The sequence below is a fragment of the Triturus cristatus genome, chromosome 9, assembly GCF_964204655.1.
Source record: "Triturus cristatus chromosome 9, aTriCri1.1, whole genome shotgun sequence".
NCBI classification, from domain to species: domain Eukaryota; kingdom Metazoa; phylum Chordata; class Amphibia; order Caudata; family Salamandridae; genus Triturus; species Triturus cristatus.
The window spans coordinates 624,735,121-624,879,299 of record NC_140592.1 but is presented as its reverse complement, the minus strand read 5'-3'; positions in this window follow the sequence as shown (position 1 = coordinate 624,879,299).

Below are 144,179 nucleotides of genomic sequence, written 5' to 3'. Positions count from 1 at the left end.
AAGGCCTCAGAATGAGTAAATTGGCCATTTTCATTCACTCTTACCCATTCCTCAAATCTTGTGTTTAAGGCCCCTGGAAGCATGAAAATCACTTTAAACATCTCATTTTATCTCTAAAAGTGATTATCCACGTACAAATGTGAATTGTAGTTCAAAGAGGCAACATTTGAAAATGGACCATTTTTTAGTTTCTGAAGCATGTCGTAAGGGGGGGTGGTTATCTCTTTCGTCAAAAATCAGGCGTTTTCGCTTGAAAGATAAAGGCCTACAAATATTACTTAATTCACTTCCCGTGGAGGAGAAACACTTTTTAAGGCCTCAGAATGAGTAAATTGGCCATTTTCATTCACTTTTACCCATTCCTCAAATCTTGTGTTTAAGGCCCCTGGAAGCATGAAAATCACTTCAAACATCTCATTTTATCTTTAAAAGTGATTTTCCACGTACAAATGTGAATTGTAGTTCAAAGAGGCAACATTTGAAAACTGACCATTTTGTTAGTTTGTGAAGTATGTCGTAAGGGGTGGTGGTTATCTCTTTCACCAAAAAACAGGCATTTTTGATTGAACAATAACGGCCTCCAAATGTTATTTTATTCACTTCCTGTGGAGGAGAAACACTTTTTAAGGCCGCAGAGTGAGTAAATTGGCCATTTTCATTCATGTTTACCCATTTCTCAAATCTTGTGTTTAGGGCCCTTGTAAGCTTGAAAATCACTTTAAACATCTCATTTTATCTCTAAAAGTGATTATCCACGTACAATGTTAATTGTAGTTCAAGACGCAACATTTGAAAATGAACCATTTTTTTAATTTCAGAAGCATGTCGTAAGGGGGGTGGTTATCTCTTTCGTCAAAAATCGGGCGTTTTTGCTTGAACAATAAAGGCCTACAAATGTTATTTAATTCACTTCCCGTGGAGGAGAAACACTTTTTAAGGCCTCAGAATGAGTAAATTGGCCATTTTCATTCACATTTACCCATTTCTCAAATCTTGTGTTTAAGGCCCCTGGAAGCATGAAAATCACTTTAAACATCTAATTTTATCTCTAAAAGTGATTATCCACGTACAAATGTGAATTGCAGTTCAAAGACGCAACATTTGAAAATGCACCATTTTTTTCGTTTCTGAAGCATGTCGTAAGGGGGGGTGGTTCTCTCTTTCACCAAAAAACAGGCGTTTTTGATGGAACAATAAAGGCCTCCAAATGTTATTTTATTCACTTCCCGTGGAGGAGAAACACTTTTTAAGGCCGCAGAGTGAGTAAATTGGCCATTTTCATTCACTTTTACCCATTCCTCAAATCTTGTGTTTAAGGCCCCTGGAAGCATGAAAATCACTTTAAACATCTCATTTTATCTTTAAAAGTGATTTTCCACGTACAAATGTGAATTGTAGTTCAAAGAGGCAACATTTGAAAATGGACCATTTTTTTAGTTTCTGAAGCATGTCGTAAGGGGGGGTGGTTATCTCTTTCACCAAAAAACGGGCGTTTTTGATTGAACAATAAAGGCCTCCAAATGTTATTTTATTCACTTCCCGTGGAGTAGAAACACTTTTTAAGGCCTCAGAAGGAGTAAATTGGCCATTTTCATTCACTCCTACCCATTCCTCAAATCTTGTGTTTAAGGCCCCTGGAAGCATGAAAATCACTTTAAACATCTCATTTTATCTTTAAAAGTGATTTTCCACGTACAAATGTGAATTGTAGTTCAAAGAGGCAACATTTGAAAACGGACCATTTTTTTAGTTTCTGAAGCATGTCGTAAGGGGGGGTGGTTATCTCTTTCATCAAAAATCGGGCGTTTTTGATTGAACAATAAAGGCTTACAAATGTTATTTTATTCACTTCCCGTGGAGGAGAAACACTTTTTAAGGCCGCAGAGTGAGTAAATTCGCCATTTTCATTCGCTCTTACCCATTCCTCAAATCTTGTGTTTAAGGCCCCTGGAAGCATGAAAATCACTTTAAACATCTCATTTTATCTTTAAAAGTGATTTTCCACGTACAAATGTGAATTGTAGTTTAAAGAGGCAACATTTGAAAACGGACCATTTTTTTAGTTTCTGAAGCATGTCGTAAGGGGGGGTGGTTATCTCTTTCATCAAAAATCGGGCGTTTTTGATTGAACAATAAAGGCCTACAAATGTTATTTAATTCACTTGCTGGGGTGGAGAAAAACTTTTTAAGGCCTCAGAGTGAATAAATTGGCCATTTTCATTCACATTTACCCATTCCTCAAATTTTGTGTTTACGGCCCCTGGAAGCTTGAAAATCACTTTAAACATCTCATTTTATCTTTAAAAGTGATTATCCACATACAAATGTGAATTGTAGTTCAAAGAGGCAACATTTGAAAATGGACCATTTTTTTAGTTTCTGAAGCATGTCGTAAGGGGGGTGGTTATCTCTTTCACCAAAAAACGGGCGTTTTTGATTGAACAATAAAGGCCTCCAAATGTTATTTTATTCACTTCCCGTGGAGGAGAAACACTTTTTAAGGCCTCAGAATGAGTAAATTGGCCATTTTCATTCACATTTACCCATTTCTCAAATCTTGTGTTTAAGGCCCCTGGAAGCATGAAAATCACTTTAAACATCTCATTTTATCTTTAAAAGTGATTTTCCACGTACAAATGTGAATTGTAGTTCAAAGAGGCAACATTTGAAAACGGACCATGTTTTTTAGTTTCTGAAGCATGTCGTAAGGGGGGGTGGTTATCTCTTTTGTCAAAAATCGGGCGTTTTTGCTTGAACAATAAAGGCCTACAAGTGTTATTTAATTCACTTCCCGTGGAGGAGAATCATTTTTTTAAGGCCTCAGAATGAGTAAATTGGCCATTTTCATTCACTCTTACCCATTCCTCAAATCTTGTGTTTAAGGCCCCTGGAAGCATGAAAATCACTTTAAACATCTCATTTTATCTTTAAAAGTGATTTTCCACGTACAAATGTGAATTGTAGTTCCAAGAGGCAACATTTGAAAACGGACCATTTTTTTAGTTTCTGAAGCATGTCGTAAGGGGGGGTGGTTATCTCTTTCATCAAAAATCGGGCGTTTTTGATTGAACAATAAAGGCCTACAAATGTTATTTCATTCACTTTCTGGGGTGGAGAAAAACTTTTTAAGGCCTCAGAGTGAATAAATTGGCCATTTTCATTCACTTTTACCCATTCCTCAAATCTTGTGTTTAAGGCCCCTGGAAGCATGAAAATCACTTTAAACATCTCATTTTATCTCTAAAAGTGATTATCCACGTACAAATGTGAATTGCAGTTCAAAGACGCAACATTTGAAAATGGACCATTTTTTTAGTTTCTGAAGCATGTCGTAGGGGGGGTGGTTATCTCTTTCACCAAAAAACGGGCATTTTTGGTTCAACAATAAAGGCCTCCAAATGTTATTTAATTCACTTCCCGTGGAGGAGAAACACTTTTTAAGGCCTCAGAGTGAGTAAATTGGCCATTTTCATTCACTTTTACCCATTTCTCAAATCTTGTGTTTAGGGCCCCTGGAAGCTTGAAAATCACTTTAAACATCTCATTTTATCTCTAAAAGTGATTATCCATGTACAATGTTAATTGTAGTTCAAAGATGCAACATTTGAAAATGGACCATTTTGTTAGTTTGTGAAGTATGTCGTAAGGGGTGGTGGTTATCTCTTTCACCAAAAAACAGGCATTTTTGATTGAACAATAACGGCCTCCAAATGTTATTTTATTCACTTCCTGTGGAGGAGAAACACTTTTTAAGGCCGCAGAGTGAGTAAATTGGCCATTTTCATTCATGTTTACCCATTTCTCAAATCTTGTGTTTAGGGCCCTTGTAAGCTTGAAAATCACTTTAAACATCTCATTTTATCTCTAAAAGTGATTATCCACGTACAATGTTAATTGTAGTTCAAGACGCAACATTTGAAAATGAACCATTTTTTTAATTTCAGAAGCATGTCGTAAGGGGGGGTGGTTCTCTCTTTCACCAAAAAACAGGCGTTTTTGATGGAACAATAAAGGCCTCCAAATGTTATTTTATTCACTTCCCGTGGAGGAGAAACACTTTTTAAGGCCGCAGAGTGAGTAAATTCGCCATTTTCATTCACTTTTACCCATTCCTCAAATCTTGTGTTTAAGGCCCCTGGAAGCATGAAAATCACTTTAAACATCTCATTTTATCTTTAAAAGTGATTTTCCACGTACAAATGTGAATTGTAGTTCAAAGAGGCAACATTTGAAAATGGACCATTTTTTTAGTTTCTGAAGCATGTCGTAAGGGGGGGTGGTTATCTCTTTCACCAAAAAACGGGCGTTTTTGATTGAACAATAAAGGCCTCCAAATGTTATTTTATTCACTTCCCGTGGAGGAGAAACACTTTTTAAGGCCTCAGAAGGAGTAAATTCGCCATTTTCATTCACTCCTACCCATTCCTCAAATCTTGTGTTTAAGGCCCCTGGAAGCATGAAAATCACTTTAAACATCTCATTTTATCTTTAAAAGTGATTTTCCACGTACAAATGTGAATTGTAGTTTAAAGAGGCAACATTTGAAAACGGACCATTTTTTTAGTTTCTGAAGCATGTCGTAAGGGGGGGTGGTTATCTCTTTCATCAAAAATCGGGCATTTTTGATTGAACAATAAAGGCCTACAAATGTTATTTAATTCACTTGCTGGGGTGGAGAAAAACTTTTTAAGGCCTCAGAGTGAATAAATTGGCCATTTTCATTCACATTTACCCATTCCTCAAATTTTGTGTTTACGGCCCCTGGAAGCTTGAAAATCACTTTAAACATCTCATTTTATCTTTAAAAGTGATTATCCACATACAAATGTGAATTGTAGTTCAAAGAAGCAACATTTGAAAATGGACCATTTTTTTAGTTTCTGAAGCATGTCGTAAGAGGGGTGGTTATCTCTTTTGTCAAAAATCGGGCGTTTTTGCTTGAACAATAAAGGCCTACAAATGTTATTTAATTCACTTCCCGTGGAGGAGAAACACTTTTTAAGGCCGTAGAGTGAGTAAATTGGCCATTTTCATTCACTTTTACCCATTCCTCAAATCTCGTGTTTAAGGCCCCTGGAAGCTTGAAAATTACTTTAAACATCTAACTTTATCTCTAAAAGTGATTATCCACGTACAAATGTGAATTGTAGTTCAAAGAGGCAACATTTGAAAATGAAGCATTTTTTTAGTTTCAGAAGCATGTCGTAAGGGGGTGGTTATCTCTTTCATCAAATATCAGGCGTTTTCGCTTGAACAATAAAGGCCTTTAAATGTTACTTAATTCACTTCCCGTGGAGCAGAAACACTTTTTAAGGCCTCAGAGTGAGCAAATTGGCCATTTTCATTCACTTTTACCCATTTCTCAAATCTTCTGTTTAGGGCCCCTGGAAGCTTGAAAATCACTTTAAACATCGAATTTATTTTTCTCTAAAAGTGATTATCCACGTACAAATGTGAATTGTCGTTCAAAGACGCAACATTTGAAAATGGACCATTTTATTCGTTTCTGAAGCATGTCGTAAGGGGGGGTGGTTATCTCTTTCACCAAAAACAGGCATTTTTGATTGAACAACAAAGGCCTCCAAATGGTATTTTATTCACTTCCCAAGGAGGAGAAACACTGTTTAAGGCCGCAGAGTGAGTAAATTGGCCATTTTCATTCACTCTTACCCATTCCTCAAATCTTGTGTTTAAGGCCCCTGGAAGCATGAAAATCACTTTAAACATCTCATTTTATCTTTAAAAGTGATTTTCCACGTACAAATGTGAATTGTAGTTCAAAGAGGCAACATTTGAAAACAGACCATTTTTTTAGTTTCTGAAGCATGTCGTAAGGGGGGGTGGTTATCTCTCATCAAAAATCGGGCGTTTTTGATTGAACAATAAAGGCCTACAAATGTTATTTTATTCACTTCCCGTGGAGGAGAAACACTTTTTAAGGCCGCAGAGTGAGTAAATTGGCCATTTTCATTCACTCTTACCCATTCCTCAAATCTCGTGTTTAAGGCCCCTGGAAGCATGAAAATCACTTTAAACATCTCATTTTATCTCTAAAAGTGATTATCCACGTACAAATGTGAATTGTAGTTCAAAGAGGCAACATTTGAAAATGGACCATTTTTTTAGTTTCTGAAGCATGTCCTAAGGGGGGGTGGTTATCTCTTTCGTCAAAAATCGGGCGTTTTCGCTTGAACAATAAAGGCCTACAAATATTACTTAATTCACTTCCCGTGGAGGAGAAACACTTTTTAAGGCCTCAGAATGAATAAATTGGCCATTTTCATTCACTTTTACCCATTCCTCAAATCTTGTGTTTAAGGCCCCTGGAAGCATGAAAATCACTTCAAACATCTCATTTTATCTTTAAAAGTGATTTTCCACGTACAAATGTGAATTGTAGTTCAAAGAGGCAACATTTGAAAACTGACCATTTTGTTAGTTTCTGAAGCATGTCGTAAGGGGGGTGGTTATCTCTTTCACCAAAAAACGGGTGTTTTTGATTGAACAATAGAGGCCTACAAATGTTATTTAATTAACTTGCTGGGTGGAGAAAAACTTTTTAAGGCCTCAGAGTGAATAAATTGGCCATTTTCATTCACATTTACCCATTCCTCAAATTTTGTGTTTACGGCCCCTGGAAGTTTGAAAATCACTTTAAACATCTCATTTTATCTTTAAAAGTGATTATCCACATACAAATGTGAATTGTAGTTCAAAGAAGCAACATTTGAAAATGGACCATTTTTTTCGTTTCTGAAGCATGTCGTAAGGGGGGGTGGTTATCTCTTTCGTCAAAAATCAGGCGTTTTCGCTTGAACAATAAAGGCCTACAAATATTACTTAATTCACTTCCCGTGGAGGAGAAACACTTTTTAAGGCCTCAGAATGAGTAAATTGGCCATTTTCATTCACTTTTATCCATTCCTCAAATCTTGTGCTTAAGGCCCCTGGAAGCATGAACATCACTTTAAACATTTCATTTTATCTTTAAAAGTGATTTTCCACGTTCAAATGTGAATTGTAGTTCAAAGAGGCAACATTTGAAAATGGACCATTTTTTTAGTTTGTGAAGTATGTCGTAAGGGGGGGTGGTTATCTCTTTCACCAAAAAACAGGCGTTTTTGATTGAACAATAACGGCCTCCAAATGTTATTTTATTCACTTCCTGTGGAGGAGAAACACTTTTTAAGGCCGCAGAGTGAGTAAATTGGCCATTTTCATTCATGTTTACCCATTCCTCAAATCTCGTGTTTAAGGCCCCTGGAAGCATGAAAATCACTTTAAACATCTCATTTTATCTTTAAAAGTGATTTTCCACGTACAAATGTGAATTGTAGTTCAAAGAGGCAACATTTGAAAATGAAGCATTTTTTTAGTTTTAGAAGCATGTCGTAAGGGGGTGGTTATCTCTTTCATCAAAAATCAGGCGTTTTCGCTTGAACAATAAAGGCCTTTAAATGTTACTTAATTCACTTCCCGTGGAGCAGAAACACTTTTTAAGGCCTCAGAGTGAGTAAATTGGCCATTTTCATTCACTTTTACCCATTTCTCAAATCTTCTGTTCAGGGCCCCTGGAAGCTTGAAAATCACTTTAAACATCTAATTTATTTTTCTCTAAAAGTGATTATCCACGTACAAATGTGAATTGTCGTTCAAAGACGCAACATTTGAAAATGGACCATTTTATTCGTTTCTGAAGCATGTCGTAAGGGGGGGTGGTTATCTCTCATCAAAAATCGGGCGTTTTTGATTGAACAATAAAGGCCTACAAATGTTATTTTATTCACTTCCCGTGGAGGAGAAACACTTTTTAAGGCCGCAGAGTGAGTAAATTGGCCATTTTCATTCACTCTTACCCATTCCTCAAATCTTGTGTTTAAGGCCCCTGGAAGCATGAAAATCACCTTAAACATCTCATTTTATCTTTAAAAGTGATTTTCCACATACAAATGTGAATTGTAGTTCAAAGAGGCAACATTTGAAAACGGACCATTTTTTTAGTTTCTGAAGCATGTCGTAAGGGGGGGTGGTTATCTCTTTCATCAAAAATCGGGCGTTTTTGATTGAACAATAAAGGCCTACAAATGTTATTTAATTCACTTTCTGGGGTGGAGAAACACTTTTTAAGGCCTCAGAATGAGTAAATTGGCCATTTTCATTCACTTTTACCCATTCCTCAAATCTTGTGTTTAATGCCCCTGGAAGCATGAAAATCACTTCAAACATCTCATTTTATCTTTAAAAGTGATTTTCCACGTACAAATGTGAATTGTAGTTCAAAGAGGCAACATTTGAAAACTGACCATTTTGTTAGTTTCTGAAGCATGTCGTAAGGGGGGTGGTTATCTCTTTCATCAAAAAACGGGTGTTTTTGATTGAACAATAAAGGCCTACAAATGTTATTTAATTCACTTGCTGGGGTGGAGAAAAACTTTTTAAGGCCTCAGAGTGAATAAATTGGCCATTTTCATTCACATTTACCCATTCCTCAAATTTTGTGTTTACGGCCCCTGGAAGCTTGAAAATCACTTTAAACATCTCATTTTATCTTTAAAAGTGATTATCCACATACAAATGTGAATTGTAGTTCAAAGAAGCAACATTTGAAAATGGACCATTTTTTTCGTTTCTGAAGCATGTCGTAAGGGGGGGTGGTTATCTCTTTCGTCAAAAATCGGGCGTTTTTGCTTGAACAATAAAGGCCTACAAATATTACTTAGTTCACTTCCCGTGGAGGAGAAACACTTTTTAAGGCCTCAGAATGAGTAAATTGGCCATTTTCATTCACTTTTATCCATTCCTCAAATCTTGTGCTTAAGGCCCCTGGAAGCATGAACATCACTTTAAACATCTCATTTTATCTTTAAAAGTGATTTTCCACGTACAAATGTGAATATTAGTTCAAAGAGGCAACATTTGAAAATGTACCATTTTTTTAGTTTGTGAAGTATGTCGTAAGGGGGGGTGGTTATCTCTTTCACCAAAAAACAGGCGTTTTTGATTGAACAATAAAGGCCTCCAAATGTTATTTTATTCACTTCCCGTGGAGGAGAAACACTTTTTAAGGCCGCAGAGTGAGTAAATTGGCCATTTTCATTCACTTTTACCCATTCCTCAAATCTTGTGTTTAAGGCCCCTGGAAGCATGAAAATCACTTTAAACATCTCATTTTATCTTTAAAAGTGATTTTCCACGTACAAATGTGAATTGTAGTTCAAAGAGGCAACATTTGAAAACGGACCATTTTTTTTTGTTTCTGAAGCATGTCGTAAGGGGGGGGGTTATCTCTTTCGTCAAAAATCGGGCGTTTTTGCTTGAACAATAAAGGCCTACAAATGTTATTTAATTCACTTCCCGTGGAGGAGAAACACTTTTTAAGGCCTCAGAATGAGTAAATTGGCCATTTTCATTCACTCTTACCCATTCCTCAAATCTTGTGTTTAAGGCCCCTGGAAGCATGAAAATCACTTTAAACATCTCATTTTATCTCTAAAAGTGATTATCCACGTACAAATGTGAATTGTAGTTCAAAGAGGCAACATTTGAAAATGGACCATTTTGTTAGTTTGTGAAGTATGTCGTAAGGGGTGGTGGTTATCTCTTTCACCAAAAAACAGGCATTTTTGATTGAACAATAACGGCCTCCAAATGTTATTTTATTCACTTCCTGTGGAGGAGAAACACTTTTTAAGGCCGCAGAGTGAGTAAATTGGCCATTTTCATTCATGTTTACCCATTTCTCAAATCTTGTGTTTAGGGCCCTTGTAAGCTTGAAAATCACTTTAAACATCTCATTTTATCTCTAAAAGTGATTATCCACGTACAATGTTAATTGTAGTTCAAGACGCAACATTTGAAAATGAACCATTTTTTTAATTTCAGAAGCATGTCGTAAGGGGGGTGGTTATCTCTTTCGTCAAAAATCGGGCGTTTTTGCTTGAACAATAAAGGCCTACAAATGTTATTTAATTCACTTCCCGTGGAGGAGAAACACTTTTTAAGGCCTCAGAATGAGTAAATTGGCCATTTTCATTCACATTTACCCATTTCTCAAATCTTGTGTTTAAGGCCCCTGGAAGCATGAAAATCACTTTAAACATCTAATTTTATCTCTAAAAGTGATTATCCACGTACAAATGTGAATTGCAGTTCAAAGACGCAACATATGAAAATGCACCATTTTTTTCGTTTCTGAAGCATGTCGTAAGGGGGGGTGGTTCTCTCTTTCACCAAAAAACAGGTGTTTTTGATGGAACAATAAAGGCCTCTAAATGTTATTTTATTCACTTCCCGTGGAGGAGAAACACTTTTTAAGGCCGCAGAGTGAGTAAATTGGCCATTTTCATTCACTTTTACCCATTCCTCAAATCTTGTGTTTAAGGCCCCTGGAAGCATGAAAATCACTTTAAACATCTCATTTTATCTTTAAAAGTGATTTTCCACGTACAAATGTGAATTGTAGTTCAAAGAGGCAACATTTGAAAATGGACCATTTTTTTAGTTTCTGAAGCATGTCGTAAGGGGGGGTGGTTATCTCTTTCACCAAAAAACGGGCGTTTTTGATTGAACAATAAAGGCCTCCAAATGTTATTTTATTCACTTCCCGTGGAGGAGAAACACTTTTTAAGGCCTCAGAAGGAGTAAATTGGCCATTTTCATTCACTCCTACCCATTCCTCAAATCTTGTGTTTAAGGCCCCTGGAAGCATGAAAATCACTTTAAACATCTCATTTTATCTTTGAAAGTGATTTTCCACGTACAAATGTGAATTGTAGTTCAAAGAGGCAACATTTGAAAACGGACCATTTTTTTAGTTTCTGAAGCATGTCGTAAGGGGGGGTGGTTATCTCTTTCATCAAAAATCGGGCGTTTTTGATTGAACAATAAAGGCTTACAAATGTTATTTTATTCACTTCCCGTGGAGGAGAAACACTTTTTAAGGCCGCAGAGTGAGTAAATTCGCCATTTTCATTCGCTCTTACCCATTCCTCAAATCTTGTGTTTAAGGCCCCTGGAAGCATGAAAATCACTTTAAACATCTCATTTTATCTTTAAAAGTGATTTTCCACGTACAAATGTGAATTGTAGTTTAAAGAGGCAACATTTGAAAACGGACCATTTTTTTAGTTTCTGAAGCATGTCGTAAGGGGGGGTGGTTATCTCTTTCATCAAAAATCGGGCGTTTTTGATTGAACAATAAAGGCCTACAAATGTTATTTAATTCACTTGCTGGGGTGGAGAAAAACTTTTTAAGGCCTCAGAGTTAATAAATTGGCCATTTTCATTCACATTTACCCATTCCTCAAATTTTGTGTTTACGGCCCCTGGAAGCTTGAAAATCACTTTAAACATCTCATTTTATCTTTAAAAGTGATTATCCACATACAAATGTGAATTGTAGTTCAAAGAAGCAACATTTGAAAATGGACCATTTTTTTAGTTTCTGAAGCATGTCGTAAGAGGGGTGGTTATCTCTTTCGTCAAAAATCGGGCGTTTTTGCTTGAACAATAAAGGCCTACAAATGTTATTTAATTCACTTCCCGTGGAGGAGAAACACTTTTTAAGGCCGTAGAGTGAGTAAATTGGCCATTTTCATTCACTTTTACCCATTCCTCAAATCTCGTGTTTAAGGCCCCTGGAAGCTTGAAAATTACTTTAAACATCTAACTTTATCTCTAAAAGTGATTATCCACGTACAAATGTGAATTGTAGTTCAAAGAGGCAACATTTGAAAATGAAGCATTTTTTTAGTTTCAGAAGCATGTCGTAAGGGGGTGGTTATCTCTTTCATCAAAAATCAGGCGTTTTCGCTTGAACAATAAAGGCCTTTAAATGTTACTTAATTCACTTCCCGTGGAGCAGAAACACTTTTTAAGGCCTCAGAGTGAGCAAATTGGCCATTTTCATTCACTTTTACCCATTTCTCAAATCTTCTGTTTAGGGCCCCTGGAAGCTTGAAAATCACTTTAAACATCTAATTTATTTTTCTCTAAAAGTGATTATCCACGTACAAATGTGAATTGTCGTTCAAAGACGCAACATTTGAAAATGGACCATTTTATTCGTTTCTGAAGCATGTCGTAAGGGGGGGTGGTTATCTCTTTCACCAAAAACAGGCATTTTTGATTGAACAACAAAGGCCTCCAAATGGTATTTTATTCACTTCCCGTGGAGGAGAAACACTGTTTAAGGCCGCAGAGTGAGTAAATTGGCCATTTTCATTCACTCTTACCCATTCCTCAAATCTTGTGTTTAAGGCCCCTGGAAGCATGAACATCACTTTAAACATCTCATTTTATCTTTAAAAGTGATTTTCCACGTACAAATGTGAATTGTAGTTCAAAGAGGCAACATTTGAAAACAGACCATTTTTTTAGTTTCTGAAGCATGTCGTAAGGGGGGGTGGTTATCTCTCATCAAAAATCGGGCGTTTTTGATTGAACAATAAAGGCCTACAAATGTTATTTTATTCACTTCCCGTGGAGGAGAAACACTTTTTAAGGCCTCAGAATGAGTAAATTGGCCATTTTCATTCACTCTTACCCATTCCTCAAATCTTGTGTTTAAGGCCCCTGGAAGCATGAAAATCACTTTAAACATCTCATTTTATCTCTAAAAGTGATTATCCACGTACAAATGTGAATTGTAGTTCAAAGAGGCAACATTTGAAAATGGACCATTTTGTTAGTTTGTGAAGTATGTCGTAAGGGGTGGTGGTTATCTCTTTCACCAAAAAACAGGCATTTTTGATTGAACAATAACGGCCTCCAAATGTTATTTTATTCACTTCCTGTGGAGGAGAAACACTTTTTAAGGCCGCAGAGTGAGTAAATTGGCCATTTTCATTCATGTTTACCCATTTCTCAAATCTTGTGTTTAGGGCCCTTGTAAGCTTGAAAATCACTTTAAACATCTCATTTTATCTCTAAAAGTGATTATCCACGTACAATGTTAATTGTAGTTCAAGACGCAACATTTGAAAATGAACCATTTTTTTAATTTCAGAAGCATGTCGTAAGGGGGGTGGTTATCTCTTTCGTCAAAAATCGGGCGTTTTTGCTTGAACAATAAAGGCCTACAAATGTTATTTAATTCACTTCCCGTGGAGGAGAAACACTTTTTAAGGCCTCAGAATGAGTAAATTGGCCATTTTCATTCACATTTACCCATTTCTCAAATCTTGTGTTTAAGGCCCCTGGAAGCATGAAAATCACTTTAAACATCTAATTTTATCTCTAAAAGTGATTATCCACGTACAAATGTGAATTGCAGTTCAAAGACGCAACATATGAAAATGCACCATTTTTTTCGTTTCTGAAGCATGTCGTAAGGGGGGGTGGTTCTCTCTTTCACCAAAAAACAGGTGTTTTTGATGGAACAATAAAGGCCTCTAAATGTTATTTTATTCACTTCCCGTGGAGGAGAAACACTTTTTAAGGCCGCAGAGTGAGTAAATTGGCCATTTTCATTCACTTTTACCCATTCCTCAAATCTTGTGTTTAAGGCCCCTGGAAGCATGAAAATCACTTTAAACATCTCATTTTATCTTTAAAAGTGATTTTCCACGTACAAATGTGAATTGTAGTTCAAAGAGGCAACATTTGAAAATGGACCATTTTTTTAGTTTCTGAAGCATGTCGTAAGGGGGGGTGGTTATCTCTTTCACCAAAAAACGGGCGTTTTTGATTGAACAATAAAGGCCTCCAAATGTTATTTTATTCACTTCCCGTGGAGGAGAAACACTTTTTAAGGCCTCAGAAGGAGTAAATTGGCCATTTTCATTCACTCCTACCCATTCCTCAAATCTTGTGTTTAAGGCCCCTGGAAGCATGAAAATCACTTTAAACATCTCATTTTATCTTTGAAAGTGATTTTCCACGTACAAATGTGAATTGTAGTTCAAAGAGGCAACATTTGAAAACGGACCATTTTTTTAGTTTCTGAAGCATGTCGTAAGGGGGGGTGGTTATCTCTTTCATCAAAAATCGGGCGTTTTTGATTGAACAATAAAGGCTTACAAATGTTATTTTATTCACTTCCCGTGGAGGAGAAACACTTTTTAAGGCCGCAGAGTGAGTAAATTCGCCATTTTCATTCGCTCTTACCCATTCCTCAAATCTTGTGTTTAAGGCCCCTGGAAGCATGAAAATCACTTTAAACATCTCATTTTATCTTTAAAAGTGATTTTCCACGTACAAATGTGAATTGTAGTTTAAAGAGGCAACATTTGAAAACGGACCATTTTTTTAGTTTCTGAAGCATGTCGTAAGGGGGGGTGGTTATCTCTTTCATCAAAAATCGGGCGTTTTTGATTGAACAATAAAGGCCTACAAATGTTATTTAATTCACTTGCTGGGGTGGAGAAAAACTTTTTAAGGCCTCAGAGTTAATAAATTGGCCATTTTCATTCACATTTACCCATTCCTCAAATTTTGTGTTTACGGCCCCTGGAAGCTTGAAAATCACTTTAAACATCTCATTTTATCTTTAAAAGTGATTATCCACATACAAATGTGAATTGTAGTTCAAAGAAGCAACATTTGAAAATGGACCATTTTTTTAGTTTCTGAAGCATGTCGTAAGAGGGGTGGTTATCTCTTTCGTCAAAAATCGGGCGTTTTTGCTTGAACAATAAAGGCCTACAAATGTTATTTAATTCACTTCCCGTGGAGGAGAAACACTTTTTAAGGCCGTAGAGTGAGTAAATTGGCCATTTTCATTCACTTTTACCCATTCCTCAAATCTCGTGTTTAAGGCCCCTGGAAGCTTGAAAATTACTTTAAACATCTAACTTTATCTCTAAAAGTGATTATCCACGTACAAATGTGAATTGTAGTTCAAAGAGGCAACATTTGAAAATGAAGCATTTTTTTAGTTTCAGAAGCATGTCGTAAGGGGGTGGTTATCTCTTTCATCAAAAATCAGGCGTTTTCGCTTGAACAATAAAGGCCTTTAAATGTTACTTAATTCACTTCCCGTGGAGCAGAAACACTTTTTAAGGCCTCAGAGTGAGCAAATTGGCCATTTTCATTCACTTTTACCCATTTCTCAAATCTTCTGTTTAGGGCCCCTGGAAGCTTGAAAATCACTTTAAACATCTAATTTATTTTTCTCTAAAAGTGATTATCCACGTACAAATGTGAATTGTCGTTCAAAGACGCAACATTTGAAAATGGACCATTTTATTCGTTTCTGAAGCATGTCGTAAGGGGGGGTGGTTATCTCTTTCACCAAAAACAGGCATTTTTGATTGAACAACAAAGGCCTCCAAATGGTATTTTATTCACTTCCCGTGGAGGAGAAACACTGTTTAAGGCCGCAGAGTGAGTAAATTGGCCATTTTCATTCACTCTTACCCATTCCTCAAATCTTGTGTTTAAGGCCCCTGGAAGCATGAACATCACTTTAAACATCTCATTTTATCTTTAAAAGTGATTTTCCACGTACAAATGTGAATTGTAGTTCAAAGAGGCAACATTTGAAAACAGACCATTTTTTTAGTTTCTGAAGCATGTCGTAAGGGGGGGTGGTTATCTCTCATCAAAAATCGGGCGTTTTTGATTGAACAATAAAGGCCTACAAATGTTATTTTATTCACTTCCCGTGGAGGAGAAACACTTTTTAAGGCCGCAGAGTGAGTAAATTGGCCATTTTCATTCACTCTTACCCATTCCTCAAATCTCGTGTTTAAGGCCCCTGGAAGCATGAAAATCACTTTAAACATCTCATTTTATCTCTAAAAGTGATTATCCACGTACAAATGTGAATTGTAGTTCAAAGAGGCAACATTTGAAAATGGACCATTTTTTTAGTTTCTGAAGCATGTCCTAAGGGGGGGTGGTTATCTCTTTCGTCAAAAATCGGGCGTTTTCGCTTGAACAATAAAGGCCTACAAATATTACTTAATTCACTTCCCGTGGAGGAGAAACACTTTTTAAGGCCTCAGAATGAGTAAATTGGCCATTTTCATTCACTTTTACCCATTCCTCAAATCTTGTGTTTAAGGCCCCTGGAAGCATGAAAATCACTTCAAACATCTCATTTTATCTTTAAAAGTGATTTTCCACGTACAAATGTGAATTGTAGTTCAAAGAGGCAACATTTGAAAACTGACCATTTTGTTAGTTTCTGAAGCATGTCGTAAGGGGGGTGGTTATCTCTTTCACCAAAAAACGGGTGTTTTTGAATTGAACAATAGAGGCCTACAAATGTTATTTAATTAACTTGCTGGGTGGAGAAAAACTTTTTAAGGCCTCAGAGTGAATAAATTGGCCATTTTCATTCACATTTACCCATTCCTCAAATTTTGTGTTTACGGCCCCTGGAAGTTTGAAAATCACTTTGAACATCTCATTTTATCTTTAAAAGTGATTATCCACATACAAATGTGAATTGTAGTTCAAAGAAGCAACATTTGAAAATGGACCATTTTTTTCGTTTCTGAAGCATGTCGTAAGGGGGGGTGGTTATCTCTTTCGTCAAAAATCAGGCGTTTTCGCTTGAACAATAAAGGCCTACAAATATTACTTAATTCACTTCCCGTGGAGGAGAAACACTTTTTAAGGCCTCAGAATGAGTAAATTCGCCATTTTCATTCACTTTTATCCATTCCTCAAATCTTGTGCTTAAGGCCCCTGGAAGCATGAACATCACTTTAAACATTTCATTTTATCTTTAAAAGTGATTTTCCACGTTCAAATGTGAATTGTAGTTCAAAGAGGCAACATTTGAAAATGGACCATTTTTTTAGTTTGTGAAGTATGTCGTAAGGGGGGGTGGTTATCTCTTTCACCAAAAAACAGGCGTTTTTGATTGAACAATAACGGCCTCCAAATGTTATTTTATTCACTTCCTGTGGAGGAGAAACACTTTTTAAGGCCGCAGAGTGAGTAAATTGGCCATTTTCATTCATGTTTACCCATTTCTCAAATCTTGTGTTTAGGGCCCCTGTAAGCTTGAAAATCACTTTAAACATCTCATTTTATCTCTAAAAGTGATTATCCACGTACAATGTTAATTGTAGTTCAAGACGCAACATTTGAAAATGAACCATTTTTTTAATTTCAGAAGCATGTCGTAAGGGGGGTGGTTATCTCTTTCGTCAAAAATCGGGCGTTTTTGCTTGAACAATAAAGGCCTACAAATGTTATTTAATTCACTTCCCGTGGAGGAGAAACACTTTTTAAGGCCTCAGAATGAGTAAATTGGCCATTTTCATTCACATTTACCCATTTCTCAAATCTTGTGTTTAAGGCCCCTGGAAGCATGAAAATCACTTTAAACATCTAATTTTATCTCTAAAAGTGATTATCCACGTACAAATGTGAATTGCAGTTCAAAGACGCAACATTTGAAAATGCACCATTTTTTTCGTTTCTGAAGCATGTCGTAAGGGGGGGTGGTTATCTCTTTCACCAAAAAACAGGCGTTTTTGATGGAACAATAAAGGACTCCAAATGTTATTTTATTCACTTCCCGTGGAGGAGAAACACTTTTTAAGGCCGCAGAGTGAGTAAATTGGCCATTTTCATTCACTTTTACCCATTCCTCAAATCTTGTGTTTAAGGCCCCTGGAAGCATGAAAATCACTTTAAACATCTAATTTTGTCTCTAAAAGTGATTATCCACGTACAAATGTGAATTGCAGTTCAAAGACGCAACATTTGAAAATGGACCATTTTTTTCGTTTCTGAAGCATGTCATAAGGGGGGGTGGTTATCTCTTTCACCAAAAAACAGGCGTTTTTGATTGAACAATAAAGGCCTCCAAATGTTATTTTATTCACTTCCCATGGAGGAGAAACACTTTTTAAGGCCGCAGAGTGAGTAAATTGGCCATTTTCATTCACTTTTACCCATTCCTCAAATCTTGTGTTTAAGGCCCCTGGAAGCATGAAAATCACTTTAAACATCTCATTTTATCTTTAAAAGTGATTTTCCACGTACAAATGTGAATTGTAGTTCAAAGAGGCAACATTTGAAAACGGACCATGTTTTTTAGTTTCTGAAGCATGTCGTAAGGGGGGGTGGTTATCTCTTTCGTCAAAAATCGGGCGTTTTTGCTTGAACAATAAAGGCCTACAAATGTTATTTAATTCACTTCCCGTGGAGGAGAAACATTTTTTTAAGGCCTCAGAATGAGTAAATTGGCCATTTTCATTCACTCTTACCCATTCCTCAAATCTTGTGTTTAAGGCCCCTGGAAGCATGAAAATCACTTTAAACATCTCATTTTATCTTTAAAAGTGATTTTCCACGTACAAATGTGAATTGTAGTTCCAAGAGGCAACATTTGAAAACGGACCATTTTTTTAGTTTCTGAAGCATGTCGTAAGGGGGGGTGGTTATCTCTTTCATCAAAAATCGGGCGTTTTTGATTGAACAATAAAGGCCTACAAATGTTATTTCATTCACTTTCTGGGGTGGAGAAAAACTTTTTAAGGCCTCAGAGTGAATAAATTGGCCATTTTCATTCACTTTTACCCATTCCTCAAATCTTGTGTTTAAGGCCCCTGGAAGCATGAAAATCACTTTAAACATCTCATTTTATCTCTAAAAGTGATTATCCACGTACAAATGTGAATTGCAGTTCAAAGACGCAACATTTGAAAATGGACCATTTTTTTAGTTTCTGAAGCATGTCGTAGGGGGGGTGGTTATCTCTTTCACCAAAAAACGGGCATTTTTGGTTCAACAATAAAGGCCTCCAAATGTTATTTAATTCACTTCCCGTGGAGGAGAAACACTTTTTAAGGCCTCAGAGTGAGTAAATTGGCCATTTTCATTCACTTTTACCCATTTCTCAAATCTTGTGTTTAGGGCCCCTGGAAGCTTGAAAATCACTTTAAACATCTCATTTTATCTCTAAAAGTGATTATCCATGTACAATGTTAATTGTAGTTCAAAGATGCAACATTTGAAAATGGACCATTTTGTTAGTTTGTGAAGTATGTCGTAAGGGGTGGTGGTTATCTCTTTCACCAAAAAACAGGCATTTTTGATTGAACAATAACGGCCTCCAAATGTTATTTTATTCACTTCCTGTGGAGGAGAAACACTTTTTAAGGCCGCAGAGTGAGTAAATTGGCCATTTTCATTCATGTTTACCCATTTCTCAAATCTTGTGTTTAGGGCCCTTGTAAGCTTGAAAATCACTTTAAACATCTCATTTTATCTCTAAAAGTGATTATCCACGTACAATGTTAATTGTAGTTCAAGACGCAACATTTGAAAATGAACCATTTTTTTAATTTCAGAAGCATGTCGTAAGGGGGGTGGTTATCTCTTTCGTCAAAAATCGGGCGTTTTTGCTTGAACAATAAAGGCCTACAAATGTTATTTAATTCACTTCCCGTGGAGGAGAAACACTTTTTAAGGCCTCAGAATGAGTAAATTGGCCATTTTCATTCACATTTACCCATTTCTCAAATCTTGTGTTTAAGGCCCCTGGAAGCATGAAAATCACTTTAAACATCTAATTTTATCTCTAAAAGTGATTATCCACGTACAAATGTGAATTGCAGTTCAAAGACGCAACATTTGAAAATGCACCATTTTTTTCGTTTCTGAAGCATGTCGTAAGGGGGGGTGGTTCTCTCTTTCACCAAAAAACAGGCGTTTTTGATGGAACAATAAAGGCCTCCAAATGTTATTTTATTCACTTCCCGTGGAGGAGAAACACTTTTTAAGGCCGCAGAGTGAGTAAATTGGCCATTTTCATTCACTTTTACCCATTCCTCAAATCTTGTGTTTAAGGCCCCTGGAAGCATGAAAATCACTTTAAACATCTCATTTTATCTTTAAAAGTGATTTTCCACGTACAAATGTGAATTGTAGTTCAAAGAGGCAACATTTGAAAATGGACCATTTTTTTAGTTTCTGAAGCATGTCGTAAGGGGGGGTGGTTATCTCTTTCACCAAAAAACGGGCGTTTTTGATTGAACAATAAAGGCCTCCAAATGTTATTTTATTCACTTCCCGTGGAGGAGAAACACTTTTTAAGGCCTCAGAAGGAGTAAATTGGCCATTTTCATTCACTCCTACCCATTCCTCAAATCTTGTGTTTAAGGCCCCTGGAAGCATGAAAATCACTTTAAACATCTCATTTTATCTTTAAAAGTGATTTTCCACGTACAAATGTGAATTGTAGTTCAAAGAGGCAACATTTGAAAACGGACCATTTTTTTAGTTTCTGAAGCATGTCGTAAGGGGGGGTGGTTATCTCTTTCATCAAAAATCGGGCGTTTTTGATTGAACAATAAAGGCTTACAAATGTTATTTTATTCACTTCCCGTGGAGGAGAAACACTTTTTAAGGCCGCAGAGTGAGTAAATTCGCCATTTTCATTCGCTCTTACCCATTCCTCAAATCTTGTGTTTAAGGCCCCTGGAAGCATGAAAATCACTTTAAACATCTCATTTTATCTTTAAAAGTGATTTTCCACGTACAAATGTGAATTGTAGTTCAAAGAGGCAACATTTGAAAACGGACCATTTGTTTAGTTTCTGAAGCATGTCGTAAGGGGGGGTGGTTATCTCTTTCATCAAAAATCGGGCGTTTTTGATTGAACAATAAAGGCTAACAAATGTTATTTTATTCACTTCCCGTGGAGGAGAAACACTTTTTAAGGCCGCAGAGTGAGTAAATTCGCCATTTTCATTCGCTCTTACCCATTCCTCAAATCTTGTGTTTAAGGCCCCTGGAAGCATGAAAATCACTTTAAACATCTCATTTTCTCTTTAAAAGTGATTTTCCACGTACAAATGTGAATTGTAGTTTAAAGAGGCAACATTTGAAAACGGACCATTTTTTTAGTTTCTGAAGCATGTCGTAAGGGGGGGTGGTTATCTCTTTCATCAAAAATCGGGCGTTTTTGATTGAACAATAAAGGCCAACAAATGTTATTTAATTCACTTGCTGGGGTGGAGAAAAACTTTTTAAGGCCTCAGAGTGAATAAATTGGCCATTTTCATTCACATTTACCCATTCCTCAAATTTTGTGTTTACGGCCCCTGGAAGCTTGAAAATCACTTTAAACATCTCATTTTATCTTTAAAAGTGATTATCCACATACAAATGTGAATTGTAGTTCAAAGAAGCAACATTTGAAAATGGACCATTTTTTTAGTTTCTGAAGCATGTCGTAAGAGGGGTGGTTATCTCTTTCGTCAAAAATCGGGCGTTTTTGCTTGAACAATAAAGGCCTACAAATGTTATTTAATTCACTTCCCGTGGAGGAGAAACACTTTTTAAGGCCGTAGAGTGAGTAAATTGGCCATTTTCATTCACTTTTACCCATTCCTCAAATCTCGTGTTTAAGGCCCCTGGAAGCTTGAAAATTACTTTAAACATCTAACTTTATCTCTAAAAGTGATTATCCACGTACAAATGTGAATTGTAGTTCAAAGAGGCAACATTTGAAAATGAAGCATTTTTTTAGTTTCAGAAGCATGTCGTAAGGGGGTGGTTATCTCTTTCATCAAATATCAGGCGTTTTCGCTTGAACAATAAAGGCCTTTAAATGTTACTTAATTCACTTCCCGTGGAGCAGAAACACTTTTTAAGGCCTCAGAGTGAGCAAATTGGCCATTTTCATTCACTTTTACCCATTTCTCAAATCTTCTGTTTAGGGCCCCTGGAAGCTTGAAAATCACTTTAAACATCTAATTTATTTTTCTCTAAAAGTGATTATCCACGTACAAATGTGAATTGTCGTTCAAAGACGCAACATTTGAAAATGGACCATTTTATTCGTTTCTGAAGCATGTCGTAAGGGGGGGTGGTTATCTCTTTCACCAAAAACAGGCATTTTTGATTGAACAACAAAGGCCTCCAAATGGTATTTTATTCACTTCCCGTGGAGGAGAAACACTGTTTAAGGCCGCAGAGTGAGAAAATTGGCCATTTTCATTCACTCTTACCCATTCCTCAAATCTTGTGTTTAAGGCCCCTGGAAGCATGAAAATCACTTTAAACATCTCATTTTATCTTTAAAAGTGATTTTCCACGTACAAATGTGAATTGTAGTTCAAAGAGGCAACATTTGAAAACAGACCATTTTTTTAGTTTCTGAAGCATGTCGTAAGGGGGGGTGGTTATCTCTCATCAAAAATCGGGCGTTTTTGATTGAACAATAAAGGCCTACAAATGTTATTTTATTCACTTCCCGTGGAGGAGAAACACTTTTTAAGGCCGCAGAGTGAGTAAATTGGCCATTTTCATTCACTTTTACCCATTCCTCAAATCTTGTGTTTAAGGCCCCTGGAAGCATGAAAATCACTTTAAACATCTCATTTTATCTCTAAAAGTGATTATCCACGTACAAATGTGAATTGCAGTTCAAAGACGCAACATTTGAAAATGGACCATTTTTTTAGTTTCTGAAGCATGTCGTAGGGGGGGTGGTTATCTCTTTCACCAAAAAACGGGCATTTTTGGTTCAACAATAAAGGCCTCCAAATGTTATTTAATTCACTTCCCGTGGAGGAGAAACACTTTTTAAGGCCTCAGAGTGAGTAAATTGGCCATTTTCATTCACTTTTACCCATTTCTCAAATCTTGTGTTTAGGGCCCCTGGAAGCTTGAAAATCACTTTAAACATCTCATTTTATCTCTAAAAGTGATTATCCATGTACAATGTTAATTGTAGTTCAAAGATGCAACATTTGAAAATGGACCATTTTGTTAGTTTGTGAAGTATGTCGTAAGGGGTGGTGGTTATCTCTTTCACCAAAAAACAGGCATTTTTGATTGAACAATAACGGCCTCCAAATGTTATTTTATTCACTTCCTGTGGAGGAGAAACACTTTTTAAGGCCGCAGAGTGAGTAAATTGGCCATTTTCATTCATGTTTACCCATTTCTCAAATCTTGTGTTTAGGGCCCTTGTAAGCTTGAAAATCACTTTAAACATCTCATTTTATCTCTAAAAGTGATTATCCACGTACAATGTTAATTGTAGTTCAAGACGCAACATTTGAAAATGAACCATTTTTTTAATTTCAGAAGCATGTCGTAAGGGGGGTGGTTATCTCTTTCGTCAAAAATCGGGCGTTTTTGCTTGAACAATAAAGGCCTACAAATGTTATTTAATTCACTTCCCGTGGAGGAGAAACACTTTTTAAGGCCTCAGAATGAGTAAATTGGCCATTTTCATTCACATTTACCCATTTCTCAAATCTTGTGTTTAAGGCCCCTGGAAGCATGAAAATCACTTTAAACATCTAATTTTATCTCTAAAAGTGATTATCCACGTACAAATGTGAATTGCAGTTCAAAGACGCAACATTTGAAAATGCACCATTTTTTTCGTTTCTGAAGCATGTCGTAAGGGGGGGTGGTTCTCTCTTTCACCAAAAAACAGGCGTTTTTGATGGAACAATAAAGGCCTCCAAATGTTATTTTATTCACTTCCCGTGGAGGAGAAACACTTTTTAAGGCCGCAGAGTGAGTAAATTGGCCATTTTCATTCACTTTTACCCATTCCTCAAATCTTGTGTTTAAGGCCCCTGGAAGCATGAAAATCACTTTAAACATCTCATTTTATCTTTAAAAGTGATTTTCCACGTACAAATGTGAATTGTAGTTCAAAGAGGCAACATTTGAAAATGGACCATTTTTTTAGTTTCTGAAGCATGTCGTAAGGGGGGGTGGTTATCTCTTTCACCAAAAAACGGGCGTTTTTGATTGAACAATAAAGGCCTCCAAATGTTATTTTATTCACTTCCCGTGGAGGAGAAACACTTTTTAAGGCCTCAGAAGGAGTAAATTGGCCATTTTCATTCACTCCTACCCATTCCTCAAATCTTGTGTTTAAGGCCCCTGGAAGCATGAAAATCACTTTAAACATCTCATTTTATCTTTAAAAGTGATTTTCCACGTACAAATGTGAATTGTAGTTCAAAGAGGCAACATTTGAAAACGGACCATTTTTTTAGTTTCTGAAGCATGTCGTAAGGGGGGGTGGTTATCTCTTTCATCAAAAATCGGGCGTTTTTGATTGAACAATAAAGGCTTACAAATGTTATTTTATTCACTTCCCGTGGAGGAGAAACACTTTTTAAGGCCGCAGAGTGAGTAAATTCGCCATTTTCATTCGCTCTTACCCATTCCTCAAATCTTGTGTTTAAGGCCCCTGGAAGCATGAAAATCACTTTAAACATCTCATTTTATCTTTAAAAGTGATTTTCCACGTACAAATGTGAATTGTAGTTCAAAGAGGCAACATTTGAAAACGGACCATTTGTTTAGTTTCTGAAGCATGTCGTAAGGGGGGGTGGTTATCTCTTTCATCAAAAATCGGGCGTTTTTGATTGAACAATAAAGGCTAACAAATGTTATTTTATTCACTTCCCGTGGAGGAGAAACACTTTTTAAGGCCGCAGAGTGAGTAAATTCGCCATTTTCATTCGCTCTTACCCATTCCTCAAATCTTGTGTTTAAGGCCCCTGGAAGCATGAAAATCACTTTAAACATCTCATTTTCTCTTTAAAAGTGATTTTCCACGTACAAATGTGAATTGTAGTTTAAAGAGGCAACATTTGAAAACGGACCATTTTTTTAGTTTCTGAAGCATGTCGTAAGGGGGGGTGGTTATCTCTTTCATCAAAAATCGGGCGTTTTTGATTGAACAATAAAGGCCAACAAATGTTATTTAATTCACTTGCTGGGGTGGAGAAAAACTTTTTAAGGCCTCAGAGTGAATAAATTGGCCATTTTCATTCACATTTACCCATTCCTCAAATTTTGTGTTTACGGCCCCTGGAAGCTTGAAAATCACTTTAAACATCTCATTTTATCTTTAAAAGTGATTATCCACATACAAATGTGAATTGTAGTTCAAAGAAGCAACATTTGAAAATGGACCATTTTTTTAGTTTCTGAAGCATGTCGTAAGAGGGGTGGTTATCTCTTTCGTCAAAAATCGGGCGTTTTTGCTTGAACAATAAAGGCCTACAAATGTTATTTAATTCACTTCCCGTGGAGGAGAAACACTTTTTAAGGCCGTAGAGTGAGTAAATTGGCCATTTTCATTCACTTTTACCCATTCCTCAAATCTCGTGTTTAAGGCCCCTGGAAGCTTGAAAATTACTTTAAACATCTAACTTTATCTCTAAAAGTGATTATCCACGTACAAATGTGAATTGTAGTTCAAAGAGGCAACATTTGAAAATGAAGCATTTTTTTAGTTTCAGAAGCATGTCGTAAGGGGGTGGTTATCTCTTTCATCAAATATCAGGCGTTTTCGCTTGAACAATAAAGGCCTTTAAATGTTACTTAATTCACTTCCCGTGGAGCAGAAACACTTTTTAAGGCCTCAGAGTGAGCAAATTGGCCATTTTCATTCACTTTTACCCATTTCTCAAATCTTCTGTTTAGGGCCCCTGGAAGCTTGAAAATCACTTTAAACATCTAATTTATTTTTCTCTAAAAGTGATTATCCACGTACAAATGTGAATTGTCGTTCAAAGACGCAACATTTGAAAATGGACCATTTTATTGGTTTCTGAAGCATGTCGTAAGGGGGGGTGGTTATCTCTTTCACCAAAAACAGGCATTTTTGATTGAACAACAAAGGCCTCCAAATGGTATTTTATTCACTTCCCGTGGAGGAGAAACACTGTTTAAGGCCGCAGAGTGAGAAAATTGGCCATTTTCATTCACTCTTACCCATTCCTCAAATCTTGTGTTTAAGGCCCCTGGAAGCATGAAAATCACTTTAAACATCTCATTTTATCTTTAAAAGTGATTTTCCACGTACAAATGTGAATTGTAGTTCAAAGAGGCAACATTTGAAAACAGACCATTTTTTTAGTTTCTGAAGCATGTCGTAAGGGGGGGTGGTTATCTCTCATCAAAAATCGGGCGTTTTTGATTGAACAATAAAGGCCTACAAATGTTATTTTATTCACTTCCCGTGGAGGAGAAACACTTTTTAAGGCCGCAGAGTGAGTAAATTGGCCATTTTCATTCACTCTTACCCATTCCTCAAATCTCGTGTTTAAGGCCCCTGGAAGCATGAAAATCACTTTAAACATCTCATTTTATCTCTAAAAGTGATTATCCACGTACAAATGTGAATTGTAGTTCAAAGAGGCAACATTTGAAAATGGACCATTTTTTTAGTTTCTGAAGCATGTCCTAAGGGGGGGGTGGTTATCTCTTTCGTCAAAAATCGGGCGTTTTCGCTTGAACAATAAAGGCCTACAAATATTACTTAATTCACTTCCCGTGGAGGAGAAACACTTTTTAAGGCCTCAGAATGAGTAAATTGGCCATTTTCATTCACTTTTACCCATTCCTCAAATCTTGTGTTTAAGGCCCCTGGAAGCATGAAAATCACTTCAAACATCTCATTTTATCTTTAAAAGTGATTTTCCACGTACAAATGTGAATTGTAGTTCAAAGAGGCAACATTTGAAAACTGACCATTTTGTTAGTTTCTGAAGCATGTCGTAAGGGGGGTGGTTATCTCTTTCACCAAAAAACGGGTGTTTTTGATTGAACAATAGAGGCCTACAAATGTTATTTAATTAACTTGCTGGGTGGAGAAAAACTTTTTAAGGCCTCAGAGTGAATAAATTGGCCATTTTCATTCACATTTACCCATTCCTCAAATTTTGTGTTTACGGCCCCTGGAAGTTTGAAAATCACTTTAAACATCTCATTTTATCTTTAAAAGTGATTATCCACATACAAATGTGAATTGTAGTTCAAAGAAGCAACATTTGAAAATGGACCATTTTTTTCGTTTCTGAAGCATGTCGTAAGGGGGGGTGGTTATCTCTTTCGTCAAAAATCAGGCGTTTTCGCTTGAACAATAAAGGCCTACAAATATTACTTAATTCACTTCCCGTGGAGGAGAAACACTTTTTAAGGCCTCAGAATGAGTAAATTGGCCATTTTCATTCACTTTTATCCATTCCTCAAATCGTGTGCTTAAGGCCCCTGGAAGCATGAACATCACTTTAAACATTTCATTTTATCTTTAAAAGTGATTTTCCACGTTCAAATGTGAATTGTAGTTCAAAGAGGCAACATTTGAAAATGGACCATTTTTTTAGTTTGTGAAGTATGTCGTAAGGGGGGGTGGTTATCTCTTTCACCAAAAAACAGGCGTTTTTGATTGAACAATAACGGCCTCCAAATGTTATTTTATTCACTTCCTGTGGAGGAGAAACACTTTTTAAGGCCTCAGAGTGAGTAAATTGGCCATTTTCATTCATGTTTACCCATTCCTCAAATCTCGTGTTTAAGCCCCCTGGAAGCATGAAAATCACTTTAAACATCTCATTTTATCTTTAAAAGTGATTTTCCACGTACAAATGTGAATTGTAGTTCAAAGAGGCAACATTTGAAAATGAAGCATTTTTTTAGTTTCAGAAGCATGTCGTAAGGGGGTGGTTATCTCTTTCATCAAAAATCAGGCGTTTTCGCTTGAACAATAAAGGCCTTTAAATGTTACTTAATTCACTTCCCGTGGAGCAGAAACACTTTTTAAGGCCTCAGAGTGAGTAAATTGGCCATTTTCATTCACTTTTACCCATTTCTCAAATCTTCTGTTCAGGGCCCCTGGAAGCTTGAAAATCACTTTAAACATCTAATTTATTTTTCTCTAAAAGTGATTATCCACGTACAAATGTGAATTGTCGTTCATAGACGCAACATTTGAAAATGGACCATTTTATTCGTTTCTGAAGCATGTCGTAAGGGGGGGTGGTTATCTCTTTCACCAAAAACAGGCATTTTTGATTGAACAATAAAGGCCTCCAAATGGTATTTTATTCACTTCCCGTGGAGGAGAAACACTTTTTAAGGCCGCAGAGTGAGTAAATTGGCCATTTTCATTCACTCTTACCCATTCCTCAAATCTTGTGTTTAAGGCCCCTGGAAGCATGAAAATCACTTTAAACATCTCATTTTATCTTTAAAAGTGATTTTCCACGTACAAATGTGAATTGTAGTTCAAAGAGGCAACATTTGAAAACAGACCATTTTTTTAGTTTCTGAAGCATGTCGTAAGGGGGGGTGGTTATCTCTCATCAAAAATCGGGCGTTTTTGATTGAACAATAAAGGCCTACAAATGTTATTTTATTCACTTCCCGTGGAGGAGAAACACTTTTTAAGGCCGCAGAGTGAGTAAATTGGCCATTTTCATTCACTCTTACCCATTCCTCAAATCTTGTGTTTAAGGCCCCTGGAAGCATGAAAATCACCTTAAACATCTCATTTTATCTTTAAAAGTGATTTTCCACGTACAAATGTGAATTGTAGTTCAAAGAGGCAACATTTGAAAACGGACCATTTTTTTAGTTTCTGAAGCATGTCGTAAGGGGGGGTGGTTATCTCTTTCATCAAAAATCGGGCGTTTTTGATTGAACAATAAAGGCCTACAAATGTTATTTAATTCACTTTCTGGGGTGGAGAAACACTTTTTAAGGCCTCAGAATGAGTAAATTGGCCATTTTCATTCACTTTTACCCATTCCTCAAATCTTGTGTTTAATGCCCCTGGAAGCATGAAAATCACTTCAAACATCTCATTTTATCTTTAAAAGTGATTTTCCACGTACAAATGTGAATTGTAGTTCAAAGAGGCAACATTTGAAAACTGACCATTTTGTTAGTTTCTGAAGCATGTCGTAAGGGGGGTGGTTATCTCTTTCATCAAAAAACGGGTGTTTTTGATTGAACAATAAAGGCCTACAAATGTTATTTAATTCACTTGCTGGGGTGGAGAAAAACTTTTTTAAGGCCTCAGAGTGAATAAATTGGCCATTTTCATTCACATTTACCCATTCCTCAAATTTTGTGTTTACGGCCCCTGGAAGCTTGAAAATCACTTTAAACATCTCATTTTATCTTTAAAAGTGATTATCCACATACAAATGTGAATTGTAGTTCAAAGAAGCAACATTTGAAAATGGACCATTTTTTTCGTTTCTGAAGCATGTCGTAAGGGGGGGTGGTTATCTCTTTCGTCAAAAATCGGGCGTTTTCGCTTGAACAATAAAGGCCTACAAATATTACTTAGTTCACTTCCCGTGGAGGAGAAACACTTTTTAAGGCCTCAGAATGAGTAAATTGGCCATTTTCATTCACTTTTATCCATTCCTCAAATCTTGTGCTTAAGGCCCCTGGAAGCATGAACATCACTTTAAACATCTCATTTTATCTTTAAAAGTGATTTTCCACGTACAAATGTGAATATTAGTTCAAAGAGGCAACATTTGAAAATGTACCATTTTTTTAGTTTGTGAAGTATGTCGTAAGGGGGGGTGGTTATCTCTTTCACCAAAAAACAGGCGTTTTTGATTGAACAATAAAGGCCTCCAAATGTTATTTTATTCACTTCCCGTGGAGGAGAAACACTTTTTAAGGCCGCAGAGTGAGTAAATTGGCCATTTTCATTCACTTTTACCCATTCCTCAAATCTTGTGTTTAAGGCCCCTGGAAGCATGAAAATCACTTTAAACATCTCATTTTATCTTTAAAAGTGATTTTCCACGTACAAATGTGAATTGTAGTTCAAAGAGGCAACATTTGAAAATGGACCATTTTTTTAGTTTCTGAAGCATGTCGTAAGGCGGGGTGGTTATCTCTTTCACCAAAAAACGGGCGTTTTTGATTGAACAATAAAGGCCTCCAAATGTTATTTTATTCACTTACCGTGGAGGAGAAACACTTTTTAAGGCCGCAGAGTGAGTAAATTGGCCATTTTCATTCACTTTTACCCATTCCTCAAATCTCATGTTTAAGGCCCCTGGAAGCATGAAAATCCCTTTAAACATCTCATTTTATCTTTAAAAGTGATTTTCCACGTACAAATGTGAATTGTAGTTCAAAGAGGCAACATTTGAAAACGGACCATTTTTTTTGTTTCTGAAGCATGTCGTAAGGGGGGGGGTTATCTCTTTCGTCAAAAATCGGGCGTTTTTGCTTGAACAATAAAGGCCTACAAATGTTATTTAATTCACTTCCCGTGGAGGAGAAACACTTTTTAAGGCCTCAGAATGAGTAAATTGGCCATTTTCATTCACTCTTACCCATTCCTCAAATCTTGTGTTTAAGGCCCCTGGAAGCATGAAAATCACTTTAAACATCTCATTTTATCTCTAAAAGTGATTATCCACGTACAAATGTGAATTGTAGTTCAAAGAGGCAACATTTGAAAATGGACCATTTTTTAGTTTCTGAAGCATGTCGTAAGGGGGGGTGGTTATCTCTTTCGTCAAAAATCAGGCGTTTTCGCTTGAAAGATAAAGGCCTACAAATATTACTTAATTCACTTCCCGTGGAGGAGAAACACTTTTTAAGGCCTCAGAATGAGTAAATTGGCCATTTTCATTCACTTTTACCCATTCCTCAAATCTTGTGTTTAAGGCCCCTGGAAGCATGAAAATCACTTCAAACATCTCATTTTATCTTTAAAAGTGATTTTCCACGTACAAATGTGAATTGTAGTTCAAAGAGGCAACATTTGAAAACTGACCATTTTGTTAGTTTGTGAAGTATGTCGTAAGGGGTGGTGGTTATCTCTTTCACCAAAAAACAGGCATTTTTGATTGAACAATAACGGCCTCCAAATGTTATTTTATTCACTTCCTGTGGAGGAGAAACACTTTTTAAGGCCGCAGAGTGAGTAAATTGGCCATTTTCATTCATGTTTACCCATTTCTCAAATCTTGTGTTTAGGGCCCTTGTAAGCTTGAAAATCACTTTAAACATCTCATTTTATCTCTAAAAGTGATTATCCACGTACAATGTTAATTGTAGTTCAAGACGCAACATTTGAAAATGAACCATTTTTTTAATTTCAGAAGCATGTCGTAAGGGGGGTGGTTATCTCTTTCGTCAAAAATCGGGCGTTTTTGCTTGAACAATAAAGGCCTACAAATGTTATTTAATTCACTTCCCGTGGAGGAGAAACACTTTTTAAGGCCTCAGAATGAGTAAATTGGCCATTTTCATTCACATTTACCCATTTCTCAAATCTTGTGTTTAAGGCCCCTGGAAGCATGAAAATCACTTTAAACATCTAATTTTATCTCTAAAAGTGATTATCCACGTACAAATGTGAATTGCAGTTCAAAGACGCAACATTTGAAAATGCACCATTTTTTTCGTTTCTGAAGCATGTCGTAAGGGGGGGTGGTTCTCTCTTTCACCAAAAAACAGGCGTTTTTGATGGAACAATAAAGGCCTCCAAATGTTATTTTATTCACTTCCCGTGGAGGAGAAACACTTTTTAAGGCCGCAGAGTGAGTAAATTGGCCATTTTCATTCACTTTTACCCATTCCTCAAATCTTGTGTTTAAGGCCCCTGGAAGCATGAAAATCACTTTAAACATCTCATTTTATCTTTAAAAGTGATTTTCCACGTACAAATGTGAATTGTAGTTCAAAGAGGCAACATTTGAAAATGGACCATTTTTTTAGTTTCTGAAGCATGTCGTAAGGGGGGGTGGTTATCTCTTTCACCAAAAAACGGGCGTTTTTGATTGAACAATAAAGGCCTCCAAATGTTATTTTTTTCACTTCCCGTGGAGGAGAAACACTTTTTAAGGCCTCAGAAGGAGTAAATTGGCCATTTTCATTCACTCCTACCCATTCCTCAAATCTTGTGTTTAAGGCCCCTGGAAGCATGAAAATCACTTTAAACATCTCATTTTATCTTTAAAAGTGATTTTCCACGTACAAATGTGAATTGTAGTTCAAAGAGGCAACATTTGAAAACGGACCATTTTTTTAGTTTCTGAAGCATGTCGTAAGGGGGGGTGGTTATCTCTTTCATCAAAAATCGGGCGTTTTTGATTGAACAATAAAGGCTTACAAATGTTATTTTATTCACTTCCCGTGGAGGAGAAACACTTTTTAAGGCCGCAGAGTGAGTAAATTCGCCATTTTCATTCGCTCTTACCCATTCCTCAAATCTTGTGTTTAAGGCCCCTGGAAGCATGAAAATCACTTTAAACATCTCATTTTATCTTTAAAAGTGATTTTCCACGTACAAATGTGAATTGTAGTTCAAAGAGGCAACATTTGAAAACGGACCATTTGTTTAGTTTCTGAAGCATGTCGTAAGGGGGGGTGGTTATCTCTTTCATCAAAAATCGGGCGTTTTTGATTGAACAATAAAGGCTTACAAATGTTATTTTATTCACTTCCCGTGGAGGAGAAACACTTTTTAAGGCCGCAGAGTGAGTAAATTCGCCATTTTCATTCGCTCTTACCCATTCCTCAAATCTTGTGTTTAAGGCCCCTGGAAGCATGAAAATCACTTTAAACATCTCATTTTATCTTTAAAAGTGATTTTCCACGTACAAATGTGAATTGTAGTTTAAAGAGGCAACATTTGAAAACGGACCATTTTTTTAGTTTCTGAAGCATGTCGTAAGGGGGGGGTGGTTATCTCTTTCATCAAAAATCGGGCGTTTTTGATTAAACAATAAAGGCCTACAAATGTTATTTAATTCACTTGCTGGGGTGGAGAAAAACTTTTTAAGGCCTCAGAGTGAATAAATTGGCCATTTTCATTCACATTTACCCATTCCTCAAATTTTGTGTTTACGGCCCCTGGAAGCTTGAAAATCACTTTAAACATCTCATTTTATCTTTAAAAGTGATTATCCACATACAAATGTGAATTGTAGTTCAAAGAAGCAACATTTGAAAATGGACCATTTTTTTAGTTTCTGAAGCATGTCGTAAGAGGGGTGGTTATCTCTTTCGTCAAAAATCGGGCGTTTTTGCTTGAACAATAAAGGCCTACAAATGTTATTTAATTCACTTCCCGTGGAGGAGAAACACTTTTTAAGGCCGTAGAGTGAGTAAATTGGCCATTTTCATTCACTTTTACCCATTCCTCAAATCTCGTGTTTAAGGCCCCTGGAAGCTTGAAAATTACTTTAAACATCTAACTTTATCTCTAAAAGTGATTATCCACGTACAAATGTGAATTGTAGTTCAAAGAGGCAACATTTGAAAATGAAGCATTTTTTTAGTTTCAGAAGCATGTCGTAAGGGGGTGGTTATCTCTTTCATCAAAAATCAGGCGTTTTCGCTTGAACAATAAAGGCCTTTAAATGTTACTTAATTCACTTCCCGTGGAGCAGAAACACTTTTTAAGGCCTCAGAGTGAGCAAATTGGCCATTTTCATTCACTTTTACCCATTTCTCAAATCTTCTGTTTAGGGCCCCTGGAAGCTTTAAAATCACTTTAAACATCTAATTTATTTTTCTCTAAAAGTGATTATCCACGTACAAATGTGAATTGTCGTTCAAAGACGCAACATTTGAAAATGGACCATTTTATTCGTTTCTGAAGCATGTCGTAAGGGGGGGTGGTTATCTCTTTCACCAAAAACAGGCATTTTTGATTGAACAACAAAGGCCTCCAAATGGTATTTTATTCACTTCCCGTGGAGGAGAAACACTGTTTAAGGCCGCAGAGTGAGTAAATTGGCCATTTTCATTCACTCTTACCCATTCCTCAAATCTTGTGTTTAAGGCCCCTGGAAGCATGAAAATCACTTTAAACATCTCATTTTATCTTTAAAAGTGATTTTCCACGTACAAATGTGAATTGTAGTTCAAAGAGGCAACATTTGAAAACAGACCATTTTTTTAGTTTCTGAAGCATGTCGTAAGGGGGGGTGGTTATCTCTCATCAAAAATCGGGCGTTTTTGATTGAACAATAAAGGCCTACAAATGTTATTTTATTCACTTCCCGTGGAGGAGAAACACTTTTTAAGGCCGCAGAGTGAGTAAATTGGCCATTTTCATTCACTCTTACCCATTCCTCAAATCTCGTGTTTAAGGCCCCTGGAAGCATGAAAATCACTTTAAACATCTCATTTTATCTCTAAAAGTGATTATCCACGTACAAATGTGAATTGTAGTTCAAAGAGGCAACATTTGAAAATGGACCATTTTTTTAGTTTCTGAAGCATGTCCTAAGGGGGGGTGGTTATCTCTTTCGTCAAAAATCGGGCGTTTTCGCTTGAACAATAAAGGCCTACAAATATTACTTAATTCACTTCCCGTGGAGGAGAAACACTTTTTAAGGCCTCAGAATGAGTAAATTGGCCATTTTCATTCACTTTTACCCATTCCTCAAATCTTGTGTTTAAGGCCCCTGGAAGCATGAAAATCACTTCAAACATCTCATTTCATCTTTAAAAGTGATTTTCCACGTACAAATGTGAATTGTAGTTCAAAGAGGCAACATTTGAAAACTGACCATTTTGTTAGTTTCTGAAGCATGTCGTAAGGGGGGTGGTTATCTCTTTCACCAAAAAACGGGTGTTTTTGATTAAACAATAGAGGCCTACAAATGTTATTTAATTAACTTGCTGGGTGGAGAAAAACTTTTTAAGGCCTCAGAGTGAATAAATTGGCCATTTTCATTCACATTTACCCATTCCTCAAATTTTGTGTTTACGGCCCCTGGAAGTTTTAAAATCACTTTAAACATCTCATTTTATCTTTAAAAGTGATTATCCACATACAAATGTGAATTGTAGTTCAAAGAAGCAACATTTGAAAATGGACCATTTTTTTCGTTTCTGAAGCATGTCGTAAGGGGGGGTGGTTATCTCTTTCGTCAAAAATCAGGCGTTTTCGCTTGAACAATAAAGGCCTACAAATATTACTTAATTCACTTCCCGTGGAGGAGAAACACTTTTTAAGGCCTCAGAATGAGTAAATTGGCCATTTTCATTCACTTTTATCCATTCCTCAAATCTTGTGCTTAAGGCCCCTGGAAGCATGAACATCACTTTAAACATTTCATTTTATCTTTAAAAGTGATTTTCCACGTTCAAATGTGAATTGTAGTTCAAGGAGGCAACATTTGAAAATGGACCATTTTTTTAGTTTGTGAAGTATGTCGTAAGGGGGGGTGGTTATCTCTTTCACCAAAAAACAGGCGTTTTTGATTGAACAATAACGGCCTCCAAATGTTATTTTATTCACTTCCTGTGGAGGAGAAACACTTTTTAAGGCCGCAGAGTGAGTAAATTGGCCATTTTCATTCATGTTTACCCATTTCTCAAATCTTGTGTTTAGGGCCCCTGTAAGCTTGAAAATCACTTTAAACATCTCATTTTATCTCTAAAAGTAATTATCCACGTACAATGTTAATTGTAGTTCAAGACGCAACATTTGAAAATGAACCATTTTTTTAATTTCAGAAGCATGTCGTAAGGGGGGTGGTTATCTCTTTCGTCAAAAATCGGGCGTTTTTGCTTGAACAATAAAGGCCTACAAATGTTATTTAATTCACTTCCCGTGGAGGAGAAACACTTTTTAGGCCTCAGAATGAGTAAATTGGCCATTTTCATTCACATTTACCCATTTCTCAAATCTTGTGTTTAAGGCCCCTGGAAGCATGAAAATCACTTTAAACATCTAATTTTATCTCTAAAAGTGATTATCCACGTACAAATGTGAATTGCAGTTCAAAGACGCAACATTTGAAAATGCACCATTTTTTTCGTTTCTGAAGCATGTCGTAAGGGGGGGTGGTTATCTCTTTCACCAAAAAACAGGCGTTTTTGATGGAACAATAAAGGCCTCCAAATGTTATTTTATTCACTTCCCGTGGAGGAGAAACACTTTTTAAGGCCGCAGAGTGAGTAAATTGGCCATTTTCATTCACTTTTACCCATTCCTCAAATCTTGTGTTTAAGGCCCCTGGAAGCATGAAAATCACTTTAAACATCTCATTTTATCTTTAAAAGTGATTTTCCACGTACAAATGTGAATTGTAGTTCAAAGAGGCAACATTTGAAAATGGACCATTTTTTTAGTTTCTGAAGCATGTCGTAAGGGGGGTGGTTATCTCTTTCACCAAAAAACGGGCGTTTTTGATTGAACAATAAAGGCCTCCAAATGTTATTTTATTCACTTCCCGTGGAGGAGAAACACTTTTTAAGGCCGCAGAGTGAGTAAATTGGCCATTTTCATTCACTTTTACCCATTCCTCAAATCTTGTGTTTAAGGCCCCTGGAAGCATGAAAATCACTTTAAACATCTAATTTTGTCTCTAAAAGTGATTATCCACGTACAAATGTGAATTGCAGTTCAAAGACGCAACATTTGAAAATGGACCATTTTTTTCGTTTCTGAAGCATGTCATAAGGGGGGGTGGTTATCTCTTTCACCAAAAAACAGGCGTTTTTGATTGAACAATAAAGGCCTCCAAATGTTATTTTATTCACTTCCCATGGAGGAGAAACACTTTTTAAGGCCGCAGAGTGAGTAAATTGGCCATTTTCATTCACTTTTACCCATTCCTCAAATCTTGTGTTTAAGGCCCCTGGAAGCATGAAAATCACTTTAAACATCTCATTTTATCTTTAAAAGTGATTTTCCACGTACAAATGTGAATTGTAGTTCAAAGAGGCAACATTTGAAAACGGACCATGTTTTTTAGTTTCTGAAGCATGTCGTAAGGGGGGGTGGTTATCTCTTTCGTCAAAAATCGGGCGTTTTTGCTTGAACAATAAAGGCCTACAAATGTTATTTAATTCACTTCCCGTGGAGGAGAAACATTTTTTTAAGGCCTCAGAATGAGTAAATTGGCCATTTTCATTCACTCTTACCCATTCCTCAAATCTTGTGTTTAAGGCCCCTGGAAGCATGAAAATCACTTTAAACATCTCATTTTATCTTTAAAAGTGATTTTCCACGTACAAATGTGAATTGTAGTTCCAAGAGGCAACATTTGAAAACGGACCATTTTTTTAGTTTCTGAAGCATGTCGTAAGGGGGGGTGGTTATCTCTTTCATCAAAAATCGGGCGTTTTTGATTGAACAATAAAGGCCTACAAATGTTATTTCATTCACTTTCTGGGGTGGAGAAAAACTTTTTAAGGCCTCAGAGTGAATAAATTGGCCATTTTCATTCACTTTTACCCATTCCTCAAATCTTGTGTTTAGGGCCCCTGGAAGCATGAAAATCACTTTAAACATCTCATTTTATCTCTAAAAGTGATTATCCACGTACAATGTTAATTGTAGTTCAAAGACGTAACATTTGAAAATGAACCATTTTTTTAGTTTCAGAAGCATGTCGTAAGGGGGGTGGTTATCTCTTTCGTCAAAAATCGGGCGTTTTTGCTTGAACAATAAAGGCCTACAAATGTTATTTAATTCACTTCCCGTGGAGGAGAAACACTTTTTAAGGCCTCAGAATGAGTAAATTGGCCATTTTCATTCACATTTACCCATTTCTCAAATCTTGTGTTTAAGGCCCCTGGAAGCATGAAAATCACTTTAAACATCTAATTTTATCTCTAAAAGTGATTATCCACGTACAAATGTGAATTGCAGTTCAAAGACGCAACATTTGAAAATGGACCATTTTTTTCGTTTCTGAAGCATGTCGTAAGGTGGGGTTATCTCTTTCACCAAAAAACGGGCGTTTTTGATTGAACAATAAAGGCCTCCAAATGTTATTTTATTCACTTCCCGTGGAGGAGAAACACTTTTTAAGGCCGCAGAGTGAGTAAATTGGCCATTTTCATTCACTTTTACCCATTCCTCAAATCTTGTGTTTAAGGCCCCTGGAAGAATGAAAATCACTTTAAACATCTCATTTTATCTTTAAAAGTGATTTTCCACGTACAAATGTGAATTGTAGTTCAAAGGGGCAACATTAGAAAATGGACCATTTTTTTAGTTTCTGAAGCATGTCGTAAGGGGGGGTGGTTATCTCTTTCACCAAAAAACGGGCGTTTTTGATTGAACAATAAAGGCCTCCAAATGTTATTTTATTCACTTCCCGTGGAGGAGAAACACTTTTTAAGGCCGCAGAGTGAGTAAATTGGCCATTTTCATTCACTTTTACCCATTCCTCAAATCTCGTGTTTAAGGCCCCTGGAAGCATGAAAATCACTTTAAACATCTCATTTTATCTTTAAAAGTGATTTTCCACGTACAAATGTGAATTGTAGTTCAAAGAGGCAACATTTGAAAATGAAGCATTTTTTTAGTTTCAGAAGCATGTCGTAAGGGGGGTGGTTATCTCTTTCGTCAAAAATCGGGCGTTTTTGCTTGAACAATAAAGGCCTACAAATGTTATTTAATTCACTTCCCGTGGAGGAGAAACACTTTTTAAGGCCTCAGAATGAGTAAATTGGCCATTTTCATTCACATTTACCCATTTCTCAAATCTTGTGTTTAAGGCCCCTGGAAGCATGAAAATCACTTTAAACATCTAATTTTATCTCTAAAAGTGATTATCCACGTACAAATGTGAATTGCAGTTCAAAGACGCAACATTTGAAAATGCACCATTTTTTTCGTTTCTGAAGCATGTCGTAAGGGGGGGTGGTTCTCTCTTTCACCAAAAAACAGGCGTTTTTGATGGAACAATAAAGGCCTCCAAATGTTATTTTATTCACTTCCCGTGGAGGAGAAACACTTTTTAAGGCCGCAGAGTGAGTAAATTGGCCATTTTCATTCACTTTTACCCATTCCTCAAATCTTGTGTTTAAGGCCCCTGGAAGCATGAAAATCACTTTAAACATCTCATTTTATCTTTAAAAGTGATTTTCCACGTACAAATGTGAATTGTAGTTCAAAGAGGCAACATTTGAAAATGGACCATTTTTTTAGTTTCTGAAGCATGTCGTAAGGGGGGGTGGTTATCTCTTTCACCAAAAAACGGGCGTTTTTGATTGAACAATAAAGGCCTCCAAATGTTATTTTTTTCACTTCCCGTGGAGGAGAAACACTTTTTAAGGCCTCAGAAGGAGTAAATTGGCCATTTTCATTCACTCCTACCCATTCCTCAAATCTTGTGTTTAAGGCCCCTGGAAGCATGAAAATCACTTTAAACATCTCATTTTATCTTTAAAAGTGATTTTCCACGTACAAATGTGAATTGTAGTTCAAAGAGGCAACATTTGAAAACGGACCATTTTTTTAGTTTCTGAAGCATGTCGTAAGGGGGGGTGGTTATCTCTTTCATCAAAAATCGGGCGTTTTTGATTGAACAATAAAGGCTTACAAATGTTATTTTATTCACTTCCCGTGGAGGAGAAACACTTTTTAAGGCCGCAGAGTGAGTAAATTCGCCATTTTCATTCGCTCTTACCCATTCCTCAAATCTTGTGTTTAAGGCCCCTGGAAGCATGAAAATCACTTTAAACATCTCATTTTATCTTTAAAAGTGATTTTCCACGTACAAATGTGAATTGTAGTTCAAAGAGGCAACATTTGAAAACGGACCATTTGTTTAGTTTCTGAAGCATGTCGTAAGGGGGGGTGGTTATCTCTTTCATCAAAAATCGGGCGTTTTTGATTGAACAATAAAGGCTTACAAATGTTATTTTATTCACTTCCCGTGGAGGAGAAACACTTTTTAAGGCCGCAGAGTGAGTAAATTCGCCATTTTCATTCGCTCTTACCCATTCCTCAAATCTTGTGTTTAAGGCCCCTGGAAGCATGAAAATCACTTTAAACATCTCATTTTATCTTTAAAAGTGATTTTCCACGTACAAATGTGAATTGTAGTTTAAAGAGGCAACATTTGAAAACGGACCATTTTTTTAGTTTCTGAAGCATGTCGTAAGGGGGGGGTGGTTATCTCTTTCATCAAAAATCGGGCGTTTTTGATTAAACAATAAAGGCCTACAAATGTTATTTAATTCACTTGCTGGGGTGGAGAAAAACTTTTTAAGGCCTCAGAGTGAATAAATTGGCCATTTTCATTCACATTTACCCATTCCTCAAATTTTGTGTTTACGGCCCCTGGAAGCTTGAAAATCACTTTAAACATCTCATTTTATCTTTAAAAGTGATTATCCACATACAAATGTGAATTGTAGTTCAAAGAAGCAACATTTGAAAATGGACCATTTTTTTAGTTTCTGAAGCATGTCGTAAGAGGGGTGGTTATCTCTTTCGTCAAAAATCGGGCGTTTTTGCTTGAACAATAAAGGCCTACAAATGTTATTTAATTCACTTCCCGTGGAGGAGAAACACTTTTTAAGGCCGTAGAGTGAGTAAATTGGCCATTTTCATTCACTTTTACCCATTCCTCAAATCTCGTGTTTAAGGCCCCTGGAAGCTTGAAAATTACTTTAAACATCTAACTTTATCTCTAAAAGTGATTATCCACGTACAAATGTGAATTGTAGTTCAAAGAGGCAACATTTGAAAATGAAGCATTTTTTTAGTTTCAGAAGCATGTCGTAAGGGGGTGGTTATCTCTTTCATCAAAAATCAGGCGTTTTCGCTTGAACAATAAAGGCCTTTAAATGTTACTTAATTCACTTCCCGTGGAGCAGAAACACTTTTTAAGGCCTCAGAGTGAGCAAATTGGCCATTTTCATTCACTTTTACCCATTTCTCAAATCTTCTGTTTAGGGCCCCTGGAAGCTTTAAAATCACTTTAAACATCTAATTTATTTTTCTCTAAAAGTGATTATCCACGTACAAATGTGAATTGTCGTTCAAAGACGCAACATTTGAAAATGGACCATTTTATTCGTTTCTGAAGCATGTCGTAAGGGGGGGTGGTTATCTCTTTCACCAAAAACAGGCATTTTTGATTGAACAACAAAGGCCTCCAAATGGTATTTTATTCACTTCCCGTGGAGGAGAAACACTGTTTAAGGCCGCAGAGTGAGTAAATTGGCCATTTTCATTCACTCTTACCCATTCCTCAAATCTTGTGTTTAAGGCCCCTGGAAGCATGAAAATCACTTTAAACATCTCATTTTATCTTTAAAAGTGATTTTCCACGTACAAATGTGAATTGTAGTTCAAAGAGGCAACATTTGAAAACAGACCATTTTTTTAGTTTCTGAAGCATGTCGTAAGGGGGGGTGGTTATCTCTCATCAAAAATCGGGCGTTTTTGATTGAACAATAAAGGCCTACAAATGTTATTTTATTCACTTCCCGTGGAGGAGAAACACTTTTTAAGGCCGCAGAGTGAGTAAATTGGCCATTTTCATTCACTCTTACCCATTCCTCAAATCTCGTGTTTAAGGCCCCTGGAAGCATGAAAATCACTTTAAACATCTCATTTTATCTCTAAAAGTGATTATCCACGTACAAATGTGAATTGTAGTTCAAAGAGGCAACATTTGAAAATGGACCATTTTTTTAGTTTCTGAAGCATGTCCTAAGGGGGGGTGGTTATCTCTTTCGTCAAAAATCGGGCGTTTTCGCTTGAACAATAAAGGCCTACAAATATTACTTAATTCACTTCCCGTGGAGGAGAAACACTTTTTAAGGCCTCAGAATGAGTAAATTGGCCATTTTCATTCACTTTTACCCATTCCTCAAATCTTGTGTTTAAGGCCCCTGGAAGCATGAAAATCACTTCAAACATCTCATTTTATCTTTAAAAGTGATTTTCCACGTACAAATGTGAATTGTAGTTCAAAGAGGCAACATTTGAAAACTGACCATTTTGTTAGTTTCTGAAGCATGTCGTAAGGGGGGTGGTTATCTCTTTCACCAAAAAACGGGTGTTTTTGATTAAACAATAGAGGCCTACAAATGTTATTTAATTAACTTGCTGGGTGGAGAAAAACTTTTTAAGGCCTCAGAGTGAATAAATTGGCCATTTTCATTCACATTTACCCATTCCTCAAATTTTGTGTTTACGGCCCCTGGAAGTTTTAAAATCACTTTAAACATCTCATTTTATCTTTAAAAGTGATTATCCACATACAAATGTGAATTGTAGTTCAAAGAAGCAACATTTGAAAATGGACCATTTTTTTCGTTTCTGAAGCATGTCGTAAGGGGGGGTGGTTATCTCTTTCATCAAAAATCAGGCGTTTTCGCTTGAACAATAAAGGCCTACAAATATTACTTAATTCACTTCCCGTGGAGGAGAAACACTTTTTAAGGCCTCAGAATGAGTAAATTGGCCATTTTCATTCACTTTTATCCATTCCTCAAATCTTGTGCTTAAGGCCCCTGGAAGCATGAACATCACTTTAAACATTTCATTTTATCTTTAAAAGTGATTTTCCACGTTCAAATGTGAATTGTAGTTCAAGGAGGCAACATTTGAAAATGGACCATTTTTTTAGTTTGTGAAGTATGTCGTAAGGGGGGGTGGTTATCTCTTTCACCAAAAAACAGGCGTTTTTGATTGAACAATAACGGCCTCCAAATGTTATTTTATTCACTTCCTGTGGAGGAGAAACACTTTTTAAGGCCGCAGAGTGAGTAAATTGGCCATTTTCATTCATGTTTACCCATTTCTCAAATCTTGTGTTTAGGGCCCCTGTAAGCTTGAAAATCACTTTAAACATCTCATTTTATCTCTAAAAGTAATTATCCACGTACAATGTTAATTGTAGTTCAAGACGCAACATTTGAAAATGAACCATTTTTTTAATTTCAGAAGCATGTCGTAAGGGGGGTGGTTATCTCTTTCGTCAAAAATCGGGCGTTTTTGCTTGAACAATAAAGGCCTACAAATGTTATTTAATTCACTTCCCGTGGAGGAGAAACACTTTTTAAGGCCTCAGAATGAGTAAATTGGCCATTTTCATTCACATTTACCCATTTCTCAAATCTTGTGTTTAAGGCCCCTGGAAGCATGAAAATCACTTTAAACATCTAATTTTATCTCTAAAAGTGATTATCCACGTACAAATGTGAATTGCAGTTCAAAGACGCAACATTTGAAAATGCACCATTTTTTTCGTTTCTGAAGCATGTCGTAAGGGGGGGGTGGTTATCTCTTTCACCAAAAAACAGGCGTTTTTGATGGAACAATAAAGGCCTCCAAATGTTATTTTATTCACTTCCCGTGGAGGAGAAACACTTTTTAAGGCCGCAGAGTGAGTAAATTGGCCATTTTCATTCACTTTTACCCATTCCTCAAATCTTGTGTTTAAGGCCCCTGGAAGCATGAAAATCACTTTAAACATCTCATTTTATCTTTAAAAGTGATTTTCCACGTACAAATGTGAATTGTAGTTCAAAGAGGCAACATTTGAAAATGGACCATTTTTTTAGTTTCTGAAGCATGTCGTAAGGGGGGTGGTTATCTCTTTCACCAAAAAACGGGCGTTTTTGATTGAACAATAAAGGCCTCCAAATGTTATTTTATTCACTTCCCGTGGAGGAGAAACACTTTTTAAGGCCGCAGAGTGAGTAAATTGGCCATTTTCATTCACTTTTACCCATTCCTCAAATCTTGTGTTTAAGGCCCCTGGAAGCATGAAAATCACTTTAAACATCTAATTTTGTCTCTAAAAGTGATTATCCACGTACAAATGTGAATTGCAGTTCAAAGACGCAACATTTGAAAATGGACCATTTTTTTCGTTTCTGAAGCATGTCATAAGGGGGGGTGGTTATCTCTTTCACCAAAAAACAGGCGTTTTTGATTGAACAATAAAGGCCTCCAAATGTTATTTTATTCACTTCCCATGGAGGAGAAACACTTTTTAAGGCCGCAGAGTGAGTAAATTGGCCATTTTCATTCACTTTTACCCATTCCTCAAATCTTGTGTTTAAGGCCCCTGGAAGCATGAAAATCACTTTAAACATCTCATTTTATCTTTAAAAGTGATTTTCCACGTACAAATGTGAATTGTAGTTCAAAGAGGCAACATTTGAAAACGGACCATGTTTTTTAGTTTCTGAAGCATGTCGTAAGGGGGGGTGGTTATCTCTTTCGTCAAAAATCGGGCGTTTTTGCTTGAACAATAAAGGCCTACAAATGTTATTTAATTCACTTCCCGTGGAGGAGAAACATTTTTTTAAGGCCTCAGAATGAGTAAATTGGCCATTTTCATTCACTCTTACCCATTCCTCAAATCTTGTGTTTAAGGCCCCTGGAAGCATGAAAATCACTTTAAACATCTCATTTTATCTTTAAAAGTGATTTTCCACGTACAAATGTGAATTGTAGTTCCAAGAGGCAACATTTGAAAACGGACCATTTTTTTAGTTTCTGAAGCATGTCGTAAGGGGGGGTGGTTATCTCTTTCATCAAAAATCGGGCGTTTTTGATTGAACAATAAAGGCCTACAAATGTTATTTCATTCACTTTCTGGGGTGGAGAAAAACTTTTTAAGGCCTCAGAGTGAATAAATTGGCCATTTTCATTCACTTTTACCCATTCCTCAAATCTTGTGTTTAGGGCCCCTGGAAGCATGAAAATCACTTTAAACATCTCATTTTATCTCTAAAAGTGATTATCCACGTACAATGTTAATTGTAGTTCAAAGACGTAACATTTGAAAATGAACCATTTTTTTAGTTTCAGAAGCATGTCGTAAGGGGGGTGGTTATCTCTTTCGTCAAAAATCGGGCGTTTTTGCTTGAACAATAAAGGCCTACAAATGTTATTTAATTCACTTCCCGTGGAGGAGAAACACTTTTTAAGGCCTCAGAATGAGTAAATTGGCCATTTTCATTCACATTTACCCATTTCTCAAATCTTGTGTTTAAGGCCCCTGGAAGCATGAAAATCACTTTAAACATCTAATTTTATCTCTAAAAGTGATTATCCACGTACAAATGTGAATTGCAGTTCAAAGACGCAACATTTGAAAATGGACCATTTTTTTCGTTTCTGAAGCATGTCGTAAGGTGGGGTTATCTCTTTCACCAAAAAACGGGCGTTTTTGATTGAACAATAAAGGCCTCCAAATGTTATTTTATTCACTTCCCGTGGAGGAGAAACACTTTTTAAGGCCGCAGAGTGAGTAAATTGGCCATTTTCATTCACTTTTACCCATTCCTCAAATCTTGTGTTTAAGGCCCCTGGAAGAATGAAAATCACTTTAAACATCTCATTTTATCTTTAAAAGTGATTTTCCACGTACAAATGTGAATTGTAGTTCAAAGGGGCAACATTAGAAAATGGACCATTTTTTTAGTTTCTGAAGCATGTCGTAAGGGGGGGTGGTTATCTCTTTCACCAAAAAACGGGCGTTTTTGATTGAACAATAAAGGCCTCCAAATGTTATTTTATTCACTTCCCGTGGAGGAGAAACACTTTTTAAGGCCGTAGAGTGAGTAAATTGGCCATTTTCATTCACTTTTACCCATTCCTCAAATCTCGTGTTTAAGGCCCCTGGAAGCATGAAAATCACTTTAAACATCTCATTTTATCTTTAAAAGTGATTTTCCACGTACAAATGTGAATTGTAGTTCAAAGAGGCAACATTTGAAAATGAAGCATTTTTTTAGTTTCAGAAGCATGTCGTAAGGGGGTGGTTATCTCTTTCATCAAAAATCAGGCGTTTTCGCTTGAACAATAAAGGCCTTTAAATGTTACTTAATTCACTTCCCGTGGAGCAGAAACACTTTTTAAGGCCTCAGAGTGAGTAAATTGGCCATTTTCATTCACTTTTACCCATTTCTCAAATCTTCTGTTCAGGGCCCCTGGAAGCTTGAAAATCACTTTAAACATCTAATTTATTTTTCTCTAAAAGTGATTATCCACGTACAAATGTGAATTGTCGTTCAAAGACGCAACATTTGAAAATGGACCATTTTATTCGTTTCTGAAGCATGTCGTAAGGGGGGGGTGGTTATCTCTTTCACCAAAAACAGGCATTTTTGATTGAACAATAAAGGCCTCCAAATGGTATTTTATTCACTTCCCGTGGAGGAGAAACACTTTTTAAGGCCGCAGAGTGAGTAAATTGGCCATTTTCATTCACTCTTACCCATTCCTCAAATCTTGTGTTTAAGGCCCCTGGAAGCATGAAAATCACTTTAAACATCTCATTTTATCTTTAAAAGTGATTTTCCACGTACAAATGTGAATTGTAGTTCAAAGAGGCAACATTTGAAAACAGACCTTTTTTTAGTTTCTGAAGCATGTCGTCAGGGGGGGTGGTTATCTCTCATCAAAAATCGGGCGTTTTTGATTGAACAATAAAGGCCTACAAATGTTATTTTATTCACTTCCCGTGGAGGAGAAACACTTTTTAAGGCCGCAGAGTGAGTAAATTGGCCATTTTCATTCACTCTTACCCATTCCTCAAATCTTGTGTTTAAGGCCCCTGGAAGCATGAAAATCACCTTAAACATCTCATTTTATCTTTAAAAGTGATTTTCCACGTACAAATGTGAATTGTAGTTCAAAGAGGCAACATTTGAAAACGGACCATTTTTTTAGTTTCTGAAGCATGTCGTAAGGGGGGGTGGTTATCTCTTTCATCAAAAATCGGGCGTTTTTGATTGAACAATAAAGGCCTACAAATGTTATTTAATTCACTTTCTGGGGTGGAGAAACACTTTTTAAGGCCTCAGAATGAGTAAATTGGCCATTTTCATTCACTTTTACCCATTCCTCAAATCTTGTGTTTAATGCCCCTGGAAGCATGAAAATCACTTCAAACATCTCATTTTATCTTTAAAAGTGATTTTCCACGTACAAATGTGAATTGTAGTTCAAAGAGGCAACATTTGAAAACTGACCATTTTGTTAGTTTCTGAAGCATGTCGTAAGGGGGGTGGTTATCTCTTTCACCAAAAAACGGGTGTTTTTGATTGAACAATAAAGGCCTACAAATGTTATTTAATTCACTTGCTGGGGTGGAGAAAAACTTTTTAAGGCCTCAGAGTGAATAAATTGGCCATTTTCATTCACATTTACCCATTCCTCAAATTTTGTGTTTACAGCCCCTGGAAGCTTGAAAATCACTTTAAACATCTCATTTTATCTTTAAAAGTGATTATCCACATACAAATGTGAATTGTAGTTCAAAGAAGCAACATTTGAAAATGGACCATTTTTTTCGTTTCTGAAGCATGTCGTAAGGGGGGGTGGTTATCTCTTTCGTCAAAAATCGGGCGTTTTCGCTTGAACAATAAAGGCCTACAAATATTACTTAGTTCACTTCCCGTGGAGGAGAAACACTTTTTAAGGCCTCAGAATGAGTAAATTGGCCATTTTCATTCACTCTTACCCATTCCTCAAATCTTGTGTTTAAGGCCCCTGGAAGCATGAAAATCACTTTAAACATCTCATTTTATCTTTAAAAGTGATTTTCCACGTACAAATGTGAATTGTAGTTCCAAGAGGCAACATTTGAAAACGGACCATTTTTTTAGTTTCTGAAGCATGTCGTAAGGGGGGGTGGTTATCTCTTTCATCAAAAATCGGGCGTTTTTGATTGAACAATAAAGGCCTACAAATGTTATTTCATTCACTTTCTGGGGTGGAGAAAAACTTTTTAAGGCCTCAGAGTGAATAAATTGGCCATTTTCATTCACTTTTACCCATTCCTCAAATCTTGTGTTTAAGGCCCCTGGAAGCATGAAAATCACTTTAAACATCTCATTTTATCTCTAAAAGTGATTATCCACGTACAAATGTGAATTGCAGTTCAAAGACGCAACATTTGAAAATGGACCATTTTTTTAGTTTCTGAAGCATGTCGTAGGGGGGGTGGTTATCTCTTTCACCAAAAAACGGGCATTTTTGGTTCAACAATAAAGGCCTCCAAATGTTATTTAATTCACTTCCCGTGGAGGAGAAACACTTTTTAAGGCCTCAGAGTGAGTAAATTGGCCATTTTCATTCACTTTTACCCATTCCTCAAATCTTGTGTTTAAGGCCCCTGGAAGCATGAAAATCACTTCAAACATCTCATTTTATCTCTAAAAGTGATTATCCATGTACAATGTTAATTGTAGTTCAAAGATGCAACATTTGAAAATGGACCATTTTTTTTGTTTCTGAAGCATGTCGTAAGGGGGGGTGGTTATCTCTTTCACCAAAAAACAGGAGCTTTTGATTGAACTATAAATGCCTCCAAATGGTATTTCATTCACTTCCAGTGGAGGAGAAACATGTTTTAAGGCCGCAGAGTGAGTAAATTGGCCATTTTCATTCACTTTTACCCATTCCTCAAATCTTGTGTTTAAGGCCCCTGGAAGCATGAAAATCACTTTAAACATCTCATTTTATCTCTAAAAGTGATTATCCACGTACAATGTTAATTGTAGTTCAAAGACGTAACATTTGAAAATGAACCATTTTTTTAGTTTCAGAAGCATGTCGTAAGGGGGGTGGTTATCTCTTTCGTCAAAAATCGGGCGTTTTTGCTTGAACAATAAAGGCCTACAAATGTTATTTAATCACTTCCCGTGGAGGAGAAACACTTTTTAAGGCCTCAGAATGAGTAAATTGGCCATTTTCATTCACATTTACCCATTTCTCAAATCTTGTGTTTAAGGCCCCTGGAAGCATGAAAATCACTTTAAACATCTAATTTTATCTCTAAAAGTGATTATCCACGTACAAATGTGAATTGCAGTTCAAAGACGCAACATTTGAAAATGGACCATTTTTTTCGTTTCTGAAGCATGTCGTAAGGTGGGGTTATCTCTTTCACCAAAAAACGGGCGTTTTTGATTGAACAATAAAGGCCTCCAAATGGTATTTTATTCACTTCCCGTGGAGGAGAAACACTTTTTAAGGCCGCAGAGTGAGTAAATTGGCCATTTTCATTCACTTTTACCCACTCCTCAAATCTTGTGTTTAAGGCCCCTGGAAGAATGAAAATCACTTTAAACATCTCATTTTGTCTTTAAAAGTGATTTTCCACGTACAAATGTGAATTGTAGTTCAAAGGGGCAACATTAGAAAATGGACCATTTTTTTAGTTTCTGAAGCATGTCGTAAGGGGGGGTGGTTATCTCTTTCACCAAAAAACGGGCGTTTTTGATTGAACAATAAAGGCCTCCAAATGTTATTTTATTCACTTCCCGTGGAGGAGAAACACTTTTTAAGGCCGCAGAGTGAGTAAATTGGCCATTTTCATTCACTTTTACCCATTCCTCAAATCTCGTGTTTAAGGCCCCTGGAAGCATGAAAATCACTTTAAACATCTCATTTTATCTTTAAAAGTGATTTTCCACGTACAAATGTGAATTGTAGTTCAAAGAGGCAACATTTGAAAATGAAGCATTTTTTTAGTTTCAGAAGCATGTCGTAAGGGGGTGGTTATCTCTTTCATCAAAAATCAGGCGTTTTCGCTTGAACAATAAAGGCCTTTAAATGTTACTTAATTCACTTCCCGTGGAGCAGAAACACTTTTTAAGGCCTCAGAGTGAGTAAATTGGCCATTTTCATTCACTTTTACCCATTTCTCAAATCTTCTGTTCAGGGCCCCTGGAAGCTTGAAAATCACTTTAAACATCTAATTTATTTTTCTCTAAAAGTGATTATCCACGTACAAATGTGAATTGTCGTTCAAAGACGCAACATTTGAAAATAGACCATTTTATTCGTTTCTGAAGCATGTCGTAAGGGGGGGTGGTTATCTCTTTCACCAAAAACAGGCATTTTTGATTGAACAATAAAGGCCTCCAAATGGTATTTTATTCACTTCCCGTGGAGGAGAAACACTTTTTAAGGCCGCAGAGTGAGTAAATTGGCCATTTTCATTCACTCTTACCCATTCCTCAAATCTTGTGTTAGAGGCCCCTGGAAGCATGAAAATCACTTTAAACATCTCATTTTATCTTTAAAAGTGATTTTCCACGTACAAATGTGAATTGTAGTTCAAAGAGGCAACATTTGAAAACAGACCTTTTTTTAGTTTCTGAAGCATGTCGTCAGGGGGGGTGGTTATCTCTCATCAAAAATCGGGCGTTTTTGATTGAACAATAAAGGCCTACAAATGTTATTTTATTCACTTCCCGTGGAGGAGAAACACTTTTTAAGGCCGCAGAGTGAGTAAATTGGCCATTTTCATTCACTCTTACCCATTCCTCAAATCTTGTGTTTAAGGCCCCTGGAAGCATGAAAATCACCTTAAACATCTCATTTTATCTTTAAAAGTGATTTTCCACGTACAAATGTGAATTGTAGTTCAAAGAGGCAACATTTGAAAACGGACCATTTTTTTAGTTTCTGAAGCATGTCGTAAGGGGGGGTGGTTATCTCTTTCATCAAAAATCTGGCGTTTTTGATTGAACAATAAAGGCCTACAAATGTTATTTAATTCACTTTCTGGGGTGGAGAAACACTTTTTAAGGCCTCAGAATGAGTAAATTGGCCATTTTCATTCACTTTTATCCATTCCTCAAATCTTGTGCTTAAGGCCCCTGGAAGCATGAACATCACTTTAAACATCTCATTTTATCTTTAAAAGTGATTTTCCACGTACAAATGTGAATATTAGTTCAAAGAGGCAACATTTGAAAATGTACCATTTTTTTAGTTTGTGAAGTATGTCGTAAGGGGGGGTGGTTATCTCTTTCACCAAAAAACAGGCGTTTTTGATTGAACAATAAAGGCCTCCAAATGTTATTTTATTCACTTCCCGTGGAGGAGAAACACTTTTTAAGGCCGCAGAGTGAGTAAATTAGCCATTTTCATTCACTTTTACCCATTCCTCAAATCTCATGTTTAAGGCCCCTGGAAGCATGAAAATCACTTTAAACATCTCATTTTATCTTTAAAAGTGATTTTCCACGTACAAATGTGAATTGTAGTTCAAAGAGGCAACATTTGAAAACGGACCATTTTTTTTAGTTTCTGAAGCATGTCGTAAGGGGGTGTGGTTATCTCTTTCGTCAAAAATCGGGCGTTTTTGCTTGAACAATAAAGGCCTACAAATGTTATTTAATTCACTTCTCGTGGAGGAGAAACACCTTTTAAGGCCTCAGAATGAGTAAATTGGCCATTTTCATTCACTCTTACCCATTCCTCAAATCTTGTGTTTAAGGACCCTGGAAGCATGAAAATCACTTTAAACATCTCATTTTATCTCTAAAAGTGATTATCCACGTACAAATGTGAATTGTAGTTCAAAGAGGCAACATTTGAAAATGGATCATTTTTTTAGTTTCTGAAGCATGTCGTAAGGGGGGGTGGTTATCTCTTTCGTCAAAAATCAGGCGTTTTCGCTTGAACAATAAAGGCCTACAAATATTACTTAATTCACTTCCCGTGGAGGAGAAACACTTTTTAAGGCCTCAGAATGAGTAAATTGGCCATTTTCATTCACTTTTACCCATTCCTCAAATCTTGTGTTTAAGGCCCCTGGAAGCATGAAAATCACTTCAAACATCTCATTTTATCTTTAAAAGTGATTTTCCACGTACAAATGTGAATTGTAGTTCAAAGAGGCAACATTTGAAAACTGACCATTTTGTTAGTTTGTGAAGTATGTCGTAAGGGGGGGTGGTTATCTCTTTCACCAAAAAACAGGCATTTTTGATTGAACAATAACGGCCTCCAAATGTCATTTTATCGCTAAAAGTGATTATCCACGTACAATGTTAATTGTAGTTCAAGACGCAACATTTGAAAATGAACCATTTTTTTAATTTCAGAAGCATGTCGTAAGGGGGGTGGTTATCTCTTTCGTCAAAAATCGGGCGTTTTTGCTTGAACAATAAAGGCCTACAAATGTTATTTAATTCACTTCCTGTGGAGGAGAAACACTTTTTAAGGCCTCAGAATGAGTAAATTGGCCATTTTCATTCACATTTACCCATTTCTCAAATCTTGTGTTTAAGGCCCCTGGAAGCATGAAAATCACTTTAAACATCTCATTTTATCTTTAAAAGTGATTTTCCACGTACAAATGTGAATTGTAGTTCAAAGAGGCAACATTTGAAAATGCACCATTTTTTTCGTTTCTGAAGCATGTCGTAAGTGGGGGTGGTTATCTCTTTCACCAAAAAACGGGCGTTTTTGATTGAACAATAAAGGCCTCCAAATGTTATTTTATTCACTTCCCGTGGAGGAGAAACACTTTTTAAGGCCTCAGAAGGAGTAAATTGGCCATTTTCATTCACTCCTACCCATTCCTCAAATCTTGTGTTTAAGGCCCCTGGAAGCATGAAAATCACTTTAAACATCTCATTTTATCTTTAAAAGTGATTTTCCACGTACAAATGTGAATTGTAGTTCAAAGAGGCAACATTTGAAAACGGACCATTTTTTTAGTTTCTGAAGCATGTCGTAAGGGGGGGTGGTTATCTCTTTCATCAAAAATCGGGCGTTTTTGATTGAACAATAAAGGCTTACAAATGTTATTTTATTCACTTCCCGTGGAGGAGAAACACTTTTTAAGGCCGCAGAGTGAGTAAATTCGCCATTTTCATTCGCTCTTACCCATTCCTCAAATCTTGTGTTTAAGGCCCCTGGAAGCATGAAAATCACTTTAAACATCTCATTTTATCTTTAAAAGTGATTTTCCACGTACAAATGTGAATTGTAGTTCAAAGAGGCAACATTTGAAAACGGACCATTTGTTTAGTTTCTGAAGCATGTCGTAAGGGGGGGTGGTTATCTCTTTCATCAAAAATCGGGCGTTTTTGATTGAACAATAAAGGCTTACAAATGTTATTTTATTCACTTCCCGTGGAGGAGAAACACTTTTTAAGGCCGCAGAGTGAGTAAATTCGCCATTTTCATTCGCTCTTACCCATTCCTCAAATCTTGTGTTTAAGGCCCCTGGAAGCATGAAAATCACTTTAAACATCTCATTTTATCTTTAAAAGTGATTTTCAACGTACAAATGTGAATTGTAGTTTAAAGAGGCAACATTTGAAAACGGACCATTTTTTTAGTTTCTGAAGCATGTCGTAAGGGGGGGTGGTTATCTCTTTCATCAAAAATCGGGCGTTTTTGATTGAACAATAAAGGCCTACAAATGTTATTTAATTCACTTGCTGGGGTGGAGAAAAACTTTTTCAGGCCTCAGAGTGAATAAATTGGCCATTTTCATTCACATTTACCCATTCCTCAAATTTTGTGTTTACGGCCCCTGGAAGCTTGAAAATCACTTTAAACATCTCATTTTATCTTTAAAAGTGATTATCCACATACAAATGTGAATTGTAGTTCAAAGAAGCAACATTTGAAAATGGACCATTTTTTTAGTTTCTGAAGCATGTCGTAAGAGGGGTGGTTATCTCTTTCGTCAAAAATCGGGCGTTTTTGCTTGAACAATAAAGGCCTACAAATGTTATTTAATTCACTTCCCGTGGAGGAGAAACACTTTTTAAGGCCTCAGAATGAGTAAATTGGCCATTTTCATTCACTTTTACCCATTCCTCAAATCTTGTGTTTAAGGCCCCTGTAAGCTTGAAAATCACTTTAAACATCTCATTTTATCTCTAAAAGTGATTATCCACGTACAATGTTAATTGTAGTTCAAAGACGTAACATTTGAAAATGAACCATTTTTTTAGTTTCAGAAGCATGTCGTAAGGGGGGTGGTTATCTCTTTCGTCAAAAATCGGGCGTTTTTGCTTGAACAATAAAGGCCTACAAATGTTATTTAATTCACTTCCCGTGGAGGAGAAACACTTTTTAAGGCCTCAGAATGAGTAAATTGGCCATTTTCATTCACATTTACCCATTTCTCAAATCTTGTGTTTAAGGCCCCTGGAAGCATGAAAATCACTTTAAACATCTAATTTTATCTCTAAAAGTGATTTTCCACGTACAAATGTGAATATTAGTTCAAAGAGGCAACATTTGAAAATGTACCATTTTTTTAGTTTGTGAAGTATGTCGTAAGGGGGGGTGGTTATCTCTTTCACCAAAAAACAGGCGTTTTTGATTGAACAATAAAGGCCTCCAAATGTTATTTTATTCACTTCCCGTGGAGGAGAAACACTTTTTAAGGCCGCAGAGTGAGTAAATTAGCCATTTTCATTCACTTTTACCCATTCCTCCAATCTCATGTTTAAGGCCCCTGGAAGCATGAAAATCACTTTAAACATCTCATTTTATCTTTAAAAGTGATTTTCCACGTACAAATGTGAATTGTAGTTCAAAGAGGCAACATTTGAAAACGGACCATTTTTTTTAGTTTCTGAAGCATGTCGTAAGGGGGTGTGGTTATCTCTTTCGTCAAAAATCGGGCGTTTTTGCTTGAACAATAAAGGCCTACAAATGTTATTTAATTCACTTCCCGTGGAGGAGAAACACTTTTTAAGGCCTCAGAATGAGTAAATTGGCCATTTTCATTCACTCTTACCCATTCCTCAAATCTTGTGTTTAAGGACCCTGGAAGCATGAAAATCACTTTAAACATCTCATTTTATCTCTAAAAGTGATTATCCACGTACAAATGTGAATTGTAGTTCAAAGAGGCAACATTTGAAAATGGATCATTTTTTTAGTTTCTGAAGCATGTCGTAAGGGGGGGTGGTTATCTCTTTCGTCAAAAATCAGGCGTTTTCGCTTGAACAATAAAGGCCTACAAATATTACTTAATTCACTTCCCGTGGAGGAGAAACACTTTTTAAGGCCTCAGAATGAGTAAATTGGCCATTTTCATTCACTTTTACCCATTCCTCAAATCTTGTGTTTAAGGCCCCTGGAAGCATGAAAATCACTTCAAACATCTCATTTTATCTTTAAAAGTGATTTTCCACGTACAAATGTGAATTGTAGTTCAAAGAGGCAACATTTGAAAACTGACCATTTTGTTAGTTTGTGAAGTATGTCGTAAGGGGGGGTGGTTATCTCTTTCACCAAAAAACAGGCATTTTTGATTGAACAATAACGGCCTCCAAATGTCATTTTATCGCTAAAAGTGATTATCCACGTACAATGTTAATTGTAGTTCAAGACGCAACATTTGAAAATGAACCATTTTTTTAATTTCAGAAGCATGTCGTAAGGGGGGTGGTTATCTCTTTCGTCAAAAATCGGGCGTTTTTGCTTGAACAATAAAGGCCTACAAATGTTATTTAATTCACTTCCTGTGGAGGAGAAACACTTTTTAAGGCCTCAGAATGAGTAAATTGGCCATTTTCATTCACATTTACCCATTTCTCAAATCTTGTGTTTAAGGCCCCTGGAAGCATGAAAATCACTTTAAACATCTCATTTTATCTTTAAAAGTGATTTTCCACGTACAAATGTGAATTGTAGTTCAAAGAGGCAACATTTGAAAATGCACCATTTTTTTCGTTTCTGAAGCATGTCGTAAGTGGGGGTGGTTATCTCTTTCACCAAAAAACGGGCGTTTTTGATTGAACAATAAAGGCCTCCAAATGTTATTTTATTCACTTCCCGTGGAGGAGAAACACTTTTTAAGGCCTCAGAAGGAGTAAATTGGCCATTTTCATTCACTCCTACCCATTCCTCAAATCTTGTGTTTAAGGCCCCTGGAAGCATGAAAATCACTTTAAACATCTCATTTTATCTTTAAAAGTGATTTTCCACGTACAAATGTGAATTGTAGTTCAAAGAGGCAACATTTGAAAACGGACCATTTTTTTAGTTTCTGAAGCATGTCGTAAGGGGGGGTGGTTATCTCTTTCATCAAAAATCGGGCGTTTTTGATTGAACAATAAAGGCTTACAAATGTTATTTTATTCACTTCCCGTGGAGGAGAAACACTTTTTAAGGCCGCAGAGTGAGTAAATTCGCCATTTTCATTCGCTCTTACCCATTCCTCAAATCTTGTGTTTAAGGCCCCTGGAAGCATGAAAATCACTTTAAACATCTCATTTTATCTTTAAAAGTGATTTTCCACGTACAAATGTGAATTGTAGTTCAAAGAGGCAACATTTGAAAACGGACCATTTGTTTAGTTTCTGAAGCATGTCGTAAGGGGGGGTGGTTATCTCTTTCATCAAAAATCGGGCGTTTTTGATTGAACAATAAAGGCTTACAAATGTTATTTTATTCACTTCCCGTGGAGGAGAAACACTTTTTAAGGCCGCAGAGTGAGTAAATTCGCCATTTTCATTCGCTCTTACCCATTCCTCAAATCTTGTGTTTAAGGCCCCTGGAAGCATGAAAATCACTTTAAACATCTCATTTTATCTTTAAAAGTGATTTTCAACGTACAAATGTGAATTGTAGTTTAAAGAGGCAACATTTGAAAACGGACCATTTTTTTAGTTTCTGAAGCATGTCGTAAGGGGGGGTGGTTATCTCTTTCATCAAAAATCGGGCGTTTTTGATTGAACAATAAAGGCCTACAAATGTTATTTAATTCACTTGCTGGGGTGGAGAAAAACTTTTTCAGGCCTCAGAGTGAATAAATTGGCCATTTTCATTCACATTTACCCATTCCTCAAATTTTGTGTTTACGGCCCCTGGAAGCTTGAAAATCACTTTAAACATCTCATTTTATCTTTAAAAGTGATTATCCACATACAAATGTGAATTGTAGTTCAAAGAAGCAACATTTGAAAATGGACCATTTTTTTAGTTTCTGAAGCATGTCGTAAGAGGGGTGGTTATCTCTTTCGTCAAAAATCGGGCGTTTTTGCTTGAACAATAAAGGCCTACAAATGTTATTTAATTCACTTCCCGTGGAGGAGAAACACTTTTTAAGGCCTCAGAATGAGTAAATTGGCCATTTTCATTCACTTTTACCCATTCCTCAAATCTTGTGTTTAAGGCCCCTGTAAGCTTGAAAATCACTTTAAACATCTCATTTTATCTCTAAAAGTGATTATCCACGTACAATGTTAATTGTAGTTCAAAGACGTAACATTTGAAAATGAACCATTTTTTTAGTTTCAGAAGCATGTCGTAAGGGGGGTGGTTATCTCTTTCGTCAAAAATCGGGCGTTTTTGCTTGAACAATAAAGGCCTACAAATGTTATTTAATTCACTTCCCGTGGAGGAGAAACACTTTTTAAGGCCTCAGAATGAGTAAATTGGCCATTTTCATTCACATTTACCCATTTCTCAAATCTTGTGTTTAAGGCCCCTGGAAGCATGAAAATCACTTTAAACATCTAATTTTATCTCTAAAAGTGATTATCCACGTACAAATGTGAATTGCAGTTCAAAGACGCAACATTTGAAAATGGACCATTTTTTTCGTTTCTGAAGCATGTCGTAAGGGGGAGTGGTTATCTCTTTCACCAAAAAACGGGCGTTTTTGATTGAACAATAAATGCCTCTAAATGTTATTTTATTCACTTCCCGTGGAGGAGAAACACTTTTTAAGGCCGCAGAGTGAGTAAATTGGCCATTTTCATTCACTTTTACCCATTCCTCACATCTTGTGTTTAAGGCCCCTGGAAGAATGAAAATCACTTTAAACATCTCATTTTATCTTTAAAAGTGATTTTCCACGTACAAATGTGAATTGTAGTTCAAAGGGGCAACATTAGAAAATGGACCATTTTTTTAGTTTCTGAAGCATGTCGTAAGGGGGGGTGGTTATCTCTTTCACCAAAAAACGGGCGTTTTTGATTGAACAATAAAGGCCTCCAAATGTTATTTTATTCACTTCCCGTGGAGGAGAAACACTTTTTAAGGCCGCAGAGTGAGTAAATTGGCCATTTTCATTCACTTTTACCCATTCCTCAAATCTCGTGTTTAAGGCCCCTGGAAGCATCAAAATCACTTTAAACATCTCATTTTATCTTTAAAAGTGATTTTCCACGTACAAATGTGAATTGTAGTTCAAAGAGGCAACATTTGAAAATGAAGCATTTTTTTAGTTTCAGAAGCATGTCGTAAGGGGGTGGTTATCTCTTTCATCAAAAATCAGGCGTTTTCGCTTGAACAATAAAGGCCTTTAAATGTTACTTAATTCACTTCCCGTGGAGCAGAAACACTTTTTAAGGCCTCAGAGTGAGTAAATTGGCCATTTTCATTCACTTTTACCCATTTCTCAAATCTTCTGTTCAGGGCCCCTGGAAGCTTGAAAATCACTTTAAACATCTAATTTATTTTTCTCTAAAAGTGATTATCCACGTACAAATGTGAATTGTCGTTCAAAGACGCAACATTTAAAAATGGACCATTTTATTCGTTTCTGAAGCATGTCGTAAGGGGGGGTGGTTATCTCTTTCACCAAAAACAGGCATTTTTGATTGAACAATAAAGGCCTCCAAATGGTATTTTATTCACTTCCCGTGGAGGAGAAACACTTTTTAAGGCCGCAGAGTGAGTAAATTGGCCATTTTCATTCACTCTTACCCATTCCTCAAATCTTGTGTTTAAGGCCCCTGGAAGCATGAAAATCACTTTAAACATCTCATTTTATCTTTAAAAGTGATTTTCCACGTACAAATGTGAATTGTAGTTCAAAGAGGCAACATTTGAAAACAGACCATTTTTTTAGTTTCTGAAGCATGTCGTAAGGGGGGGAGGTTATCTCTCATCAAAAATCGGGCGTTTTTGATTGAACAATAAAGGCCTACAAATGTTATTTAATTCACTTTCTGGGGTGGAGAAAAACATTTTAAGGCCTCAGAGTGAATAAATTGGCCATTTTCATTCACTTTTACCCATTCCTCAAATCTTCTGTTTAAGGCCCCTGGAAGCATGAAAATCACTGTAAACATCTCATTTTATCTCTTAAAGTGATTATCCACGTACAAATGTGAATTGTAGTTCAAAGAGGCAACATTTGAAAATGGACCATTTTTTTAGTTTCTGAAGCATGTCGTAAGGGGGGGTGGTTATCTCTTTCGTCAAAAATCGGGCGTTTTCGCTTAAACAATAAAGGCCTACAAATATTACTTAATTCACTTCCCGTGGAGGAGAAACACTTTTTAAGGCCTCAGAATGAGTAAATTGGCCATTTTCATTCACTTTTACCCATTCCTCAAATCTTGTGTTTAAGGCCCCTGGAAGCATGAAAATCACTTCAAACATCTCATTTTATCTTTAAAAGTGATTTTCCACGTACAAATGTGAATTGTAGTTCAAAGAGGCAACATTTGAAAACTGACCATTTTGTTAGTTTCTGAAGCATGTCGTAAGGGGGGTGGTTATCTCTTTCACCAAAAAACGGGTGTTTTTGATTGAACAATAACGGCCTACAAATGTTATTTTATTCACTTCCTGTGGAGGAGAAACACTTTTTAAGGCCGCAGAGTGAGTAAATTGGCCATTTTCATTAATGTTTACCCATTTCTCAAATCTTGTGTTTAGGGCCCCTGTAAGCTTGAAAATCACTTTAAACATCTCATTTTATCTCTAAAAGTGATTATCCACGTACAATGTTAATTGTAGTTCAAGACGCAACATTTGAAAATGAACCATTTTTTTAATTTCAGAAGCATGTCGTAAGGGGGGTGGTTATCTCTTTCGTCAAAAATCGGGCGTTTTTGCTTGAACAATAAAGGCCTACAAATGTTATTTAATTCACTTCCCGTGGAGGAGAAACACTTTTTAAGGCCTCAGAATGAGTAAGTTGGCCATTTTCATTCACATTTACCCATTTCTCAAATCTTGTGTTTAAGGCCCCTGGAAGCATGAAAATCACTTTAAACATCTAATTTTATCTCTAAAAGTGATTATCCACGTACAAATGTGAATTGCAGTTCAAAGACGCAACATTTGAAAATGGACCATTTTTTTCGTTTCTGAAGCATGTCGTAAGGGGGGGTGGTTATCTCTTTCACCAAAAAACAGGCGTTTTTGATTGAACAATAAAGGCCTCCAAATGTTATTTTATTCACTTCCCATGGAGGAGAAACACTTTTTAAGGCCGCAGAGTGAGTAAATTGGAAATTTTCATTCACTTTTACCCATTCTTCAAATCTTGTGTTTAAGGCCCCTGGAAGCATGAAAATCACTTTAAACATCTCATTTTATCTTTAAAAGTGATTTTCCACGTACAAATGTGAATTGTAGTTCAAAGAGGCAACATTTGAAAATGGACCATTTTTTTAGTTTCTGAAGCATGTCGTAAGGGGGGGTGGTTATCTCTTTCACCAAAAAACGGGCGTTTTTGATTGAACAATAAAGGCCTCCAAATGTTATTTTATTCACTTCCCGTGGAGGAGAAACACTTTTTAAGGCCGCAGAGTGAGTAAATTGGCCATTTTCATTCACTTTTACCCATTCCTCAAATCTCATGTTTAAGGCCCCTGGAAGCATGAAAATCACTTTAAACATCTCATTTTATCTTTAAAAGTGATTTTCCACGTACAAATGTGAATTGTAGCTCAAAGAGGCAACATTTGAAAACGGACCATTTTTTTAGTTTCTGAAGCATGTCGTAAGGGGGGGTGGTTATCTCTTTAGTAAAAAATCGGGCGTTTTTGCTTGAACAATAAAGGCCTACAAATGTTATTTAATTCACTTCCCGTGGAGGAGAAACACTTTTTAAGGCCTCAGAATGAGTAAATTGGCCATTTTCATTCACTCTTACCCATTCCTCAAATCTTGTGTTTAAGGCCCCTGGAAGCATGAAAATCACTTTAAACATCTCATTTTATCTTTAAAAGTGATTTTCCACGTACAAATGTGAATTGTCATTCAAAGACGCAACATTTGAAAATGGACCATTTTATTCGTTTCTGAACCATGTCGTAAGGGGGGGTGGTTATCTCTTTCACCAAAAACAGGCATTTTTGATTGAACAATAAAGGCCTCCAAATGGTATTTTATTCACTTCCCGTGGAGGAGAAACACTTTTTAAGGCCGCAGAGTGAGTAAATTGGCCATTTTCATTCACTCTTACCCATTCCTCAAATCTTGTGTTTAAGGCCCCTGGAAGCATGAAAATCACTTTAAACATCTCATTTTATCTTTAAAAGTGATTTTCCACGTACAAATGTGAATTGTAGTTCAAAGAGGCAACATTTGAAAACGGACCATTTGTTTAGTTTCTGAAGCATGTCGTAAGGGGGGGTGGTTATCTCTTTCATCAAAAATCGGGCGTTTTTGATTGAACAATAAAGGCTTACAAATGTTATTTTATTCACTTCCCGTGGAGGAGAAACACTTTTTAAGGCCGCAGAGTGAGTAAATTCGCCATTTTCATTCGCTCTTACCCATTCCTCAAATCTTGTGTTTAAGGCCCCTGGAAGCATGAAAATCACTTTAAACATCTCATTTTATCTTTAAAAGTGATTTTCCACGTACAAATGTGAATTGTAGTTTAAAGAGGCAACATTTGAAAACGGACCATTTTTTTAGTTTCTGAAGCATGTCGTAAGGGGGGGTGGTTATCTCTTTCATCAAAAATCGGGTGTTTTTGATTGAACAATAAAGGCCTACAAATGTTATTTAATTCACTTGCTGGGGTGGAGAAAAACTTTTTAAGGCCTCAGAGTGAATAAATTGGCCATTTTCATTCACATTTACCCATTCCTCTAATTTTGTGTTTACGGCCCCTGGAAGCTTGAAAATCACTTTAAACATCTCATTTTATCTTTAAAAGTGATTATCCACATACAAATGTGAATTGTAGTTCAAAGAAGCAACATTTGAAAATGGACCATTTTTTTAGTTTCTGAAGCATGTCGTAAGAGGGGTGGTTATCTCTTTCGTCAAAAATCGGGCGTTTTTGCTTGAACAATAAAGGCCTACAAATGTTATTTAATTCACTTCCCGTGGAGGAGAAACACTTTTTAAGGCCTCAGAATGAGTAAATTGGCCATTTTCATTCACTTTTGCCCATTCCTCAAATCTTGTGTTTAAGGCCCCTGTAAGCTTGAAAATCACTTTAAACATCTCATTTTATCTCTAAAAGTGATTATCCACGTACAATGTTAATTGTAGTTCAAAGACGTAACATTTGAAAATGAACCATTTTTTTAGTTTCAGAAGCATGTCGTAAGGGGGGTGGTTATCTCTTTCGTCAAAAATCGGGCGTTTTTGCTTGAACAATAAAGGCCTACAAATGTTATTTAATTCACTTCCCGTGGAGGAGAAACACTTTTTAAGGCCTCAGAATGAGTAAATTGGCCATTTTCATTCACATTTACCCATTTCTCAAATCTTGTGTTTAAGGCCCCTGGAAGCATGAAAATCACTTTAAACATCTAATTTTATCTCTAAAAGTGATTATCCACGTACAAATGTGAATTGCAGTTCAAAGACGCAACATTTGAAAATGGACCATTTTTTTCGTTTCTGAAGCATGTCGTAAGGGGGAGTGGTTATCTCTTTCACCAAAAAACGGGCGTTTTTGATTGAACAATAAATGCCTCCAAATGTTATTTTATTCACTTCCCGTGGAGGAGAAACACTTTTTAAGGCCGCAGAGTGAGTAAATTGGCCATTTTCATTCACTTTTACCCATTCCTCAAATCTTGTGTTTAAGGCCCCTGGAAGAATGAAAATCACTTTAAACATCTCATTTTATCTTTAAAAGTGATTTTCCACGTACAAATGTGAATTGTAGTTCAAAGGGGCAACATTAGAAAATGGACCATTTTTTTAGTTTCTGAAGCATGTCGTAAGGGGGGGTGGTTATCTCTTTCACCAAAAAACGGGCGTTTTTGATTGAACAATAAAGGCCTCCAAATGTTATTTTATTCACTTCCCGTGGAGGAGAAACACTTTTTAAGGCCGCAGAGTGAGTAAATTGGCCATTTTCATTCACTTTTACCCATTCCTCAAATCTCGTGTTTAAGGCCCCTGGAAGCATCAAAATCACTTTAAACATCTCATTTTATCTTTAAAAGTGATTTTCCACGTACAAATGTGAATTGTAGTTCAAAGAGGCAACATTTGAAAATGAAGCATTTTTTTAGTTTCAGAAGCATGTCGTAAGGGGGTGGTTATCTCTTTCATCAAAAATCAGGCGTTTTCGCTTGAACAATAAAGGCCTTTAAATGTTACTTAATTCACTTCCCGTGGAGCAGAAACACTTTTTAAGGCCTCAGAGTGAGTAAATTGGCCATTTTCATTCACTTTTACCCATTTCTCAAATCTTCTTATTCAGGGCCCCTGGAAGCTTGAAAATCACTTTAAACATCTAATTTATTTTTCTCTAAAAGTGATTATCCACGTACAAATGTGAATTGTCGTTCAAAGACGCAACATTTGAAAATGGACCATTTTATTCGTTTCTGAAGCATGTCGTAAGGGGGGGTGGTTATCTCTTTCACCAAAAACAGGCATTTTTGATTGAACAATAAAGGCCTCCAAATGGTATTTTATTCACTTCCCGTGGAGGAGAAACACTTTTTAAGGCCGCAGAGTGAGTAAATTGGCCATTTTCATTCACTCTTACTCATTCCTCAAATCTTGTGTTTAAGGCCCCTGGAAGCATGAAAATCACTTTAAACATCTCATTTTATCTTTAAAAGTGATTTTCCACGTACAAATGTGAATTGTAGTTCAAAGAGGCAACATTTGAAAACAGACCATTTTTTTAGTTTCTGAAGCATGTCGTAAGTGGGGGTGGTTATCTCTCATCAAAAATCGGGCGTTTTTGATTGAACAATAAAGGCCTACAAATGTTATTTAATTCACTTTCTGGGGTGGAGAAACACTTTTTAAGGCCTCAGAATGAGTAAATTGGCCATTTTCATTCACTTTTACCCATTCCTCAAATCTTGTGTTTAATGCCCCTGGAAGCATGAAAATCACTTCAAACATCTCATTTTATCTTTAAAAGTGATTTTCCACGTACAAATGTGAATTGTAGTTCAAAGAGGCAACATTTGAAAACTGACCATTTTGTTAGTTTCTGAAGCATGTCGTAAGGGGGGTGGTTATCTCTTTCATCAAAAAACGGGTGTTTTTGATTGAACAATAAAGGCCTAAAAATGTTATTTAATTCACTTGCTGGGGTGGAGAAAAACTTTTTAAGGCCTCAGAGTGAATAAATTGGCCATTTTCATTCACATTTACCCATTCCTCAAATTTTGTGTTTACGGCCCCTGGAAGCTTGAAAATCACTTTAAACATCTCATTTTATCTTTAAAAGTGATTATCCACATACAAATGTGAATTGTAGTTCAAAGAAGCAACATTTGAAAATGGACCATTTTTTTCGTTTCTGAAGCATGTCGTAAGGGGGGGTGGTTATCTCTTTCGTCAAAAATCGGGCGTTTTCGCTTGAACAATAAAGGCCTACAAATGTTATTTAATTCACTTCCCGTGGAGGAGAAACACTTTTTAAGGCCTCAGAATGAGTAAATTGGCCATTTTCATTCACTCTTACCCATTCCTCAAATCTTGTGTTTAAGGCCCCTGGAAGCATGAAAATCACTTTAAACATCTCATTTTATCTCTAAAAGTGATTATCAACGTACAAATGTGAATTGTAGTTCAAAGAGGCAACATTTGAAAATGGACCATTTTTTAGTTTCTGAAGCATGTCGTAAGGGGGGGTGGTTATCTCTTTCGTCAAAAATCAGGCGTTTTCGCTTGAAAGATAAAGGCCTACAAATATTACTTAATTCACTTCCCGTGGAGGAGAAACACTTTTTAAGGCCTCAGAATGAGTAAATTGGCCATTTTCATTCACTTTTACCCATTCCTCAAATCTTGTGTTTAAGGCCCCTGGAAGCATGAAAATCACTTCAAACATCTCATTTTATCTTTAAAAGTGATTTTCCACGTACAAATGTGAATTGTAGTTCAAAGAGGCAACATTTGAAAACTGACCATTTTGTTAGTTTGTGAAGTATGTCGTAAGGGGGGGTGGTTATCTCTTTCACCAAAAAACAGGCATTTTTGATTGAACAATAACGGCCTCCAAATGTTATTTTATTCACTTCCTGTGGAGGAGAAACACTTTTTAAGGCCGCAGAGTGAGTAAATTGGCCATTTTCATTCATGTTTACCCATTTCTCAAATCTTGTGTTTAGGGCCCTTGTAAGCTTGAAAATCACTTTAAACATCTCATTTTATCTCTAAAAGTGATTATCCACGTACAATGTTAATTGTAGTTCAAGACGCAACATTTGAAAATGAACCATTTTTTTAATTTCAGAAGCATGTCGTAAGGGGGGTGGTTATCTCTTTCGTCAAAAATCGGGCGTTTTTGCTTGAACAATAAAGGCCTACAAATGTTATTTAATTCACTTCCCGTGGAGGAGAAACACTTTTTAAGGCCTCAGAATGAGTAAATTGGCCATTTTCATTCACATTTACCCATTTCTCAAATCTTGTGTTTAAGGCCCCTGGAAGCATGAAAATCACTTTAAACATCTAATTTTATCTCTAAAAGTGATTATCCACGTACAAATGTGAATTGCAGTTCAAAGACGCAACATTTGAAAATGCACCATTTTTTTCGTTTCTGAAGCATGTCGTAAGGGGGGGTGGTTATCTCTTTCACCAAAAAACAGGCGTTTTTGATGGAACAATAAAGGCCTCCAAATGTTATTTTATTCACTTCCCGTGGAGGAGAAACACTTTTTAAGGCCGCAGAGTGAGTAAATTGGCCATTTTCATTCACTTTTACCCATTCCTCAAATCTTGTGTTTAAGGCCCCTGGAAGCATGAAAATCACTTTAAACATCTCATTTTATCTTTAAAAGTGATTTTCCACGTACAAATGTGAATTGTAGTTCAAAGAGGCAACATTTGAAAATGGACCATTTTTTTAGTTTCTGAAGCATGTCGTAAGGGGGGGTGGTTATCTCTTTCACCAAAAAACGGGCGTTTTTGATTGAACAATAAAGGCCTCTAAATGTTATTTTATTCACTTCCCGTGGAGGAGAAACACTTTTTAAGGCCTCAGAAGGAGTAAATTGGCCATTTTCATTCACTCCTACCCATTCCTCAAATCTTGTGTTTAAGGCCCCTGGAAGCATGAAAATCACTTTAAACATCTCATTTTATCTTTAAAAGTGATTTTCCACGTACAAATGTGAATTGTAGTTCAAAGAGGCAACATTTGAAAATGGACCATTTTTTTAGTTTCTGAAGCATGTCGTAAGGGGGGGTGGTTATCTCTTTCATCAAAAATCGGGCGTTTTTGATTGAACAATAAAGGCTTACAAATGTTATTTTATTCACTTCCCGTGGAGGAGAAACACTTTTTAAGGCCGCAGAGTGAGTAAATTCGCCATTTTCATTCGCTCTTACCCATTCCTCAAATCTTGTGTTTAAGGCCCCTGGAAGCATGAAAATCACTTTAAACATCTCATTTTATCTTTAAAAGTGATTTTCCACGTACAAATGTGAATTGTAGTTCAAAGAGGCAACATTTGAAAACGGACCATTTGTTTAGTTTCTGAAGCATGTCGTAAGGGGGGGTGGTTATCTCTTTCATCAAAAATCGGGCGTTTTTGATTGAACAATAAAGGCTTACAAATGTTATTTTATTCACTTCCCGTGGAGGAGAAACACTTTTTAAGGCCGCAGAGTGAGTAAATTCGCCATTTTCATTCGCTCTTACCCATTCCTCAAATATTGTGTTTAAGGCCCCTGGAAGCATGAAAATCACTTTAAACATCTCATTTTATCTTTAAAAGTGATTTTCCACGTACAAATGTGAATTGTAGTTTAAAGAGGCAACATTTGAAAACGGACCATTTTTTTAGTTTCTGAAGCATGTCGTAAGGGGGGGTGGTTATCTCTTTCATCAAAAATCGGGCGTTTTTGATTGAACAATAAAGGCCTACAAATGTTATTTAATTCACTTGCTGGGGTGGAGAAAAACTTTTTAAGGCCTCAGAGTGAATAAATTGGCCATTTTCATTCACATTTACCCATTCCTCAAATTTTGTGTTTACGGCCCCTGGAAGCTTGAAAATCACTTTAAACATCTCATTTTATCTTTAAAAGTGATTATCCACATACAAATGTGAATTGTAGTTCAAAGAAGCAACATTTGAAAATGGACCATTTTTTTAGTTTCTGAAGCATGTCGTAAGAGGGGTGGTTATCTCTTTCGTCAAAAATCGGGCGTTTTTGCTTGAACAATAAAGGCCTACAAATGTTATTTAATTCACTTCCCGTGGAGGAGAAACACTTTTTAAGGCCGTAGAGTGAGTAAATTGGCCATTTTCATTCACTTTTACCCATTCCTCAAATCTCGTGTTTAAGGCCCCTGGAAGCTTGAAAATTACTTTAAACATCTAACTTTATCTCTAAAAGTGATTATCCACGTACAAATGTGAATTGTAGTTCAAAGAGGCAACATTTGAAAATGAAGCATTTTTTTAGTTTCAGAAGCATGTCGTAAGGGGGTGGTTATCTCTTTCATCAAAAATCAGGCGTTTTCGCTTGAACAATAAAGGCCTTTAAATGTTACTTAATTCACTTCCCGTGGAGCAGAAACACTTTTTAAGGCCTCAGAGTGAGTAAATTGGCCATTTTCATTCACTTTTACCCATTTCTCAAATCTTCTGTTTAGGGCCCCTGGAAGCTTGAAAATCACTTTAAACATCTAATTTATTTTTCTCTAAAAGTGATTATCCACGTACAAATGTGAATTGTCGTTCAAAGACGCAACATTTGAAAATGGACCATTTTATTCGTTTCTGAAGCATGTCGTAAGGGGGGGTGGTTATCTCTTTCACCAAAAACAGGCATTTTTGATTGAACAACAAAGGCCTCCAAATGGTATTTTATTCACTTCCCGTGGAGGAGAAACACTGTTTAAGGCCGCAGAGTGAGTAAATTGGCCATTTTCATTCACTCTTACCCATTCCTCAAATCTTGTGTTTAAGGCCCCTGGAAGCATGAAAATCACTTTAAACATCTCATTTTATCTTTAAAAGTGATTTTCCACGTACAAATGTGAATTGTAGTTCAAAGAGGCAACATTTGAAAACAGACCATTTTTTTAGTTTCTGAAGCATGTCGTAAGGGGGGGTGGTTATCTCTCATCAAAAATCGGGCGTTTTTGATTGAACAATAAAGGCCTACAAATGTTATTTTATTCACTTCCCGTGGAGGAGAAACACTTTTTAAGGCCGCAGAGTGAGTAAATTGGCCATTTTCATTCACTCTTACCCATTCCTCAAATCTCGTGTTTAAGGCCCCTGGAAGCATGAAAATCACTTTAAACATCTCATTTTATCTCTAAAAGTGATTATCCACGTACAAATGTGAATTGTAGTTCAAAGAGGCAACATTTGAAAATGGACCATTTTTTTAGTTTCTGAAGCATGTCGTAAGGGGGGGTGGTTATCTCTTTCGTCAAAAATCGGGCGTTTTCGCTTGAACAATAAAGGCCTACAAATATTACTTAATTCACTTCCCGTGGAGGAGAAACACTTTTTAAGGCCTCAGAATGAGTAAATTGGCCATTTTCATTCACTTTTACCCATTCCTCAAATCTTGTGTTTAAGGCCCCTGGAAGCATGAAAATCACTTCAAACATCTCATTTTATCTTTAAAAGTGATTTTCCACGTACAAATGTGAATTGTAGTTCAAAGAGGCAACATTTGAAAACTGACCATTTTGTTAGTTTCTGAAGCATGTCGTAAGGGGGGTGGTTATCTCTTTCACCAAAAAACGGGTGTTTTTGATTGAACAATAGAGGCCTACAAATGTTATTTAATTAACTTGCTGGGTGGAGAAAAACTTTTTAAGGCCTCAGAGTGAATAAATTGGCCATTTTCATTCACATTTACCCATTCCTCAAATTTTGTGTTTACGGCCCCTGGAAGTTTGAAAATCACTTTAAACATCTCATTTTATCTTTAAAAGTGATTATCCACATACAAATGTGAATTGTAGTTCAAAGAAGCAACATTTGAAAATGGACCATTTTTTTCGTTTCTGAAGCATGTCGTAAGGGGGGGTGGTTATCTCTTTCGTCAAAAATCAGGCGTTTTCGCTTGAACAATAAAGGCCTACAAATATTACTTAATTCACTTCCCGTGGAGGAGAAACACTTTTTAAGGCCTCAGAATGAGTAAATTGGCCATTTTCATTCACTTTTATCCATTCCTCAAATCTTGTGCTTAAGGCCCCTGGAAGCATGAACATCACTTTAAACATTTCATTTTATCTTTAAAAGTGATTTTCCACGTTCAAATGTGAATTGTAGTTCAAAGAGGCAACATTTGAAAATGGACCATTTTTTTAGTTTGTGAAGTATGTCGTAAGGGGGGGGGGTGGTTATCTCTTTCACCAAAAAACGGGCGTTTTTGATTGAACAATAAAGGCCTCCAAATGTTATTTTATTCACTTCCCGTGGAGGAGAAACACTTTTTAAGGCCACAGAGTGAGTAAATTGGCCATTTTCATTCACGTTTACCCATTTCTCAAATCTTGTATTTAGGGCCCCTGTAAGCTTGAAAATCACTTTAAACATCTCATTTTATCTCTAAAAGTGATTATCCACGTACAATGTTAATTGTAGTTCAAAGACACAACATTTGAAAATGAACCATTTTTTAATTTCAGAAGCATGTCGTAAGGGGGTGGTTATCTCTTTCATCAAAAATCTGGCGTTTTAGCTTGAACAGTAAAGGCCTTTAAATGTTACTTAATTCACTTCCCGTGGAGGAGAAACACTTTTTAAGGCCTCAGAGTGAGTAAATTGGCCATTTTCATTCACTTTTACCCATTTCTCAAATCTTCTGTTTAGGCCCCCTGGAAGCTTGAAAATCACTTTAAACATCTAATTTATTTTTCTCTAAAAGTGATTATCCACGTACAAATGTGAATTGTCGTTCAAAGATGCAACATTTGAAAATGGACCAATTTATTCGTTTCTGAAGCATGTCGTAAGGGGGGGTGGTTATCTCTTTCACCAAAAACAGGCGTTTTTGATTGAACAATAAAGGCCTCCAAATGGTATTTTATTCACTTCCCGTGGAGGAGAAACACTTTTTAAGGCCGCAGAGTGAGTAAATTGGCCATTTTCATTCACTCTTACCCATTCCTCAAATCTTGTGTTTAAGGCCCCTGGAAGCATGAAAATCACTTTAAACATCTCATTTTATCTTTAAAAGTGATTTTCCACGTACAAATGTGAATTGTAGTTCAAAGAGGCAACATTTGAAAACTGACCATTTTGTTAGTTTCTGAAGCATGTCGTAAGGGGGGTGGTTATCTCTTTCACCAAAAAACAGGTGTTTTTGATTGAACAATAAAGGCCTACAAATGTTATTTAATTCACTTGCTGGGGTGGAGAAAAACTTTTTAAGGCCTCAGAGTGAATAAATTGGCCATTTTCATTCACATTTACCCATTCCTCAAATTTTGTGTTTACGGCCCCTGGAAGTTTGAAAATCACTTTAAACATCTCATTTTATCTTTAAAAGTGATTATCCACATACAAATGTGAATTGTAGTTCAAAGAAGCAACATTTGAAAATGGACCATTTTTTTCGTTTCTGAAGCATGTCGTAAGGGGGGGTGGTTATCTCTCATCAAAAATCGGGCGTTTTTGATTGAACAATAAAGGCCTACAAATGTTATTTTATTCACTTCCCGTGGAGGAGAAACACTTTTTAAGGCCGCAGAGTGAGTAAATTGGCCATTTTCATTCACTCTTACCCATTCCTCAAATCTCGTGTTTAAGGCCCCTGGAAGCATGAAAATCACTTTAAACATCTCATTTTATCTCTAAAAGTGATTATCCACGTACAAATGTGAATTGTAGTTCAAAGAGGCAACATTTGAAAATGGACCATTTTTTTAGTTTCTGAAGCATGTCGTAAGGGGGGGTGGTTATCTCTTTCGTCAAAAATCGGGCGTTTTCGCTTGAACAATAAAGGCCTACAAATATTACTTAATTCACTTCCCGTGGAGGAGAAACACTTTTTAAGGCCTCAGAATGAGTAAATTGGCCATTTTCATTCACTTTTACCCATTCCTCAAATCTTGTGTTTAAGGCCCCTGGAAGCATGAAAATCACTTCAAACATCTCATTTTATCTTTAAAAGTGATTTTCCACGTACAAATGTGAATTGTAGTTCAAAGAGGCAACATTTGAAAACTGACCATTTTGTTAGTTTCTGAAGCATGTCGTAAGGGGGGTGGTTATCTCTTTCACCAAAAAACGGGTGTTTTTGATTGAACAATAGAGGCCTACAAATGTTATTTAATTAACTTGCTGGGTGGAGAAAAACTTTTTAAGGCCTCAGAGTGAATAAATTGGCCATTTTCATTCACATTTACCCATTCCTCAAATTTTGTGTTTACGGCCCCTGGAAGTTTGAAAATCACTTTAAACATCTCATTTTATCTTTAAAAGTGATTATCCACATACAAATGTGAATTGTAGTTCAAAGAAGCAACATTTGAAAATGGACCATTTTTTTCGTTTCTGAAGCATGTCGTAAGGGGGGGTGGTTATCTCTTTCGTCAAAAATCAGGCGTTTTCGCTTGAACAATAAAGGCCTACAAATATTACTTAATTCACTTCCCGTGGAGGAGAAACACTTTTTAAGGCCTCAGAATGAGTAAATTGGCCATTTTCATTCACTTTTATCCATTCCTCAAATCTTGTGCTTAAGGCCCCTGGAAGCATGAACATCACTTTAAACATTTCATTTTATCTTTAAAAGTGATTTTCCACGTTCAAATGTGAATTGTAGTTCAAAGAGGCAACATTTGAAAATGGACCATTTTTTTAGTTTGTGAAGTATGTCGTAAGGGGGGGGGTGGTTATCTCTTTCACCAAAAAACGGGCGTTTTTGATTGAACAATAAAGGCCTCCAAATGTTATTTTATTCTTTTCCCGTGGAGGAGAAACACTTTTTAAGGCCACAGAGTGAGTAAATTGGCCATTTTCATTCACGTTTACCCATTTCTCAAATCTTGTATTTAGGGCCCCTGTAAGCTTGAAAATCACTTTAAACATCTCATTTTATCTCTAAAAGTGATTATCCACGTACAATGTTAATTGTAGTTCAAAGACACAACATTTGAAAATGAACCATTTTTTAATTTCAGAAGCATGTCGTAAGGGGGTGGTTATCTCTTTCATCAAAAATCTGGCGTTTTAGCTTGAACAGTAAAGGCCTTTAAATGTTACTTAATTCACTTCCCGTGGAGGAGAAACACTTTTTAAGGCCTCAGAGTGAGTAAATTGGCCATTTTCAATCACTTTTACCCATTTCTCAAATCTTCTGTTTAGGCCCCCTGGAAGCTTGAAAATCACTTTAAACATCTAATTTATTTTTCTCTAAAAGTGATTATCCACGTACAAATGTGAATTGTCGTTCAAAGACGCAACATTTGAAAATGGACCAATTTATTCGTTTCTGAAGCATGTCGTAAGGGGGGGTGGTTATCTCTTTCACCAAAAACAGGCGTTTTTGATTGAACAATAAAGGCCTCCAAATGGTATTTATTCACTTCCCGTGGAGGAGAAACACTTTTTAAGGCCGCAGAGTGAGTAAATTGGCCATTTTCATTCACTCTTACCCATTCCTCAAATCTTGTGTTTAAGGCCCCTGGAAGCATGAAAATCACTTTAAACATCTCATTTTATCTTTAAAAGTGATTTTCCACGTACAAATGTGAATTGTAGTTCAAAGAGGCAACATTTGAAAACTGACCATTTTGTTAGTTTCTGAAGCATGTCGTAAGGGGGGTGGTTATCTCTTTCACCAAAAAACAGGTGTTTTTGATTGAACAATAAAGGCCTACAAATGTTATTTAATTCACTTGCTGGGGTGGAGAAAAACTTTTTAAGGCCTCAGAGTGAATAAATTGGCCATTTTCATTCACATTTACCCATTCCTCAAATTTTGTGTTTACGGCCCCTGGAAGTTTGAAAATCACTTTAAACATCTCATTTTATCTTTAAAAGTGATTATCCACATACAAATGTGAATTGTAGTTCAAAGAAGCAACATTTGAAAATGGACCATTTTTTTCGTTTCTGAAGCATGTCGTAAGGGGGGGTGGTTATCTCTTTCGTCAAAAATCGGGCGTTTTCGCTTGAACAATAAAGGCCTACAAATATTACCTAATTCACTTCCCGTGGAGGAGAAACTCTTTTTAAGGCCTCAGAATGAGTAAATTGGCCATTTTCATTCACTTTTATCCATTCCTCAAATCTTGTGCTTAAGGCCCCTGGAAGCATGAACATCACTTTAAACATCTCATTTTATCTTTAAAAGTGATTTTCCACGTACAAATGTGAATTGTAATTCAAAGACGCAACATTTGAAAATGGACCTTTTTTTCGTTTCTGAAGCATGTCGTAAGGGGGGGTGGTTATCTCTTTCACCAAAAAACGGGCGTTTTTGATTGAACAATAAAGGCCTCCAAATGTTATTTTATTCACTTCCCGTGGAGGAGAAACACTTTTTAAGGCCACAGAGTGAGTAAATTGGCCATTTTCATTCACGTTTACCCATTTCTCAAATCTTGTATTTAGGGCCCCTGTAAGCTTGAAAATCACTTTAAACATCTCATTTTATCTCTAAAAGTGATTATCCACGTACAATGTTAATTGTAGTTCAAAGACACAACATTTGAAAATGGACCAATTTATTCGTTTCTGAAGCATGTCGTAAGGGGGGGTGGTTATCTCTTTCACCAAAAACAGGCGTTTTTGATTGAACAATAAAGGCCTCCAAATGGTATTTTATTCACTTCCCGTGGAGGAGAAACACTTTTTAAGGCAGCAGAGTGAGTAAATTGGCCATTTTCATTCACTCTTACCCATTCCTCAAATCTTGTGTTTAAGGCCCCTGGAAGCATGAAAATCACTTTAAACATCTCATTTTATCTTTAAAAGTGATTTTCCATGTACAAATGTGAATTGTAGTTCAAAGAGGCAACATTTGAAAAAGGACCATTTTTTTCGTTTCTGAAGCATGTCGTAAGGGGGGGTGGTTATCTCTTTCATCAAAAATCGGGCGTTTTTGATTGAGCAATAAAGGCCTCCAAATGTTATTTTATTCACTTCCCGTGGAGGAGAAACACTTTTTAAGGCCGCAGAGTGAGTAAATTGGCCATTTTCATTCACTCTTACCCATTCCTCAAATCTTGTGTTTAAGGCCCCTGGAAGCATGAAAATCACTTTAAACATCTCATTTTATCATTAAAAGTGATTTTCCACGTACAAATGTGAATTGTAGTTCAAAGAGGCAACATTTGAAAACGGACCATTTGTTTCGTTTCTGAAGCATGTCGTAAGGGGGGGTGGTTATCTCTTTCACCACAAAACAGGCGTTTTTGATTGAACAATAAAGGCCTCCAAATGTTATTTTATTCACTTCCCGTGGAGGAGAAACACTTTTTAAGGCCGCAGAGTGAGTAATTTGGCTATTTTCATTCACTTTTACCCATTCCTCAAATCTCGTGTTTAAGGCCCCTGGAAGCATACAAATCACTTTAAACATCTCATTTTATCTTTAAAAGTGATTTTCCACGTACAAATGTGAATTGTAGTTCAAAGAGGCAACATTTGAAAACGGACCATTTTTTTGTTTCTGAAGCATATCGTAAGGGGGGGTGGTTATCTCTTTCACCAAAAAACAGGCGTTTTTGGTTGAACAATAAAGGCCTCCAAATGTTATTAAATTCACTTCCCGTGGAGGAGAAACACTTTTTAAGGCCTCAGAGTGAGTAAATTGGCCATTTGCATTAACTTTTAAACATTTCTCAAATCTTGTGTTTAAGGCCCCTGGAAGCATGAAAATCACTTTAAACATCTCATTTTATCTTTAAAAGTGATTTTCCACGTACAAATGTGAATTGTAGTTCAAAGAGGCAACATTTGAAAACGGACCATTTTTTTAGTTTCTGAAGCATGTCGTAAGGGGGGGTGGTTATCTCTTTCACCAAAAAACGGGCGTTTTTGATTGAACAATAAAGGCCTACAAATGTTATTTAATTCACTTGCTGGGGTGGAGAAAAACTTTTTAAGGCCTCAGAGTGAATAATTTGGCCATTTTCATTCACATTTACCCATTCCTCAAATCTTGTGTTTACGGCCCCTGGAAGCTTGAAAATCACTTTAAACATCTAACTTTATCTCTAAAAGTGATTATCCACGTACAAATGTGAATTGTAGTTCAAAGATGCAACATTTGAAAATGGACCATTTTTTTCGTTTCTGAAGCATGTCGTAAGGGGGGGTGGTTATCTCTTTCACCAAAAAACAGGCGTTTTTGATTGAACAATAAAGGCCTCCAAATGTTATTTTATTCACTTCCCGTGGAGGAGAAACACTTTTTAAGGCCGCAGAGTGAGTAAATTGGCCATTTTCATTCACGTTTACCCATTTCTCAAATCTTGTGTTTAGGGCCCCTGGAAGCTTGAAAATCACTTTAAACATCTCATTTTACCTCTAAAAGTGATTTTCCACGTACAATGTGAATTGTAGTTCAAAGAGGCAACATTTGAAAATGGACCATTTTTTTGTTTCTGAAGCATGTCGTAAGGGGGGGTGGTTATCTCTTTCACCAAAAAACGGGCGTTTTTTGATTGAACAATAAAGGCCTACAAATGGTATTTTATTCACTTCCCGTCGAGCAGAAAAACTTTTTAAGGCCTCAGAGTGAATAAATTGGCCATTTTTATTCACATTTACCCATTTCTCAAATCTTGTCTTTAGGGCCCCTGGAAGCTTGAAAATCACTTTAAACATCTCATTTTGTCTATAAAAGTGATTTTCCACGTACAAATGTGAATTGTAGTTCAAAGAGGCAACATTTGAAAACGGACCGTTTTTTTAGTTTCTGAAGCATGTCGTAAGGGGGGGTGGTTATCTCTTTCATCAAAAATCGGGCGTTTTTGATTGAACAATAAAGGCCTACAAATGTAATTTAATTCACTTCCTGTGGAGGAGAAACACTTTTAAAGGCCTCAGAGTGAATAAATTGGCCATTTTCATTCACGTTTACCCATTTCTCAATTCTTGTGTTTAGGGCCCCTGGAAGCTTGAAAATCACTTTAAACATCTCATTTTATCTCTAAAATTGATAATCCACGTACAATGTTAATTGTAGTACAAAGACGCAACATTTGAAAATGGACCATTTTTTTCGTTTCTGAAGCATGTCGTAAGGGGGGGTGGTTATCTCTTTCGTCAAAAATCGGGCGTTTTTCTTGAACAATAAAGGCCTACAAAATTCACTTCCCGTGGAGGAGAAACACTTTTTAAGGCCTCAGAATGAGTAAATTGGCCATTTTCATTCACTTGTACCCATTTCTCAAATCTTGTGTTTAAGGCTCCTGGAAGCATGAAAATCACTTTAAACATCTCATTTTATCTTTAAAAGTGATTTTCCACGTACTAATGTGAATTGTAGTTCAAAGAGGCAACATTTGAAAACGGACCATTTTTTTAGTTTCTGAAGCATGTCGTAAGGGGGGGTGGTTATCTCTTTCACCAAAAAACGGGCGTTTTTGATTGAACAATAAAGGCCTACAAATGTTATTTTATTCACTTCCCGTGGAGGAGAAACACTTTTTAAGGCCTCAGAGTGAGTAAATTGGCCATTTTCATTCACGTTTACCCATTTCTCAAATCTTGTGTTTAGGGCCCCTGTAAGCTTGAAAATCACTTTAAACATCTCATTTTATCTCTAAAAGTGATTATCCACGTACAATGTTAATTGTAGTTCAAAGACGCAACATTTGAAAATGGACCATTTGTTTCGTTTCTGAAGCATGTCGTAAGGGGGGGTGGTTATCTCTTTCACCACAAAACAGGCGTTTTTGATTGAACAATAAAGGCCTCCAAATGTTATTTTATTCACTTCCCGTGGAGGAGAAACACTTTTTAAGGCCGCAGAGTGAGTAATTTGGCTATTTTCATTCACTTTTACCCATTCCTCAAATCTCGTGTTTAAGGCCCCTGGAAGCATACAAATCACTTTAAACATCTCATTTTATCTTTAAAAGTGATTTTCCACGTACAAATGTGAATTGTAGTTCAAAGAGGCAACATTTGAAAACGAACCATTTTTTTGTTTCTGAAGCATATCGTAAGGGGGGGTGGTTATCTCTTTCACCAAAAAACAGGCGTTTTTGGTTGAACAATAAAGGCCTCCAAATGTTATTTAATTCACTTCCCGTGGAGGAGAAACACTTTTTAAGGCCTCAGAGTGAGTAAATTGGCCATTTGCATTAACTTTTACACATTTCTCAAATCTTGTGTTTAAGGCCCCTGGAAGCATGAAAATCACTTTAAACATCTCATTTTATCTTTAAAAGTGATTTTCCACGTACAAATGTGAATTGTAGTTCAAAGAGGCAACATTTGAAAACGGACCATTTTTTTAGTTTCTGAAGCATGTCGTAAGGGGGGGTGGTTATCTCTTTCACCAAAAAACGGGCGTTTTTGATTGAACAATAAAGGCCTACAAATGTTATTTAATTCACTTGCTGGGGTGGAGAAAAACTTTTTAAGGCCTCAGAGTGAATAATTTGGCCATTTTCATTCACATTTACCCATTCCTCAAATCTTGTGTTTACGGCCCCTGGAAGCTTGAAAATCACTTTAAACATCTAACTTTATCTCTAAAAGTGATTATCCACGTACAAATGTGAATTGTAGTTCAAAGATGCAACATTTGAAAATGGACCATTTTTTTCGTTTCTGAAGCATGTCGTAAGGGGGGGTGGTTATCTCTTTCACCAAAAAACAGGCGTTTTTGATTGAACAATAAAGGCCTCCAAATGTTATTTTATTCACTTCCCGTGGAGGAGAAACACTTTTTAAGGCCGCAGAGTGAGTAAATTGGCCATTTTCATTCACGTTTACCCATTTCTCAAATCTTGTGTTTAGGGCCCCTGGAAGCTTGAAAATCACTTTAAACATCTCATTTTATCTCTAAAAGTGATTTTCCACGTACAATGTGAATTGTAGTTCAAAGAGGCAACATTTGAAAATGGACCATTTTTTTTGTTTCTGATGCATGTCGTAAGGGGGGGTGGTTATCTCTTTCACCAAAAAACGGGCGTTTTTTGATTGAACAATAAAGGCCTACAAATGGTATTTTATTCACTTCCCGTCGAGCAGAAAAACTTTTTAAGGCCTCAGAGTGAATAAATTGGCCATTTTTATTCACATTTACCCATTTCTCAAATCTTGTCTTTAGGGCCCCTGGAAGCTTGAAAATCGCTTTAAACATCTCATTTTGTCTATAAAAGTGATTTTCCATGTACAAATGTGAATTGTAGTTCAAAGAGGCAACATTTGAAAACGGACCGTTTTTTTAGTTTCTGAAGCATGTCATAAGGGGGGGTGGTTATCTCTTTCATCAAAAATCGGGCGTTTTTGATTGAACAATAAAGGCCTACAAATGTAATTTAATTCACTTCCTGTGGAGGAGAAACACTTTTAAAGGCCTCAGAGTGAATAAATTGGCCATTTTCATTCACGTTTACCCATTTCTCAAATCTTGTGTTTAGGGCCTCTGGAAGCTTGAAAATCACTTTAAACATCTCATTTTATCTCTAAAATTGATAATCCACGTACAATGTTAATTGTAGTACAAAGACGCAACATTTGAAAATGGACCATTTTTTTCGTTTCTGAAGCATGTCGTGGGGGGTGGTTATCTCTTTCGTCAAAAATCGGGCCTTTTTTCTTGAACAATAAAGGCCTACAAAATTCACTTCCCGTGGAGGAGAAACACTTTTTAAGGCCTCAGAATGAGTAAATTGGCCATTTTCATTCACTTTTACCCATTTCTCAAATCTTGTGTTTAAGGCACCTGGAAGCATGAAAATCACTTTAAACATCTCATTTTATCTTTAAAAGTGATTTTCCACGTACTAATGTGAATTGTAGTTCAAAGAGGCAACATTTGAAAACGGACCATTTTTTTAGTTTCTGAAGCATGTCGTAAGGGGGGGTGGTTATCTCTTTCGTCAAAAAACGGGCGTTTTTGATTGAACAATAAAGGCCTACAAATGTTATTTAATTCACTTGCTGGGGTGGAGAAAAACTTTTTAAGGCCGCAGAGTGAGTAAATTGGCCATTTTCATTCATGTTTACCCATTTCTCAAATCTTGTGTTTACGGCCCCTGTAAGCTTGAAAATCACTTTAAACATCTCATTTTATCTCTAAAAGTGATTATCCACGTACAATGTTAATTGTAGTTCAAGACGCAACATTTGAAAATGAACCATTTTTTTAATTTCAGAAGCATGTCGTAAGGGGGGTGGTTATCTCTTTCGTCAAAAATCAGGCGTTTTTGCTTGAACAATAAAGGCCTACAAATGTTATTTAATTCACTTCCTGTGGAGGAGAAACACTTTTTAAGGCCTCAGAATGAGTAAATTGGCCATTTTCATTCACATTTACCCATTTCTCAAATCTTGTGTTTAAGGCCCCTGGAAGCATGAAAATCACTTTAAACATCTAATTTTATCTCTAAAAGTGATTATCCACGTACAAATGTGAATTGCAGTTCAAAGACGCAACATTTGAAAATGGACCATTTTTTTCGTTTCTGAAGCATGTCGTAAGGGGGGGTGGTTATCTCTTTCACCAAAAAACAGGCGTTTTTGATTGAACAATAAAGGCCTCCAAATGTTATTTTATTCACTTCCCGTGGAGGAGAAACACTTTTTAAGGCCGCAGAGTGAGTAAATTGGCCATTTTCATTCACTTTTACCCATTCCTCAAATCTTGTGTTTAAGGCCCCTGGAAGCATGAAAATCACTTTAAACATCTCATTTTATCTTTAAAAGTGATTTTCCACGTACAAATGTGAATTGTAGTTCAAAGAGGCAACATTTGAAAATGGACCATTTTTTTAGTTTCTGAAGCATGTCGTAAGGGGGGGTGGTTATCTCTTTCACCAAAAAACGGGCGTTTTTGATTGAACAATAAAGTCCTCCAAATGTTATTTTATTCACTTCCCGTGGAGGAGAAACACTTTTTAAGGCCGCAGAGTGAGTAAATTGGCCATTTTCATTCACTTTTACCCATTCCTCAAATCTTGTGTTTAAGGCCCCTGGAAGCATGAAAATCACTTTAAACATCTCATTTCATCTTTATAAGTGATTTTCCACGTACAAATGTGAATTGTAGTTTAAAGAGGCAACATTTGAAAACAGACCATTTTTTTAGTTTCTGAAGCATGTCGTAAGGGGGGGTGGTTATCTCTTTCTTCAAAAATCGGGCGTTTTTGATTGAACAATAAAGGCCTACAAATGTTATTTTATTCACTTCCCGTGGAGGAGAAACACTTTTTAAGGCCGCAGAGTGAGTAAATTCGCCATTTTCATTCACTCTTACCCATTCCTCAAATCTTGTGTTTAAGGCCCCTGGAAGCATGAAAATCACTTTAAACATCTCATTGTATCTCTAAAAGTGATTATCCACGTACAAATGTGAATTGTAGTGCAAAGAGGCAACATTTGAAAATGGACCATTTTTTTAGTTTCTGAAGCATGTCGTAAGGGGGGGTGGTTATCTCTTTCGTCAAAAATCGGGCGTTTTCGCTTGAACAATAAAGGCCTACAAATATTACTTAATTCACTTCCCGTGGAGGAGAAACACTTTTTAAGGCCTCAGAGTGAATAAATTGGCCATTTTTATTCACATTTACCCATTTCTCAAATCTTGTCTTTAGGGCCCCTGGAAGCTTGAAAATCACTTTAAACATCTCATTTTGTCTATAAAAGTGATTTTCCATGTACAAATGTGAATTGTAGTTCAAAGAGGCAACATTTGAAAACGGACCGTTTTTTTAGTTTCTGAAGCATGTCATAAGGGGGGGTGGTTATCTCTTTCATCAAAAATCGGGCGTTTTTGATTGAACAATAAAGGCCTACAAATGTAATTTAATTCACTTCCTGTGGAGGAGAAACACTTTTAAAGGCCTCAGAGTGAATAAATTGGCCATTTTCATTCACGTTTACCCATTTCTCAAATCTTGTGTTTAGGGCCTCTGGAAGCTTGAAAATCACTTTAAACATCTCATTTTATCTCTAAAATTGATAATCCACGTACAATGTTAATTGTAGTACAAAGACGCAACATTTGAAAATGGACCATTTTTTTCGTTTCTGAAGCATGTCGTGGGGGGGTGGTTATCTCTTTCGTCAAAAATCGGGCCTTTTTTCTTGAACAATAAAGGCCTACAAAATTCACTTCCCGTGGAGGAGAAACACTTTTTAAGGCCTCAGAATGAGTAAATTGGCCATTTTCATTCACTTTTACCCATTTCTCAAATCTTGTGTTTAAGGCACCTGGAAGCATGAAAATCACTTTAAACATCTCATTTTATCTTTAAAAGTGATTTTCCACGTACTAATGTGAATTGTAGTTCAAAGAGGCAACATTTGAAAACGGACCATTTTTTTAGTTTCTGAAGCATGTCGTAAGGGGGGGTGGTTATCTCTTTCGTCAAAAATCGGGCGTTTTCGCTTGAACAATAAAGGCCTACAAATATTACTTAATTCACTTCCCGTGGAGGAGAAACACTTTTTAAGGCCTCAGAATGAGTAAATTGGCCATTTTCATTCACTTTTACCCATTCCTCAAATCTTGTGTTTAAGGCCCCTGGAAGCATGAAAATCACTTCAAACATCTCATTTTATCTTTAAAAGTGATTTTCCACGTACAAATGTGAATTGTAGTTCAAAGAGGCAACATTTGAAAACTGACCATTTTGTTAGTTTCTGAAGCATGTCGTAAGGGGGGTGGTTATCTCTTTCACCAAAAAACGGGTGTTTTTGATTGAACAATAAAGGCCTACAAATGTTATTTAATTCACTTGCTGGGGTGGAGAAAAACTTTTTAAGGCCTCAGAGTGAATAAATTGGCCATTTTCATTCACATTTACCCATTCCTCAAATTTTGTGTTTACGGCCCCTGGAAGTTTGAAAATCACTTTAAACATCTCATTTTATCTTTAAAAGTGATTATCCACATACAAATGTGAATTGTAGTTCAAAGAAGCAACATTTGAAAATGGACCATTTTTTTCGTTTCTGAAGCATGTCGTAAGGGGGGGTGGTTATCTCTTTCGTCAAAAATCGGGCGTTTTCGCTTGAACAATAAAGGCCTACAAATATTACTTAATTCACTTCCCGTGGAGGAGAAACACTTTTTAAGGCCTCAGAATGAGTAAATTGGCCATTTTCATTCACTTTTATCCATTCCTCAAATCTTGTGCTTAAGGCCCCTGGAAGCATGAACATCACTTTAAACATCTCATTTTATCTTTAAAAGTGATTTTCCACGTACAAATGTGAATTGTAATTCAAAGACGCAACATTTGAAAATGGACCATTTTTTTCGTTTCTGAAGCATGTCGTAAGGGGGGGTGGTTATCTCTTTCACCAAAAAACGGGCGTTTTTGATTGAACAATAAAGGCCTCCAAATGTTATTTTATTCACTTCCCGTGGAGGAGAAACACTTTTAAAGGCCGCAGAGTGAGTAAATTGGCCATTTTCATTCACGTTTACCCATTTCTCAAATCTTGTATTTAGGGCCCCTGTAAGCTTGAAAATCACTTTAAACATCTCATTTTATCTCTAAAAGTGATTATCCACGTACAATGTTAATTGTAGTTCAAAGACACAACATTTGAAAATGAACCATTTTTTAATTTCAGAAGCATGTCGTAAGGGGGTGGTTATCTCTTTCATCAAAAATCAGGCGTTTTCGCTTGAACAGTAAAGGCCTTTAAATGTTACTTAATTCACTTCCCGTGGAGGAGAAACACTTTTTAAGGCCTCAGAGTGAGTAAATTGGCCATTTTCATTCACTTTTACCCATTTCTCAAATCTTCTGTTTAGGCCCCCTGGAAGCTTGAAAATCACTTTAAACATCTAATTTATTTTTCTCTAAAAGTGATTATCCACGTACAAATGTGAATTGTCGTTCAAAGACGCAACATTTGAAAATGGACCAATTTATTCGTTTCTGAAGCATGTCGTAAGGGGGGGTGGTTATCTCTTTCACCAAAAACAGGCGTTTTTGATTGAACAATAAAGGCCTCCAAATGGTATTTTATTCACTTCCCGTGGAGGAGAAACACTTTTTAAGGCCGCAGAGTGAGTAAATTGGCCATTTTCATTCACTCTTACCCATTCCTCAAATCTTGTGTTTAAGGCCCCTGGAAGCATGAAAATCACTTTAAACATCTCATTTTATCTTTAAAAGTGATTTTCCATGTACAAATGTGAATTGTAGTTCAAAGAGGCAACATTTGAAAACGGACCATTTTTTTCGTTTCTGAAGCATGTCGTAAGGGGGGGTGGTTATCTCTTTCATCAAAAATCGGGCGTTTTTGATTGAACAATAAAGGCTTACAAATGTTATTTTATTCACTTCCCGTGGAGGAGAAACACTTTTTAAGGCCGCAGAGTGAGTAAATTCGCCATTTTGATTCGCTCTTACCCATTCCTCAAATCTTGTGTTTAAGGCCCCTGGAAGCATGAAAATCACTTTAAACATCTCATTTTATCTTTAAAAGTGATTTTCCACGTACAAATGTGAATTGTAGTTTAAAGAGGCAACATTTGAAAACGGACCATTTTTTTCGTTTCTGAAGCATGTCGTAAGGGGGGGTGGTTATCTCTTTCATCAAAAATCGGGCGTTTTTGATTGAGCAATAAAGGCCTCCAAATGTTATTTTATTCACTTCCCGTGGAGGAGAAACACTTTTTAAGGCCGCAGAGTGAGTAAATTGGCCATTTTCATTCACTCTTACCCATTCCTCAAATCTTGTGTTTAAGGCCCCAGGAAGCATGAAAATCACTTTAAACATCTCATTTTATCTTTAAAAGTGATTTTCCACGTACAAATGTGAATTGTAGTTCAAAGAGGCAACATTTGAAAACGGACCATTTTTTTAGTTTCTGAAGCATGTCGTAAGGGGGGGTGGTTATCTCTTTCACCAAAAAACGGGCGTTTTTGATTGAACAATAAAGGCCTACAAATGTTATTTTATTCACTTCCCGTGGAGGAGAAACACTTTTTAAGGCCTCAGAGTGAGTAAATTGGCCATTTTCATTCACGTTTACCCATTTCTCAAATCTTGTGTTTAGGGCCCCTGTAAGCTTGAAAATCACTTTAAACATCTCATTTTATCTCTAAAAGTGATTATCCACGTACAATGTTAATTGTAGTTCAAAGACGCAACATTTGAAAATGGACCATTTGTTTCGTTTCTGAAGCATGACGTAAGGGGGGGTGGTTCTCTCTTTCACCACAAAACAGGCGTTTTTGATTGAACAATAAAGGCCTCCAAATGTTATTTTATTCACTTCCCGTGGAGGAGAGACACTTTTTAAGGCCGCAGAGTGAGTAATTTGGCTATTTTCATTCACTTTTACCCATTCCTCAAATCTCGTGTTTAAGGCCCCTGGAAGCATACAAATCACTTTAAACATCTTATTTTATCTTTAAAAGTGATTTTCCACGTACAAATGTGAATTGTAGTTCAAAGAGGCAACATTTGAAAACGGACCATTTTTTTGTTTCTGAAGCATATCGTAGGGGGGGTGGTTATCTCTTTCACCAAAAAACAGGCGTTTTTGGTTGAACAATAAAGGCCTCCAAATGTTATTTAATTCACTTCCCGTGGAGGAGAAACACTTTTTAAGGCCTCAGAGTGAGTAAATTGGCCATTTGCATTAACTTTTACACATTTCTCAAATCTTGTGTTTAAGGCCCCTGGAAGCATGAAAATCACTTTAAACATCTCATTTTATCTTTAAAAGTGATTTTCCACGTACAAATGTGAATTGTAGTTCAAAGAGGCAACATTTGAAAACGGACCATTTTTTTAGTTTCTGAAGCATGTCGTAAGGGGGGGTGGTTATCTCTTTCACCAAAAAACGGGCGTTTTTGATTGAACAATAAAGGCCTACAAATGTTATTTAATTCACTTGCTGGGGTGGAGAAAAACTTTTTAAGGCCTCAGAGTGAATAATTTGGCCATTTTCATTCACATTTACCCATTCCTCAAATCTTGTGTTTACGGCCCCTGGAAGCTTGAAAATCACTTTAAACATCTAACTTTATCTCTAAAAGTGATTATCCACGTACAAATGTGAATTGTAGTTCAAAGATGCAACATTTGAAAATGGACCATTTTTTTCGTTTCTGAAGCATGTCGTAAGGGGGGGTGGTTATCTCTTTCACCAAAAAACAGGCGTTTTTGATTGAACAATAAAGGCCTCCAAATGTTATTTTATTCACTTCCCGTGGAGGAGAAACACTTTTTAAGGCCGCAGAGTGAGTAAATTGGCCATTTTCATTCACGTTTACCCATTTCTCAAATCTTGTGTTTAGGGCCCCTGGAAGCTTGAAAATCACTTTAAACATCTCATTTTATCTCTAAAAGTGATTTTCCACGTACAATGTGAATTGTAGTTCAAAGAGGCAACATTTGAAAATGGACCATTTTTTTTGTTTCTGAAGCATGTCGTAAGGGGGGGGTGGTTATCTCTTTCACCAAAAAACGGGCGTTTTTTGATTGAACAATAAAGGCCTACAAATGGTATTTTATTCACTTCCCGTCGAGCAGAAAAACTTTTTAAGGCCTCAGAGTGAATAAATTGGCCATTTTTATTCACATTTACCCATTTCTCAAATCTTGTCTTTAGGGCCCCTGGAAGCTTGAAAATCACTTTAAACATCTCATTTTGTCTATAAAAGTGATTTTCCACGTACAAATGTGAATTGTAGTTCAAAGAGGCAACATTTGAAAACGGACCGTTTTTTTAGTTTCTGAAGCATGTCGTAAGGGGGGGTGGTTATCTCTTTCATCAAAAATCGGGCATTTTTGATTGAACAATAAAGGCCTACAAATGTAATTTAATTCACTTCCTGTGGAGGAGAAACACTTTTAAAGGCCTCAGAGTGAATAAATTGGCCATTTTCATTCACGTTTACCCATTTCTCAAATCTTGTGTTTAGGGCCCCTGGAAGCTTGAAAATCACTTTAAACATCTCATTTTATCTCTAAAATTGATTATCCACGTACAATGTTAATTGTAGTACAAAGACGCAACATTTGAAAATGGACCATTTTTTTCGTTTCTGAAGCATGTCGTAAGGGGGGTGGTTATCTCTTTCGTCAAAAATCGGGCCTTTTTTCTTGAACAATAAAGGCCTACAAAATTCACTTCCCGTGGAGGAGAAACACTTTTTAAGGCTTCAGAATGAGTAAATTGGCCATTTTCATTCACTTTTACCCATTTCTCAAATCTTGTGTTTAAGGCCCCTGGAAGCATGAAAATCACTTTAAACATCTCATTTTATCTTTAAAAGTGATTTTCCACGTACTAATGTGAATTGTAGTTCAAAGAGGCAACATTTGAAAACGGACCATTTTTTTAGTTTCTGAAGCATGTCGTAAGGGGGGGTGGTTATCTCTTTCGTCAAAAAACGGGCGTTTTTGATTGAACAATAAAGGCCTACAAATGTTATTTAATTCACTTGCTGGGGTGGAGAAAAACTTTTTAAGGCCTCAGAGTGAATAAATTGGCCATTTTCATTCACATTTACCAATTCCTCAAATCTTGTGTTTACGGCCCCTGGAAGCTTGAAAATCACTTTAAACATCTATCTTTATCTCTAAAAGTGATTATCCACGTACAAATGTGAATTGTAGTTCAAAGATGCAACATTTGAAAATGGACCATTTTTTTGGTTTCTGAAGCATGTCGTAAGGGGGGGTGGTTATCTCTTTCACCAAAAAACAGGCGTTTTTGATTGAACAATAAAGGCCTCCAAATGTTATTTTATTCACTTCCCGTGGAGGAGAAACACTTTTTAAGGCCGCAGAGTGAGTAAATTGGCCATTTTCATTCACTTTTACACATTTCTCAAATCTTGTGTTTAAGGCCCCTGGAAGCATGAAAATCACTTCAAACATCTCATTTTATCTTTAAAAGTGATTTTCCACGTACAAATGTGAATTGTAGTTCAAAGAGGCAACATTTGAAAACGGACCATTTTTTTAGTTTCTGAAGCATGTCGTAAGGGGGGGTGGTTATCTCTTTCATCAAAAACTCGGGTGTTTTTGATTGAACAATAAAGGCCTACAAATTTTATTTAATTCACTTTCTGGGGTGGAGAAAAACTTTTTAAGGCCTCAGAGTGAATAAATTGGCCATTTTCATTCACATTTACCCATTCCTCAAATCTTGTATTTAGGGCCCCTGTAAGCTTGAAAATAACTTTAAACATCTCATTTTATCTCTAAAAGTGATCATCCACGTACAATGTTAATTGTAGTTCAAGACGCAACATTTGAAAATGAACCATTTTTTTAATTTCAGAAGCATGTCGTAAGGGGGGTGGTTATCTCTTTCGTCAAAAATGGGGCGTTTTTGCTTGAACAATAAAGGCCTACAAATGTTATTTAATTCACTTCCCGTGGAGGAGAAACACTTTTTAAGGCCTCAGAATGAGTAAATTGGCCATTTTTATTGACTCTTACCCATTCCTCAAATCTTGTGTTTAAGGCCCCTGGAAGCGTGAAAATCACTTTAAACATCTCATTTTATCTTTAAAAGTGATTTTCCACGTACAAATGTGAATTGTCATTCAAAGACGCAACATTTGAAAATGGACCATTTTATTCGTTTCTGAAGCATGTCGTAAGGGGGGGTGGTTATCTCTTTCACCAAAAACAGGCATTTTTGATTGAACAATAAAGGCCTCCAAATGGTATTTTATTCACTTCCCGTGGAGGAGAAACACTTTTTAAGGCCACAGAGTGAGTAAATTGGCCATTTTCATTCACTCTTACCCATTCCTCAAATCTTGTGTTTAAGGCCCCTGGAAGCATGAAAATCACTTTAAACATCTCATTTTATCTTTAAAAGTGATTTTCCACGTATAAATGTGAATTGTAGTTCAAAGAGGCAACATTTGAAAACGGACCATTTTTTTAGTTTCTGAAGCATGTCGTAAGGGGGGGTGGTTATCTCTTTCATCAAAAATCGGGCGTTTTTGATTGAACAATAAAGGCTTACAAATGTTATTTTATTCACTTCCCGTGGAGGAGAAACACTTTTTAAGGCCGCAGAGTGAGTAAATTCGCCATTTTCATTCGCTCTTACCCATTCCTCAAATCTTGTGTTTAAGGCCCCTGGAAGCATGAAAATCACTTTAAACATCTCATTTTATCTTTAAAAGTGATTTTCCACGTACAAATGTGAATTGTAGTTTAAAGAGGCAACATTTGAAAACAGACCATTTTTTTAGTTTCTGAAGCATGTCGTAAGGGGGGGTGGTTATCTCTTTCTTCAAAAATCGGGCGTTTTTGATTGAACAATAAAGGCCTACAAATGTTATTTTATTCACTTCCCGTGGAGGAGAAACACTTTTTAAGGCCGCAGAGTGAGTAAATTCGCCATTTTCATTCACTCTTACCCATTCCTCAAATCTTGTGTTTAAGGCCCCTGGAAGCATGAAAATCACTTTAAACATCTCATTGTATCTCTAAAAGTGATTATCCACGTACAAATGTGAATTGTAGTGCAAAGAGGCAACATTTGAAAATGGACCATTTTTTTAGTTTCTGAAGCATGTCGTAAGGGGGGGTGGTTATCTCTTTCGTCAAAAATCGGGCGTTTTCGCTTGAACAATAAAGGCCTACAAATATTACTTAATTCACTTCCCGTGGAGGAGAAACACTTTTTAAGGCCTCAGAATGAGTAAATTGGCCATTTTCATTCACTTTTACCCATTCCTCAAATCTTGTGTTTAAGGCCCCTGGAAGCATGAAAATCACTTCAAACATCTCATTTTATCTTTAAAAGTGAATTTCCACGTACAAATGTGAATTGTAGTTCAAAGAGGCAACATTTGAAAACTGACCATTTTGTTAGTTTCTGAAGCATGTCGTAAGGGGGGTGGTTATCTCTTTCACCAAAAAACGGGTGTTTTTGATTGAACAATAAAGGCCTACAAATGTTATTTAATTCACTTGCTGGGGTGGAGAAAAACTTTTTAAGGCCTCAGAGTGAATAAATTGGCCATTTTCATTCACATTTACCCCTTCCTCAAATTTTGTGTTTACGGCCCCTGGAAGTTTGAAAATCACTTTAAACATCTCATTTTATCTTTAAAAGTGATTATCCACATACAAATGTGAATTGTAGTTCAAAGAAGCAACATTTGAAAATGGACCATTTTTTTCGTTTCTGAAGCATGTCGTAAGGGGGGGTGGTTATCTCTTTCGTCAAAAATCGGGCGTTTTCGCTTGAACAATAAAGGCCTACAAATATTACTTAATTCACTTCCCGTGGAGGAGAAACACTTTTTAAGGCCTCAGAATGAGTAAATTGGCCATTTTCATTCACTTTTATCCATTCCTCAAATCTTGTGCTTAAGGCCCCTGGAAGCATGAACATCACTTTAAACATCTCATTTTATCTTTAAAAGTGATTTTCCACGTACAAATGTGAATTGTAATTCAAAGACGCAACATTTGAAAATGGACCATTTTTTTCGTTTCTGAAGCATGTCGTAAGGGGGGGTGGTTATCTCTTTCACCAAAAAACGGGCGTTTTTGATTGAACAATAAAGGCCTCCAAATGTTATTTTATTCACTTCCCGTGGAGGAGAAACACTTTTAAAGGCCGCAGAGTGAGTAAATTGGCCATTTTCATTCACGTTTACCCATTTCTCAAATCTTGTATTTAGGGCCCCTGTAAGCTTGAAAATCACTTTAAACATCTCATTTTATCTCTAAAAGTGATTATCCACGTACAATGTTAATTGTAGTTCAAAGACACAACATTTGAAAATGAACCATTTTTTAATTTCAGAAGCATGTCGTAAGGGGGTGGTTATCTCTTTCATCAAAAATCAGGCGTTTTCGCTTGAACAGTAAAGGCCTTTAAATGTTACTTAATTCACTTCCCGTGGAGGAGAAACACTTTTTAAGGCCTCAGAGTGAGTAAATTGGCCATTTTCATTCACTTTTACCCATTTCTCAAATCTTCTGTTTAGGCCCCCTGGAAGCTTGAAAATCACTTTAAACATCTAATTTATTTTTCTCTAAAAGTGATTATCCACGTACAAATGTGAATTGTCGTTCAAAGACGCAACATTTGAAAATGGACCAATTTATTCGTTTCTGAAGCATGTCGTAAGGGGGGGTGGTTATCTCTTTCACCAAAAACAGGCGTTTTTGATTGAACAATAAAGGCCTCCAAATGGTATTTTATTCACTTCCCGTGGAGGAGAAACACTTTTTAAGGCCGCAGAGTGAGTAAATTGGCCATTTTCATTCACTCTTACCCATTCCTCAAATCTTGTGTTTAAGGCCCCTGGAAGCATGAAAATCACTTTAAACATCTCATTTTATCTTTAAAAGTGATTTTCCATGTACAAATGTGAATTGTAGTTCAAAGAGGCAACATTTGAAAACGGACCATTTTTTTCGTTTCTGAAGCATGTCGTAAGGGGGGGTGGTTATCTCTTTCATCAAAAATCGGGCGTTTTTGATTGAACAATAAAGGCTTACAAATGTTATTTTATTCACTTCCCGTGGAGGAGAAACACTTTTTAAGGCCGCAGAGTGAGTAAATTCGCCATTTTGATTCGCTCTTACCCATTCCTCAAATCTTGTGTTTAAGGCCCCTGGAAGCATGAAAATCACTTTAAACATCTCATTTTATCTTTAAAAGTGATTTTCCACGTACAAATGTGAATTGTAGTTTAAAGAGGCAACATTTGAAAACGGACCATTTTTTTAGTTTCTGAAGCATGTCGTAAGGGGGGGTGGTTATCTCTTTCATCAAAAATCGGGCGTTTTTGATTGTGCAATAAAGGCCTCCAAATGTTATTTTATTCACTTCCCGTGGAGGAGAAACACTTTTTAAGGCCGCAGAGTGAGTAAATTGGCCATTTTCATTCACTCTTACCCATTCCTCAAATCTTGTGTTTAAGGCCAAAGGAAGCATGAAAATCACTTTAAACATCTCATTTTATCTTTAAAAGTGATTTTCCACGTACAAATGTGAATTGTAGTTCAAAGAGGCAACATTTGAAAACGGACCATTTTTTTAGTTTCTGAAGCATGTCGTAAGGGGGGGTGGTTATCTCTTTCACCAAAAAACGGGCGTTTTTGATTGAACAATAAAGGCCTACAAATGTTATTTTATTCACTTCCCGTGGAGGAGAAACACTTTTTAAGGCCTCAGAGTGAGTAAATTGGCCATTTTCATTCACGTTTACCCATTTCTCAAATCTTGTGTTTAGGGCCCCTGTAAGCTTGAAAATCACTTTAAACATCTCATTTTATCTCTAAAAGTGATTATCCACGTACAATGTTAATTGTAGTTCAAGGACGCAACATTTGAAAATGGACCATTTGTTTCGTTTCTGAAGCATGTCGTAAGGGGGGGTGGTTATCTCTTTCACCACAAAACAGGCGTTTTTGATTGAACAATAAAGGCCTCCAAATGTTATTTTATTCACTTCCCGTGGAGGAGAAACACTTTTTAAGGCCGCAGAGTGAGTAATTTGGCTATTTTCATTCACTTTTACCCATTCCTCAAATCTCGTGTTTAAGGCCCCTGGAAGCATACAAATCACTTTAAACATCTCATTTTATCTTTAAAAGTGATTTTCCACGTACAAATGTGAATTGTAGTTCAAAGAGGCAACATTTGAAAATGGACCATTTTTTTAGTTTCTGAAGCATGTCGTAAGGGGGGGTGGTTATCTCTTTCACCAAAAAACAGGCGTTTTTGGTTGAACAATAAAGGCCTCCAAATGTTATTTAATTCACTTCCCGTGGAGGAGAAACACTTTTTAAGGCCTCAGAGTGAGTAAATTGGCCATTTGCATTAACTTTTACACATTTCTCAAATCTTGTGTTTAAGGCCCCTGGAAGCATGAAAATCACTTTAAACATCTCATTTTATCTTTAAAAGTGATTTTCCACGTACAAATGTGAATTGTAGTTCAAAGAGGCAACATTTGAAAACGGACCGTTTTTTTAGTTTCTGAAGCATGTCGTAAGGGGGGGTGGTTATCTCTTTCACCAAAAAACGGGCGTTTTTGATTGAACAATAAAGGCCTACAAATGCTATTTAATTCACTTGCTGGGGTGGAGAAAACCTTTTTAAGGCCTCAGAGTGAATAATTTGGCCATTTTCATTCACATTTACCCATTCCTCAAATCTTGTGTTTACGGCCCCTGGAAGCTTGAAAATCACTTTAAACATCTAACTTTATCTCTAAAAGTGATTATCCACGTACAAATGTGAATTGTAGTTCAAAGATGCAACATTTGAAAATGGACCATTTTTTTCGTTTCTGAAGCATGTCGTAAGGGGGGGTGGTTATCTCTTTCACCAAAAAACAGGCGTTTTTGATTGAACAATAAAGGCCTCCAAATGTTATTTTATTCACTTCCCGTGGAGGAGAAACACTTTTTAAGGCCGCAGAGTGAGTAAATTGGCCATTTTCATTCACGTTTACCCATTTCTCAAATCTTGTGTTTAGGGCCCCTGGAAGCTTGAAAATCACTTTAAACATCTCATTTTATCTCTAAAAGTGATTTTCCACGTACAATGTGAATTGTAGTTCAAAGAGGCAACATTTGAAAATGGACCATTTTTGTTGTTTCTGAAGCATGTCGTAAGGGGGGGTGGTTATCTCTTTCACCAAAAAACGGGCGTTTTTTGATTGAACAATAAAGGCCTACAAATGGTATTTTATTCACTTCCCGTCGAGCAGAAAAACTTTTTAAGGCCTCAGAGTGAATAAATTGGCCATTTTTATTCACATTTACCCATTTCTCAAATCTTGTCTTTAGGGCCCCTGGAAGCTTGAAAATCACTTTAAACATCTCATTTTGTCTATAAAAGTGATTTTCCACGTACAAATGTGAATTGTAGTTCAAAGAGGCAACATTTGAAAACGGACCGTTTTTTTAGTTTCTGAAGCATGTCGTAAGGGGGGGTGGTTATCTCTTTCATCAAAAATCGGGCGTTTTTGATTGAACAATAAAGGCCTACAAATGTAATTTAATTCACTTCCTGTGGAGGAGAAACACTTTTAAAGGCCTCAGAGTGAATAAATTGGCCATTTTCATTCACGTTTACCCATTTCTCAAATCTTGTGTTTAGGGCCCCTGGAAGCTTGAAAATCACTTTAAACATCTCATTTTATCTCTAAAATTGATAATCCACGTACAATGTTAATTGTAGTACAAAGACGCAACATTTGAAAATGGACCATTTTTTTCGTTTCTGAAGCATGTCGTAAGGGGGGGTGGTTATCTCTTTCGTCAAAAATCGGGCCTTTTTTCTTGAACAATAAAGGCCTACAAAATTCACTTCCCGTGGAGGAGAAACACTTTTTAAGGCCTCAGAATGAGTAAATTGGCCATTTTCATTCACTTTTACCCATTTCTCAAATCTTGTGTTTAAGGCCCCTGGAAGCATGAAAATCACTTTAAACATCTCATTTTATCTTTAAAAGTGATTTTCCACGTACTAATGTGAATTGTAGTTCAAAGAGGCAACATTTGAAAACGGATCATTTTTTTAGTTTCTGAAGCATGTCGTAAGGGGGGGTGGTTATCTCTTTCATCAAAAACTCGGGCATTTTTGATTGAACAATAAAGGCCTACAAATTTTATTTAATTCACTTTCTGGGGTGGAGAAAAACTTTTTAAGGCCTTAGAGTTAATAAATTCGCCATTTTCATTCACATTTACCCATTCCTCAAATCTTGTATTTAGGGCCCCTGGAAGCTGAAAATCACTTTAAACATCTAATTTTATCTCTAAAAGTGATTATCCACGTACAAATGTGAATTGTAGTTCAAAGACGCAACATTTGAAAATGGATAATTTTTTTTGTTTCTGAAGCATGTCGTAAGAGGGGTGGTTATCTCTTTCGTCAAAAATCGGGCGTTTTTGCTTGAACAATAAAGGCCTACAAATGTTATTTAATTCACTTGCTGGGGTGGAGAAAAACTTTTTAAGGCCTCAGAGTGAATAAATTGGCCATTTCCATTCACATTTACCCATTCCTCAAATCTTGTGTTTACGGCCCCTGGAAGCTTGAAAATCACTTTAAACATCTAATTTTATCTCTAAAAGTGATTATCCACGTACAATGTTAATTGTAATTCAAAGGCGCAACATTTGAAAATGGACCATTTTTTTCGTTTCTGAAGCATGTCGTAAGGGGGGGTGGGGTTCTCTTTCACCAAAAAACGGGCGTTTTTGATTGAACAATAAAGGCCTACAAATGTTATTTAATTCACTTGCTGGGGTGGAGAAAAACTTTTTAAGGCCTCAGAGTGAATAAATTGGCCATTTTCATTCACATTTACCTCTTCCTCAAATCTTGTGTTTACGGCCCCTGGAAGCTTGAAAATCACTTTAAACATCTAACTTTATCTCTAAAAGTGATTATCCACGTACAAATGTGAATTGTAGTTCAAAGATGCAACATTTGAAAATGGACCATTTTTTTCGTTTCTGAAGCATGTCGTATGGGGGGGTGGTTATCTCTTTCACCAAAAAACAGGCGTTTTTGATTGAACAATAAAGGCCTCCAAATGTTATTTTATTCACTTCCCGTGGAGGAGAAACACTTTTTAAGGCCGCAGAGTGAGTAAATTGGCCATTTTCATTCACGTTTACCCATTTCTCAAATCTTGTGTTTAGGGCCCCTGGAAGCTTGAAAATCACTTTAAACATCTCATTTTATCTCTAAAAGTGATTTTCCACTTACAATGTGAATTGTAGTTCAAAGAGGCAACATTTGAAAATGGACCATTTTTTTCGTTTCTGAAGCATGTCGTAAGGGGGGGTGGTTATCTCTTTCACCAAAAAACTGGCGTTTTTGATTGAACAATAAAGGCCTACAAATGGTATTTTATTCACTTCCCGTGGAGGAGAAAAACTTTTTAAGGCCTCAGAGTGAATAAATTGGCCATTTTTATTCACATTTACCCATTTCTCAAATCTTATTGTTAGGGCCCCTGGAAGCTTGAAAATCACTTTAAACATCTCATTTTATCTATAAAAGTGATTTTCCACGTACAAATGTGAATTGTAGTTCAAAGAGGCAACATTTGAAAACGGACCGTTTTTTTAGTTTCTGAAGCATGTCGTAAGGGGGGGTGGTTATCTCTTTCATCAAAAATCGGGCATTTTTGATTGAACAATAAAGGCCTACAAATGTAATTTAATTCACTTCCCGTGGAGGAGAAACACTTTTAAAGGCCTCAGAGTGAATAAATTGGCCATTTTCATTCACGTTTACCCATTTCTCAAATCTTGTGTTTAGGGCCCCTGGAAGCTTGAAAATCACGTTAAACATCTCATTTTATCTCTAAAATTGATAATCCACGTAGAATGTTAATTGTAGTACAAAGACGCAACATTTGAAAATGGATCATTTTTTTCGTTTCTGAAGCATGTCGTAAGGGGGGGTGGTTATCTCTTTCATCAAAAATCGGGCATTTTTGATTGAACAATAAAGGCCTACAAATGTTATTTTATTCACTTCCCGGGAGGAGAAACACTTTTTAAGGCCGCAGAGTGAGTAAATTGGACATTTTCATTCACGTTTACCCATTTCTCAAATCTTGTGTTTACGGCCCCTGGAAGCTTGAAAATCACTTTAAACATCTCATTTTATCTCTAAAAGTGATTTTCCACTTACAATGTGAATTGTAGTTCAAAGAGGCAACATTTGAAAATGGACCATTTTTTTCGTTTCTGAAGCATGTCGTAAGGGGGGGTGGTTATCTCTTTCACCAAAAAACGGGCGTTTTTGATTGAACAATAAAGGCCTACAAATGGTATTTTATTCACTTCCCGTGGAGCAGAAAAACTTTTTAAGGCCTCAGAGTGAATAAATTGGCCATTTTTATTCACATTTACCCATTTCTCAAATCTTATTGTTAGGGCCCCTGGAAGCTTGAAAATCACTTTAAACATCTCATTTTATCTATAAAAGTGATTTTCCACGTACAAATGTGAATTGTAGTTCAAAGAGGCAACATTTGAAAACGGACCGTTTTTTTAGTTTCTGAAGCATGTCGTAAGGGGGGGTGGTTATCTCTTTCATCAAAAATCGGGCTTTTTTGATTGAACAATAAAGGCCTACAAATGTAATTTAATTCACTTCCCGTGGAGGAGAAACACTTTTAAAGGCCTCAGAGTGAATAAATTGGCCATTTTCATTCACGTTTACCCATTTCTCAAATCTTGTGTTTAGGGCCCCTGGAAGCTTGAAAATCACGTTAAACATCTCATTTTATCTCTAAAATTGATAATCCACGTAGAATGTTAATTGTAGTACAAAGACGCAACATTTGAAAATGGATCATTTTTTTCGTTTCTGAAGCATGTCGTAAGGGGGGGTGGTTATCTCTTTCATCAAAAATCGGGCATTTTTGATTGAACAATAAAGGCCTACAAATGTTATTTTATTCACTTCCCGGGAGGAGAAACACTTTTTAAGGCCGCAGAGTGAGTAAATTGGACATTTTCATTCACGTTTACCCATTTCTCAAATCTTGTGTTTACGGCCCCTGGAAGCTTGAAAATCACTTTAAACATCTAATTTTATCTCTAAAAGTGATTATCCACGTACAATGTTAATTGTAATTCAAAGGCGCAACATTTGAAAATGGACCATTTTTTTCGTTTCTGAAGCATGTCGTAAGGGGGGGTGGGGTTCTCTTTCACCAAAAAACGGGCGTTTTTGATTGAACAATAAAGGCCTACAAATGTTATTTAATTCACTTGCTGGGGTGGAGAAAAACTTTTTAAGGCCTCAGAGTGAATAAATTGGCCATTTTCATTCACATTTACCTCTTCCTCAAATCTTGTGTTTACGGCCCCTGGAAGCTTGAAAATCACTTTAAACATCTAACTTTATCTCTAAAAGTGATTATCCACGTACAAATGTGAATTGTAGTTCAAAGATGCAACATTTGAAAATGGACCATTTTTTTCGTTTCTGAAGCATGTCGTAAGGGGGGGTGGTTATCTCTTTCACCAAAAAACTGGCGTTTTTGATTGAACAATAAAGGCCTACAAATGGTATTTTATTCACTTCCCGTGGAGCAGAAAAACTTTTTAAGGCCTCAGAGTGAATAAATTGGCCATTTTTATTCACATTTACCCATTTCTCAAATCTTATCGTTAGGACCCCTGGAAGCTTGAAAATCACTTTAAACATCTCATTTTATCTATAAAAGTGATTTTCCACGTACAAATGTGAATTGTAGTTCAAAGAGGCAACATTTGAAAACAGACCGTTTTTTTAGTTTCTGAAGCATGTCGTAAGGGGGGTGGTTATCTCTTTCATTAAAAATCGGGCATTTTTGATTGAACCATAAAGGCCTACAAATGTAATTTAATTCACTTCCCGTGGAGGAGAAACACTTTTAAAGGCCTCAGAGTGAATAAATTGGCCATTTTCATTCACGTTTACCCATTTCTCAAATCTTGTGTTTAGGGCCCCTGGAAGCTTGAAAATCACGTTAAACATCTCATTTTAGCTCTAAAATTGATAATCCACGTACAATGTTAATTGTAGTACAAAGACGAAACATTTGAAAATGGATCATTTTTTTCGTTTCTGAAGCATGTCGTAAGGGGGGGTGGTTATCTCTTTCACCAAAAAACTGGCGTTTTTGATTGAACAATAAAGGCCTACAAATGTTATTTTATTCACTTCCCGGGAGGAGAAACACTTTTTAAGGCCGCAGAGTGAGTAAATTGGCCATTTTCATTCACTTTTACCCAGTCCTCTAATCTCGTGTTTAAGGCCCCTGGAAGCATGAAAATCACTTTAAACATCTCATTTGATCTTTAAAAGTGATTTTCCACGTACAAATGTGAATTGTAGTTCAAAGACGCAACATTTGAAAACGGACCGTTTTTTTAGTTTCTGAAGCATGTCGTAAGGGGGGGTGGTTATCTCTTTCATCAAAAATCGGGCATTTTTGATTGAACAATAAAGGCCTCCAAATGTTATTTTATTCACTTCCCGTGGAGGAGAAACACTTTTTAAGGCCGCAGAGTGAGTAAATTGGCCATTTTCATTCACGTTTACCCATTTCTCAAATCTTGTGTTTAGGGCCCCTGTAAGCTTGAAAATCACTTTAAACATCTCATTTTATCTCTAAAAGTGATTATCCACGTACAATGTTAATTGTAGTTCAAAGACGCAACATTTGAAAATGGACCATTTGTTTCGTTTCTGAAGCATGTCGTAAGGGGGGGTGGTTATCTCTTTCACCAAAAAACAGGCGTTTTTGATTGAACAATAAAGGCCTCCAAATGTTATTTTATTCACTTCCCGTGGAGGAGAAACACTTTTAAAGGCCTCAGAGTGAATAAATTGGCCATTTTCATTCACGTTTACCCATTTCTCAAATCTTGTGTTTAGGGCCCCTGGAAGCTTGAAAATCACTTTAAACATCTCATTTTATCTCTAAAATTGATAATCCACGTACAATGTTAATTGTAGTACAAAGACGCAGCATTTGAAAATGGACCATTTTTTTAGTTTCTGAAGCATGTCGTAAGGGGGGTGGTTATCTCTTTCGTCAAAAATCGGGCCTTTTTTCTTGAACAATAAAGGCCTACAAAATTCACTTCCCGTGGAGGAGAAACACTTTTTAAGGCCTCAAAATGAGTAAATTGGCCATTTTCATTCACTTTTACCCATTTCTCAAATCTTGTGTTTAAGGCCCCTGGAAGCATGAAAATCACTTTAAACATCTAATTTTATCTCTAAAAGTGATTATCCACGTACAAATGTGAATTGTCGTTCAAAGACGCAACATTTGAAAATGGACCATTTTTTTCATTTCTGAAGCATGTCGTAAGGGGGGGTGGTTATCTCTTTCAACAAAAAACAGGGGTTTTTGATTGAACAATAAAGGCCTCCAAATGTAATTTTATTCACTTGCTGGGGTGGAGAAAAACTTTTTAAGGCCTCAGAGTGAATAAATTGGCCATTTTCATTCACATTTACCCATTCCTCAAATCTTGTGTTTACGGCCCCTGGAAGCTTGAAAATCACTTTAAACATCTGATTTTATCTCTAAAAGTGATTATCCACGTACAATGTTAATTGTAATTCAAAGGTGCAACATTTGAAAATGGACCATTTTTTTCGTTTCTGAAGCATGTCGTAAGGGGGGGTGGTTATCTCTTTCACCAAAAAACGGGTGTTTTTGATTGAACAATAAAGGCCTACAAATGTTATTTAATTCACTTGCTGGGGTGGAGAAAAACTTTTTAAGGCCTCAGAGTGAATAAATTGGCCATTTTCATTCACATTTACCCATTCCTCAAATCTTGTGTTTACGGCCCCTGGAAGCTTGAAAATCACTTTAAACATCTAACTTTATCTCTAAAAGTGATTATCCACGTACAAATGTGAATTGTAGTTCAAAGATGCAACATTTGAAAATGGACCATTTTTTTCGTTTCTGAAGCATGTCGTAAGGGGGGGTGGTTATCTCTTTCACCAAAAAACAGGCGTTTTTGATTGAACAATAAAGGCCTCCAAATGTTATTTTATTCACTTCCCGTGGAGGAGAAACACTTTTTAAGGCCGCAGAGTGAGTAAATTGGCTATTTTCATTCACGTTTACCCATTTCTCAAATCTTGTGTTTAGGGCCCCTGGAAGCTTGAAAATCACTTTAAACATCTCATTTTATCTCTAAAAGTGATTTTCCACTTACAATGTGAATTGTAGTTCAAAGAGGCAACATTTGAAAACGGACCGTTTTTTTAGTTTCTGAAGCATGTCGTAAGGGGGGGTGGTTATCTCTTTCATCAAAAATCGGGCATTTTTGATTGAACAATAAAGGCCTACAAATGTAATTTAATTCACTTCCCGTGGAGGAGAAACACTTTTAAAGGCCTCAGAGTGAATAAATTGGCCATTTTCATTCACGTTTACCCATTTCTCAAATCTTGTGTTTAGGGTCCCTGGAAGTTTGAAAATCACGTTAAACATCTCATTTTATCTCTAAAATTGATAATCCACGTACAATGTTAATTGTAGTACAAAGACGCAACATTTGAAAATGGACCATTTTTTTCGTTTCTGAAGCATGTCGTAAGGGGGGGTGGTTATCTCTTTCACCAAAAAACTGGTGTTTTTGATTGAACAATAAAGGCCTACAAATGGTATTTTATTCACTTCCCGGGAGGAGAAACACTTTTTAAGGCCGCAGAGTGAGTACATTGGCCATTTTCATTCACGTTTACCCATTTCTCAAATCTTGTGTTTAGGGCCCCTGGAATCTTGAAAATCACTTTAAACATCTCATTTTATCTCTAAAAGTGATTATCCACGTACAATGTTAATTGTAGTTCAAAGGCGCAACATTTGAAAATGGACCATTTTTTTCGTTTCTGAAGCATGTCGTAAGGGGGGGTGGTTATCTCTTTCACCAAAATACAGGCGTTTTTGATTGAACAATAAAGGCCTCCAAATGTTATTTTATTCACTTTCCGTGGAGGAGAAACACTTTTTAAGGCCGCAGAGTGAGTAATTTGGCTATTTTCATTCACTTTTACCCATTCCTCAAATCTCGTGTTTAAGGCCCCTGGAAGCATGAAAATCACTTTAAACATCTCATTTTATCTTTAAAAGTGATTTTCCACGTACAAATGTGAATTGTAGTTCAAAGAGGCAACATTTGAAAACGGACCATTTTTTTGTTTCTGAAGCATATCGTAAGGGGAGTGGTTATCTCTTTCACCAAAAAACGGGCGTTTTTGGTTGAACAATAAAGGCCTCCAAATGTTATTTAATTCACTTCCCGTGGAGGAGAAACACTTTTTAAGGCCTCAGAGTGAGTAAATTGGCCATTTGCATTCACTTTTACCCATTTCTCAAATCTTGTGTTTATGGCCGCTGGAAGCTTGAAAATCACTTTAAACATCTCATTTTATCTTTAAAAGTGATTTTCCACGTACAAATGTGAATTGTAGTTCAAAGAGGCAACATTTGAAAACGGACCATTTTTTTAGTTTCTGAAGCATGTCGTAAGGGGGGGTGGTTATCTCTTTCATCAAAAACTCGGGCGTTTTTGATTGAACAATAAAGGCCTACAAATGTTATTTAATTCACTTTCTGGGGTTGAGAAAAACTTTTTAAGGCCTCAGAGTGAATAAATTCGCCATTTTCATTTCCATTTACCCATTCCTCAAATCTTGTATTTAGGGCCCCTGGAAGCTTGAAAATCACTTTAAACATCTAATTTTATCTCTAAAAGTGATTATCCACGTACAAATGTGAATTGTAGTTCAAAGAGGCAACATTTGAAAACTGACCATTTTTTTAGTTTCTGAAGCTTGTCGTAAGGGGGGTGGTTATCTCTTTCGTCAAAAATCGGGCGTTTTTGGTTGAACAATAAAGGCCTCCAAATGTTATTTAATTCACTTCCCGTGGAGGAGAAACACTTTTTAAGGCCTCAGAGTGAGTAAATTGGCCATTTGCATTCACTTTAACCCATTTCTCAAATCTTGTGTTTATGGCCCCTGGAAGCTTGAAAATCACTTTAAACATCTCATTGTATCTTTAAAAGTGATTTTCCACGTACAAATGTGAATTGTAGTTCAAAGAGGCAACATTTGAAAACGGATCATTTTTTTAGTTTCTGAAGCATGTCGTAAGGGGGGGTGGTTATCTCTTTCGTCAAAAATCGGGCGTTTTTGCTTGAACAATAAAGGCCTACAAATATTACTTAATTCACTTCCCGTGGAGGAGAAACACTTTTTAAGGCCTCAGAATGAGTAAATTGGCCATTTTCATTCACTTTTACCCATTCCTCAAATCTTGTGTTTAAGGCCCCTGGAAGCATGAAAATCACTTTAAACATCTCATTTTATCTTTAAAAGTGATTTTCCACGTACAAATGTGAATTGTAGTTCAAAGAGGCAACATTTGAAAACGGACCATTTTTTTAGTTTCTGAAGCATGTCGTAAGGGGGGTGGTTATCTCTTTCATCAAAAACTCTGGCGTTTTTGATTGAACAATAAAGGCCTACAAATTTTATTTAATTCACTTTCTGGGGTGAAGAAAACTTTTTAAGGCCTCAGAGTGAATAAATTCGCCATTTTCATTCACATTTACCCATTCCTCAAATCTTGTATTTAGGGCCCCTGGAAGCTTGAAAATCACTTTAAACATCTAATTTTATCTCTAAAAGTGATTATCCACGTACAAATGTGAATTGTAGTTCAAAGACGCAACATTTGAAAATGAACCATTTTTTTCGTTTCTGAAGCATGTCGTAAGGGGGGGGGGTGGTTATCTCTTTCACCAAAAAACAGGCGTTTTTGATTGAACAATAAAGGCCTACAAATGTTATTTAATTCACTTTCTGGGGTGGATAAAAAACTTTTTAAGGCCTCAGAGTGAATAAATTGGCCATTTTCATTCACTTTTACCCATTCCTCAAATCTTGTGTTTAAGGCCCCTGGAAGCATGAAAATCACTTTAAACATCTCATTTTATCTTTAAAAGTGATTTTCCACGTACAAATGTGAATTGTAGTTCAAAGAGGCAACATTTGAAAACGGACCATTTTTTTAGTTTCTGAAGCATGTCGTAAGGGGGGGTGGTTATCTCTTTCACCAAAAAACAGGCGTTTTTGATTGAACAATAAAGGCCTACAAATGTTATTTAATTCACTTGCTGGGGTGGAGAAAAACTTTTTAAGGCCTCAGAGTGAATAAATTGGCCATTTTCATTCACATTTACCCATTCCTCAAATCTCGTGTTTAAGGCCCCTGGAAGCATGAAAATCACTTTAAACATCTCATTTTATCTCTAAAAGTGATTTTCCACGTACAATGTGAATTGTAGTTCAAAGAGGCAACATTTGAAAATGGACCATTTTTTTCGTTTCTGAAGCATGTCGTAAGGGGGGGTGGTTATCTCTTTCACCAAAAAACAGGCGTTTTTGATTGAACAATAAAGGCCTACAAATGGTATTTTATTCACTTCCCGTGGAGCAGAAAAACGTTTTAAGGCCTCAGAGTGAATAAATTGGCCATTTTCATTCACATTTTCCCATTCCTCAAATCTTGTATTTAGGGCCCCTGGAAGCTGAAAATCACTTTAAACATCTAATTTTATCTCTAAAAGTGATTATCCACGTACAAATGTGAATTGTAGTTCAAAGACGCAACATTTGAAAATGGACAATTTTTTTCGTTTCTGAAGCATGTCGTAAGGGGGGGTGGTTATCTCTTTCACCAAAAAACGGGCGTTTTTGATTGAACAATAAAGGCCTCCAAATCTTATTTTATTCACTTCCCGTGGAGGAGAAACACTTTTTAAGGCCTCAGAGAGAGTAAATTGGCCATTTTCAATCACTTTTACCCATTTCTCAAATCTTGGGTTTAGGGCCCCTGGAAGCTTGAAAATCACTTTAAACATCTAATTTTATCTCTAAAAGTGATTATCCACGTACAAATGTGAATTGTCGTTCAAAGACGCAACATTTGAAAATTTATTTATTTATTTATGAAGCTTGTAAAGCGCACAGCTACCTCCGGCGGAGGTGTCCCGGCGCTAAGATTACAAAATTGTCCCCAAAAAGAGTAACCAGAGTCATATCCCACAGAGGGACTAGGAGAATGCGAGAATCTGACAATGCCAGGCCCTAACGCTTAGAGAACAACCAGGTCTTAAGTTTGCGTCGAAAAGCTTGCTCAGATTCGCAAAACCTGAGATCAAGGGGAAGGCCGTTCCAGAGCTTTGCGGCAGTGACGGTGAAAGATCTGCCGCCACTCCGAGAAAGCTTGAATCTTGGTACCATCAGAAGACGAAGGTTGTTGGATCTTAGATGCCTAACTGAAACAGAGATTTTGAGACGCTTTCTCAAATAAAGCGGGCCAATTCCATGAATAGCCCGAAATGTCAGGATTTTAAAATCGATGCGACGTGAAATGGGAAGCCAGTGAAGGTCTTCTCGGTAGGCTTTGACTGAAGTACGGGCAGGGATATTACCAATGAGCCGGGCTGCCGCGTTTTGAACTATTTGCAGGCGGTCGATAAGGTATAGAGTGGCACCAGCATAAAGACTGTTAGCATAGTCCAAATGGGTGGTGATAAGAGCCTGGACCACAGTTTTGCGTGAAGATTGAGGAAGGAAGGGGAAGATTTTCCTGATCATACGTAATTTGGAGAAACAGGCCCCTACCACTTTGTTGACTTGTACACTTCCAGACAAAGAATTGTCAAAAGTGAAGCCAAGGTTACGAGCTGCCTGAACGGGGGTGGGAGGAGGATTCAAGATGGTAGGCCACCAAAGGATAGCAGGGGGGGGGGATTTCTTACTGAAAAAAAGAACCTCTGTTTTGTCGGTGTTAAGGGCAAGATGATTAGCTGACATCCAGGTGCAAATGTTGCCAAGGCAGTTTCTAAAGTTGGAAAAGAAGGAGTCAGAATGGTCTCGAAAGGAGAAAATAAGCTGAATATCGTCAGCATAGGAGACCACCCTGACACCCCAGGACTCAACTACCTTGGCCAGAGGAGCCACATAAGCATTGAAGAGTAGAGGGCTCAAAGCAGAGCCCTGGGGCACTCCGCACAAGAGGGGTTTGTCCTCGGATTCAAAAGGGTGCATCAAAACCCTCTGAGAACGAGTAGACAAAAAAGAAGTGATCCAGGCCAGCACTGTCCCACCCACCCCTAGCTGTTGTAAGCGGGTGGTAAGTATTTTATGGGAAACAGTATCAAAAGCAGCGGATAGGTCGAGGAGGACCAACATGGCCTCCTCGCCCCTATCCACTGATTCCCTGATGATTTCTGAGACTTCAAGCAGCGCTGTCTCAGTGCTATAGCCGGTTCTAAAGCCGGACTGGGAGTCGTGTAGTAGCTGGTTTGACTCAAGGTACAGTGCCAACTGTTTCTGTACCACCTTCTCCAGAATCTTGGCAGGTTTAGGCAGAAGCGAAATGGGTCGGTAATTGCTAAAGAGAAAAGGATCGGCACCGGGTTTTTTCAGTATGGGGACAATCCTGGCCTGTTTCCAAACTAAGGGAAATTGGCCAAGCGACAAAGAGGCATTCCAGATGGAAAGAAACGGGTTCACTAGAATGGGGGCGAGAGTGCTCATAACTTTGGCCGGGACTGGGTCTAGGGGGGAACCAGACTTGACGTTGTGTAGCAAGACTAACGCAGGGTCTGGAGTTAGCTCGCAAAAAGAATTGAAAGAACAGGAGAGGGGGCAAGAGCGATCTTCAGAGTGGTCAGGAGTCGTCGCTGCAAAGGAGGAAGAAAGTTTAACTATCTTCTCTTGAAAGAAATCAGACAATCCATTGCAGAGATCTTGAGTGGGGGTACAGAGGGATTTTGAAGCAGGGGGGTTTATGAAATCTTTCACAATGGAGAAGAGGGTTTTAGAGGAATTCTGCGCCTGTTGAATAAGATTGGAAAAGTAAGCTCTCATAGAAGAGCGTTTAAGTTTGTGGAAATGATTTAGGGCAGATTTGTAAGCCGATTTGGCTAAAGGATCATAGTTTACTCTCCATTTGCGTTCCAGCTGCTTACACTTGCTATTTTCCTCACGCAGCAGAGGGGAAAACCAAGGGGCAGAAGGGCGAGATCTGAAGGAAGTAAGAGGAGCAAGAGGGGAAACAGAGTCAAGCGCATCGGAGAGAGACAAATTAAATCTCAAAGTTTCAGAATTGAGGTCTTTTAGATGGTTAAAACGAAAATGGAGATGAGCTTCCACAGAGTCACAAGTAACTTTGGCCCATTTACGTCCTTTAACTCGATTAAGGGGGATAGGGGGAGGAGGGGCAAGGGCCGAGAACGAAAAAAGAATGAGAAAGTGATCGGTCCAAATCAAAGGAGTGGGGGGGAGGGTGGAGAGGGTAGGATGATTGGAAAAAATGAGGTCAAGTGTGTGGCCAGCTTTATGAGTTGGGTCTGTCACAAATTGGGACAGGGTGAGTCCTTGTAAAGTTTCTAACAAAGAGGAGGCTAGAGTACAGGAAGGATTATCAATATGTAAATTAAAATCTCCTAAGACAATGAAATGAGGGTGTTTAAGAGAAAAATCAGCGATAGAATGCATCAAGGTAGTAAGAGAGGAAGAGGTAACGGCAGGGGGGTTATAAACCAATATGCCAGCACAGATGGTCCTGGCAGTGTCCAAGATTGTAAAGTAAGCGGCTTCAATGAGACCTAAATTGGGAATTTTTGAAAGGTTTAATTTGAGATGGGATTTAGCAATAATCGCAAGACCCCCTCCGGTCTTAGAATTGTCTCGATTAATGCCAGTAAAACAGTAACCAGGGGGAGTAGCTAGAGTGATATCTGGTTTAGAAGAGTCTTTTATCCAAGTTTCAGTAAGAAACAATAGATCCCATTTGTGGGTGTCAAGAGATAACCAGATATCATGGGCGTGGGCTGGAAGAGATCTGCAATTAACTAATGCGGCTTTTATGGTGGTGGGAGGCTGGACATTAACAATTGTGGAAAGTAGCAGCACTTTAGATACCACAGGAAGAGAGAAGTTGCAGTGAGGGCAGGAAAATGCAGTAAATTCCAGGCTACAAGTATTACAGCCGCTAGCGGGGGCGCAAGTGGCAGGACGGAGGTGAAGCAATTGATCTGAGGACCAGCGGATTTTAGGGGCGAGTGGAACAGGGGTGCTGGCGCTAGGCGCGAGTCCGGCGCGGACGGGCGCAGACGGGCTTGCCTTAGGCGCGCCTTCGGCGCGCCATCGGCGCGCCCGCTGCGCCCGCCCGCTGCGCGGACGGGAAAGCCCTTTCCTTTTATCCATAACTTACTGTGGGGTGGGAGGAGGGTGGGAGGCGTCCAGGAGCTGGAGCGCTACCCTGCCTCCCCCCAAGATGGCGGTTCCGTTTTACCCAGCCGGCGAGAGAGCTGTGCTCGGCTGCACCGGAAGAGGAGAGAAGATCGGGACCCCTGTGACGACTAGATCGCGTCAAAACATGCAGGCGGTCAGTGTCCGATGATTAAAATACAGCAATTTAAAATATGTACAATTGTTAAAAATGCCGGTTAGCGTAACTGTACGAGGTCGTCAAATCACCACACAAAGTATAGGCTTTCTATTCACACACTCTCACGGAGGATTAAGTTACTAACAAATTTAGCAGGGGAAAACAAGTAAATGGACCATTTTTTTCATTTCTGAAGCATGTCGTAAGGGGGGGTGGTTATCTCTTTCACCAAAAAACTGGCGTTTTTGATTGAACAATAAAGGCCTACAAATGTTATTTTATTCACTTCCCGTGGAGGAGAAACACTTTTTAAGGCCGCAGAGTGAGTAAATTGGCCATTTTCATTCACATTTACCCATTTCTCGAATCTTGTGTTTAGGGCCCCTGGAATCTTGAAAATCACTTTAAACATCTCATTTTATCTCTAAAAGTGATTATCCACGTACAATGTTAATTGTAGTTCAAAGGCGCAATATTTGAAAATGGACCATTTTTTATCGTTTCTGAAGCATGTCGTAAGGGGGGGTGGTTATCTCTTTCACCAAAAAACAGGCGTTTTTGATTGAACTATAAATGCCTCCAAATGGTATTTTATTCACTTCCCATGGAGGAGAAACACTTTTTAAGGCCGCAGAGTGAGTAAATTGGCCATTTTCATTCACTTTTACCCAGTCCTCAAATCTCGTGTTTAAGGCCCCTGGAAGCATGAAAATCACTTTAAACATCTCATTTTATCTTTAAAAGTGATTTTCCACGTACAAATGTAAATTGTAGTTCAAAGAGGCAACATTTGAAAACTGACCATTTTTTTTGTTTCTGAAGCATGTCGTTAAGGGGGGTGGTTATCTCTTTCGTCAAAAATCGGGCGTTTTTGATTGAACTATAAATGCCTCCAAATGGTATTTTATTCACTTCCCATGGAGGAGAAACACTTTTTAAGGCCGCAGAGTGAGTAAATTGGCCATTTTCATTCACTTTTACCCAGTCCTCAAATCTCGTGTTTAAGGCCCCTGGAAGCATGAAAATCACTTTAAACATCTCATTTTATCTTTAAAAGTGATTTTCCACGTACAAATGTAAATTGTAGTTCAAAGAGGCAACATTTGAAAACTGACCATTTTTTTTGTTTCTGAAGCATGTCGTTAAGGGGGGTGGTTATCTCTTTCGTCAAAAATCGGGCGTTTTTGCATGAACAATACAGGCCTCTAAATGTTATTCAATTCACTTCCCGTGGCGGAGAAAAACTTTTTAAGGCCGCAGAGTGAGTAAATTAGCCATTTTCATTCACTTTTACCCATTCCTCAAATCTTGTATTTAGGGCCCCTGGAAGCTTGAAAATCACTTTAAACATCTAATTTTATCTCTAATAGTGATTATCCACGTACAAATGTGAATTGTAGTTCAAAGAGGCAACATTTGAAAACGGACCGTTTTTTTAGTTTCTGAAGCATGTCGTAAGGGGGGGTGGTTATCTCTTTCATCAAAAACTCGGGCGTTTTTGATTGAACAATAAAGGCCTACAAATGTTATTTAATTCACTTTCTGGGGTGGAGAAAAACTTTTTAAGGCCTCAGAGTGAATAAATTGGCCATTTGCATTCACTTTTACCCATTTCTCAAATCTTGTGTTTATGGCCCCTGGAAGCTTGAAAATCACTTTAAACATCTCATTGTATCTTTAAAAGTGATTTTCCACGTACAAATGTGAATTGTAGTTCAAAGAGGCAACATTTGAAAACGGATCATTTTTTTAGTTTCTGAAGCATGTCGTAAGGGGGGGTGGTTATCTCTTTCGTCAAAAATCGGGCGTTTTTGCTTGAACAATAAAGGCCTACAAATATTACTTAATTCACTTCCCGTGGAGGAGAAACACTTTTTAAGGCCTCAGAATGAGTAAATTGGCCATTTTCATTCACTTTTACCCATTCCTCAAATCTTGTGTTTAAGGCCCCTGGAAGCATGAAAATCACTTTAAACATCTCATTTTATCTTTAAAAGTGATTTTCCACGTACAAATGTGAATTGTAGTTCAAAGAGGCAACATTTGAAAATGGACCATTTGTTTAGTTTCTGAAGCATGTCGTAAAGGGGGGTGGTTATCTCTTTCACCAAAAAACAGGCGTTTTTGATTGAACAATAAAGGCCTCCAAATGTTATTTTATTCACTTCCCGTGGAGGAGAAACACTTTTTAAGGCCTCAGAGAGAGTAAATTGGCCATTTTCAATCACTTTTACCCATTTCTCAAATCTTGTGTTTAGGGCCCCTGGAAGCTTGAAAATCACTTTAAACATCTAATTTTTACATCTAAAAGTGACTATCCACGTACAAATGTGAATTGTCGTTCAAAGACGCAACATTTGAAAATGGACCATTTTTTTCATTTCTGAAGCATGTCGTAAGGGGGGGTGGTTATCTCTTTCAACAAAAAACAGGCGTTTTTGATTGAACAATAAAGGCCTCCAAATGTTATTTTATTCACTTGCTGGGGTGGAGAAAAACTTTTTAAGGCCTCAGAGTGAATAAATTGGCCATTTTCATTCACATTTACCCATTCCTCAAATCTTGTGTTTACGGCCCCTGGAAGCTTGAAAATCACTTTAAACATCTAACTTTATCTCTAAAAGTGATTATCCACGTACAAATGTGAATTGTAGTTCAAAGATGCAACATTTGAAAATGGACCATTTTTTTCGTTTCTGAAGCATGTCGTAAGGGGGGGTGGTTATCTCTTTCACCAAAAAACAGGTGTTTTTGATTGAACAATAAAGGCCTCCAAATGTTTTTTTATTCACTTCCCGTGGAGGAGAAACACTTTTTAAGGCCGCAGAGTGAGTAAATTGGCCATTTTCATTCACGTTTACCCATTTCTCAAATCTTGTGTTTAGGGCCCCTGGAAGCTTGAAAATCACTTTAAACATCTCATTTTATCTCTAAAAGTGATTATCCACGTACAATGTTAATTGTAGTTCAAAGGCGCAACATTTGAAAATGGACCATTTTTTTCGTTTCTGAAGCATGTCGTAAGGGGGGGTGGTTATCTCTTTCACCAAAATACAGGCGTTTTTGATTGAACTATAAATGCCTCCAAATGGTATTTTATTCACTTCCCGTGGAGGAGAAACACTTTTTAAGGCCGCAGAGTGAGTAAATTGGCCATTTTCATTCACTTTTACCCAGTCCTCAAATCTCGTGTTTAAGGCCCCTGGAAGCATGAAAATCACTTTAAACATCTCATTTTATCTTTAAAAGTGATTTTCCACGTACAAATGTGAATTGTGGTACAAAGAGGCAACATTTGAAAACGGACAATTTTTTTAGTTTCTGAAGCATGTCGTAAGGGGGGGTGGTTATCTCTTTCATCAAAAACTCGGGCGTTGTTGATTGAACAATAAATGCCTACAAATGTTATTTAATTCACTTTCTGGGGTGGAGAAAAACTTTTTAAGGCCTCAGAGTGAATAAATTCGCCATTTTCATTCACATTTACCCATTCCTCAAATCTTGTATTTAGGGCCCCTGGAAGCTTGAAAATCACTTTAAACATCTAATTTTATCTCTAAAAGTGATTATCCACGTACAAATGTGAATTGTAGTTCAAAGACCCAACATTTGAAAATGGACCATTTTTTTCGTTTCTGAAGCATGTCGTAAGGGGGGGTGGTTATCTCTTTCACCAAAAAACGGGCGTTTTTGATTGAACAATAAAGGCCTCCAAATGTTACTTTATTCACTTGCTGGGGTGGAGAAAAACTTTTTAAGGCCTCAGAGTGAGTAAATTGGCCATTTGCATTCACTTTTACCCATTTCTCAAATCTTGTGTTTAAGGCCCCTGGAAGCATGAAAATCACTTTAAACATCTCATTTTATCTTTAAAAGTGATTTTCCACGTACAAATGTGAATTGTAGTTCAAAGAGGCAACATTTGAAAACGGACCATTTTTTTAGTTTCTGAAGCATGTCGTAAGGGGGGGTGGTTATCTCTCATCAAAAACTCGGGCGTTTTTGATTGAACAATAAAGGCCTACAAATGTTATTTAATTCACTTTCTGGGGTGGAGAAAAACTTTTTAAGGCCTCAGAGTGAATAAATTGGCCATTTTCATTCACTTTTACCCATTCCTCAAATCTTGTGTTTAAGGCCCCTGGAAGCATGAAAATCACTTTAAACATCTCATTTTATCTTTAAAAGTGATTTTCCACGTACAAATGTAAATTGTAGTTCAAAGAGGCAACATTTGAAAACGGATCATTTTTTTAGTTTCTGAAGCATGTCGTAAGGGGGGGTGGTTATCTCTTTCACCAAAAAACTGGCGTTTTTGATTGAACAATAAAGGCCTACAAATGTTATTTAATTCACTTGCTGGGGTGGAGAAAAACTTTTTAAGGCCTCAGAGTGAATAAATTGGCCATTTTCATTCACATTTACCCATTCCTCAAATCTCGTGTTTAAGGCCCCTGGAAGCATGAAAATCACTTTAAACATCTAATTTTATCTCTAAAAGTGATTATCCACGTACAAATGTGAATTGTAGTTCAAAGACGCAACATTTGAAAATGGACAATATTTTTTGTTTCTGAAGCATGTCGTAAGGGGGGGTGGTTATCTCTTTCACCAAAAAACGGGCGTTTTTGATTGAACAATAAAGGCCTCCAAATCTTATTTTATTCACTTCCCGTGGAGGAGAAACACTTTTTAAGGCCTCAGAGAGAGTAAATTGGCCATTTTCAATCACTTTTACCCATTTCTCAAATCTTGTGTTTAGGGCCCCTGGAAGCTTGAAAATCACTTTAAACATCTAATTTTATCTCTAAAAGTGATTATCCACGTACAAATGTGAATTGTCGTTCAAAGACGCAACATTTGAAAATGGACCATATTTTTCATTTCTGAAGCATGTCGTAAGGGGGGGTGGTTATCTCTTTCAACAAAAAACAGGCGTTTTTGATTGAACAATAAAGGCCTCCAAATGTTATTTCATTCACTTGCTGGGGTGGAGAAAAACTTTTTAAGGCCTCAGAGTGAATAAATTGGCCATTTTCATTCACATTTACCCATTCCTCAAATCTTGTGTTTACGGCCCCTGGAAGCTTGAAAATCACTTTAAACATCTGATTTTATCTCTAAAAGTGATTATCCACGTACAATGTTAATTGTAATTCAAAGGCGCAACATTTGAAAATGGACCATTTTTTTCGTTTCTGAAGCATGTCGTAAGGGGGGGTGGTTATCTCTTTCACCAAAAAACGGGCGTTTTTGATTGAACAATAAAGGCCTACAAATGTTATTTAATTCACTTGCTGGGGTGGAGAAAAACTTTTTAAGGCCTCAGAGTGAATAAATTGGCCATTTTCATTCACATTTACCCATTCCTCAAATCTTGTGTTTACGGCCCCTGGAAGCTTGAAAATCACTTTAAACATCTAACTTTATCTCTAAAAGTGATTATCCACGTACAAATGTGAATTGTAGTTCAAAGATGCAACATTTGAAAATGGACCATTTTTTTCGTTTCTGAAGCATGTCGTAAGGGGGGGTGGTTATCTCTTTCACCAAAATACAGGCGTTTTTGATTGAACTATAAATGCCTCCAAATGGTATTTTATTCACTTCCCGTGGAGGAGAAACACTTTTTAAGGCCGCAGAGTGAGTAAATTGGCCATTTTCATTCACTTTTACCCAGTCCTCAAATCTCGTGTTTAAGGCCCCTGGAAGCATGAAAATCACTTTAAACATCTCATTTTATCTTTAAAAGTGATTTTCCACGTACAAATGTGAATTGTGGTACAAAGAGGCAACATTTGAAAACGGACAATTTTTTTAGTTTCTGAAGCATGTCGTAAGGGGGGGTGGTTATCTCTTTCATCAAAAACTCGGGCGTTGTTGATTGAACAATAAATGCCTACAAATGTTATTTAATTCACTTTCTGGGGTGGAGAAAAACTTTTTAAGGCCTCAGAGTGAATAAATTCGCCATTTTCATTCACATTTACCCATTCCTCAAATCTTGTATTTAGGGCCCCTGGAAGCTTGAAAATCACTTTAAACATCTAATTTTATCTCTAAAAGTGATTATCCACGTACAAATGTGAATTGTAGTTCAAAGACGCAACATTTGAAAATGGACCATTTTTTTCATTTCTGAAGAATGTCGTAAGGGGGTGGTTATCTCTTTCACCAAAAAACGGGCGTTTTTGATTGAACAATAAAGGCCCCCAAATGTTATTTTATTCACTTCCCGTGGAGGAGAAACACTTTTTAAGGCCGCAGAGTGAGTAAATTGGCCATTTTCATTCACGTTTACCCATTTCTCAAATCTTGTGTTTAGGGCCCCTGTAAGCTTGAAAATCACTTTAAACATCTCATTTTATCTCTAAAAGTGATTATCCACGTACAATGTTAATTGTAGTTCAAAGACGCAACATTTGAAAATGGACCATTTGTTTAGTTTCTGAAGCATGTCGTAAAGGGGGGTGGTTATCTCTTTCACCAAAAAACAGGCGTTTTTGATTGAACAATAAAGGCCTCCAAATGTTATTTTATTCACTTCCCGTGGAGGAGAAACACTTTTTAAGGCCTCAGAGAGAGTAAATTGGCCATTTTCAATCACTTTTACCCATTTCTCAAATCTTGTGTTTAGGGCCCCTGGAAGCTTGAAAATCACTTTAAACATCTAATTTTATCTCTAAAAGTGACTATCCACGTACAAATGTGAATTGTCGTTCAAAGACGCAACATTTGAAAATGGACCATTTTTTTCATTTCTGAAGCATGTCGTAAGGGGGGGTGGTTATCTCTTTCAACAAAAAACAGGCATTTTTGATTGAACAATAAAGGCCTCCAAATGTTATTTTATTCACTTGCTGGGGTGGAGAAAAACTTTTTAAGGCCTCAGAGTGAATAAATTGGCCATTTTCATTCACATTTACCCATTCCTCAAATCTTGTGTTTACGGCCCCTGGAAGCTTGAAAATCACTTTAAACATCTGATTTTATCTCTAAAAGTGATTATCCACGTACAATGTTAATTGTAATTCAAAGGCGCAACATTTGAAAATGGACCATTTTTTTCGTTTCTGAAGCATGTCGTAAGGGGGGGTGGTTATCTCTTTCACCAAAAAACGGGCGTTTTTGATTGAACAATAAAGGCCTACAAATGTTATTTAATTCACTTGCTGGGGTGGAGAAAAACTTTTTAAGGCCTCAGAGTGAATAAATTGGCCATTTTCATTCACATTTACCCATTCCTCAAATCTTGTGTTTACGGCCCCTGGAAGCTTGAAAATCACTTTAAACATCTAACTTTATCTCTAAAAGTGATTATCCACGTACAAATGTGAATTGTAGTTCAAAGATGCAACATTTGAAAATGGACCATTTTTTTCGTTTCTGAAGCATGTCGTAAGGGGGGGTGGTTATCTCTTTCATCAAAAATCAGGCGTTTTCGCTTGAACAATAAAGGCCTCCAAATGTTATTTAATTCACTTCCCGTGGCGGAGAAAAACTTTTTAAGGCCGCAGAGTGAGTAAATTAGCCATTTTCATTCACTTTTACACATTTCTCAAATCTTGTGTTTAAGGCCCCTGGAAGCATAAAAATCACTTTAAACATCTCATTTGATCTTTAAAAGTGATTTTCCACGTACAAATGTGAATTGTAGTTCAAAGAGGCAACATTTGAAAACAGATCTTTTTTTAGTTTCTGAAGCATGTCGTAAGGGGGGGTGGTTATCTCTTTCATCAAAAACTCGGGCGTTTTTGATTGAACAATAAAGGCCTACAAATTTTATTTAATTCACTTTCTGGGGTGGAGAAAAACTTTTTAAGGTCTCAGAGTGAATAAATTCGCCATTTTCATTCACATTTACCCATTCCTCAAATCTTGTATTTAGGGCCCCTGGAAGCTTGAAAATCACTTTAAACATCTAATTTTATCTCTAAAAGTGATTATCCACGTACAAATGTGAATTGTAGTTCAAAGACGCAACATTTGAAAATGGACAATATTTTTTGTTTCTGAAGCATGTCGTAAGGGGGGGTGGTTATCTCTTTCACCAAAAAACTGGCGTTTTTGATTGAACAATAAAGGCCTACAAATGTTATTTAATTCACTTGCTGGGGTGGAGAAAAACTTTTTAAGGCCTCAGAGTGAATAAATTGGCCATTTTCATTCACATTTACCCATTCCTCAAATCTCGTGTTTAAGGCCCCTGGAAGCATGAAAATCACTTTAAACATCTAATTTTATCTCTAAAAGTGATTATCCACGTACAAATGTGAATTGTAGTTCAAAGACGCAACATTTGAAAATGGACAATATTTTTTGTTTCTGAAGCATGTCGTAAGGGGGGGTGGTTATCTCTTTCACCAAAAAACGGGCGTTTTTGATTGAACAATAAAGGCCTCCAAATCTTATTTTATTCACTTCCCGTGGAGGAGAAACACTTTTTAAGGCCTCAGAGAGAGTAAATTGGCCATTTTCAATCACTTTTACCCATTTCTCAAATCTTGTGTTTAGGGCCCCTGGAAGCTTGAAAATCACTTTAAACATCTAATTTTATCTCTAAAAGTGATTATCCACGTACAAATGTGAATTGTCGTTCAAAGACGCAACATTTGAAAATGGACCATATTTTTCATTTCTGAAGCATGTCGTAAGGGGGGGTGGTTATCTCTTTCAACAAAAAACAGGCGTTTTTGATTGAACAATAAAGGCCTCCAAATGTTATTTCATTCACTTGCTGGGGTGGAGAAAAACTTTTTAAGGCCTCAGAGTGAATAAATTGGCCATTTTCATTCACATTTACCCATTCCTCAAATCTTGTGTTTACGGCCCCTGGAAGCTTGAAAATCACTTTAAACATCTGATTTTATCTCTAAAAGTGATTATCCACGTACAATGTTAATTGTAATTCAAAGGCGCAACATTTGAAAATGGACCATTTTTTTCGTTTCTGAAGCATGTCGTAAGGGGGGGTGGTTATCTCTTTCACCAAAAAACGGGCGTTTTTGATTGAACAATAAAGGCCTACAAATGTTATTTAATTCACTTGCTGGGGTGGAGAAAAACTTTTTAAGGCCTCAGAGTGAATAAATTGGCCATTTTCATTCACATTTACCCATTCCTCAAATCTTGTGTTTACGGCCCCTGGAAGCTTGAAAATCACTTTAAACATCTAACTTTATCTCTAAAAGTGATTATCCACGTACAAATGTGAATTGTAGTTCAAAGATGCAACATTTGAAAATGGACCATTTTTTTCGTTTCTGAAGCATGTCGTAAGGGGGGGTGGTTATCTCTTTCACCAAAATACAGGCGTTTTTGATTGAACTATAAATGCCTCCAAATGGTATTTTATTCACTTCCCGTGGAGGAGAAACACTTTTTAAGGCCGCAGAGTGAGTAAATTGGCCATTTTCATTCACTTTTACCCAGTCCTCAAATCTCGTGTTTAAGGCCCCTGGAAGCATGAAAATCACTTTAAACATCTCATTTTATCTTTAAAAGTGATTTTCCACGTACAAATGTGAATTGTGGTACAAAGAGGCAACATTTGAAAACGGACAATTTTTTTAGTTTCTGAAGCATGTCGTAAGGGGGGGTGGTTATCTCTTTCATTAAAAACTCGGGCGTTGTTGATTGAACAATAAATGCCTACAAATGTTATTTAATTCACTTTCTGGGGTGGAGAAAAACTTTTTAAGGCCTCAGAGTGAATAAATTCGCCATTTTCATTCACATTTACCCATTCCTCAAATCTTGTATTTAGGGCCCCTGGAAGCTTGAAAATCACTTTAAACATCTAATTTTATCTCTAAAAGTGATTATCCACGTACAAATGTGAATTGTAGTTCAAAGACGCAACATTTGAAAATGGACCATTTTTTTCATTTCTGAAGAATGTCGTAAGGGGGTGGTTATCTCTTTCACCAAAAAACGGGCGTTTTTGATTGAACAATAAAGGCCCCCAAATGTTATTTTATTCACTTCCCGTGGAGGAGAAACACTTTTTAAGGCCGCAGAGTGAGTAAATTGGCCATTTTCATTCACGTTTACCAATTTCTCAAATCTTGTGTTTAGGGCCCCTGTAAGCTTGAAAATAACTTTAAACATCTCATTTTATCTCTAAAAGTGATTATCCACGTACAATGTTAATTGTAGTTCAAAGACGCAACATTTGAAAATGGACCATTTGTTTAGTTTCTGAAGCATGTCGTAAAGGGGGGTGGTTATCTCTTTCACCAAAAAACAGGCGTTTTTGATTGAACAATAAAGGCCTCCAAATGTTATTTTATTCACTTCCCGTGGAGGAGAAACACTTTTTAAGGCCTCAGAGAGAGTAAATTGGCCATTTTCAATCACTTTTACCCATTTCTCAAATCTTGTGTTTAGGGCCCCTGGAAGCTTGAAAATCACTTTAAACATCTAATTTTATCTCTAAAAGTGACTATCCACGTACAAATGTGAATTGTCGTTCAAAGACGCAACATTTGAAAATGGACCATTTTTTTCATTTCTGAAGCATGTCATAAGGGGGGGTGGTTATCTCTTTCAACAAAAAACAGGCGTTTTTGATTGAACAATAAAGTCCTCCAAATGTTATTTTATTCACTTGCTGGGGTGGAGAAAAACTTTTTAAGGCCTCAGAGTGAATAAATTGGCCATTTTCATTCACATTTACCCATTCCTCAAATCTTGTGTTTACGGCCCCTGGAAGCTTGAAAATCACTTTAAACATCTGATTTTATCTCTAAAAGTGATTATCCACGTACAATGTTAATTGTAATTCAAAGGCGCAACATTTGAAAATGGACCATTTTTTTCGTTTCTGAAGCATGTCGTAAGGGGGGGTGGTTATCTCTTTCACCAAAAAACGGGCGTTTTTGATTGAACAATAAAGGCCTACAAATGTTATTTAATTCACTTGCTGGGGTGGAGAAAAACTTTTTAAGGCCTCAGAGTGAATAAATTGGCCATTTTCATTCACATTTACCCATTCCTCAAATCTTGTGTTTACGGCCCCTGGAAGCTTGAAAATCACTTTAAACATCTAACTTTATCTCTAAAAGTGATTATCCACGTACAAATGTGAATTGTAGTTCAAAGATGCAACATTTGAAAATGGACCATTTTTTTCGTTTCTGAAGCATGTCGTAAGGGGGGGTGGTTATCTCTTTCACCAAAAAACAGGTGTTTTTGATTGAACAATAAAGGCCTCCAAATGTTATTTTATTCACTTCCCGTGGAGGAGAAACACTTTTTAAGGCCGCAGAGTGAGTAAATTGGCCATTTTCATTCACGTTTATCCATTTCTCAAATCTTGTGTTTAGGGCCCCTGGAAGCTTGAAAATCACTTTAAACATCTCATTTTATCTCTAAAAGTGATTATCCACGTACAATGTTAATTGTAGTTCAAAGGCGCAACATTTGAAAATGGACCATTTTTTTCGTTTCTGAAGCATGCCGTAAGGGGGGGTGGTTATCTCTTTCACCAAAATACAGGCGTTTTTGATTGAACTATAAATGCCTCCAAATGGTATTTTATTCACTTCCCGTGGAGGAGAAACACTTTTTAAGGCCGCAGAGTGAGTAAATTGGCCATTTTCATTCACTTTTACCCAGTCCTCAAATCTCGTGTTGAAGGCCCCTGGAAGCATGAAAATCACTTTAAACATCTCATTTTATCTTTAAAAGTGATTTTCCACGTACAAATGTGAATTGTGGTACAAAGAGGCAACATTTGAAAACGGACAATTTTTTTAGTTTCTGAAGCATGTTGTAAGGGGGGGTGGTTATCTCTTTCATCAAAAACTCGGGCGTTGTTGATTGAACAATAAATGCCTACAAATGTTATTTAATTCACTTTCTGGGGTGGAGAAAAACTTTTTAAGGCCTCAGAGTGAATAAATTCGCCATTTTCATTCACATTTACCCATTCCTCAAATCTTGTATTTAGGGCCCCTGGAAGCTTGAAAATCACTTTAAACATCTAATTTTATCTCTAAAAGTGATTATCCACGTACAAATGTGAATTGTAGTTCAAAGACGCAACATTTGAAAATGGACCATTTTTTTCATTTCTGAAGAATGTCGTAAGGGGGTGGTTATCTCTTTCACCAAAAAACGGGCGTTTTTGATTGAACAATAAAGGCCCCCAAATGTTATTTTATTCACTTCCCGTGGAGGAGAAACACTTTTTAAGGCCGCAGAGTGAGTAAATTGGCCATTTTCATTCACGTTTACCCATTTCTCAAATCTTGTGTTTAGGGCCCCTGTAAGCTTGAAAATCACTTTAAACATCTCATTTTATCTCTAAAAGTGATTATCCACGTACAATGTTAATTGTAGTTCAAAGACGCAACATTTGAAAATGGACCATTTGTTTAGTTTCTGAAGCATGTCGTAAAGGGGGGTGGTTATCTCTTTCACCAAAAAACGGGCGTTTTTGATTGAACAATAAAGGCCCCCAAATGTTATTTTATTCACTTCCCGTGGAGGAGAAACACTTTTTAAGGCCGCAGAGTGAGTAAATTGGCCATTTTCATTCACTTTTACCCATTCCTCAAATCTCGTGTTTAAGGCCCCTGGAAGCATGAAAATCACTTTAAACATCTAATTTTATCTCTAAAAGTGATTATCCACGTACAAATGTGAATTGTCGTTCAACGACGCAACATTTGAAAATGGACAATTTTTTTCATTTCTGAAGCATGTCGTAAGGGGGGGTGGTTATCTCTTTCAACAAAAAACAGGCGTTTTTGATTGAACAATAAAGGCCTCCAAATGTTATTTTATTCACTTGCTGGGGTGGAGAAAAACTTTTTAAGGCCTCAGAGTGAATAAATTGGCCATTTTCATTCACATTTACCCATTCCTCAAATCTTGTGTTTACGGCCCCTGGAAGCTTGAAAATCACTTTAAACATCTGATTTTATCTCTAAAAGTGATTATCCACGTACAATGTTAATTGTAATTCAAAGGCGCAACATTTGAAAATGGACCATTTTTTTCGTTTCTGAAGCATGTCGTAAGGGGGGGTGGTTATCTCTTTCATCAAAAATCGGGCATTTTTGATTGAACAATAAAGGCCTACAAATGTAATTTAATTCACTTCCCGTGGAGGAGAAACACTTTTAAAGGCCTCAGAGTGAATAAATTGGCCATTTTCATAAACGTTTACCCATTTCTCAAATCTTGTGTTTAGGGCCCCTGGAAGCTTGAAAATCACGTTAAACATCTCATTTTATCTCTAAAATTGATAATCCACGTACAATGTTAATTGTAGTACAAAGACGCAACATTTGAAAATGGACCATTTTTTTTCGTTTCTGAAGCATGTCGTAAGGGGGGGTGGTTATCTCTTTCACCAAAAAACTGGTGTTTTTGATTGAACAATAAAGGCCTACAAATGTTATTTTATTCACTTCCCGGGAGGAGAAACACTTTTTAAGGCCGCAGAGTGAGTAAATTGGCCATTTTCATTCACGTTTACCCATTTCTCAAATCTTGTGTTTAGGGCCCCTTGAATCTTGAAAATCACTTTAAACATCTCATTTTATCTCTAAAAGTGATTATCCACGTACAATGTTAATTGTAGTTCAAAGGCGCAACATTTGAAAATGGACCATTTTTTTCGTTTCTGAAGCATGTCGTAAGGGGGGGTGGTTATCTCTTTCACCAAAATACAGGCGTTTTTGATTGAACTATAAATGCCTCCAAATGGTATTTTATTCACTTCCCGTGGAGGAGAAACACTTTTTAAGGCCGCAGAGTGAGTAAATTGGCCATTTTCATTCACTTTTACCCAGTCCTCAAATCTCGTGTTTAAGGCCCCTGGAAGCATGAAAATCACTTTAAACATCTCATTTTATCTTTAAAAGTGATTTTCCACGTACAAATGTGAATTGTAGTTCAAAGGCGCAACATTTGAAAACGGACCATTTTTTTTTGTTTCTGAAGCATGTCGTAAGGGGGCGTGGTTATCTCTTTCGTCAAAAATCGGGCGTTTTTGCTTGAACAATAAAGGCCTACAAATGTTATTTAATTCACTTTCTGGGGTGGAGAAAAACTTTTTAAGGCCTCAGAGTGAATAAATTCGCCATTTTCATTCACATTTACCCATTCCTCAAATCTTGTATTTAGGGCCCCTGGAAGCTTGAAAATCACTTTAAACATCTAATTTTATCTCTAAAAGTGATTATCCACGAACAAATGTGAATTGTAGTTCAAAGACGCAACATTTGAAAATGGACCATTTTTTTCATTTCTGAAGAATGTCGTAAGGGGGTGGTTATCTCTTTCACCAAAAAACGGGCGTTTTTGATTGAACAATAAAGGCCTCCAAATGTTATTTTATTCACTTCCCGTGGAGGAGAAACACTTTTTAAGGCCGCAGAGTGAGTAAATTGGCCATTTTCATTCACGTTTACCCATTTCTCAAATCTTGTGTTTAGGGCCCCTGTAAGCTTGAAAATCACTTTAAACATCTCATTTTATCTCTAAAAGTGATTATCCACGTACAATGTTAGTTGTAGTTCAAAGACGCAACATTTGAAAATGGACCATTTGTTTCGTTTCTGAAGCATGTCGTAAGGGGGGGTGGTTATCTCTTTCACCAAAAAACAGGCGTTTTTGATTGAACAATAAAGGCCTCCAAATGTTATTTAATTCACTTCCCGTGGAGGAGAAACACTTTTTAAGGCCTCAGAGTGAGTAAATTGGCCATTTGAATTCACTTTTACCCATTTCTCAAATCTTGTGTTTATGGCCGCTGGAAGCTTGAAAATCACTTTAAACATCTCATTGTATCTCTAAAAGTGATTATCCACGTACAATGTTAATTGTAGTTCAAAGATGCAACATTTGAAAATGAACCATTTTTTTAGTTTCAGAAGCATGTTGTAAGGGGGGGTGGTTATCTCTTTCATCAAAAATCAGGCATTTTCGCTTGAACAATAAAGGCCTCCAAATGGTATTTAATTCACTTCCCGTGGTGAAGAAAAACTTTTTAAGGCCGCAGAGAGAGTAAATTAGCCATTTTCATTCACTTTTACACATTTCTCAAATCTTGTGTTTAAGGCCCCTGGAAGCATGAAAATCACTTTAAACATCTAACTTTATTTCTAATAGTGATTATCCACGTACAAATGTGAGTTGTAGTTCAAAGAGGCAACATTTGAAAATGGACCGTTTTTTTAGTTTCTGAAGCATGTCGTAAGGGGGGGTGGTTATCTCTTTCATCAAAAATCGGGCGTTTTTGATTGAACAATAAAGGCCTACAAATGTAATTTAATTCACTTCCCGTCGAGGAGAAACACTTTTAAAGGCCTCAGAGTGAATAAATTGGCCATTTTCATACACGTTTACCCATTTCTCAAATCTTGTGTTTAGGGCCCCTGGAAGCTTGAAAATCACTTTAAACATCTCATTTTATCTCTAAAATTGATAATCCACGTACAATGTTAATTGTAGTACAAAGACGCAACATTTGAAAATGGACCATTTTTTTCGTTTCTGAAGCATGTCGTAAGGGGGGGTGGTTATCTCTTTCACCAAAAAACTGGCGTTTTTGATTGAACAATAAAGGCCTACAAATGTTATTTTATTCACTTCCCGTGGAGGAGAAACACTTTTTAAGGCCGCAGAGTGAGTAAATTGGCCATTTTCATTCACATTTACCCATTTCTCAAATCTTGTGTTTAGGGCCCCTGGAATCTTGAAAATCACTTTAAACATCTCATTTTATCTCTAAAAGTGATTATCCACGTACAATGTTAATTGTAGTTCAAAGGCGCAATATTTGAAAATGGACCATTTTTTCGTTTCTGAAGCATGTCGTAAAGGGGGGTGGTTATCTCTTTCACCAAAAAACAGGCGTTTTTGATTGAACTATAAATGCCTCCAAATGGTATTTTATTCACTTCCCGTGGAGGAGAAACACTTTTTAAGGCCGCAGAGTGAGTAAATTGGCGATTTTCATTCACTTTTACCCAGTCCTCAAATCTCGTGTTTAAGGCCCCTGGAAGCATGAAAATCACTTTAAACATCTCATTTTATCTTTAAAAGTGATTTTCCACGTACAAATGTAAATTGTAGTTCAAAGAGGCAACATTTGAAAACTGACCAGTTTTTTTTGTTTCTGAAGCATGTCGTAAGAGGGGGTGGTTATCTCTTTCGTCAAAAATCGGGCGTTTTTGCATGAACAATACAGGCCTCTAAATGTTATTTAATTCACTTCCCGTGGCGGAGAAAAACTTTTTAAGGCCGCACAGTGAGTAAATTAGCCATTTTTATTCACTTTTACCCATTCCTCAAATCTTGTATTTAGGGCCCCTGGAAGCTTGAAAATCACTTTAAACATCTAATTTTATCTCTAATAGTGATTATCCACGTACAAATGTGAATTGTAGTTCAAAGAGGCAACATTTGAAAACGGACCGTTTTTTTAGTTTCTGAAGCATGTCGTAAGGGGGGGTGGTTATCTCTTTCATCAAAAACTCGGGCGTTTTTGATTGAACAATAAAGGCCTACAAATGTTATTTAATTCACTTGCTGGGGTGGAGAAAACCTTTTTAAGGCCTTAGAGTGAATAAATTGGCCATTTTCATTCACATTTTCCCATACCTCAAATCTTGTATTTAGGGCCCCTGGAAGCTGAAAATCACTTTAAACATCTAATTTTATCTCTAAAAGTGATTATCCACGTACAAATGTGAATTGTAGTTCAAAGACGCAGCATTTGAAAATGGACAATTTTTTTCGTTTCTGAAGCATGTCGTAAGGGGGGGTGGTTATCTCTTTCACCAAAAAACGGGCGTTTTTTTATTGAACAATAAAGGCCTCCAAATCTTATTTTATTCACTTCCCGTGGAGGAGAAACACTTTTTAAGGCCTCAGAGAGAGTAAATTGGCCATTTTCAATCACTTTTACCCATTTCTCACATCTTGGGTTTAGGGCCCCTGGAAGCTTGAAAATCACTTTAAACATCTAATTTTATCTCTAAAAGTGATTATCCACGTACAAATGTGAATTGTCGTTCAAAGACGCAACATTTGAAAATGGACCATTTTTTTCATTTCTGAAGCATGTCGTAAGGGGGGGTGGTTATCTCTTTCAACAAAAAACAGGCGTTTTTGATTGAACAATAAAGGCCTCCAAATGTTATTTTATTCACTTGCTGGGGTGGAGAAAAACTTTTTAAGGCCTCAGAGTGAATAAATTGGCCATTTTCATTCACATTTACCCATTCCTCAAATCTTGTGTTTACGGCCCCTGGAAGCTTGAAAATCACTTTAAACATCTCATTTTATCTCTAAAAGTGATTATCCACGTACAATGTTAATTGTAATTCAAAGGCGCAACATTTGAAAATGGACCATTTTTTTAGTTTCTGAAGCATGTCGTAAGGGGGGGTGGTTATCTCTTTCACCAAAAAACAGGCGTTTTTGATTGAACAATAAAGGCCTCCAAATGTTATTTTATTCACTTCCCGTGGAGGAGAAACACTTTTTAAGGCCGCAGAGTGAGTAAATTGGCCATTTTCATTCACGTTTACCCATTTCTCAAATCTTGTGTTTAGGGCCCCTGGAAGCTTGAAAATCACTTTAAACATCTGATTTTATCTCTAAAAGTGATTATCCACGTACAATGTTAATTGTAATTCAAAGGTGCAACATTTGAAAATGGACCATTTTTTTCGTTTCTGAAGCATGTCGTAAGGGGGGGTGGTTATCTCTTTCACCAAAATACAGGCGTTTTTGATTGAACTATAAATGCCTCCAAATGGTATTTTATTCACTTCCCGTGGAGGAGAAACACTTTTTAAGGCCGCAGAGTGAGTAAATTGGTCATTTTCATTCACTTTTACCCAGTCCTCAAATCTCGTGTTTAAGGCCCCTGGAAGCATGAAAATCACTTTAAACATCTCATTTTATCTTTAAAAGTGATTTTCCACGTACAAATGTGAATTGTGGTACAAAGAGGCAACATTTGAAAACGGACAATTTTTTTAGTTTCTGAAGCATGTCGTAAGGGGGGGTGGTTATCTCTTTCATCAAAAACTCGGGCGTTGTTGATTGAACAATAAATGCCTACAAATGTTATTTAATTCACTTTCTGGGGTGGAGAAAAACTTTTTAAGGCCTCAGAGTGAATAAATTCGCCATTTTCATTCACATTTACCCATTCCTCAAATCTTGTATTTAGGGCCCCTGGAAGCTTGAAAATCACTTTAAACATCTAATTTTATCTCTAAAAGTGATTATCCACGTACAAATGTGAATTGTAGTTCAAAGACGCAACATTTGAAAATGGACCATTTTTTTCATTTCTGAAGAATGTCGTAAGGGGGTGGTTATCTCTTTCACCAAAAAACGGGCGTTTTTGATTGAACAATAAAGGCCCCCAAATGTTATTTTATTCACTTCCCGTGGAGGAGAAACACTTTTTAAGGCCGCAGAGTGAGTAAATTGGCCATTTTCATTCACGTTTACCCATTTCTCAAATCTTGTGTTTAGGGCCCCTGTAAGCTTGAAAATCACTTTAAACATCTCATTTTATCTCTAAAAGTGATTATCCACGTACAATGTTAATTGTAGTTCAAAGACGCAACATTTGAAAATGGACCATTTGTTTAGTTTCTGAAGCATGTCGTAAAGGGGGGTGGTTATCTCTTTCACCAAAAAACAGGCGTTTTTGATTGAACAATAAAGGCCTCCAAATGTTATTTTATTCACTTCCCGTGGAGGAGAAACACTTTTTAAGGCCTCAGAGAGAGTAAATTGGCCATTTTCAATCACTTTTACCCATTTCTCAAATCTTGTGTTTAGGGCCCCTGGAAGCTTGAAAATCACTTTAAACATCTAATTTTATCTCTAAAAGTGACTATCCACGTACAAATGTGAATTGTCGTTTAAAGACGCAACATTTGAAAATGGACCATTTTTTTCATTTCTGAAGCATGTCGTAAGGGGGGGTGGTTATCTCTTTCAACAAAAAACAGGCGTTTTTGATTGAACAATAAAGGCCTCCAAATGTTATTTTATTCACTTGCTGGGGTGGAGAAAAACTTTTTAAGGCCTCAGAGTGAATAAATTGGCCATTTTCATTCACATTTACCCATTCCTCAAATCTTGTGTTTACGGCCCCTGGAAGCTTGAAAATCACTTTAAACATCTGATTTTATCTCTAAAAGTGATTATCCACGTACAATGTTAATTGTAATTCAAAGGCGCAACATTTGAAAATGGACCATTTTTTTCGTTTCTGAAGCATGTCGTAAGGGGGGGTGGTTATCTCTTTCACCAAAAAACGGGCGTTTTTGATTGAACAATAAAGGCCTACAAATGTTATTTAATTCACTTGCTGGGGTGGAGAAAAACTTTTTAAGGCCTCAGAGTGAATAAATTGGCCATTTTCATTCACATTTACCCATTCCTCAAATCTTGTGTTTACGGCCCCTGGAAGCTTGAAAATCACTTTAAACATCTAACTTTATCTCTAAAAGTGATTATCCACGTACAAATGTGAATTGTAGTTCAAAGATGCAACATTTGAAAATGGACCATTTTTTTCGTTTCTGAAGCATGTCGTAAGGGGGGGTGGTTATCTCTTTCACCAAAAAACAGGTGTTTTTGATTGAACAATAAAGGCCTCCAAATGTTATTTTATTCACTTCCCGTGGAGGAGAAACACTTTTTAAGGCCGCAGAGTGAGTAAATTGGCCATTTTCATTCACGTTTACCCATTTCTCAAATCTTGTGTTTAGGGCCCCTGGAAGCTCGAAAATCACTTTAAACATCTCATTTTATCTCTAAAAGTGATTATCCACGTACAATGTTAATTGTAGTTCAAAGGCGCAACATTTGAAAATGGACCATTTTTTTCGTTTCTGAAGCATGTCGTAAGGGGGGGTGGTTATCTCTTTCACCAAAATACAGGCGTTTTTGATTGAACTATAAATGCCTCCAAATGGTATTTTATTCACTTCCCGTGGAGGAGAAACACTTTTTAAGGCCGCAGAGTGAGTAAATTGGCCATTTTCATTCACTTTTACCCAGTCCTCAAATCTCGTGTTGAAGGCCCCTGGAAGCATGAAAATCACTTTAAACATCTCATTTTATCTTTAAAAGTGATTTTCCACGTACAAATGTGAATTGTGGTACAAAGAGGCAACATTTGAAAACGGACAATTTTTTTAGTTTCTGAAGCATGTCGTAAGGGGGGGTGGTTATCTCTTTCATCAAAAACTCGGGCGTTGTTGATTGAACAATAAATGCCTACAAATGTTATTTAATTCACTTTCTGGGGTGGAGAAAAACTTTTTAAGGCCTCAGAGTGAATAAATTCGCCATTTTCATTCACATTTACCCATTCCTCAAATCTTGTGTTTAGGGCCCCTGGAAGCTTGAAAATCACTTTAAACATCTAATTTTATCTCTAAAAGTGATTATCCACGTACAAATGTGAATTGTAGTTCAAAGACGCAACATTTGAAAATGGACCATTTTTTTCATTTCTGAAGAATGTCGTAAGGGGGTGGTTATCTCTTTCACCAAAAAACGGGCGTTTTTGATTGAGCAATAAAGGCCCCCAAATGTTATTTTATTCACTTCCCGTGGAGGAGAAACACTTTTTAAGGCCGCAGAGTGAGTAAATTGGCCATTTTCATTCACGTTTACCCATTTCTCAAATCTTGTGTTTAGGGCCCCTGGAAGCTTGAAAATCACTTTAAACATCTGATTTTATCTCTAAAAGTGATTATCCACGTACAATGTTAATTGTAATTCAAAGGTGCAACATTTGAAAATGGACCATTTTTTTCGTTTCTGAAGCATGTCGTAAGGGGGGGTGGTTATCTCTTTCACCAAAATACAGGCGTTTTTGATTGAACTATAAATGCCTCCAAATGGTATTTTATTCACTTCCCGTGGAGGAGAAACACTTTTTAAGGCCGCAGAGTGAGTAAATTGGTCATTTTCATTCACTTTTACCCAGTCCTCAAATCTCGTGTTTAAGGCCCCTGGAAGCATGAAAATCACTTTAAACATCTCATTTTATCTTTAAAAGTGATTTTCCACGTACAAATGTGAATTGTGGTACAAAGAGGCAACATTTGAAAACGGACAATTTTTTTAGTTTCTGAAGCATGTCGTAAGGGGGGGTGGTTATCTCTTTCATCAAAAACTCGGGCGTTGTTGATTGAACAATAAATGCCTACAAATGTTATTTAATTCACTTTCTGGGGTGGAGAAAAACTTTTTAAGGCCTCAGAGTGAATAAATTCGCCATTTTCATTCACATTTACCCATTCCTCAAATCTTGTATTTAGGGCCCCTGGAAGCTTGAAAATCACTTTAAACATCTAATTTTATCTCTAAAAGTGATTATCCACGTACAAATGTGAATTGTAGTTCAAAGACGCAACATTTGAAAATGGACCATTTTTTTCATTTCTGAAGAATGTCGTAAGGGGGTGGTTATCTCTTTCACCAAAAAACGGGCGTTTTTGATTGAACAATAAAGGCCCCCAAATGTTATTTTATTCACTTCCCGTGGAGGAGAAACACTTTTTAAGGCCGCAGAGTGAGTAAATTGGCCATTTTCATTCACGTTTACCCATTTCTCAAATCTTGTGTTTAGGGCCCCTGTAAGCTTGAAAATCACTTTAAACATCTCATTTTATCTCTAAAAGTGATTATCCACGTACAATGTTAATTGTAGTTCAAAGACGCAACATTTGAAAATGGACCATTTGTTTAGTTTCTGAAGCATGTCGTAAAGGGGGGTGGTTATCTCTTTCACCAAAAAACAGGCGTTTTTGATTGAACAATAAAGGCCTCCAAATGTTATTTTATTCACTTCCCGTGGAGGAGAAACACTTTTTAAGGCCTCAGAGAGAGTAAATTGGCCATTTTCAATCACTTTTACCCATTTCTCAAATCTTGTGTTTAGGGCCCCTGGAAGCTTGAAAATCACTTTAAACATCTAATTTTATCTCTAAAAGTGACTATCCACGTACAAATGTGAATTGTCGTTTAAAGACGCAACATTTGAAAATGGACCATTTTTTTCATTTCTGAAGCATGTCGTAAGGGGGGGTGGTTATCTCTTTCAACAAAAAACAGGCGTTTTTGATTGAACAATAAAGGCCTCCAAATGTTATTTTATTCACTTGCTGGGGTGGAGAAAAACTTTTTAAGGCCTCAGAGTGAATAAATTGGCCATTTTCATTCACATTTACCCATTCCTCAAATCTTGTGTTTACGGCCCCTGGAAGCTTGAAAATCACTTTAAACATCTGATTTTATCTCTAAAAGTGATTATCCACGTACAATGTTAATTGTAATTCAAAGGCGCAACATTTGAAAATGGACCATTTTTTTCGTTTCTGAAGCATGTCGTAAGGGGGGGTCGTTATCTCTTTCACCAAAAAACGGGCGTTTTTGATTGAACAATAAAGGCCTACAAATGTTATTTAATTCACTTGCTGGGGTGGAGAAAAACATTTTAAGGCCTCAGAGTGAATAAATTGGCCATTTTCATTCACATTTACCCATTCCTCAAATCTTGTGTTTACGGCCCCTGGAAGCTTGAAAATCACTTTAAACATCTAACTTTACCTCTAAAAGTGATTATCCACGTACAAATGTGAATTGTAGTTCAAAGATGCAACATTTGAAAATGGACCATTTTTTTCGTTTCTGAAGCATGTCGTAAGGGGGGGTGGTTATCTCTTTCACCAAAAAACAGGTGTTTTTGATTGAACAATAAAGGCCTCCAAATGTTATTTTATTCACTTCCCGTGGAGGAGAAACACTTTTTAAGGCCGCAGAGTGAGTAAATTGGCCATTTTCATTCACGTTTACCCATTTCTCAAATCTTGTGTTTAGGGCCCCTGGAAGCTCGAAAATCACTTTAAACATCTCATTTTATCTCTAAAAGTGATTATCCACGTACAATGTTAATTGTAGTTCAAAGGCGCAACATTTGAAAATGGACCATTTTTTTCGTTTCTGAAGCATGTCGTAAGGGGGGGTGGTTATCTCTTTCACCAAAATACAGGCGTTTTTGATTGAACTATAAATGCCTCCAAATGGTATTTTATTCACTTCCCGTGGAGGAGAAACACTTTTTAAGGCCGCAGAGTGAGTAAATTGGCCATTTTCATTCACTTTTACCCAGTCCTCAAATCTCGTGTTGAAGGCCCCTGGAAGCATGAAAATCACTTTAAACATCTCATTTTATCTTTAAAAGTGATTTTCCACGTACAAATGTGAATTGTGGTACAAAGAGGCAACATTTGAAAACGGACAATTTTTTTAGTTTCTGAAGCATGTCGTAAGGGGGGGTGGTTATCTCTTTCATCAAAAACTCGGGCGTTGTTGATTGAACAATAAATGCCTACAAATGTTATTTAATTCACTTTCTGGGGTGGAGAAAAACTTTTTAAGGCCTCAGAGTGAATAAATTCGCCATTTTCATTCACATTTACCCATTCCTCAAATCTTGTGTTTAGGGCCCCTGGAAGCTTGAAAATCACTTTAAACATCTAATTTTATCTCTAAAAGTGATTATCCACGTACAAATGTGAATTGTAGTTCAAAGACGCAACATTTGAAAATGGACCATTTTTTTCATTTCTGAAGAATGTCGTAAGGGGGTGGTTATCTCTTTCACCAAAAAACGGGCGTTTTTGATTGAGCAATAAAGGCCCCCAAATGTTATTTTATTCACTTCCCGTGGAGGAGAAACACTTTTTAAGGCCGCAGAGTGAGTAAATTGGCCATTTTCATTCACGTTTACCCATTTCTCAAATCTTGGGTTTAGGGCCCCTGGAAGCTTGAAAATCACTTTAAACATCTCATTTTATCTCTAAAAGTGATTATCCACGTACAATGTTAATTGTAGTTCAAAGGCGCAACATTTGAAAATGGACCATTTTTTTCGTTTCTGAAGCATGTCGTAAGGGGGGGTGGTTATCTCTTTCACCAAAATACAGGTGTTTTTGATTGAACTATAAATGCCTCCAAATGGTATTTTATTCAATTCCCGTGGAGGAGAAACGCTTTTTAAGGCCGCAGAGTGAGTAAATTGGCCATTTTCATTCACTTTTACCCAGTCCTCAAATCTCGTGTTTAAGGCCCCTGGAAGCATGAAAATCACTTTAAACATCTCATTTTATCTTTAAAAGTGATTTTCCACGTACAAATGTGAATTGTGGTACAAAGAGGCAACATTTGAAAACGGACAATTTTTTTAGTTTCTGAAGCATGTCGTAAGGGGGGGTGGTTATCTCTTTCATCAAAAACTCGGGCGTTGTTGATTGAACAATAAATGCCTACAAATGTTATTTAATTCACTTTCTGGGGTGGAGAAAAACTTTTTAAGGCCTCAGAGTGAATAAATTCGCCATTTTCATTCACATTTACCCATTCCTCAAATCTTGTATTTAGGGCCCCTGGAAGCTTGAAAATCACTTTAAACATCTAATTTTATCTCTAAAAGTGATTATCCACGTACAAATGTGAATTGTAGTTCAAAGACGCAACATTTGAAAATGGACCATTTTTTTCATTTCTGAAGAATGTCGTAAGGGGGTGGTTATCTCTTTCACCAAAAAACGGGCGTTTTTGATTGAACAATAAAGGCCCCCAAATGTTATTTTATTCACTTCCCGTGGAGGAGAAACACTTTTTAAGGCCGCAGAGTGAGTAAATTGGCCATTTTCATTCACGTTTACCCATTTCTCAAATCTTGTGTTTAGGGCCCCTGTAAGCTTGAAAATCACTTTAAACATCTCATTTTATCTCTAAAAGTGATTATCCACGTACAATGTTAATTGTAGTTCAAAGACGCAACATTTGAAAATGGACCATTTGTTTCGTTTCTGAAGCATGTCGTAAGGGGGGGTGGTTATCTCTTTCACCAAAAAACAGGCGTTTTTGATTGAACAATAAAGGCCTCCAAATGTTATTTAATTCACTTCCCGTGGAGGAGAAACACTTTTTAAGGCCTCAGAGTGAGTAAATTGGCCATTTGAATTCACTTTTACCCATTTCTCAAATCTTGTGTTTATGGCCGCTGGAAGCTTGAAAATCACTTTAAACATCTCATTGTATCTCTAAAAGTGATTATCCACGTACAATGTTAATTGTAGTTCAAAGATGCAACATTTGAAAATGAACCATTTTTTTAGTTTCAGAAGCATGTTGTAAGGGGGGGTGGTTATCTCTTTCATCAAAAATCAGGCATTTTCGCTTGAACAATAAAGGCCTCCAAATGGTATTTAATTCACTTCCCGTGGTGAAGAAAAACTTTTTAAGGCCGCAGAGAGAGTAAATTAGCCATTTTCATTCACTTTTACACATTTCTCAAATCTTGTGTTTAAGGCCCCTGGAAGCATGAAAATCACTTTAAACATCTAACTTTATCTCTAATAGTGATTATCCACGTACAAATGTGAGTTGTAGTTCAAAGAGGCAACATTTGAAAATGGACCGTTTTTTTAGTTTCTGAAGCATGTCGTAAGGGGGGGTGGTTATCTCTTTCATCAAAAATCGGGCGTTTTTGATTGAACAATAAAGGCCTACAAATGTAATTTAATTCACTTCCCGTCGAGGAGAAACACTTTTAAAGGCCTCAGAGTGAATAAATTGGCCATTTTCATACACGTTTACCCATTTCTCAAATCTTGTGTTTAGGGCCCCTGGAAGCTTGAAAATCACTTTAAACATCTCATTTTATCTCTAAAATTGATAATCCACGTACAATGTTAATTGTAGTACAAAGACGCAACATTTGAAAATGGACCATTTTTTTCGTTTCTGAAGCATGTCGTAAGGGGGGGTGGTTATCTCTTTCACCAAAAAACTGGCGTTTTTGATTGAACAATAAAGGCCTACAAATGTTATTTTATTCACTTCCCGTGGAGGAGAAACACTTTTTAAGGCCGCAGAGTGAGTAAATTGGCCATTTTCATTCACATTTACCCATTTCTCAAATCTTGTGTTTAGGGCCCCTGGAATCTTGAAAATCACTTTAAACATCTCATTTTATCTCTAAAAGTGATTATCCACGTACAATGTTAATTGTAGTTCAAAGGCGCAATATTTGAAAATGGACCATTTTTTCGTTTCTGAAGCATGTCGTAAAGGGGGGTGGTTATCTCTTTCACCAAAAAACAGGCGTTTTTGATTGAACTATAAATGCCTCCAAATGGTATTTTATTCACTTCCCGTGGAGGAGAAACACTTTTTAAGGCCGCAGAGTGAGTAAATTGGCGATTTTCATTCACTTTTACCCAGTCCTCAAATCTCGTGTTTAAGGCCCCTGGAAGCATGAAAATCACTTTAAACATCTCATTTTATCTTTAAAAGTGATTTTCCACGTACAAATGTAAATTGTAGTTCAAAGAGGCAACATTTGAAAACTGACCAGTTTTTTTTGTTTCTGAAGCATGTCGTAAGAGGGGGTGGTTATCTCTTTCGTCAAAAATCGGGCGTTTTTGCATGAACAATACAGGCCTCTAAATGTTATTTAATTCACTTCCCGTGGCGGAGAAAAACTTTTTAAGGCCGCACAGTGAGTAAATTAGCCATTTTTATTCACTTTTACCCATTCCTCAAATCTTGTATTTAGGGCCCCTGGAAGCTTGAAAATCACTTTAAACATCTAATTTTATCTCTAATAGTGATTATCCACGTACAAATGTGAATTGTAGTTCAAAGAGGCAACATTTGAAAACGGACCGTTTTTTTAGTTTCTGAAGCATGTCGTAAGGGGGGGTGGTTATCTCTTTCATCAAAAACTCGGGCGTTTTTGATTGAACAATAAAGGCCTACAAATGTTATTTAATTCACTTGCTGGGGTGGAGAAAACCTTTTTAAGGCCTTAGAGTGAATAAATTGGCCATTTTCATTCACATTTTCCCATACCTCAAATCTTGTATTTAGGGCCCCTGGAAGCTGAAAATCACTTTAAACATCTAATTTTATCTCTAAAAGTGATTATCCACGTACAAATGTGAATTGTAGTTCAAAGACGCAGCATTTGAAAATGGACAATTTTTTTCGTTTCTGAAGCATGTCGTAAGGGGGGGTGGTTATCTCTTTCACCAAAAAACGGGCGTTTTTTTATTGAACAATAAAGGCCTCCAAATCTTATTTTATTCACTTCCCGTGGAGGAGAAACACTTTTTAAGGCCTCAGAGAGAGTAAATTGGCCATTTTCAATCACTTTTACCCATTTCTCACATCTTGGGTTTAGGGCCCCTGGAAGCTTGAAAATCACTTTAAACATCTAATTTTATCTCTAAAAGTGATTATCCACGTACAAATGTGAATTGTCGTTCAAAGACGCAACATTTGAAAATGGACCATTTTTTTCATTTCTGAAGCATGTCGTAAGGGGGGGTGGTTATCTCTTTCAACAAAAAACAGGCGTTTTTGATTGAACAATAAAGGCCTCCAAATGTTATTTTATTCACTTGCTGGGGTGGAGAAAAACTTTTTAAGGCCTCAGAGTGAATAAATTGGCCATTTTCATTCACATTTACCCATTCCTCAAATCTTGTGTTTACGGCCCCTGGAAGCTTGAAAATCACTTTAAACATCTCATTTTATCTCTAAAAGTGATTATCCACGTACAATGTTAATTGTAATTCAAAGGCGCAACATTTGAAAATGGACCATTTTTTTAGTTTCTGAAGCATGTCGTAAGGGGGGGTGGTTATCTCTTTCACCAAAAAACAGGCGTTTTTGATTGAACAATAAAGGCCTCCAAATGTTATTTTATTCACTTCCCGTGGAGGAGAAACACTTTTTAAGGCCGCAGAGTGAGTAAATTGGCCATTTTCATTCACGTTTACCCATTTCTCAAATCTTGTGTTTAGGGCCCCTGGAAGCTTGAAAATCACTTTAAACATCTGATTTTATCTCTAAAAGTGATTATCCACGTACAATGTTAATTGTAATTCAAAGGTGCAACATTTGAAAATGGACCATTTTTTTCGTTTCTGAAGCATGTCGTAAGGGGGGGTGGTTATCTCTTTCACCAAAATACAGGCGTTTTTGATTGAACTATAAATGCCTCCAAATGGTATTTTATTCACTTCCCGTGGAGGAGAAACACTTTTTAAGGCCGCAGAGTGAGTAAATTGGTCATTTTCATTCACTTTTACCCAGTCCTCAAATCTCGTGTTTAAGGCCCCTGGAAGCATGAAAATCACTTTAAACATCTCATTTTATCTTTAAAAGTGATTTTCCACGTACAAATGTGAATTGTGGTACAAAGAGGCAACATTTGAAAACGGACAATTTTTTTAGTTTCTGAAGCATGTCGTAAGGGGGGGTGGTTATCTCTTTCATCAAAAACTCGGGCGTTGTTGATTGAACAATAAATGCCTACAAATGTTATTTAATTCACTTTCTGGGGTGGAGAAAAACTTTTTAAGGCCTCAGAGTGAATAAATTCGCCATTTTCATTCACATTTACCCATTCCTCAAATCTTGTATTTAGGGCCCCTGGAAGCTTGAAAATCACTTTAAACATCTAATTTTATCTCTAAAAGTGATTATCCACGTACAAATGTGAATTGTAGTTCAAAGACGCAACATTTGAAAATGGACCATTTTTTTCATTTCTGAAGAATGTCGTAAGGGGGTGGTTATCTCTTTCACCAAAAAACGGGCGTTTTTGATTGAACAATAAAGGCCCCCAAATGTTATTTTATTCACTTCCCGTGGAGGAGAAACACTTTTTAAGGCCGCAGAGTGAGTAAATTGGCCATTTTCATTCACGTTTACCCATTTCTCAAATCTTGTGTTTAGGGCCCCTGTAAGCTTGAAAATCACTTTAAACATCTCATTTTATCTCTAAAAGTGATTATCCACGTACAATGTTAATTGTAGTTCAAAGACGCAACATTTGAAAATGGACCATTTGTTTAGTTTCTGAAGCATGTCGTAAAGGGGGGTGGTTATCTCTTTCACCAAAAAACAGGCGTTTTTGATTGAACAATAAAGGCCTCCAAATGTTATTTTATTCACTTCCCGTGGAGGAGAAACACTTTTTAAGGCCTCAGAGAGAGTAAATTGGCCATTTTCAATCACTTTTACCCATTTCTCAAATCTTGTGTTTAGGGCCCCTGGAAGCTTGAAAATCACTTTAAACATCTAATTTTATCTCTAAAAGTGACTATCCACGTACAAATGTGAATTGTCGTTTAAAGACGCAACATTTGAAAATGGACCATTTTTTTCATTTCTGAAGCATGTCGTAAGGGGGGGTGGTTATCTCTTTCAACAAAAAACAGGCGTTTTTGATTGAACAATAAAGGCCTCCAAATGTTATTTTATTCACTTGCTGGGGTGGAGAAAAACTTTTTAAGGCCTCAGAGTGAATAAATTGGCCATTTTCATTCACATTTACCCATTCCTCAAATCTTGTGTTTACGGCCCCTGGAAGCTCGAAAATCACTTTAAACATCTCATTTTATCTCTAAAAGTGATTATCCACGTACAATGTTAATTGTAGTTCAAAGGCGCAACATTTGAAAATGGACCATTTTTTTCGTTTCTGAAGCATGTCGTAAGGGGGGGTGGTTATCTCTTTCACCAAAATACAGGCGTTTTTGATTGAACTATAAATGCCTCCAAATGGTATTTTATTCACTTCCCGTGGAGGAGAAACACTTTTTAAGGCCGCAGAGTGAGTAAATTGGCCATTTTCATTCACTTTTACCCAGTCCTCAAATCTCGTGTTGAAGGCCCCTGGAAGCATGAAAATCACTTTAAACATCTCATTTTATCTTTAAAAGTGATTTTCCACGTACAAATGTGAATTGTGGTACAAAGAGGCAACATTTGAAAACGGACAATTTTTTTAGTTTCTGAAGCATGTCGTAAGGGGGGGTGGTTATCTCTTTCATCAAAAACTCGGGCGTTGTTGATTGAACAATAAATGCCTACAAATGTTATTTAATTCACTTTCTGGGGTGGAGAAAAACTTTTTAAGGCCTCAGAGTGAATAAATTCGCCATTTTCATTCACATTTACCCATTCCTCAAATCTTGTGTTTAGGGCCCCTGGAAGCTTGAAAATCACTTTAAACATCTAATTTTATCTCTAAAAGTGATTATCCACGTACAAATGTGAATTGTAGTTCAAAGACGCAACATTTGAAAATGGACCATTTTTTTCATTTCTGAAGAATGTCGTAAGGGGGTGGTTATCTCTTTCACCAAAAAACGGGCGTTTTTGATTGAGCAATAAAGGCCCCCAAATGTTATTTTATTCACTTCCCGTGGAGGAGAAACACTTTTTAAGGCCGCAGAGTGAGTAAATTGGCCATTTTCATTCACGTTTACCCATTTCTCAAATCTTGTGTTTAGGGCCCCTGTAAGCTTGAAAATCACTTTAAACATCTCATTTTATCTCTAAAAGTGATTATCCACGTACAATGTTAATTATAGTTCAAAGACGCAACATTTGAAAATGGACCATTTGTTTAGTTTCTGAAGCATGTCGTAAAGGGGGGTGGTTATCTCTTTCACCAAAAAACAGGCGTTTTTGATTGAACAATAAAGGCCTCCAAATGTTATTTTATTCACTTCCCGTGGAGGAGAAACACTTTTTAAGGCCTCAGAGAGAGTAAATTGGCCATTTTCAATCACTTTTACCCATTTCTCAAATCTTGTGTTTAGGGCCCCTGTAAGCTTGAAAATCACTTTAAACATCTAATTTTATCTCTAAAAGTGACTATCCACGTACAAATGTGAATTGTCGTTCAAAGACGCAACATTTGAAAATGGACCATTTTTTTCATTTCTGAAGCATGTCGTAAGGGGGGGTGGTTATCTCTTTCAACAAAAAACAGGCGTTTTTGATTGAACAATAAAGGCCTCCAAATGTTATTTTATTCACTTGCTGGGGTGGAGAAAAACTTTTTAAGGCCTCAGAGTGAATAAATTGGCCATTTTCATTCACATTTACCCATTCCTCAAATCTTGTGTTTACGGCCCCTGGAAGCTTGAAAATCACTTTAAACATCTGATTTTATCTCTAAAAGTGATTATCCACGTACAATGTTAATTGTAATTCAAAGGCGCAACATTTGAAAATGGACCATTTTTTTCGTTTCTGAAGCATGTCGTAAGGGGGGGTGGTTATCTCTTTCACCAAAAAACGGGCGTTTTTGATTGAACAATAAAGGCCTACAAATGTTATTTAATTCACTTGCTGGGGTGGAGAAAAACTTTTTAAGGCCTCAGAGTGAATAAATTGGCCATTTTCATTCACATTTACCCATTCCTCAAATCTTGTGTTTACGGCCCCTGGAAGCTTGAAAATCACTTTAAACATCTAACTTTATCTCTAAAAGTGATTATCCACGTACAAATGTGAATTGTAGTTCAAAGATGCAACATTTGAAAATGGACCATTTTTTTCGTTTCTGAAGCATGTCGTAAGGGGGGGTGGTTATCTCTTTCACCAAAAAACAGGTGTTTTTGATTGAACAATAAAGGCCTCCAAATGTTATTTTATTCACTTCCCGTGGAGGAGAAACACTTTTTAAGGCCGCAGAGTGAGTAAATTGGCCATTTTCATTCACGTTTACCCATTTCTCAAATCTTGGGTTTAGGGCCCCTGGAAGCTTGAAAATCACTTTAAACATCTCATTTTATCTCTAAAAGTGATTATCCACGTACAATGTTAATTGTAGTTCAAAGGCGCAACATTTGAAAATGGACCATTTTTTTCGTTTCTGAAGCATGTCGTAAGGGGGGGTGGTTATCTCTTTCACCAAAATACAGGTGTTTTTGATTGAACTATAAATGCCTCCAAATGGTATTTTATTCAATTCCCGTGGAGGAGAAACGCTTTTTAAGGCCGCAGAGTGAGTAAATTGGCCATTTTCATTCACTTTTACCCAGTCCTCAAATCTCGTGTTTAAGGCCCCTGGAAGCATGAAAATCACTTTAAACATCTCATTTTATCTTTAAAAGTGATTTTCCACGTACAAATGTGAATTGTGGTACAAAGAGGCAACATTTGAAAACGGACAATTTTTTTAGTTTCTGAAGCATGTCGTAAGGGGGGGTGGTTATCTCTTTCATCAAAAACTCGGGCGTTGTTGATTGAACAATAAATGCCTACAAATGTTATTTAATTCACTTTCTGGGGTGGAGAAAAACTTTTTAAGGCCTCAGAGTGAATAAATTCGCCATTTTCATTCACATTTACCCATTCCTCAAATCTTGTATTTAGGGCCCCTGGAAGCTTGAAAATCACTTTAAACATCTAATTTTATCTCTAAAAGTGATTATCCACGTACAAATGTGAATTGTAGTTCAAAGACGCAACATTTGAAAATGGACCATTTTTTTCATTTCTGAAGAATGTCGTAAGGGGGTGGTTATCTCTTTCACCAAAAAACGGGCGTTTTTGATTGAACAATAAAGGCCCCCAAATGTTATTTTATTCACTTCCCGTGGAGGAGAAACACTTTTTAAGGCCGCAGAGTGAGTAAATTGGCCATTTTCATTCACGTTTACCCATTTCTCAAATCTTGTGTTTAGGGCCCCTGTAAGCTTGAAAATCACTTTAAACATCTCATTTTATCTCTAAAAGTGATTATCCACGTACAATGTTAATTGTAGTTCAAAGACGCAACATTTGAAAATGGACCATTTGTTTCGTTTCTGAAGCATGTCGTAAGGGGGGGTGGTTATCTCTTTCACCAAAAAACAGGCGTTTTTGATTGAACAATAAAGGCCTCCAAATGTTATTTAATTCACTTCCCGTGGAGGAGAAACACTTTTTAAGGCCTCAGAGTGAGTAAATTGGCCATTTGAATTCACTTTTACCCATTTCTCAAATCTTGTGTTTATGGCCGCTGGAAGCTTGAAAATCACTTTAAACATCTCATTGTATCTCTAAAAGTGATTATCCACGTACAATGTTAATTGTAGTTCAAAGATGCAACATTTGAAAATGAACCATTTTTTTAGTTTCAGAAGCATGTTGTAAGGGGGGGTGGTTATCTCTTTCATCAAAAATCAGGCATTTTCGCTTGAACAATAAAGGCCTCCAAATGGTATTTAATTCACTTCCCGTGGTGAAGAAAAACTTTTTAAGGCCGCAGAGAGAGTAAATTAGCCATTTTCATTCACTTTTACACATTTCTCAAATCTTGTGTTTAAGGCCCCTGGAAGCATGAAAATCACTTTAAACATCTAACTTTATCTCTAATAGTGATTATCCACGTACAAATGTGAGTTGTAGTTCAAAGAGGCAACATTTGAAAATGGACCGTTTTTTTAGTTTCTGAAGCATGTCGTAAGGGGGGGTGGTTATCTCTTTCATCAAAAATCGGGCGTTTTTGATTGAACAATAAAGGCCTACAAATGTAATTTAATTCACTTCCCGTCGAGGAGAAACACTTTTAAAGGCCTCAGAGTGAATAAATTGGCCATTTTCATACACGTTTACCCATTTCTCAAATCTTGTGTTTAGGGCCCCTGGAAGCTTGAAAATCACTTTAAACATCTCATTTTATCTCTAAAATTGATAATCCACGTACAATGTTAATTGTAGTACAAAGACGCAACATTTGAAAATGGACCATTTTTTTCGTTTCTGAAGCATGTCGTAAGGGGGGGTGGTTATCTCTTTCACCAAAAAACTGGCGTTTTTGATTGAACAATAAAGGCCTACAAATGTTATTTTATTCACTTCCCGTGGAGGAGAAACACTTTTTAAGGCCGCAGAGTGAGTAAATTGGCCATTTTCATTCACATTTACCCATTTCTCAAATCTTGTGTTTAGGGCCCCTGGAATCTTGAAAATCACTTTAAACATCTCATTTTATCTCTAAAAGTGATTATCCACGTACAATGTTAATTGTAGTTCAAAGGCGCAATATTTGAAAATGGACCATTTTTTCGTTTCTGAAGCATGTCGTAAAGGGGGGTGGTTATCTCTTTCACCAAAAAACAGGCGTTTTTGATTGAACTATAAATGCCTCCAAATGGTATTTTATTCACTTCCCGTGGAGGAGAAACACTTTTTAAGGCCGCAGAGTGAGTAAATTGGCGATTTTCATTCACTTTTACCCAGTCCTCAAATCTCGTGTTTAAGGCCCCTGGAAGCATGAAAATCACTTTAAACATCTCATTTTATCTTTAAAAGTGATTTTCCACGTACAAATGTAAATTGTAGTTCAAAGAGGCAACATTTGAAAACTGACCAGTTTTTTTTGTTTCTGAAGCATGTCGTAAGAGGGGGTGGTTATCTCTTTCGTCAAAAATCGGGCGTTTTTGCATGAACAATACAGGCCTCTAAATGTTATTTAATTCACTTCCCGTGGCGGAGAAAAACTTTTTAAGGCCGCACAGTGAGTAAATTAGCCATTTTTATTCACTTTTACCCATTCCTCAAATCTTGTATTTAGGGCCCCTGGAAGCTTGAAAATCACTTTAAACATCTAATTTTATCTCTAATAGTGATTATCCACGTACAAATGTGAATTGTAGTTCAAAGAGGCAACATTTGAAAACGGACCGTTTTTTTAGTTTCTGAAGCATGTCGTAAGGGGGGGTGGTTATCTCTTTCATCAAAAACTCGGGCGTTTTTGATTGAACAATAAAGGCCTACAAATGTTATTTAATTCACTTGCTGGGGTGGAGAAAACCTTTTTAAGGCCTTAGAGTGAATAAATTGGCCATTTTCATTCACATTTTCCCATACCTCAAATCTTGTATTTAGGGCCCCTGGAAGCTGAAAATCACTTTAAACATCTAATTTTATCTCTAAAAGTGATTATCCACGTACAAATGTGAATTGTAGTTCAAAGACGCAGCATTTGAAAATGGACAATTTTTTTCGTTTCTGAAGCATGTCGTAAGGGGGGGTGGTTATCTCTTTCACCAAAAAACGGGCGTTTTTTTATTGAACAATAAAGGCCTCCAAATCTTATTTTATTCACTTCCCGTGGAGGAGAAACACTTTTTAAGGCCTCAGAGAGAGTAAATTGGCCATTTTCAATCACTTTTACCCATTTCTCACATCTTGGGTTTAGGGCCCCTGGAAGCTTGAAAATCACTTTAAACATCTAATTTTATCTCTAAAAGTGATTATCCACGTACAAATGTGAATTGTCGTTCAAAGACGCAACATTTGAAAATGGACCTTTTTTTTCATTTCTGAAGCATGTCGTAAGGGGGGGTGGTTATCTCTTTCAACAAAAAACAGGCGTTTTTGATTGAACAATAAAGGCCTCCAAATGTTATTTTATTCACTTGCTGGGGTGGAGAAAAACTTTTTAAGGCCTCAGAGTGAATAAATTGGCCATTTTCATTCACATTTACCCATTCCTCAAATCTTGTGTTTACGGCCCCTGGAAGCTTGAAAATCACTTTAAACATCTCATTTTATCTCTAAAAGTGATTATCCACGTACAATGTTAATTGTAATTCAAAGGCGCAACATTTGAAAATGGACCATTTTTTTAGTTTCTGAAGCATGTCGTAAGGGGGGGTGGTTATCTCTTTCACCAAAAAACAGGCGTTTTTGATTGAACAATAAAGGCCTCCAAATGTTATTTTATTCACTTCCCGTGGAGGAGAAACACTTTTTAAGGCCGCAGAGTGAGTAAATTGGCCATTTTCATTCACGTTTACCCATTTCTCAAATCTTGTGTTTAGGGCCCCTGGAAGCTTGAAAATCACTTTAAACATCTGATTTTATCTCTAAAAGTGATTATCCACGTACAATGTTAATTGTAATTCAAAGGTGCAACATTTGAAAATGGACCATTTTTTTCGTTTCTGAAGCATGTCGTAAGGGGGGGTGGTTATCTCTTTCACCAAAATACAGGCGTTTTTGATTGAACTATAAATGCCTCCAAATGGTATTTTATTCACTTCCCGTGGAGGAGAAACACTTTTTAAGGCCGCAGAGTGAGTAAATTGGTCATTTTCATTCACTTTTACCCAGTCCTCAAATCTCGTGTTTAAGGCCCCTGGAAGCATGAAAATCACTTTAAACATCTCATTTTATCTTTAAAAGTGATTTTCCACGTACAAATGTGAATTGTGGTACAAAGAGGCAACATTTGAAAACGGACAATTTTTTTAGTTTCTGAAGCATGTCGTAAGGGGGGGTGGTTATCTCTTTCATCAAAAACTCGGGCGTTGTTGATTGAACAATAAATGCCTACAAATGTTATTTAATTCACTTTCTGGGGTGGAGAAAAACTTTTTAAGGCCTCAGAGTGAATAAATTCGCCATTTTCATTCACATTTACCCATTCCTCAAATCTTGTATTTAGGGCCCCTGGAAGCTTGAAAATCACTTTAAACATCTAATTTTATCTCTAAAAGTGATTATCCACGTACAAATGTGAATTGTAGTTCAAAGACGCAACATTTGAAAATGGACCATTTTTTTCATTTCTGAAGAATGTCGTAAGGGGGTGGTTATCTCTTTCACCAAAAAACGGGCGTTTTTGATTGAACAATAAAGGCCCCCAAATGTTATTTTATTCACTTCCCGTGGAGGAGAAACACTTTTTAAGGCCGCAGAGTGAGTAAATTGGCCATTTTCATTCACGTTTACCCATTTCTCAAATCTTGTGTTTAGGGCCCCTGTAAGCTTGAAAATCACTTTAAACATCTCATTTTATCTCTAAAAGTGATTATCCACGTACAATGTTAATTGTAGTTCAAAGACGCAACATTTGAAAATGGACCATTTGTTTAGTTTCTGAAGCATGTCGTAAAGGGGGGTGGTTATCTCTTTCACCAAAAAACAGGCGTTTTTGATTGAACAATAAAGGCCTCCAAATGTTATTTTATTCACTTCCCGTGGAGGAGAAACACTTTTTAAGGCCTCAGAGAGAGTAAATTGGCCATTTTCAATCACTTTTACCCATTTCTCAAATCTTGTGTTTAGGGCCCCTGGAAGCTTGAAAATCACTTTAAACATCTAATTTTATCTCTAAAAGTGACTATCCACGTACAAATGTGAATTGTCGTTTAAAGACGCAACATTTGAAAATGGACCATTTTTTTCATTTCTGAAGCATGTCGTAAGGGGGGGTGGTTATCTCTTTCAACAAAAAACAGGCGTTTTTGATTGAACAATAAAGGCCTCCAAATGTTATTTTATTCACTTGCTGGGGTGGAGAAAAACTTTTTAAGGCCTCAGAGTGAATAAATTGGCCATTTTCATTCACATTTACCCATTCCTCAAATCTTGTGTTTACGGCCCCTGGAAGCTTGAAAATCACTTTAAACATCTGATTTTATCTCTAAAAGTGATTATCCACGTACAATGTTAATTGTAATTCAAAGGCGCAACATTTGAAAATGGACCATTTTTTTCGTTTCTGAAGCATGTCGTAAGGGGGGGTGGTTATCTCTTTCACCAAAAAACGGGCGTTTTTGATTGAACAATAAAGGCCTACAAATGTTATTTAATTCACTTGCTGGGGTGGAGAAAAACTTTTTAAGGCCTCAGAGTGAATAAATTGGCCATTTTCATTCACATTTACCCATTCCTCAAATCTTGTGTTTACGGCCCCTGGAAGCTTGAAAATCACTTTAAACATCTAACTTTATCTCTAAAAGTGATTATCCACGTACAAATGTGAATTGTAGTTCAAAGATGCAACATTTGAAAATGGACCATTTTTTTCGTTTCTGAAGCATGTCGTAAGGGGGGGTGGTTATCTCTTTCACCAAAAAACAGGTGTTTTTGATTGAA